The sequence below is a fragment of the Hoplias malabaricus genome, chromosome 11 (genome assembly GCF_029633855.1).
Source record: "Hoplias malabaricus isolate fHopMal1 chromosome 11, fHopMal1.hap1, whole genome shotgun sequence".
In the NCBI taxonomy this organism is placed as follows: Eukaryota; Metazoa; Chordata; class Actinopteri; order Characiformes; family Erythrinidae; genus Hoplias; species Hoplias malabaricus.
In genome coordinates, this window is record NC_089810.1 from 33,601,279 (window position 1) to 33,714,703 (window position 113,425).

General features: G+C 41.4%; 2 protein-coding genes across 4 annotated transcripts; both read right to left on the reverse strand.

Annotated features, from left to right (window-relative positions):
- Positions 1-25,187: 25,187 nt before the first annotated feature.
- Positions 25,188-49,580, reverse strand: cd82b (CD82 molecule b). Of its 2 annotated transcripts, XM_066685608.1 has the most exons (10): positions 49,461-49,580; positions 41,293-41,365; positions 39,725-39,797; positions 33,351-33,475; positions 32,320-32,394; positions 30,000-30,098; positions 29,598-29,771; positions 28,246-28,329; positions 27,599-27,718; positions 25,188-27,562 (listed from the first exon to the last, which is right to left on the reverse strand). In XM_066685608.1, the coding sequence occupies exons 2-9, from the start codon at positions 41,353-41,355 to the stop codon at positions 27,641-27,643; spliced, it is 771 nt and encodes a 256-aa protein (XP_066541705.1). In that variant the 5' UTR covers positions 41,356-41,365; positions 49,461-49,580; the 3' UTR covers positions 25,188-27,562; positions 27,599-27,640. The 2 variants fall into 2 exon arrangements, with proteins under 2 accessions (XP_066541705.1, XP_066541704.1); XM_066685607.1 differs by having other exon boundaries at positions 25,188-27,718.
- A 2,780-nt stretch (positions 49,581-52,360) lies between these two features.
- tp53i11b (tumor protein p53 inducible protein 11b) lies at positions 52,361-99,910 on the reverse strand. Of its 2 annotated transcripts, none has more exons than XM_066685622.1 (7): positions 99,766-99,910; positions 66,410-66,547; positions 60,973-61,031; positions 59,529-59,577; positions 57,186-57,282; positions 56,039-56,140; positions 52,361-54,796 (listed from the first exon to the last, which is right to left on the reverse strand). In XM_066685622.1, the coding sequence occupies exons 1-7, from the start codon at positions 99,772-99,774 to the stop codon at positions 54,663-54,665; spliced, it is 588 nt and encodes a 195-aa protein (XP_066541719.1). In that variant the 5' UTR covers positions 99,775-99,910; the 3' UTR covers positions 52,361-54,662. The 2 variants fall into 2 exon arrangements, with proteins under 2 accessions (XP_066541719.1, XP_066541717.1); XM_066685620.1 differs by lacking the exon at positions 99,766-99,910 and adding an exon at positions 74,761-74,870.
- Between the last annotated feature and the right edge of the window lie 13,515 nt (positions 99,911-113,425).

The following is a 113,425-nucleotide window of genomic DNA, read 5'->3' on the forward strand; positions in this document are numbered from 1 at the left end:
GTGGGTTTCCTCCGGGTGATTGTCTGTGAGGAGTGTGGTGTGTTCTCCCTGTGTCTGCGTGGGTTTCCTCCGGGTGACTGTCTGTGAGGAGTGTGGTGTGTTCTCCCTGTGTCTGCGTGGGTTTCCTCCGGGTGACTGTCTGTGAGGAGTGTGATGTGTTCTCCCTGTGTCTGCGTGGGTTTCCTCCGGGTGCTCCGGTTTCCTCCCTCAGTCCAAAAGCACATGCTGGCAGATGGATTGGTAACTCAGATGTGTTTGTGAGTGTGTGAGTGAATATGTGAGTGTGGGTCGCCCAGTGAAGGACTGGCGCCCCCTCCAGGGTCCTGCCTTGCGCCGGTTAGGCTCCAGACACACAGTGACCCTGAACAGTGGTTACAGACAATGAATGAATGAATGAATAAAGAAGCTTGTGGTTTTCACAGAATTATTGATTGGATTTATCAGAATCCAATCCTCAGTTTTAGTGAATATTCCGGGATCACTCGGAAAAAAAATAAGAAGCTCTTTAGTTTAGGAAAATGCAACTTCTAAAAGTAAACCTTGGACATGGGGAAATATTTGCGATCCAAACAGACTGGAAACTATGAAATAATATAATAAAAATATTTATTACATGACAAATGAAAAAATGTTCCTAAAATTAAATAAAAGGTGGTCTCTGGCTTCTGCTTTTTAAAATAATAATATTAATAATAATCACATTCACAGGGAAATGTGTCTAATGAGTGTGATAGCTGAGCTGCAGGAAACCGCAGTATTTCAGGCAGAACAAAAGGCTCTGACACACTTCCACAACACCATGTGATATTTAAGAGTAGCCCGTGTTGCAGCACAGGATACTGCTCTCTTTTCTGCTGACTGCAGCACTGTCCAGTCACCTTGGACAAGAGTGAGCAGATTCTCTTCAGAACTTGGGATCCGATGAGTGAACGACCAGCACATTTTATATCCTCTTCTGGGGAGGACACTGATAATCGCTACAGTTGCAGTGAGGGGTGTGGACTTGACACTGACTGAGGAAAGATGGAGTGGGGAAGATGGAGAGGGAAAATGGGGCTAAGGGCCATGGAGAGAGAGAGAGAGAGAGAGAGAAATGGAGTCCAGCATTCTCATTTAAATACACTGCTCCCCCTCCCCCACTGCGTGTCCACATTGTGCTCTCGCCTTCCGTGACAGGCCAAGCGTGGCAGGAGCTCACCATATACCTTCACAATTCCTCTAGGGGGGCAGCGGTGGGAGGAAAGTAGGACAGGGGAGTTACGCCTTGGTCCCCTTCTACCTCACTGTCAGTAACCACACTGGGAAGCTGTCTAAAGAAAAGATGTTTGTCTCCACTTCTTCTGAACTGGTACATGTCGTGTCATACACAAAAATCTGGACACAATCAACTGGTCAAATCAGGAATTTTTAACAACATTTGGACAGGCCACGTTTTTAGTTTTTTTTTCTTGTGCATTAAAATGTGCCGAGGTGTGTTCTCTGTAAAGGATGTGCCATTATATTCAATAAGTGTGTGAAGAAAGAACGCTGACTGACCAGGGGCGCTACATTTTGCTTACAACTGTATGTTCATTATTGTTGCTGTACTTTGGTCATTATATCTCAGAGATGACCGTTTTAAAAGGACCTCTTAAATTGAATGTGCATTATTGTAAATATGCTTTATTCTAATTTAAAAAGATTATTTTTGAGGAGTGTGGTGTGTTCTTCCTGTGTCTGTGTGGGTTTCCTCCAGGTGACTGTCTGTGAGGAGTGTGGTGTGTTCTCACCGTGTCCGTGTGGGTTTCCTCCAGGTGCTCCGGTCGGTGGATCGGTGACTCAAAACATGTCAGTATGTGTGAGTGTGTTTCACCCTGTAAAGTAATGGCGCCCCCTCCAGGGTGTGTTCCTGCCTTGTGCCCGGTGATACTGGTTAGGCTTCGGACACACTATGACCCTGAACTGGATAAGTGGTTACAGACAATGAATGAATATACAGGACAGCTGACTTTTGCAGATTGTTTTAGAAGATTTTTTTATCACACATTTATTGTTTATATGCTAGAATTAAGCTTGTGCTTAAGAAAAGGCAGGCTACCTTTTTTACAAACACAAAATAAATGCTGTGGGGTTTTATTCTTTACCCAGTTAACTATGTTAAGTTGGGAGGTGGATTGGTGACTCAAAAGTGTCCATAAGTGTGAGTGTGTGAGTGTGTGTCACCCTGTGAAGGAATGGAACCCCCTCCAGGGTGTGTTCCTGCCTTGCGCCCAGTGATTCTGGGTAGGCTCCGGACCCACCGCGACTGGATAAGTGGTTACAGACAATGAATGAATGACTTAACAATATTATAAATTTTTCATTATTACATTTTGCCTAGCTCATGTCTATATTACTCTCCAGGGATCATTTTATTTTACTCTGCACACCTTGGCTTTAGTTCAATTTAAGAAGTAAAGAATCAGCTTATTGTGTTCAAAGTAATCCCAGTTACAAAATTAGACTCATTAATCTGTTAAACCTTACTCTGCAGATGTCTTCTGGTTCCAACTTCTTCTTTGTCTCTCTCTCTCTCTCTCTCTCTCTCTATATATATATATATATATATATATATATATATATATTCTTCTCAGTAAATTTCTTTTACTGACTTGTGGTTTTGACTGAAAAAGAAAATTTAAAAAATGATGAATTCTAATGTTTTCACAGCACTACATTATATACATTCATGCCTTAACGCAGTAAATCGTTAAGTAATCATTGTTGAATGCGGTCCAGTGTATGTTTGACATTACTCGGGATATGGTCTCCATACCTTTAAAAAAAAAAGCTGAATCCTATTCTAAAGATGCTACTTTTCCAGTTCTGCATTACTATTCCTATTGCTGCAGGCTGCATCTGGCAGAGTTCCATGCAGCTGTCAGCGGTGGAGTGTTACCTTTACTGTTCATCGCCACTCCGCTGACAGCCAGTTCAACTCTGCTTGCCTCATTAGGGATTCAGGCCTGACGGTACAAATCAAATATAATGAACAAGCATTCTGAGGCCTATCCTGGCAGGTCCCCAGGGAATGAACATGATCATAAGCCAAAGAAGCCTTTACTTTTGTCAGAAAACTTTTTTGTATTGGCTTCTAAGCTTGAAGAAATATGAAGCCAACACTTCTGTAACAAAAAAAAAGGATTGCCACAACTCCTCAATCAAACTCTCATTCATTAGAAGCCCTACATAATACATTCTATAATCTGAGAAGATACATTTCCTACAAAAAACATGGTTCATTAACATTCATCCATTCATTCATCATCTGTAACCGCTTATCCAGTTCAGGGTCGCGGTGGGTCCAGAGCCTACCTGGAATCATTAGGCGCTAGGTGGGGAATACACCCTGGAGGGGGCGCCAGTCCTTCACAGGGCAACACAGACACACACACATTCACTCACACACTCACACCTACAGACACTTTTGAGTCGCCAATCCACCTACCAACGTGTGTTTTTGGACTGTGGGAGGAAACCGGAGCATCCGGAGGAAACCCACACAGACACAGGGAGAACACACCAACTCCTCACAGACAGTCACCAGAAGCGAGAATCGAACCCACAACCTCCAGGTCCCTGGAGCTGTGTGACTGCGACACTCCCTGCTGCGTCACCGTGCCACCCACTGATAATTAATAATAAAAAATTTTAAGCACATACAAAATAATATGTTGTTTTACAAATACGGTTTTTAAATAGTGAGACTAGTGGGTCGGACACTACAGCGTAACCATTAGAGCCTTATAGACTGTGTAAATTCTGTAGGACCCCTTTCTGAATGCGCTGCAAATAAATATTTCAGTGGTAGTCTACATAAGGGTCTCGCAGGGTCTTCTTGTGTAGTATTCAGGCAGAGGCTTCTGGGGGATTTTTATGAACGGAACAGTCGTAAATCTGTGTTTACCTCACACCTCGAGTCTCATGCTTCCAGTGAGGCTTTCTTCTCTTTATGAAGCTGTTTACTCTGAACAGAGCACATTGTTAATTACTGCCAATCCTGCAGACAATCCCGCCCGAGGGGGTCCTTTAATTATTAAAGCCATTTTCCTCTCACTTGGTGGTTGGGGGAGACTGGGAAAAAGAGAAAACTAGTACAAATAAGTGCAAGTTCCTGCACTACTCATGTAGTGATAACAGCAGTAGAGCAGAGAATAAGTCGTCAGACAACCGTGAAAGTGTAGAGTGATAAGAGAGAATGACTGATAAAGTACATTAAATGATGTTGGTGGTCCAGCTGGGAAACTATCTACAGCTAAAGTCAATAAAGCAAAGCCTGTAACGTTGCAGGTTGATTCCGGCGATAACTGTAACTGAAAAACTGCTCAGGAAATCAAACACCGTATCTTTGCTTGAATAAGATTTTATGTGGTTTAATATGATCCTCCCTATTGATCAGATATATGGCTTAAAAATGATTTTTTAAATATTATATTAAGTTTATTAATATATTATCTACTATTTAATACAAACCTAAGTACATTAATATTACCATATTTATTTCTAAAATGATTATATGTATTAATTTTTAGGACTAAATGCATTGTTTATTTTGAATGATCCTATGTAATGTGTAGTATATATATGTTGTTTAATGAAATATCAAATAAAGATTAGTAGGATCATATGTATTGTTTTAGTTCCATCCTAGGGCAGCACGGTGGTGCAGCAGGTGGTGTCACAGTCACACAGCTCCAGGGACCTGGAGGTTGTGGGTTTGATTCCCGCTCCGGGTGACTGTCTGTGAGGAGTTGGTGGGTTTCCTCCCACAGTTCAAAAACACACGTTGGTAGGTGGATTGGCAACTCAAAAGTGTGAATGTGTGTCTGTGTTGCCCTGTGAAGGACTGGCATTTCACTGATGTAATATATTGTGTTTTTGTGCAACTACTCAAAGCAATTTAACGATTAACTAATTATTTAAACTAAATTTAAATATAAAAATTTGACAACTTGAGCAGACCTCGTCTGATTTTGTAGAAACATATTAAACCTTGAATTGATATATCTTTTGTATTTATAACAAACGTAGGTTTCTCCACTTTGATCTTCAGAAAGAGGTAGGACTAATGTAGATTTAGCACAGAACTGCATCTGAACTTCTCCATGTTCTCCGTCCTCATACCGCACTCATTGGCTGAGTTAGTGATGTTGCACTTGAAAATTATACACTGCCATCTGGAAATTTGAATGTCTGATTTGCAGCAATAAATTGCCCCATGTTTAGCTCCAGAGAGAGAGTTGATCAAGTTTGTCTGATGTAAGAAATTGCACCAGAATAAACCAACAACAAACACATGGCATTTCTGTTTATGACACACCTTACTTAATGAGTCTCTTGGGATGGCTGTCTATTTTGCATGCAGGGATTCTCAGCTCCAGTCCTGGACATCATATCCTTCACAGTGAAGTGTTATGCCTACAACACACAAACACACAAAGGGTGTTAATCATCGAATGTGCAGGTGTGTTGACGCAAGGAATAATTCAAACTGTCCCCGAGACTTGAGAGCCGCTGCTATTGTGGAAAAGTTGGCAGTAGACTGCAGGCATCCTTAGGCATATTTGGACTTCTCATACCAGTTAATATAGGTGTTTGTGCTGAATGGCCGTGTTGTAGTTTTTTGAAATTGGGTTAAAAATTGGTTTCAGCATTAGTACAATGGCACAAGTGACATATATGCAAAGATACATTGGACACAGAGGTGTATACTGGGATTTTGGAGTGACGTATGCTGCCATCAAGGTGACATCTTTTCTAGGGAAGTCCATGGTTATTTCAGCAAGTCAATGCCAGGCCTACATATGTTACAACTGCATGGCTTCATACACACAGAGTATGATGGTCATCATGACGAAGAGAATTTGACAGTGGCAACCATGGACTGTTTTATAAATGATGTCTGGTATTAAACAAGAATGGGCAAAAATGTGATATTTTCCAAAAATGTGGTCTGTACTATGATACATCATGGTGAGGTTTTGCCACCAGGACGTAAGTGTACTTCAGTGGAAGTATGTATGTGGTAGATGGTGAAGACTACAGCAGAATTGTACTCTCTCAGCACAAGAAATGACAGCTTTAATAGTTAGAGTGTGAATATAATAACTAGGCTTTCAGTTCAGTTCATGAATTTCAGAATCCTGCTAAGATAATGCTAATTATCCCCTAGCACCCAAAGGGATGTGAAGTTAATCTTATGTTTGCACAGATCAAGGATTTCATTTCTACTTCTTTTGCTTCTCAAACGAGCCTCAGAGTTTTCAGGGCAGTTAAAACTAAATTCTGGGAAGGAATTTATATTTCAGGGAAATTAATTTGCCACCTCTGCACTTGTCTTACACAGTGCACGTTTTATTATTATTATTTGCACTTCTAGGTTAAACATTGACACTCATGCTTGAAATGTGTCAAATACTGTAACTAATATCCTCAGCGCCTTCACACGAATGTCTTTAATATTGGCCAGAAGAATTAGCTGATATGTCAATCACAAAATCTAAACTAAGGTATGAATTAGTTCAGTGTTATTCTGTTCATAACCAATCCACTCACCGTCCAGACGAACGTGGCCTTCCTGGCTGGACTGGAGGAAGCTAAATATTTACAGCCAGGGTTTTGATGCATGTATGCATGATGCACTACCGTAGGTTTGATTTCCTGAAGGGCTATACATGCCATGCTTCCGTTTCCATGACAACAGAGAGCTCAGATTCAGAGCAGGAAAGCGTGGGTCCTTCCCTGGCTCCCTGTTAACAAAGGAAACACAATTCCTGTAACACAAAGCAGCAACATGTAGACATGACCAAACAACACACATTCATAGTTATACTCCAGAACTACACTAATGTTTAATGTAAAATGTACGAGCACAGATCATTTGATCAGTTGTAGGGATTGAAATATTTAACGGACATGAGTGAAATGTCAACTCAAGTCTGTCAGCATCAAATAATGATGTGTGAGGCATGTGCGGTGACTACACATACCTGGCTATGTTTTCCTTTCAATTTATGGCATGTAGTAAGTGTACAAATACATTTTAAAGGGTTTTTGTGTGTAACCTATAACTGTAATTCAAACATTTTCAACCAAGATTCAAACCATTGACCATTTTCCTGCTCATTGGTCAATTTTTGGGAATTGTTGTGTAGCATTAAAATGAAAATCGCCACTGCATTTGTTACGGGTTTCATCAGGAAGAAGCGCTGCAAATGCATTTGATCAATTCGTTCTGTTCTTGGGGACAATACTGTATCCAATAGTATGTGAGTGTTTTGACGATTTAAATGAACAATAGGTTATATTTTTACCTTTAATTTACAGTTTCAAAATCATCGTGATGCCACAGTGGCCTGTAATAGGAAGAATGCGGCTTCCTTCGTTGCTATTCTAGGCTCAGCACTGCAGATACTGCACTATGTAACTTGTCGAGGATGGTAGGGAACCAAAACCCTTCCTTACCCTCCTCATTAAATTCAGTACAGTGCTGTAAAAATGAGTTACACTGGCAGGGAGCCCTAGGAGCAAACATCCAAATCTTACCTAGTGTTCCTTTAAAAAAATTAAGGTTTCATTTAAAGGTTTTTGTTTTAAATACGAAGAAATCCACTTTTAATACTACACCTATAGTTACCATAAAATGACAAAAAAGCATGAGAATTTTTACATTTTAATTACAATCATACATTACAATAAAACTCTTTAAGGCGGCACGGTGGTGCAGCAGGTAGTGTCGCAGTCACACAGATCCAGGGACCTGGAGGTTGTGGTTTCAAGTCCTGCTCCGGGTGACCGTCTTTGAGGAGTGTGGTGTGTTCTCCCTGTGTCTGTGTGGGTTTCCTTCGGGTGACTGTCTGTGAGGAGTGTGGTGTGTTCTCTCTGTGTCTGCGTGGGATTCCTCCGGGTGACTGTCTGTGAGGAGTGTGGTGTGTACTCTCTGTGTCTGCGTGGGTTTCCTCCGGGTGACTGTCTGTGAGGTGTGTGGTGTGTTCTCTCTGTGTCTGCGTGGGTTTCCTCCGGGTGACTGTCTGTGAGGAGTGTGGTGTGTTCTCTCTGTGTCTGCGTGGGTTTCCTCCGGGTGACTGTCTGTGAGGAGTGTGGTGTGTTCTCTCTGTGTCTGCGTGGGTTTCCTCCGGGTGACTGTCTGTGAGGAGTGTGGTGTGTTCTCTCTGTGTCTGCGTGGGTTTCCTCCGGGTGACTGTCTGTGAGGAGTGTGGTGTGTTCTCTCTGTGTCTGCGTGGGTTTCCTCCGGGTGACTGTCTGTGAGGAGTGTGGTGTGTTCTCTCTGTGTCTGCGTGGGTTTCCTCCAGGTGACTGTCTCTGAGGAGTGTGGTGTGTTCTCCCTGTGTCTGTGTGGGTTTCCTCCGGGTGACTGTCTGTGTGGAGTGTGGTGTGTTCTCTCTGTGTCTGCGTGGGTTTCCTCCAGGTGACTGTCTGTGAGGAGTTTGGTGTGTTCTCCCTGTGTCTGCGTGGGTTTCCTCCGGGTGACTGTCTGTGATGAGTGTGGTGTGTTCTCCCTGTGTCTGCGAGCGTTTCCTCCGGGTGACTGTCTGTGAGGAGTGTGGTGTGTTCTCCCTGTGTCTGCGGGGGTTTCCTCCGGGTGACTGTCTGTGAGGAGTGTGGTGTGTTCTCCCTGTGTCTGCGTGGGTTTTCTCCGGGTGACTGTCTGTGTGGAGTGTGGTGTGCTCTCCCTGTGTCTGCGTGGGCTTCCTCCGGGTGACTGTCTGTGAGGAGTGTGGTGTGTTCTCCCTGTGTCTGCGTGGGTTTCCTCCGGGTGCTCCGGTTTCCTCCCGCAGTCTGACAGTCTGAAAACACACGTTTGTAGGTGGACTGGTGACTTGAAAGTGTCTGAATGTGTGTGTGTGTTGCCCTGTGAAGCACTGGTGCCCCCTCCAGGGTGTATTCCTACCTTGCGCCCAATGATTCCAGGTAGGCTCTAGACCCACCTCGACCCTGAACTGGATAAGCACTTAAATTCAATGAATGAATGAAAATTCCTGTGTGTTTATTATAATAGGTTTTTTGTTCCCCGAGTAGATTTAATGCTTTTATATACATATCAAGACGTATACATTAAACATCATTGACTGAGATTCCCGCTGTTTTAAAACCAGCTCATTACTCATTAATGATTGCGTTGAATGAATATACAAATATGATAATATACTCTAACTGTAATGAAGCATTATCATAGCCTTCATGAATACGCCATGAATGCGTCATGTAGCTGTGGTTCCTGTAAAGCAAGAGGAATTACTGTGGCCTTTTTCCCAAGAGAAATATCCAAGCTAAATCTGACATTATTCTCTAAGGGAAACTACAGAGCTTAGAGCCTGGACCCTATATAAATGCATTTGTCAGTGAATGAATTTGTCTCCACTAATCTGAGATTGAGAAAACAATTGTGGTAAGCTTAAATAATTGCAATCAGGCAGTGCTGCAATAACTGTGACAGACCTCATTTAGAGAAGAGTCTGATAGTGGTGAGAATATTAATGTGTTCCTGCTCTTAGAGATGGGGAAAAAGCACACAAAACACACGCACACAACACACACACACACACACACACCACACACACTGTGATTGAAAAAGCTGAAATTTTCCATAGACTGATCTTGAAACATTTAGTGGGAGGAGGGTTCGAGAGAGAGAGAGAGAGAGAGAGAGAGAGAGAGAGAGAGAGGGAGAGAGAGAGAGGGAGAGAGAGAGAGAGAGAGAGAGAGAGAGAGGTGCTGAGGGATAAGATAGATGAAGTGAATAAGAGAAACAGAGATAGTGAGAGGTGGAGGGAAAGTGAGATGTAGATAGATAAAGAGAAAGAGAAACAAAGAGAAATAGAGAAACATAACTAGAGAGAGAGAGAGAGAGAGAGAGAGAGAGAGAGAGAGAGAGAGAGAGAGAACTAGAGAGATAGAGAGAGAACTAACATTTGGCAACAAAGAGTGTATTAATAGAGTTTGTGAAGCAGAAAATCCAGCTCTGCTGTGGATGATGCTCTTCCAGAATGTTTTTGAGGGAACTCTGATCCATTCCTGGCAGAAAAAACAAGACAAGACAAGACAAGACAACTTTATTTATATATCACATTTTGCCACAGAACTGAAAGCAGTCAAAGGATGTGTATTTGCCGTGTTGCCGAGTCTGAATTAATGTAGGTTTCAGGTTTAATCTCACAATCAAAGAAAAAGGCAGCGCTCACGGTTGGTTTCCTCTGTGTGCTCCGGTTTCATCCCACAGTCTAAAAATTGGTGACTCAAAAATGTCAGTATGTGTGAGTGTGTGTCGCCCTATGAAGGACTGGCGCCCCCTCCAGGGTGTGTCCCTGCCTTGCACCCAGTGATTCTGGGTAGGCTCCGGACCCACCGTGACCCTGAATTGGAAAAGCGGTTTCAGACATTGAATGAATAAATGAATGAATGAATGAATGAATGAATAACTTCCATTGAAAATTAAGAAGGTTTTCTCCTTTGGAGATACATGCTATTATTTTGGACAGTGACAGTATGCTGAAAAACTTGACTTGAGCTGCCAGTCTGGACAAGGCTGAAAACTGCAGTTTCTCTCTCTGTATCACAGACTCTGACTCTTTTTATTTTTATTTTATCAATCTCTCTTTGTCTCTATCCCACTCTCTCTCTCTCTCTCTCTCTCTCTCTCCCTCTCTCTCTCTCCCTCTCTCTCTCTCTCTCTCTCTCTCTCTCTCACTGTCTATCCTGCATGACCTTTTTCCTGGCCTTCATTTTGCTCACAGACCCTTCCTTCCTCCCTTTCTCTCACCCACTGCTTATTTGTTATGAGTCCGCACCCTGTTCACTCATTTATGGCTGTCGCTCTGTCTCCGTTCCCATGTTTCCTTTCTCTCTTTTCTGACAGGCTTCTCCTAAAACTCCTCCAGTCCTTCCCAGCCACATTGTGATTGGTGATGGAATTGTTCACACCAGAGGCAGGCTCAGTGTTGTTTCTTTGTCTGCAGTGAGTCTCTTTAGAAATAAATGCTGTGTTTTAAAATGGACATATTATACTGTACTTTTAATCAACAAGGGAACACAGACCTGGGGTCTTAATGAAATGTCTGTGACATGCCTTGGTCAAAACACCACAAGGATCGAAAAGCACAGCACTTTTCTCCACCCTGTTGAGAACGGCCAGTTTCATGTCTGTTTAAAAAGAGCCTGTGTTTTAGTTGTTTTAGCTGTGTTCTCCTTATTTTTCCGCATTGACTGGGTTGTTTAAGTTCAGTGTGTGGCTTGGTGGGAGCTCCAGATCCTACCCTTAATGAGTTAATGTGCCCAAAATGTGACTCTGAGATGTGGAGATGACAGCGGACTTCATCAGACCCCCCTCAACACTGCTTCTCCTCACTATAACTGACAGCCCTGTTTTAACCGTGGAGACTTTCAAGTTCCATCTCTCAGGACCTGGAATGGGAGCCCAACATCAACCACACAACAACATTATTCTAAAAAGTGGATGAACTGTTGAGGCAGTGCTACTCTGTGATCATTGAACCTGGCTTGTGAACTTCCATCACAATCTGGTTTGGAGCAGCTACAAAACAAGGCAGGGACACACTGCAGAGAACAATCAGAACTGCTGAAAAAATCATTGGCGTTCCTCTGCCCAACCTCCAGGACTTCAGGAACCAGGAAATGGGCAGAAAAAAAATCATCACAGACTTCTCACACCCTGGACACAATTTATTCCAGTTCCTTCCCTCTGGCAGGCGTTACAGAACACTACACAAAAACACTCAAACAGTTTCTTTCCTCATGCTGTCACACTCAGTAACAACTGATCAATAACACTAAGCTGTACATACATAGGGCGGCACGGTCCAGGTAACTGTCTGTGAGGAGTGTGGTGTGTTCTCCCTGTGTCTGCGTGGGTTTCCTCCGGGTGACTGTCTGTGAGGAGTGTGGTGTGTTCTCCCTGTGTCTGCGTGGGTTCCCCCTGGTGACTGTCTGTGAGGAGTTTGGTGTGTTCTCTCTGTGTGTGCGTGGGTGTCCTCCAGGTGCACCGGTTTCCTCCCACAGTACAAAAACACACATTGGTAGGTGGATTGGCGACTCAAAAGTGTCCGTAGTGTGAGTGTGTGTGTCGCCCTGTGAAGAACTGGCACCCCCTCCAGTACGTGTTTCCGTCTTGTGTCCAATGATTCCGGGTAGGCTCCAGACCCACCGCGACCCTGAACTGGATAAGGGTTACAGACAATAAATGAATGAATCTGTTCTAGAGAGACACCATCAACTGGAACCAAATTCCTTGCGTGTATAATATACTTGGCCAAATAAATCTGATTCTGATTTTGATAATTCATCCCCTTTAGCTGCATTATTGTGTCTCTGCTTGAACACAGCTTATGAACTAAATTTCCTCTCATGCTCTTTTCAGCTTCAGTGGCACAGCCTCTTCCTTCTCTCCCTCTTCTTCTGTCTGACAGCAGTAAGACAAACTTTCTCCAGCGAGTGCTAATAGAAGCCAGATGAGTTAGAAAAACACATGGGGAAGAGGGGGCTATTTCAGCGCGGTTCCATCATCATTCCTCACATGCTGTAGACTGGTGGGCTGAGGTCTCCTAAATCAGACCACACGCCAGAACTCTCAGATGATGGATTTACAACGGCCCCGATGCAAATGGAACCGCCTGAGATTCCTTAGGGACTCTCCCGAATCAGATCATTAACGTGTCATATACCTCGCCACGTGTCTACGAAGTCTGATGAGTGCATAGAGAAGTCTATAAAATAAGGGCCGGTTAAACCCTGTTATAAGAATTTAGCTCAAATTATTTTTACAGTCAATCCTCTTCATGAAGAATACAATACAAACATTTTTGTGTCATAATTTCAGATAACCACCAGAAAATTAAGGAAATGGACAATTTACAATGCACTTCAACAGTATGATTGTATTTTGTAAGATATCCAGCTATTCATATGGTCTTATAGCCAACATACTGCTGTTTATTTATGTATTAGATTAATGTGTCCATAGGTGGCATGGTGGCAGGTAGTGTCGCTAGGTCCTGGGGTTGTGGGTTCCACCCCCCTTTCCGAGTGACTGTCTGTGAGGAGTGTGGTGTGTTCTCCCTGTGTCTGCGTGGGTTTGCTCCCGGTGACTGTCTGTGAGGAGTGTGGTGTGTTCTCCCTGTGCCTGTGTCTCCCTGTGTTCCTCCTGGTGCTCCGGTTTCCTCCCACGTTTCAAAAACAAACACTGGTAGGTGGACTTTCTGCTCAAAAGTGTCCATAGGTGTGAGTGTGTCACTCTGTGAAGGACTGGCAGCCCCTCCAAGGTGTGTTCCTGTAATGATGCTGAGGCAGAGAAGTTTGTAGGATCCATACGCAGATTTTATTACTACAAAATCCAAAAAGCAGAGTCAGGGGCAGAGCAAAGAGTTCAGAAACCAGGATCAAAAAACACAGAAACCAAGCAAACAGTTCCAAAATCTAAAGTCAAAGGGCAGCCCAGAATCAAAGAAGAAGAGGGCAGATTACTAAGTACTAAATAACTAAAGTACTCTTGGCTTGTAGACAATACCAGCAATGCTTCAGAGTGTGTGTGAGTGAGGGACGTATAAGTATAAGGGGTTAATGAGGTATTAGAAACAGGTGTGTGTTAATGGATCCGTTGCTAAGGGCAACAGCTAAGACTCTGGTGATGAGGACCTCTGGTGATCAGGTTGTGTGTTGCACATGACAGTTCCCGCCTTGCGCCCAGTGATTCCGGGTAGACTCCAGACCCACCGTGACCCTGAAATGGATAAGTGCTTACAGACAATGAATGATTAAATTAATGTGACCATGATTTCATTGACTGGGGGAGTGTGTGAAATTGTAAACGGTAAAAACAAATCTGGTTATTGAATGTCTATTGTGAAAGTTTCCAGCATTGTTCTCACAGAGATATAACCAGTTTAATTAATGCAGCAACTGTAATGTGACTGCAGGGTTTTAAAGTGTACTGGATTATACCACAACACTGTGGTGAAAAATACTTCATCAACAAATATATTTTGTCATAGTCTTTTTTAAGTTGGATGCTGCGGAGTTAGGAACATCAGCCTGTTTTAATTCGGTCTAAATCCTGAAAGCTTAGCTTACATCAGGATGATGTCCAGTCACCATCATGACAGCACCGGTCCGTCCCCTCGGCTCCTCAGTAGGAGAACTCAGACAGCTCAGGTCTGTTGGATAATTTCTGACAACCTCACCATCTCAACGCTGAGGAAGATGGACAGGGCATCTCAGGTGGGGCTTCTCTCTGTCCTCTGTCTGTCACAGTCCTTCTCATCCTTCTTTGGACATCCACAAGTGAAGACAGACAGAAAGAGGCCGTGATTACCTCTCGATGCATAACAGAAAATGAGTGTACTGCCAGTTTCTTCTGATATTTATTTTCTTAGAATCCAATTCAATTCAGAGCAAGTATTTACATTTGTATTTGGTTTAGATTTTTATTTTTTTAATCATTCAGTGGTGACAATTCATATAGAATATACAGCAGATATGGTCTTATGTCTGCCCGCAAGCTTCAGGGCTTGTTTGTTTTCATGCCCCATAAAAATAACATTAAATTGATGCTGAATAAAAAACATAGATATGCGCCTCACAGAGATGAAAGGTTCACCTTCCATTGCACAAAGGTTTAAAACTAAATGAGGCCTTGGATTATATTTATTTGAACAAGAGGAGTTTGATTCCCACAATGGGCTTCATTAACATATTTATATCTCTGTGTAAAGAGGATGTTGTTTTTTAAAAACATCTCTCTCAAACAAATCTCTGTTCCTCTCTATAAACTGTTCCAACACAAAGATAAAAGCACAGACAGGAGAGGTGAATAACACTGATTATACAGTTACAAGTGGAGGGATACATTAAGCAGCATGTTAAGAGTCAGAAATTGATGTTGGATTTGATACGGTTAGACTGCGTTCAGTGATTACAGCTTTTAAGTCCTCCCGAGCTCATTGGTCATGAACATACTAAGGTTCAGGCTTGGGCCAACACACACTGAGATACTTCTGATGTTCCTCTCATAACATTATTTACAGCAGATTGAATCTAAATTCTTCTCAACTTTGTGCTGAGTGGGTCCGGAGCCTACCTGGAATCACTGTACGCAAGGTGGGGACACACCCTGGAGGGCACTAATCCTTCACAGGGAGACACACACTCACACCTATGGACACTTTTGAGTCATCAATCCACCTACCAACATATGTTTGTGGACTGAGGGAGGAAACCGGAGCACCCAGAGGAAACCCACACAGACACATGGAGAACACACCACATTCCTCACAGACAGTCACCCAGAGGAAACCCACGCAGACACAGGGAGAACACACCAAACTCCTCACAGACAGTCACCCAGAGGAAACCCACGCAGACACAGAGAGAACACACCACACTCCTCACAGACAGTCACCCGGAGGAAACCCACGCAGACACAGGGAGAACACACCAAACTCCTCACAGACAGTCACCCGGAGGAAACCCACGCAGACACAGGGAGAACACACCACAGTCCTCACAGACAGTCACCCGGAGGAAAGCCACGCAAACACAGGGAGAACACACCACACTCCTCACAGACAGTCACCCGGAGGAAACCCATGCAGACACAGGGAGAACACACCACACTCCTCACAGACAGTCACCCAGAGGAAACCCATGCAGACACATGGAGAACACACCACATTCCTCACAGACAGTCACCCAGAGGAAACCCACGCAGACACAAGGAGAACACACCACACTCCTCACAGACAGTCACCCTGAGGAAACCCATGCAGACACATGGAGAACACACCACACTCCTCACAGACAGTCACCCTGAGGAAACCCACGCAGACACAGGGAGAACACACCACACTCCTCACAGACAGTCACCCTGAGGAAACCCATGCAGACACATGGAGAACACACCACACTCCTCACAGACAGTCACCCTGAGGAAACCCACGCAGACACAGGGAGAACACACCACACTCCTCACAGACAGTCACCCTGAAGAAACCCACGCAGACACAGGGAGAACACACCACACTCCTCACAGACAGTCACCCTGAGGAAACCCACGCAGACACAGGGAGAACACACCACACTCTGGGTAAATAGTAACAACATCCTCATTTGCTGGTCATTTCCCAGCAACAGCAAAACCTGCCCTATAATTATTCCAAACACTCTGCAGGAGGGCAGCCTTGACTGAGATACACTTACTACACAATCTCAGACACCTCCGGGCCACTAGGTGTCAATATAATGGCTATACCTGAACATGAAGAAGAATTATTGGAGAAAATGACTTATAGCTCCTTTAATGAGATTATGCAGGAGGCCATTATTTAATTATCCTTGCTCATGAGACATTAACTTGGAGTGCTGTTTAAACTAACACTGACAAACAGAACTGTAAAAATATTAAAAATAATATGTGTTTTGTAAGCTTTCAGAAGAAAAGTATCTAGTATCAGATCAGCAGTGTTTTACCAAAGGCAGTGTACTGTTTTAAATGAATACAGCAGGTGTTACATTGGGGAGATGCAAGTAAAAATTCAGAAGAAAATAGCTACTGGCAGAACACCACAACACCATTAAATCTACAAAATCTAATGATTTTTGGTTATAGTTTTTCTGTCCAGCTGAGGCCAGCTTGTAAAGGACCATCCCAGCTGTTACTGGGATGTTATAGTTATATGAAAAACATGACTAGGAGATTCTTAATTTGTGTTGTAATAACTGGTGTGTATGGTGGCCCAGAGAGTTAAAATACAATGTGCACCTTGCTGAGCTCTTCACTGATATGGAGCTAAAATCAGGTGAGTGTGGGCAGCTTTAAAAAGAAGACTATTGTGCTCTGGTAGCTTGTGGTGCCCTGCGGTGGACTGGTGCCTCTTCCAGGGTATGTTCCTGTCTTGCGCCCAGTGATTCCAGATAGTCTCCAGGCCCTGACTGGATGAGCGGTTACAGACAATGAATGAATAAATGTTTCAGACACAGCCATAGTGTGAACACTAATAAATATCAGACATCATCCAGAATACGAGAGTAATAGGGTTTACTTTTACAGACACTCATCCAGAGCGGCTTATAGCGCTACACTCTCAGAAAAAAACAGAGACATTATTGATCACTAAAGGTACAAACGGTGTAAATGTACATTTAAAGCTTACAACACTGGTGTTAAAGTCCAGTTGTGTTCCATAAAGGTACATTACAGAAGGAGAGGTGAATATGTGTGATCTTTCATTACAGAACTGTGTAAAATAAAAATAAAATGTAAAAAAAACTATACAATTCTGGAGATGTGAAATCCACATAATTTTAAAATCTACAATTACTATACAACAGTGTACAATTATGTTCGCTAAGTAAAGGTACACATTTGTCCCCTTGATGGTACCACCACAGAGACAGTGTTTTGGACAGTGTATTGTTGTTGGCGATTATAATATTGGGAATGTAGCCCAAGGACGCTTATTTGTGTGTGGTGTGTTACCAAGGTGGGGGAACTGAGCTGTATTCTTCTGGACAAAGGGCACTTTCTATAAATGCTAATAGTCATCTTGTCTTTAAAAATAAATTATCAGCCATCACCCTTTTGTATTATAACATACAGATACAAGAGACAAATTGCATTCCACACTCAAGTGGCAGAAACGAAGTCTTACAAAGGTCCCATGTGGCAGTGCAACCCAACGTATCCCATTCCTTTTTAATGGGATGTGTCGAAACTTAGAAAAATAGCTTGTAGCCACTGGTGTGTAGACTGTCATTTGGAAGCAAGTCAGCTTGCGCTTCCTATTACACCGTGACTGAAAATCTGCTTTAGGGTGCATCCTTCCATCAGCCTCCTCTGACCCTGATGATCCCTTCTGCTCCTCACTTTCCTGGTTGCAGCTCCTGAGCCAACAATGCAGCAAGTAATTCATCTACAGACACCATTAGCTAATACCTTTGTCCTTGCAATAGAAATCTGACCCTTCTCCCCAAACAAGCGCATATCCACTTCAGGAGAGGGGCCATTTGCTCTGCTTTAAAATGATCCCTTCCTCCTTCAAATTTTCCTTCTCAATTCCTTAACCTCATAAATCTGCTTGGATACTTCATGTCCCTTTGGTGGAACAATGCAACATGCATGTAATCAATCAATCACCCTTTGTTTTCAACTCTGAGGGCAAAGGGTGACCCGCATTTGCAACGTAGGAGAATAAATCTTTTTTTTTTTTTTTTTTTGGTAGAGTGTGTTGGATGATCCGTGATGTACAACTTCTTCTGAATGTTCCTCCAACTACATCATCAAACAGGAAATCTGCTTCCCAAAAAAGTTCACCAGAATTTGTAGTGCCGGAGGGAAACATGTTGATCTAATTTGAGGTATAGCACACCTGTCAGAACAAGGATCCATGGCGGGATCAGCAGCGACATGTTCATCATTAGCCCACTTAGCAGAGTGCAGCTGCTTCAGTATTGCTTGCTGTCGCTCACTGCAAATCCCAAAGTGCCTCCAACACACCCCCACAACCCCAGACAGGGCACAGCAGGCAGGGACAGGGTGGGAGGAGGGGATATGGGCACTGTGCTTCGTTGTCTAAAATTGTGCCAATGAATCTCATTAGCAACTACAGCTTCTCTAATCAGTCTCCAAGAAAATTCACTACTGGTCTCGCTCCAAGCTTGTATTTAGCAAAGGCCCCCCACCCCCCATCAACCACAGCCCTCCTCCCTAAGTCAATGCATAAATTAGTCTTTGAAATAAATTCAAATCTCCTTTTATGAAGAGGCTTGATTGAATCTCCTAGGGCACACTCCTGTTTAACACACTATCTGTTGCGTTTGCGTAAAGCCTTGCTACTTGTCTCAGGGCTGTCTGTCTTTGCCAGCGTTAATGCAAATATTTCAATTACTTCACACTTACGTCAGAACTGGTAGCCGGTTTTGTGATTAGCGTGTTTGTGAACATGGAGGTAGTGGAACAGAAAAGAATAGGGCAGGTTTGATCCAGAGAAGAGCTCGTAGCATGCTAGGTCAGAGGAAGGGAAATGCTAGCAAGCACAACTCGTCAGACAGTGTTGGGACATTTATTTTAAAACAAAATAATTTTCAGATATTTTCAATGACATTTTCTTACCTTTCAAAAAATGTGAATGCAGCATAAAGCCCTGCTTATGTAAGAAGGGTTCTACAGTAACAACAGGCTGAATGTATTAGAAAGCGTCATGAATATTTACAACGTTTACTGAATAACGACTACGTGTAAAGATTAGCAATGATTTGTCTGATAGTAAAGCAAGAAAAAACCCAGTGTTCCATGTCTAGAGATGTTAGGAGTGAAACATATTAGATAAACATTAAATATTCTGGGTTTTTTTTTTTTGTTTTTTATATAGAATTTATTGTTACTACAAACACTGTTAGCACTGAAGCACATTTTTAATTGCAGCTAATCCTCTTAAAATAAAAGCAGCACCAGAGAAATAAGACCAGAATGTTTCTTTACACTTTTCTTTACATTCCTAAAGGTGTGTTTATTTCAAATAGCTCCTAGAGCCCAATGGGTTTGAATGTGAACTATTTAAGGTGGAAGTCTGAAGTGGTTCTGAGCACTGTTTAAGGTGGAAATATGCTCAGAACTTCTTCCCCCAAAAAGTGTTTACGGTGGATCAGAATGTATTGTTTTCTGTATGAGACTTGTTGTTTGTCACAAAAATTACACAAACCTAAATGATGAGTGTTTACTAGAGCATTAGGCATTAGCTAGACCAGTTAGCTTTCCACACAGAGCTCCACTGCCCGAGGAGAGCTGACTGTATCTGATTTGATGAGACATAAGGTGACCAGGGAAGATGGGGGTGAGATACAGTGCCAAATCTAACCCAAATACAGACAGGGAAAAAGGCCAAGCTGTCTGTGTGAAAGGCATGCATGCACACATACACACATTAGCATCTCCTTGTGGACAAAGAGCCAAGATTTTAAGCTCTTTCTGGGCATCTTCAGCTTAGCTTAGCAGTGCTCCTTTCTTTATATATACTGGGGAAAAGCCCATTTGTGTTTTCAGATGGACATGAAGAAAAGCATTCCTCTGATTCACACAGTCTCGCTCGGGTATTAGCGATTCTGTGGCTGAAGAAATTAGGCAGGAGATTGTGGGTAGGAAAGGCAGGAGGGGAATATGCTAATGGTTTTCTTCTGCCTTTCTTTTAGCCTTGTGTGTATGTTTGTCTGTGGGTGTGACAGAGAGAGAGAAAGAGAGAGAAATCTGCTGCTATATCAGCTCAGCTGGCTCATCTCAGCTAGCGTAGCATTGAAATAGACAGCCCCATTCTGTATACACGATGTAAAGTAGGCTCCACTGGGTTCCTAGAAGAGGCTGTTTACCTCTTGGGACTTTCTAGTGTTTATCATATGGTAGACCCTCTGATATAATTAGATTTACACTAGTAATTGTACATGGGAGTGTTGGTATCTTGTAGCCTGACAAAAGAAGAAGGCTACATAAGGGTGTCACATACCTCAAAGGATAATTAAATATCATGGATAATGGCTGAGGAGTTTCAATCTCCTTCTTGCCCCCATAAAAACTGAGAATATTCTTAGCTTGGATGAAGAAGAGTTGTGTTCCTGTCTTTAGTTCAGCTACGGGAGCGTTACTGAGTATAAGACTTGACTAATATCACCATACAGGGGACATTCCTGGACTCTTTTTTTCTCAGGAGTAACATTTGACTGACAAGAGATTTACATGTCCTTTGTCCTTCTGTTGATCTTGTTGTCTGAGACCTCAGTCCAGTCCAGAGTGACCGTTCTACTTACTCTGTGACCAATGGGTGCACTGTAGTTAGTACAGCAATAGTTTCTTTACCACAATTAAACTGATTGTTGACCTTGCATGGCCAGTTCACTAGAGAGAGCCAGAGGATACAGATAATGGAATGAAAAAAAAGAGAGAAAGGTATATAGTCCTATACAACCCTAAGTATCCACCAAACGGAGACTCTGGCGCAAAAAGATCAATGTGACCAAAGCTTCCATATTTTGTGGAAGGAAATGTTGATAAACTATAGCTGCCTCTGCATGGACCTTTGGGAATGGGCTGTTTTAAATTGTTGGTGAAATGCCAGATAACTGGCCTTAATGCTACAATCCAGACATCTTACTGCAACCATATAACAGTGTGTGTGTGAGTGTGTGTTCAATTCTTCACTGCAATGGAGACAATGGTTTACTGAAACAACAGATATGATTTGTGAGGAGCACTATATTTTGATATAACTTATATTTTCTGATATAAAACTAAGTTGCTGATTTGTAACACACTGTTAATTGCACAAATGCACAACAGTATGTGGTTGTTATTTACATGTAAAGCTTTTCTATATGATTAAAATATAGCTATAAATATTTTATAGATATTTTAAGTTCTCCATACAACAACCTGTTACTAAACAGAAGCTTCCATTTTATTGATTTTTCCCCAAATCTCACTCCCTTCTACTCCTCAGCGTTCATAAAGTATTTGTACAGTAATTTGTAGTTCAGTAGTGCACAGTTGAGCCCCTCTCTTTGGATTAGGACTCCCAAAGGACACATTTACATATTTCATGTTGGGTCCTTCAGTGAGAGAACGCTCATTTATTAAAACAAGAAAACAATGTACACTTGTAAATTCTGGAAGTCTTGTGTAAGGTATAACGCAATGAATAATATTATAAACACTAACCTTCAGGAAAACCATTGTTTAATTTGACGAGAGTACAGAAATCTCCTCCCTCTGTCTCACAGAGAAATAAAGTCTCGATGAAGCTCTGATGAAAGGAACAAAAAATGAATCTGACAACGAGCTGATGGCGCAGATGAAATTAGCTTCGCTAATTAGAAACTAAATGCTGAAGGCACAGTGCACCAGCCCTTTTCTCCGTCTTTTTTATCTGCAGCTCTGCGGGAAATAATCTGACAAGTGGAACTGAACAAGAAATACAAGCAGTTTATGTGAAGCGCATTCAAAACAACCAAGTCAGCAGCTTTTTCTTTACCCCAGAAAAACTAGAATAAGATTCTTTGAAAAGAACTGAGGCTACTTTTGTTTAGTTTAGTTTTATGACAATGTTTAACGATTCAAAGATAACTGATAGTTCATCACTTTGTATGTTAGTGTAATTATACACAGGAAAAGATGTAAAATATCCTTAACCAGTCCATTAATGCTTCACACAGGGCCCAGCCCATCACTAGCCCAGAGCAGGTGTTCTGACGAGTTGTGCTACCTTGATGAAATGTGTTGCCATCGTGTACTTTTATATGTACAGTTGCTTAATTAAAACACTACATGGGACTCTGGTAAGCTGAATGTTTATCAATAAATGCTGCCTACAGAAGTATAAGCAGATATTCATTCATTCATTATCTGTAACCGTTTCTCCAGTTCAGGGTCACGGTGGGGAATTACTACCTGGAATTAGAGGTGGGCGGATCGATCCAAATATCGGTAATAACGATACCAACGCTGGTATTGGTACTGATCAATACTCGTGTAAAAAGAGTATATTGTTATTGCTCCTTGACGTTGCGAAGAGTAGAGTGCGCAACCCCCCCCCGTTTTTGTTGATACTCCGTCTCGTTGCGAAGAGTAGCGGTATTGGTATTGATATCTGCAATACTGGCCCTGTATTTACTTGGTATCGGATCGATACCAAAATTCCCGGTAACGCCCACCTCTACCTGGAATCATTGGGCGCAAGGTGGGAAAACACCCTGGAGGGGGCGCCAGTCCTTCACAGGGCAACACAGACACACCAAACTCCTCACAGACAGTCACCCGGAGCGGGACTCGAACCCACGACCCTCAGGTCCCTGCAGCTGACTGCGACACTACCTGCTGCACCACCGTGCCGCCCTATTTATATATTTTAATTTATATATTTAATTCACTGTGTACAGTTTTGAAACACTTCAGCAAATAATACCAATAAACTAAGATTGTGTAATGCACCGGAGAAAAACAGATTTATGACCAGAAACCACCAGAAAACATTACAATTTTTGGGTCTGAGCATGTGCAAAGCTGCAAAGTAGCACATTTTGACATGGTAGCACACCTGTCTCTGTGACTAGCTCTTCTCTGGAGTCATCCTCTTTCTTTAGTCCTGTAGATGGTGACACATGGAGCTGATCCAGTGCTGCATTTTCTGTGCTAATGCTTCTCTATGTATTCTGCCAGGTGAATTCCAGAAGGTATGTATGTTTGTGTAGACATTTCTGGATCTGGAAATTCTGTCCAGATTTTGAGTTTAGACAAAATCCTGAATTCCAGAGAGCAGTGGAGATTTAGAAAGAAAGAGAGCTTCTGCATTATTCATTGTAAACTGAATTTGGGTCATGGGCTTTGCAGTGTAGCACACAGCCACACGTCACAGCTTACACTCTTTATATGTACCTCATAGCAGAATACGTACACAAATCTCAACACACATCACACACTCAGAACTCAGCTTAGTGTAGGAGACAGAGACAACACTTACACTGAAAAGAGCATCAGACAGATTAAAGCTGAGCTGTAGCCCTGCCCCCACCCCAACCATCAGCCACCAACATCTAACCTTCACCAGACCAAACATGAGGAGAAACACTTTCACTGCATTTTTAGAAGATATTTGGAAAATAAGAGATGCTACACTTCTATTATGTGGCAGATATTATAATGTGAGATATTGTATTTATTTATAATCTTAAATATTATTGATGATAACTGCAATTCACAAAGATGTTCAAAACATCAACCAGAGCTGTCTGTTCCTTTGTCTCATTTCAAAACTGAGGCAAAGAAAATGCAGATGTTGAAATGTATTTGGGCACTCGTGTCCAGATCAATTAACCAAATAAAGTAAGCGGATGAAACCACGGTTGTCCAATTACATCTGAAGGCTTTACTTTTCCCCTCAGGCTACAGCTAAACCACGAGGAAGGAGATCAAACACCACACACTTGTTTGATATCAGATTGATGCTAATGCTAACTACAATGCTGACAATTCTCATTGGTTGAGTTGATGGCTTCCTCCTGGTCATGGCTCTGGGGTTGAACTTGTTTTTCCTGTGCCTCATTGAGGGTTATTAATCTAAAAAAATCCAATGGCTACAATACAGCGCTAACATGTTTCAATACTTCTTTTGTACTGCCCTCTGCTGGTTGTTGCCAAAACTGCGCTCAAACTTGTAGATGACAGAATTCATACCTAACCCATGCCCAGGGATGGAAATATTGAAGTGACTGTACTTTGTTACAACACTGAAATATTTTCCAGCCATATTTAAATACCATGAGAGTGGTACAGGCAGCTCAGTACCAGACAGACGCTGGTTTATTGGGTTAAAACTGTAAGGCTTTTACTTTTAATAGACACAAATTCCTTTGTCAAAAAACACAAGAATATGAGTACAATGCTTTTTTACAATGTTTATATATGGCCAGCATGGTGTTTCTGCAGGACTCATGGCTTCAGGGTCCCATGTTGGATACTTATCTTAGGTGACTGCATGGGTTTCCTCCAGGTGACTGTCTGTGAGGAGTGTGGTGTTTTCTCTGTGTCTGCGTGGGTTTCCTCCGGATGACTGTCTTTGGGGAGTGTGGTGTGTTCTCCCTGTGTCTGTGTAGGTTTCCTCCGGGTGACTGTCTGTGAGGAGTGTGGTGTGTTCTCCCTGTGTCTGCGTGGGTTTCCTCCGGGTGACTGTCTGTGAGGAGTGTGGTGTGTTCTCCCTGTGTCTGCGTTGGTTTCCTCTGGGTGACTGTCTGTGAGGAGTGTGGTGTGCTCTCCCTGTGTCTGCGTGGGTTTCCTCCGGGTGACTGTCTGTGAGGAGTGTGGTGTTTTCTCCCTGTGTCTGCGTGGGTTTTCTCCGGGTGACTGTCTGTGAGGAGTGTGATGTGTTCTCCCTGTGTCCGCGTGGGTTTCCTCCGGGTGACTGTCTGTGAGGAGTGTGGTGTGTTCTCCCTGTGTCTTTGTTGGTTTCCTCCGGGTGCTCCAGTTTTCTCTCATAGGCCAAACACACGTATACAGAGGGACTGACTTTGGCACAATTGTCCACAAGTCATTACATTTAGTTTTGTCATTACGTTTAGATGTTAACTTTATAGACGAGAAAAGAACACAACAGAGCACAGAGACTTTAATAAACTGTTTAATTGCTATAGCATAAATATGTTTGGAGTGGACACACTGACCGCTAATCAACTGGATTTTATAAAGAATAAAAATTCAGATATATAAAAGGTAAGAATAAAAAAGACTTCATCTTCACTGTAATACATCCAACAGCAATGTACAGCAATTCTGTGACTAGTGCTAGAACCACAACTTCTTCCAGGGCATTTATACACAGGCATTTCGATAACAAAAACAGTAATTCCAGCCAAGTGCTTGTACACACACCTCCCTGTGATTAAAAATGATAAATGTTCAGGGACACACATACACACAAACACACAGACAGGCACACACAAAAAACATGAACAGACAAGACTGAACAGGAGTGTTTTCCCTAAAGTGTTCTCAGATAAAATTACAGAAAATAATTGCATAGTTAAAGTACCAATCTTGAATTTTTTTGTGCTGAAGAGAAAACAGCTCTCGCAGTCGGTGCTGGACATGTCCCACAGCTCCAGGATATAGTTAGACCTTGAGTTTCCGTCCAGGGTTCCAACATATTTATAAGAGAGAATTGCTGAACCCAAACTCGTGCGTCTGTAAGGAGACCATGTGGCTGAGGCAAAAGCCAAAAGCCACAGGCTAAAGCCAATTTATTTTCCAACAACCCATCATTCACTATTCTGGACCCATGCTGCTGACAGGGACGTAACATCCAGCACGCTGTCCTGGAGAAACGAGACACCAAACCTCTCCCAAAAATACATTTTCATTCACAAAACGTGTTAAGTAGATTAAAACAGGAGCTGAAAGCATTTGTGGACTGTGGAGGGAGACGAGATGGAAAGAAAAAAAAAAAGAAAAGCTTAAACTGCCTTCACCTTCCACCATGTTTTTAAAAACAATTGTAAATACTGTAAAATCCACTGGAATTAAAGACATGGTCATAGTCTCACCACATCCCAGCGTCACCATCAACAATCTCAGCTTTAAAGAGGACATGTTCTAAACAGCCTTGTTCAGAACGGGCACTTTCAGCGCTGTTCCTTTAACGAGCAGCAGAACCTCTGCTTTTTAACTGTTTTTGCTGTTTTCTTTCATTCTTAATTCTCCATGCTCATTGTTTTGTTGTGCTTAACGTTGTCTTTGCATGCTCATATAAATACGTATCCGACGCTGTGATTGGACAGACTCATACAGGGGGCGGGGCCATTCTAAAGTCTCTGCACTTGATGTCAGAAGCGGAGCAAAATCAGAAAGACTTGTTTTATCTTTTTGGCAGCCCACAGGAAATAGACTGAGGGGTCTTGTTTCACAGTGTGTGGGTTGGTGGACTCCAGATCCACACATTAATGTGCACATGCACCAAACGAGGGAGTTTGTTTTTTAATATATCCCCTTTAAAGCCAAAAAAATAAACAAGAAATGAGTATAAAATATCGTCATCAAAATAAACACGAAATGGCAGACAACATGATGATGTTTAATATCCACAGCATCCCAATTTTAAGCTGGCAACATTGGCTGCAGAAATTATAGTTAGCGTCAAAATACTTACTACAAATCTCAGGAAAGGTTATTTCTGTTAGCATATATGTCACTAGATTGGCTCGAGAAAATTACTCACGATTTTCAGATACTATGTCAAGTCACAGGTGAAATTAGCTTCTGTAGATCACTGAAAGTAAGGACAAAGGCTAGTAAAGCACTAGCGAGACATCCACTGGAGAGCTGAGCAATGAAAGTGTGCAGTAGGAGAGTAAACCTTACTTTTGTAAGTACAGCTACACTGAATAGTCACATGGTACGCCACAAAAGTAAAAGGAAGGGCTATAATATAAATGTACACAGAATGTAAACTGAAATGTAGAACGCCCTGTGCCCTGCAGCTACTCCAGGTGATCCAACCCCACCCTGCCTCTCTCCTCCCTCTGGAAGCTGGTCTGAAGTGTTTGTACACACACAACCATCACCTCTCTCATTAAGTGCTGCTATATCTAATCATACGAATTACCCTGAAAATCCAGGACCACCCTTCATGTCGGTGCTCGGGATTTACTCGTCACGCACCTTCAGATTGGCCTCACATACCTTTCAGTAAATGTACTGTGAAAGACGACTGCGTCACAGACTCCACCTCCCTCACCATAAACACTCCGCAGTGAATGACCTGAACTACACCCTAAACCTCTGCCCCACAGGCAGGAAAAACAAAGACATAATACTTAATATAAAGCAACCAAGACAATGTCACAAACCAAATTTGATTCCAACTAATGCAGGTTTCTGCAAAAACAAAACAGTGAGCCCTGCACGGCGTATAAACTGAAATTAAAACCTTTATCTTTCTTATACTGTTATGCCGATGTTGTGAGTGGATTTGCTTTGTGTATGTGCGTGTGCGTGTGTGTGTGTGTGTGTGTGTGTGTGTGTGTGTGTTGGTGTGTTTGTGTGTGTGTGGGGTGGTCTTTGCTCTCAGTATTTGGGTACTTTGGTGTAGTCCTCCTGGTGGACACTCTTGCATAAGCACATGGACAGCAGCATTCCCAGGAGCTGGAAAAAAAAAGAGCCAGAAATAATAACTCTCTCTGTTTTCACTTTCTCTCTCTCACTGTTCTTATTTTCTCTCGCTATTCTCTCTGTTTTGTTTTCTCTCTCCCCTCTCCTCTGTTTTCTCTCACAACTCTCTCTCTCTGATTTTTCTCTATCCCCTCCGTTCTTGCTCTCTTTGTCTGCCGTGTTATCTCTGTTCTGCTTTCTCTCTCTCCCCTCTACTTCTTTCTTTCTCACTCTTTGTTCTCTCTCTCTCATTAGTTTCTTTTCTCTCTTTGTTTCTTTAAGCACTGTAAAAGAGTGTGAGAGAGTTTTTAAGGACTGTAGGTTATTCAGGAAATACACATCTAATAAGTGTACTCCTGTCTGGACGAGACGCTACTGTAAGCTAAATAACATATGGATGATTTGATACAGGATCAAATCTAGCTACAAATCTCGCCAAAAATTTGGATGGCTTTGTGTTGGCAGCTGTGGAGTTCCACAGAAATTACACGCAACTCGCAAGCAGAGCTCTTTTCACATACCTCAATCACTGCCACTCCAACACAGACTCCCAGGATAAAACCGGAGTTACTCAGGAGCCAGTCCTCCACGCTGGATATGCAGCCCTACACACGAGACAAGAGCAGAGGAGGAGAGATTAACAAGAGGCAAGTGTCTCCTGCGTTTCCCAGTACAAGGGAAATATGTTCGTGATACAGCTTCAATTAGACATACAATGTATTTGGACAATTCAACACTTTTGGGGGAGAAGGCTAACATCTGTTGTGTTATCGGACACTTAAAGAGATGGAGGATAATGTGATTGGTCAGTCCCAGCTATACACACGCTATATGATGGGTTTTTAGGCACTTACACCACTTGAAATCCCCACCCTGTCTTCACAGGAGATGGTATGACGGTGTTGTGTGTTACATAAAGCTTTGTAAAAAGTGTTACCATTACATCAACAATGTTCACACACCACAAGGTTAACTGCAATCACAATATCCACCAATGTTTACATTCACACAGCAGGCAGAAGTGGCCCAAATCCCATTTTCTGACCAAATCTGATTTTAATGTCCTGACTTTTTTAACGTGACATCTATCCAGCATCAGTCTGATCACGCTCCTAAACTGATCATTACATGCAAAACAACAGTGCTACACATCCACTGACCAAAGGGAAGGAACATTCTGTCCCAAACACTTGTGTGTGAGTAACAGGGAATTAAATAAAGATTTAACTGAGATAAAAAACATGAAATGGTGTCAAAAACCAGTGATTATCCACTCGCTTGCTCTAATAGGGAACTTGCCAGGAGTCTCCTGCAAACGTTCACACACCTGAACAACAGGGAAACTTATATAATGTGTCTTTTCATTCCTACTTTAAAGATTTGTAACACCACTTTAGGTTTTATTTTCTCATGAATGACTGGTGGGAAATGGAATGAACACATTTCATGCTTTTCTTTTCTCAGTAGTTTTTTTTTTTTTTTTTTAGAAAAAAAGAATGCTTTGACCAGGCAGTTTCCCTTCCCTAAAGACGTCAAACTTAAACTAAACCATTTGGACGGACATACATGGACTCTCTGTTGTCACCCACGTTTCCCTCCTGGCAGTGTGAGCTTATGAGGAGTGTCCAGAGGGATCGATGTTCAAGTCGCATTAATTCTGATCTGGCCGTTCAAACAGAGTCGCAGTGTTGGGAATCGGATATGAATCGGTTTTCAGAGCCATGTGTGAATGCTCAAATCAGTTCCAATGTGTTTTCAGTCTACACACAAACACACATCGGTGTCACATGAGATTTGGGGCACTTCTCCTCTCTGTGGGAACGTACAATTGCAGTGTGGGATTTCACACATGTCACACAGCTATAACGAGTACCTTCGTGTACACCGGCCATTCTGGGATCAAACTCTGACACAGGCCTGTCTCCTTAAGATCTGTACCAGGAATGGACTCGTTTCTACAGGAGCACGGATACAGAGTCTGTGTGCTGTTCTTTATCCAGATATTCTCAGTCCAGTTCGAGGGTCCGATCCAGCCACAGCAATGAATCTGAGGACAGAGAGTGAAAGAAAATGAGCAAAACAGCAAAATCATCCCACCATCCAATCATAATCCCACTGTATTTTCTTAAACACACAGGAAACAAAATGCGAAAAGGAGTTGAGCAGGCTTTCATAAAGACCCCCCATGTCACAGATGTGCTACAGATTTGTTTTTATAAAAAAAAGAAAGAAAATAAACAAACAATAACTGCAGAACTGGCCAGAAAAGGCTTACCGATCTCTGCAGGTAATCCCATGCATGCTCGGATGTCTTGTTCTGACCTGTATAATTCACGATAATCGTGTTCACAATGGTGGAGAGCTCATACTTCAGCTGAAAAAAAGAGAAACACCGGTAAATACAAGCAGACATTACAAAACCTGCTTTAGCAAGAATACAGTCCTTAAAGGAGACATATTCTCCCCTTCTCCACAGTGGAACACAGATCTGGTTCTTAATTAAACATCCATGGCCTGCTTTGTTCAAAAGTCCACAAGCCCCACAGCACCTTTTCAGAATGCCTGCATTCAGCGCCTGTTCCTTTAAATGATAATGAGCCGCTCGCTGTTCACCCCGACTCTGAGTGCACAGCAGTGAGGAGCTAGGAGCGGAGTAGAATCTCTGTTTTTTAAACATTTTGGCTTGTTTTCTTTGTTTTTACTCGGTGCTCTCATTTCTCCACACTCGTGTCATATAAACTTGGGTCCAGCGCTGTGATTGGACACCCGATGGAGGGGCTATTCTAAAGTCTCTGAACTTGATGCCAGATGTGGAGCAGAATCTGAGCGGCTCGTTTTATCCCATGTTTTCAGACTTGGGCAGGACACGGAAAACTGACTGGGTGATCTAGAGTGTGTTGGTTGGTGAGACCCAGATCCACACATGAATGTTAATATGCACCAAACAAGGGGCTTTTTCATAATATGACCCCTTTAACTACCACCATGATTGTTATGGTTTAGAAGAAGATTAAACACAAAGCACTGAGTTCATCACATAATTCGGCTTTACACTGTGTAGCTTTTAAAACTTTTTAAACAGTGGAAATGTATTTTTATCAAGTGGGGAAATCAGCTGAAGGGCAAAAACATGAGCTCAATGGGAGAGATGAGGCATAGCAAAGAAGAAAACCAACAGCTGGGCGTCCGTGCAGAGAGGGTTGGAACCTCACCCTGTTCTGAGAAAAGCAGCGCCACCCTGCCCTGTGGTGAACCATAAACTAAGAAAGAGTGGACCTGCCCAGACAGAGGCTCCAGCTCCCTCCTTCTCAGGACTCGTCATACAGGTAGGGTGCTTTGTGGGAGAATCGTGTCTTCTACAGCTACCGGTAACACTCAGAATTATCCTCAAGGTGGGCTGGGTAATGTTTTCAAATGTTGTATTGAAGAGTACCCATGCCAAGTTAAAGCAGACCAAAACACTGCAGAGAAATGTATGTGTCCACACTCTCTCAGTCAACACTGTCACATGGTTTCCATTGTTTTTTTCATATTTGTTTTCAATACAATGTGGTTTTTGTCCCTGATTATTAATGTTTAATAATATAAATGATAATAATAATCTACATTTTTATCTCAGCTTCACTGGTTCATCACTGCTACAGTATCAACAGATGTGAGTGACCAGCCTCAGAGGGGTAAGGGCAGGGCAATTATGAGTTTTTCATTTACTTATTATGATTTTATTTTCTAAACCTGTCAAGAAAGAACCAAAAAGTGATTTCACTGTACATATACTTGGAGGACATGAATGTCTGGGTCAGAAACGCTGAAAGTGCACTGTGTGGTCACGCTGGGGACACTGAGCCAATCCCACTGAGTGCAGCAGAGGAGGATACATGACTCTGTAAGAGTCTAGTATTTCCTGATGTAGGCAAAATTGTGGACGCGCTGTCCAACGGTCAACTGACAGGTTTCATTGATTTTCCTTCCCAAGAAATCTGCCAAACCATCCCCTATAACATCGAAACAGGAGTTGGGACTGAAAGTGTGTGGGTGGCACGGCATAATGCGACTCAGGTCAGGTTCCATGTTCACATTCAGATTCAGACAGTTTTGTCAAGCTTGGTTTGGGCAGAAACTGAAGAATCTCTGGTTGTATTCAAGTTGCAACCATGAAAAACAGGCTCAGAAAAAAAATCCTTACTACGGTAGCTACTGGAAAAACAGCTTCCATAGGCAGCCAGGCAAGTAGCCTCTAGCCCCCATGCCTAAACCTCAGGTTCTAGCTTTACACATCCAGGACCCATCTGTTGAACCACTCACACTTAATGCAGAATGAGCTACGTTAAGAGTCTTGGATTTAAAGATTAGTGCATTCAGCTTGAGGAAAAAGGGTATAAACAAGTTTACAGGCTCAAGTTTAAATAAACGTGATAGTCCGATCTCAGTATCAGTCTGTCAATCGATCGTGTAATATCAGTGATGTCAAACTGCTTTGATTTTAAAGGTTTACAGCGAGTGCTACACCGAACTGTGGCTCCTGAAGAAGCAAAACAACAGATTAACTCCCCCAGTCTTTACCCAGTCTAGCAGATTATGTCCATAATGCTTACCAAGTCTCGCTGGATGTAAATGAGCACAGCTGCTGTCACCTGGGCAATGAGGATCAGCAGGAGACAGGTGAAGTACTGTCGGAGGAGGAAAATACACCTGTTAAGCATGCTGTAAAATCTATGGCTACTTATGGCAAGCACAGACAGTTACTTATTTTAAGTGCTGTCAATTTACGGTATTATACTGTAATTCTACAGCTTTAAAAATGAAACTAATTACCACCAGGTAATCAAGACCCAGCTTAAAATATATTAGTTACAGCTCCACTTACAACAACAGCTTATAATATACACTCTCCACCTCATAAATATTTTATGCATACCACTATTTCCACTATTGTAAAGGCATTTAAACGACTTCCTTTAAATATTACGTTTTTGTCCGTGTATGTTTTAATGTTGTGGTATTTGAATCCTTTCACTTCTGCCTTTACATCTGCAGGTCGCGGTGAATTCTAGGATAATTCCCTTTATGCAGTGTGTGTGTGTGTGTTATTCCACATTCAGCATGCAGAGGAAGCGACAGCTGGTCAACGTCCAACTCACTTTCCTAATTGGGTCAAAGCGTGCAAAGGCACTCGTCAACTCCAAAGCTTATTTAACCCTCTAGAGTATGAGCTCCCCACGCGAAGCCCCTCTAAACCTCCCCGGCTTATCCCCATCACCCCAGCTCAGCAAATCCTCCGGCATTATCCTCAAAAACCCCATTTCACACAGCCTCTTCATCATTTTAAAGGGAAGGGGCTTTTAGGACTGTCCCTCGGCCTCTATTCATTTCTGTTTGTTTGGGTAGATTAGCGAAGGCAGTCTCCTGTGTGTTGGTGTGCTACACATGATGACAAGCATAAACGCTGTACGGTTGTAAGCTCTAGATTTAGATAATAACAGCAAAATTAAAAGCCATGTCAGGGTTTCTCCAAAGTTCAGGCTGGTCTTTGTTAGAAAAAGGAGGATTTAAAAATGACATCCACTTGTCCCCAAAAGAATTGTGTTTTTTGACGACCAGCGACTTCAAGTTCAGCCATCCTCACCAGTCCCAGTAGACAGCGGATCTCGTAGATGGCCCCAAGGCAGCCCAGGAAGCCCATGAGCATGGAAAGAGAGCCCACACTAATCAGGATGTAAGAGCCCACTTTCAGTGTGGTGGAAGATTCCTCTGCAACAGAAAGACAACAGGAAGAAGTTCTATCAACACACATCATAATTTCCACCTGCCTACAAACTCTCTGTTCCATGCATGTGCGTGCACACACACACACACACACACACAGACAGACAATACAGTGATAAGTACAGAGTTGAACATTCCTTTTTCAAGAACAGAAGTCTGAGAGGAGTTATTTGCTCCTCATTTCAGTTCCCTCTTTCTAACATTATTTGCTTTTCAGCTTTTTTTTTAACGAGAAACTTAAAATACAACTCATTTTCTGACTATTTTTTTTGGTACAGTTTCTTGCAAACACCGCATTTTTACAGAAGGGGATTTCAGCTGCTGACAAAACGATTTAATCTGGGTTTTTCTTTTCTTTTTTTCATTAAAAACTATTAAACTGGACTATGACCAAAATGAAGAATCAGTTTTAGGGGTTTTTCCAGAAGAGAATTTTGAATTTATTTATTTTTTGTCATAGAACAGACACGGAGATCCCCAGGGAGCCCAGAAAGCCGGCTCTGGCTGCAGAAAAAGGGTAGAAGTTGAGGAGCAGTTGGTGGCAAACGCAGCACCAGGGCCCATCACGCTCACACCAGTCTACTCCTGCACCAGCTGGACCTCTCCATCCTCTACTACTCTGATTTTTCTTAAAGGAGAGATGCAAAGAGATGCTTCAGAGCGTATTTGGTAACCACCGGACCTGAAGGGGGCATCTATAATGGAAAAGGCACAGCCCACTTTAGACGTAAAAGCAGCTATGATCCTCCCAGTGTCGCCATCAATTTTGGTGTGGATGCAGATTCAGCTCACACGAGAGAGAATCTCTCAGGAGATTGGAGAGAAGAACTCACCTGCCTGGTATACCTCCAGCAGGAGGCGTGCAGGCGTTCAATGCAAAGGATCAGCGACTCTACTCCGATCACTCCCTCACATGATCATAGGGAGTGTGTCCAGTGAGCTCACACCCAGAGAAAACTCATCTCAGCTGCTTGTATCCACTACTTCCCTCCCATAACATAATTTAGGGTTTACTTACTCTTTTTACCGCTCTACTCATGAAACAGTGACCTACAAAGTGCAGCTTCATATAGCCTTACTGAAAATGCCCATCTCGGGGTCAGTATTTAACCTACAACGTATACTATGCTATGTATAGCTCTGAACAAATCAGATGTTTCACCATAATTAAAGGCAGAGACTGGTGCTCGACCGAGTAGAGAGTAGGGTCTGGGTACGCTGGGTGTGTAAGACATTCGGGGATAATTTATAGGTAGAATGCGAAGCCGTCTTTCAACTGCTTCTATTTCTACCGTGGCAGAACTCTCAACATACAAAGTGAACACACTCGTGTTGCATGTGCAGTTGCATGTGTGCATATTGTGGCTGCGACGGCTCACCACAAACAGATGTTAAACCTAATCGGGGGTGGGTGGGGGCAGAAGTGGGTTACAGTATGCCCCTGGTACAGGAGCGGGAGTCATCATCTCTAAACCTGTAGAAAGCTTTAGTTCTAAACACATGCTGATGAGCGTCTGTGGTTATCGCGCTCCAAATCAAGCAAACAGAGAAGTGTATTTATAACGTGAAGTGTCGTGATTAACTACACCCGCTTGGACAGTTTTAGAGTCTAATACTTGACTAATGCCTGGCCCAAACTTTGATGTAGACGTGAGACTCCCACATGTAATGACATTTTTCAGAGACGTCTCTGTGCTTGTTCGCTGTCAGTCCTCAGCGTCCTCGCACTACACAATACGCCTCACTCCTAACACATAGTTTCACGCCTCAGAGTCTCGCAGGGTTCTTATGAACTGCTACACTGCAAAAGTGAAAGTTTCTCACTCAATAGATGTAAACAAACAAGGCGAAGGGCAGTGCAACTGTAACCCACGCTCTGCTCTCACTGGTTTAGGGTCTTTCAGGTGAGGCCTGATGTTAACGTCACCTTTCACACCTGAAAGTCACATCCACCCACACGACGGGAGTCTGAGTCGTAAATGTTGAACATGTTTCATATTTATGATTCACAATCCTGAATCGACTGCACTGAGAGAAGTTCAGAAAAGTGAAGACTGGATTGCAGACTGCCCACGTCTGGGAATATAATTGTTTACGATCATCCTAAATTCTGGAGACCTTCTGTGATCGTCAGGAGAAGCGAGTCGACCTTGAAATTGGCCTGATGAGCTTGAACACTAATATAGTGTTCATAAAGTTGATACACAAAACTGGAGCACTAAATGTAGTTCAGTAATGACATATGTGAGGTCACTTGCATGAACTTGGCTAAAACATTAGTAGATAAATAGATACAACACGTCTGCAAGCTGTCAATGCTCAGATGCCTAAAATGCAGAAAACAGCAAGGAATAAGCAAATCAAATACAGTGTTTACACAGTGACCAACTGAAATTTACATGCAACCATCAGATTGGCACTACACTGTCCACAACATAAAACTGAGCTGAAACAAGTACATAAGGGATACTACGGTACTGAGAGGATCTGTAGATGGGACATATTCTCTTCTTCTCCACAGTGGAACACAGTTCTGGTTCTTAATGAAACATCTGTGACCTGCTTTGGTCCAAAGCCCACAAGCCCCACAGCAGCGTTCTCCCCTGCCCTTTTTAAAATGGCCGCTTTCAGTGCCTGTTCCTTAAAATGATCACCACGACCCGAGTCCAAAGCAGTGAGAAGCAAGGAGCATCTGTTTTTTTTTTTTTTGTTTTTTTGTTTTTTGTTTCCTCACTCCTCTTTCTTCTCAGTTCTCCTTTTCTCCGATTTAACTCTGTGCTCTTATCTCTCTGCGCTTGTTGTGTCTTTTTTGCTGCGTCTAACCTTGTCTTTGTGCTCTCACACGATGTCAGAAGCAAGAAGCAGAGCAGAATTAGAATGGCTCCTTTTATCCCATGGTTTGAGACTTAGACACCACACAGAAAACTGACAGGGTTGTGTTGTTTCACAGTGTTTGGGTTGGTGGGCTTCAGATCTACACATTGATGTGCACATGCACTGAACAAGGGATTTCTTCATAATAGTTTCACTTTAACTCAGAATAAACATTACTAATCTTGCTTCTGTGAGAATTCTGTCCTAGGCACAAATTCTTCTAATGAATTACGCAATAAATATCGCTGGAGGCTCACTACTGTGTGCACTGGCCTGTTTTTCAAGACAAAGACCTTCCTCCTGAATTGGCCTGTATTCCTAAGCTTGTTAACCTTACCCTACTTTCAAAGTAGTATACTGAAAATCAATTATAAAGTATTATTATATCATATTGATTTATAGTCTCTACTCTTCTCAGACCACAGAATGTCACGTGTAAATAAACCACATCCCTCAGTGGATTCCGCCAAGTTGCTCTTAACCAATGTCAGATTTTTTTTAAATATATATTTTAAGCAGCATAACTTTTAGAAACATCCAATAGCATCAAGCATTCCTTTTCCCTGGGAATGAACCCCTCCTATTCTTTAAAAAAAATATTAAACACGACATGGGACATTTTAATCATGAGCATTTTTGCATGTTATTGTTTTTAGTCTCCAGCTGTCCCTCTGGAGATAGCAGAGGCCCTGGCCATTGCTCAGCTTCAGTACCATGAGGATATCCTCCTCCTACTTGGGGTGGCCTTGCTCTGACCCCATGTCTCTGGATGCAATCCTCTGTTTTACTGCTATAGGGGTTGGGCCCTCCTACGCTGCACTGTATGCAGAGGCCGAATTATTTATTGACTCAAGCGCTCTTTGCTTTGAGCTTGGCCCAAAAAACAGGATCTCCGTGTGCTCTCAGTTTCACGTTGTTCTTTCTTCCTCTGCTCGTGGTCAGGGTTTTATTTATAGAGTGCCTGGCAGCTGCACGAGGCAAAATTCCGTCTCATATCTTTTCATATTTTCGTTAGCAATGCTTCGTTTTGGTTTGTAATCTCTGCTACAGCTTTCTTTGTAAAGGCTGCACTTCCTGCTGGGTAAATGTGTCAGTATCACAGTGTGTTTAGTCCATAAATAAAACTGAAACATGCATCACTGCTGTGTGAACACAGAAAGAGTCTGAACTCTGAGACTGAAAACTGTGAACGTACAGAAATTGACTGAATACAGATTAAAGTTAAAGCTACACTACGTACAGATAAGGCCCTTACACACAGTCAACTGAATTTCAGTCAGTGCTTGTGGAGAGTGGAATGATTTTTACATACATTTAACGTATGTAACAAGATACTGCTGATGTGTGGAATCAGATTCGTGTCAAATAAATAAATTAAGAACTAAATTGAACGTCCTTAACTCAGTGTGGGCTGTGTTTCTGAGTGAAGAGTGTGTAAATCACACTTAACCTTTTCCAGGGGATCTTCTGTAGCAAACTGGCCTGTGTTTGCAGCAGTTTAGATAGGAACAACATTATTAACAGGGGGCACTGTTAGGGCTAGTTTCTGACTTTGCTGTAGCTGAATTCAGCACCAAAGCCAGAGATTAACAGACAGAGCCAGGACAGGGTCATGGTATAGCCACTGTTCACAGCGCGGTCAGATCAGAGTGAGGTATGATACACATGTGGAAACATGAGTTCTGAGTCATCTTCTGAGATCATGAACAGTGGAGAAAATTAGCCAACACACCTTATGTCACACTAAACACAGCCCCAGAAACACACACAAACGGAGCATGTTCCTGTTTTATTATTTTTTTATGTATTTATATGGCATTCTGTATATGACCCATCCAGCTCCACTGTGATGCCACTATATTTGAGGCTCTGAGCTCTTTCTGGAGCTTCTTTTTCTCGACTCACTCATGGAAGTTGTGATGTTTCATGCTGAAGAACTGACTCTGTTGTGGTTCTAGCTGGGAATGTTGTTTGTTGATGGAAATGAGACAAACGATTCCAAATTAGGTTTCATGAATGGAAACATAACCGCTTACTTGTTGGTGGAAAGCTGCTTTATGGGCTGTGAGATTCTGAATAGTCAAACTGGAACTCACTGTGGGCTGTGGTAACTCTGCAGCTCTCTCTGCCTGACTTTCTGTTTGCAGTTCTGAGACAAACCTCTTGCATGAGTGGGTTATATTCTGGGGTGTGTCCCCTTTAAGTTTTTGAGTGACAGCACAGTGTCCCAGGCATTGTTCAGTTAAGCAAGTGCACATATTTAGGTTATACAGAGGCGTTGGGAGTTTACTGGGCATTCCCTACCCGCTCACAAAGCAAGATAAATAACCTGTTTTTTATCGTATATGCTGTTTGTGTGTTCCCATAAAGCTAGCACTTCCAGCTCCTTGCAGTGACCTATGGGTGCGCATTCAATATATTATGCTTCTGTAATTTGAGGTCAAGAGGTCAAGATTTGCAAAGAAAATAAAAATATATAAATATAAAAATAAGGTAAATATATGGAAAGAGATTCTACTGCCTGCAAAGGAGGAGAAAAAAAGTCCTGGAACCCATCCTCCTGATAATAAATCTAAGATCCAGAGTTGGGATAAGCATAGCCTGCATTTACTGGAGAACAAAGTGGAGGGACAACATGCCCCTGGATATTACGTGAGAACACAGTAGAAGGGAAAAGGCTGCTGTACAGCTGTTTTAGTAAAATGTTTTCAAGAATGGCCAGCCTTTGTCAAACATACCCACCACCCAGTGCTTTGTTAAACAGTTTATGCTATACATCAACTTATCAGATGACTTCAAACAGATGGAGGATGGCATGGTCCTAACAAAACATCTGTTAATGGAGAAAGGCAAATTTTCAAACTGCTTATCCAACTCCTCTGAAGAATTACACACTACCAGCGCTTGAATTTCCTCACCAAGAACCATATCCCTCAAATATGCTGGGAGACAGTTCTTTGCCAAAGATGCTCGAGGCCAAGTTCCATCTGCACTCAATACACTGAAAACATTAATAAAAAAAGCAGGCTTTTACAGAAAACAGCTAAAAAACTGCAGCAAAAAAGGACCTCTCAAAGAATCAGAAAATCCTACATGTCTCAGCTAAAGAGAAAAAGCAGAAACAGCTCAGGAACAGAGACCATTTCCACAACAAACCATAAAGTCTCATTGCCAGGCCAGAGGAAGTGCTCAGCATGGATCTATTTCTGTGAGACATGTCAAGCCATATGTTTTTTACAGAGGGTTGCATGTTTTCACAGGTCCTTTCCTTCCTTTTTGAATGTGCATGAAATTCAATTGTCACAAAACATATCCTGACACAGTAAAAAACAACTTTTTGCATCCGTTTTTTTAACTTACGCAGAACTGTGATAAAACTCTGGTTATCCAGCAGAACCCACAGCCCGAAGCCCATGATCAGAGCACCGAAAATCTAGAGAGAAAGAAAAAATAACATGTGACACACTGTTTACAAGAAGATATATCTGTGATGTGTGGAACATGAGGTTCCAGGAGGGAGGGGAAAGAGAGAATGAAAGGCAGAGAGAGAGAGAGCACAAACAGATTTAGAGGATACAGTTAATACAGTTATATAAAATATATATACCCATATATAACCATATAAAATCATATAACCAACGTTTGAGATTTAAAATAAAGAACGCAGACAGGAGAAGACTAATGCTGAAATTACACTACGACTTTTCATGTGATTTCACTGTTGCTGGCAAATGTGAAATGTCGAAATAGAATCACGTTACTGTTGCTGGAGTTGCAGAGCACTACCGTCATCTCAAAATTTTGGTTTCAGTGGCTCAGGAGAGCTGTTTTAACTCAGTCTTTTTCTTGTCTTGACATTCCGATAAAATTATCACTTTAATAATATTATCCCAAGTCTTAAGTCTTTGCTCATGCAATTAGTGACATTAAACATTGCAAAGTACAGTATTTAATGTACAAAACCTGCTTATATTTGTACGTTTCAAGCTGAATACTTAATTAAGGTGCCTGGCACCCCAACATTGCAAGTCCATATCTGGCCCAACGTCCTTATTCCTGACCAAGTTGTTGCTATATTTGAGAAGTTGGCAATGACAACGTGAAAGTGGTGGTCACTAATAAAAGTGACAGTAGTCAGGTGCTGTGCAAAGTAAAATAATAAATTATAAGTCCTAGAGATGAAATGGGGTGTTTGAGTCGACACAACGTAAAAACCTACAATTAAGGTCGAATATGGTACAATTATGTTCCCCTAACTAAGTGTACTGAATATGAAGTGTACCAGGAGGGTACCAGCACAGTTACAGTTTTTCAGATACGAGAGTGTGTCAGTCTTTTAAACGCCTTTTCAAAGTCTTCTAAACTTTACAGTTGTGTGAATGTTCCCCCCCTAGCCTTAGAGAGCAAGGTCCATCTGAGAAGCTCTGACCAAGCAGCGATTCTGTCTGACTACAGTGCCTGGCGTTTGCAGATTGGGTTCTTGGAGGCTGCTGCTGTGGTAGGAGAGGCAGTAAAGCATGGGCCTGCTGGGTAATTAAAGGCCTCTGTCGTTAGAAGACAGACAGACATCAGAGAGACATTTACACACACCCTTCAACACTGTTCATTAGCCTCTGGGTGAGGTTGCTTATCATTCTTTCAGGTCTAATTAGGCTGGAGTGCAAACAGGCCAAACCAAACTCTTTCCAGTAAGTGTCTGAGACAGACTTTCAGCTTTTAGACACAACTGTCTTTAATCTTTCTCTGATTAAAAGGTCTTTTGTCTCATGACAGAATTCAGTTTCTACGGACAGCTACAGACTTTATCTTGTGTACTGGCCTTTCCTCTGTCTGCAGACGCTCCTCCCGTCGACTGCGGATGTAACACAGCTAATGAAACCACGGGTCCCAGTGGGACGTATTAAGGACGCGGGAGTGTTTATACTTACAAAGAAGAGGAGGTTGAACAAGAAGAGGAAGTACTTGGTGGCCGTAATGCATCCTTTCCCCATAGCTGCAACTCTGCAAGTGAGAGAGGTAACAGATCAGCACTGAAGACAACAACAGAAACCATTTCAGACCTGGGCTACATGCGTATAGCTGCTAAAAATGTTGTTGTTCTTTAAAGAACTGTAATTATACTGTTATATAATTATTATATCAGTGGCATGAAATGGCCTATCTACAACAACAGACTGGCTGGAGCTGATTTAGTGTAAGCTGTCTCTGTTACATTCAATTAGGAATCAGATAAAATCACACATACACATATATACATGTTTTAAAACTATATATATCTACATTAAACTCTTATTGAAAGTGGATTTATACTTTGCTCATTCTGGATCACAAAAAGATTCACACAAAGTGTGTTAATAACTTGATTTCTCCAATAAATGACTAGAATATTTGTCCAAAACAGTCCTTTTTGAATGTAAACCAGTATTAGGACAGTTGTAATAAATAAGCACTTATCTCAAGGGGTATGGGGCTCCCCAAGCCTTACTGCTTCAACAAACTGTTCCTGATGGACCCCTACTCTCTAAATTAAAGACCAGCAAAAGCTAGCCTAGCCTAGCCTAACAGAGGGGAGGGGGGGGGGTCTAGTCCAAATGGTGAACAGGATATAGGCCTAGAAATGCGTGCTGAGAGTTGTGGAAACTCAGATTAAACGAACAGTAGTTCTGTTCTATATTATTTTTAAACACATTTTCAATATTTCAGTATACATTATTTACAACATCTGTCTGTCAGTCATTTCAGGGCGCTGTTGTCTGTTCAGCACTCAATTTAAATTAAGTTTTAAAACATTAATATTGACAAAGCCAACAGGTTCATGTTTGATGATGTTAAGTTTTTTGTTGGTTCTTGGAGGTTTTTCAGTGGATTTTATACACTTCATATTAATTTTGGAATTATATCGTATCGACCAAAATTGAGAAATATATCATGTATTGTAGTATATATTTTGACCATATCGTCCAGCCCTGTTATGAATCCTAAAATGCTTATTAATTTCACCTCTATTCTTTCATCTGTGATGAAAACAATGTGTGTAACTAAGCATTTACTTTCAGGGCTTCAGAAATCTCTGATTGATACTGCAGATTTTATTCATTCATTCATTCATTATCTGTAAGCGCTTATCCAGTTCAGGGTCGCGGTGGGTCCAGAGCCTACCTGGAATCACTGGGCGCAAGGCAGGAACACACCCTGGAGGGGGGAACCACTTCGTCACAGGGTAACACACACACTCACTCACGTTCACTCACACACTCACACCTATGGACACTTTTGAGTCGTCAATCCACCTACCAACATGGGAGGAAACCAGAGCACCCGGAGGAAACCCACGCAGACACTGGGAGAACACAGCACACTCCTCACAGACAGTCACCCAGAGGAAACCCACGCAGACACAGGGAGAACACACCACACTCCTCACAGACAGTCACCCAGAGGAAACCCACGCAGACACAGGGAGAACACACCACACTCCTCACAGACAGTCACCCGGAGGAAACCCACGCAGACACAGCGAGAACACACCACACTCCTCACAGACAGTCACCCGGAGCAGGAATCGAACCCTTAACCTCCAGGTCCCTGAAGCTGTGTGACTGCGACACATACCTGCTGCACCACTGTGCCGCACAGCAGATTTTACTGTGCTCAAAAATAAAGCATAATCAAAATGAAAATATCTGGGAAAACACCTTGAAAACCATGTGTCAACTCACTATTCATTCTCTCTCTCTCTCTCTCTCTCTCTCTCTCTTCCAGACTCCACTGGAATTTACTTTAAACATAGTGAATAATACAACAACTTTTTATCTAACAACACAGAGACAAACCACCATTACAGTGGAAGTACTACAACAGACATGCATTATGTATTTCATTCGTTTGCTTCGCTGTACCCCACCCCCTTATGCAATTGCTGCACACCCACACACCATCCCCAGGGGGCATGTCCCTCACTTCTTTATGTACAATAAGTTTAAAGTATATGTGGATAATGCTGTCCTCAAGAGACCTCAAGAGTTCAACACCAAGCATTCCTGTAATATTTCAGGATAGATACCAGGGTCAACGGGGTCCTGAAACCTTCAGATATCTGATCCCACATTTTCTGACTTGAATTATCATATTGTTGCACCTCTACATCCTCATTCAGCCTCATACACACTCACAGAGACAGTCGTGCACATAGAAAGCACTCAGCCTTCCTTCTAAAATGGACTCCAGACAGGAATGTTGTTAGACCAAAAAAGTCCTCAGAGCCAAGTTCACTTGGCCAGCCTTCTTCTGAGTTTACTACAGGGAGCTGTAAACCAAAGAACCGCTAGCCTGAATGCCGTATATTACCTAACTAACAGTAGTGTAGTTATGAAGACTGAGAATGTAGTCTTTATTATATTTTCCACTGCAAAACAGGCCTCTGGATTTTTGCATTATCCGTGTAACCTGAGAAAACCCTAATGTGGAAGACAAAGTGGCAACATAAGCAAGTTTCACCCTTTCCAGTTTCTGCTTTACCCACGACTGACTGAAAAGGCCGCACAGAGACACAAATAACGGATTTGGCCTTTTTATATGCTTAAAGGAAGAAGTTAACACAGCTCTGGTTCTTAATGAAATGTCTGTGACCTGCTTTGGTCAAAACCCCAAAAGCCCCACAGCAGTCTTCTCCCCTGTTCAAAACAGCCCACTTCAGCATCTGTTCCTTTAAATGATAATGAGCCGCTCGCTGAGCGCACAGCAGTGAGGAGCGAGGAGCGAGGAGCAGAAGCTCTGGATCTTAGCCGTTTTCATTTGATTATCTTTTTTGACTGCATTTTTGTGCTCTCACATAAACACGAGTCAAGCGCTGTGATTGGACAGACTCAGACATGGGGGCGGGGCAAATCTAAACTCTCTGCACTTGAGTCAGAATCAGAATCGTTTGTTTAATCCCAGGTTTTCTTTGACTTTGGACCACAAAAAAAAAAAAAAAAAAAAACCTGAGTGGTCTTGTTTCACAATGTGACCTCACACATTAAAGTAAACATGCATTGAACAAGAGTCTTGTCCCTTAATCTTGTTCCATTTAATCATTAATATCATTATCTCAGTGATTACCATAAAATAATTTCACCACTAGCAGAAATGGACAGAAAATGTCAAACCTAGGACATTTAATTTATGCAAAAGAATAAAACACAGCATCTAAATCGCTCACAGTGAAGACAGCTTTGATCTTATTTCCAGACAAAGTTACAAAATATGAACCTGAATAATGCCTGAAAAATAACGCCTTAATGAATATAACCTGAAAAATGTTGTGTTTTCATAAACCGTGATCTGTCCTTGTGGCTTAAAAGCTGTGATCCTCATTATGAATTATGCATTCTGTTGTTTAAACATCACCATATCACTATAAATCTCCATAGCACATCTGTTACTGTCCGTAAATCCCACACTAGCAGAAGCACCAAAACAGTTACAGCATGAAAACTGTTGTTCCTGCTAAAAAAATGTGCAAGTGGTTAAACACAAGACAAATCTGAGCACACCCAAACCATTTTCACCTACAGTATAAACACAGCTATTTTAAAGATATGCACGAACATCATTTTACCTAGCTTTAGGGAATCTAATAAAAATGATTACCCAGATGATCTGTGTTTAAACTCAATCCATGAGTTTTGGAGAAGAGCTTAGACTGGCTCCGGGTTCCAGCATGAGGAGAGTTAAATGTACAAGCAATGTTTATATGAGACTCAAAAAAGCTATAATCATGAATTTGAGCAAAACAGCAGCCATGCCTTTAACAAGCCTGAAGACAGGGCAAAATGCTACGTAGCTGTGACTGACAGTAGGCAGCTAAATATAAGACCACCTCTGTTTTAAACAGGAGTGTGTGCTCCAGCTAAAACATATCACAGTGACTCATTCTATACGCTACTGCTTTAACGTCCAGCTAAACAGGACTGATTACAAACTGCGGATCTGGTATCACTGCCACACAACCTGAGGGTCTTGGGGTCCATGTGGGTTTTCTCCAGGTGTTCCAATCTCCTCCCAGAGCCCAGACATACGTTATGAGTGGCTTTGTGAAACTGTCCACAGGTGTGAGCGTGGGAGTCAATGTGTGATTGATGTCTATTTATAATAAAAATAGTTATGAAATGCTGTAGAAAGTATATGTTCCACTTCTGATTTCCTCTATTTTTACATATTTCCAAAGCCACAGTTTCAGATCCTCACACGAAATGTAATATAAGCTGAGAAAAAAACAACAACAAAGTTTTAAACTGTCATTTCATTAGCTGTATATTTATAACGTCTACATCACCCAAATACTGTAACTGACCTCCTTAGTAACACAAACGTTAATATCTATGACTCACACTGAAGTCACCCAGTCACTCACACACTCACACCTGAAGACAACGTCACAGTCACTCCACCTACCAACGTGTGTTTGAACTGTGGGGTGAAAACGGAAAACACAAAGGAAACCCACACAGACACAGGGAGAACACAACACACTCTTCTGAGACTTTGATCCGGTTGAGGTCAGCACCATGAGATACTTCTGAAGATTTTTGTGTTAGAATATGACTCAAAATAATTGATTTCACAGTTGATTTTACAGTAGCTTTAATTAATTACTGTCTTAAAATCAGAATAATAAATGTGATGTAAAAACGTGTTGATGTTACACCTGCTCATGAACTACAGCTTCCTGATCTATAAACGGTGGTCATTATCAACACTGAGGCACAATATGGAAATATCTACCACGAAAATACCGGTCCAACAGGATCTCTCTACAGCTTGATGTGTAAATGCGACTATTTTCAGGGTGATCTTGTGTCACATTCTGCCCCCAGCTTAGTTTGTGTCTCTCCTGTGTTCACTACTTTGGTCCTGACCTCAGGTGCTTGGGTCTCTGCTCCTGTTTCCACCCTGTTCTCCCCTATCCTCCTGTGGTAAATGATGCCCCCCAGTTGTTCTTCATGCGTTTGTCTCTGTGTAAAAGTCTAGTATCATCTTTATCTAAGAGGTTCAGCCCCTGTGTGTGTGTTAATAAACCTGTCGCAATAATTTTTTATTGACTCATTGTGCAATATATGGACATTACCTCAACAATCGTTTCCTCAGTGTTCACTGATGTGTGTTTTTTACATGAATAAACGTCAGAAGTGTTTTGTTCTCTGTTTTTTCTCTGGTCCACGTTGTTCTGGGGCTAAAAAAACAGAGGTCTCATTTTATTTTATTTATGTATTATTATTTAGGACACTGAAGCACTTTTATTACTCAATTCTCCAGTTGATTGCTTTTTAAAAGGAGGTAATTACATTATAATTATGTTTGATTATTACATCTGTGTACACACTTCAACATTTACACCATGCTGAACTCTTAAAGCTGCAGGGTTATTGACCCTGACATTTACTTGTCAAAAATAATGCAATGAATTTATGGATTGTTTAGTAACTAATAAGAAACAAATATAAAGTTTTTGTTGTTTGAACTTGTAAGAATAGAAATGTGGTTTTGCACATGGCTCTGGGAGAAGTTCACCAAGGCTTTTTACTACACTGTAGCTTTTAAATAAACTGTGTGTATATGTATGAATGTAGGCGTATGAGGTATGAAACTACAGTAATATAAAAGTATTTTAAAAAGGTATGTTATAATCAGTATATAATAATATCAGCATGAGATGTACACATACACTGACCATAAAAAATAGGCTTCACAAATCCTTGTGGCTTATGGGCTGGACCTTCTCAAAAAAGTCTAAAGAGGATTTAAGGGAGGACCCCCGCTGGCAGTGTAATTCCAAACCTAGATACACTCTGTGTGACTTTAAAGTCAATAACAAATGTTTTGGTTACAATGTTCATGGCACACTATTAGTCATTTTATTTGCTGTCCACATTGACCACTGACTCACTCGATGCAGCTGGTTGCTTGGGGGTGAGCTGTGTGTGGCTCATCATTTAAAGGAACAGGCGCTGAAGTGGCTGACCTGAACAGAGCTGTTCAGACAGGGGGAGAATGCTGCTGTGGGGCCTGTGGGCTTTTGTTCAAAGCAGGTCACAGAGGTTTTATTAGCAAACAGAAATGTGTTCCACTGTGGAGAATACGTCCACATTGATTCCTTTCACTACGACAATTTTGACAAATTTGCATGAAACATGACTTTGTACATATTTCATTATGAAGGGGTTTGGACTAATCTGCAACCCCTATTTAATACGGAAGAAGCCAGTGGCATTTTTATGTTCTACTAGGGTGCCACCCAGTTGGTCGTAGGTACAATCACTCCCAGTCTGCCTCTAAACCACAGTAAAATGTGATGGTTCAGAGCTTTCATCAAGCGCTACAAGAAGAACGCTAATAGCAGCAATCAGTGCATGAGAAAAAACCACCATCTTCCACCACACCCACAGTGTTAGAGTGACCGTTTCTGAAGATGATGTTAATAACAACAGAGCAAAAAGCTCTTTACCTCCTCTAGAAAGACTACAAAGACCCGTATGTGATGACTGGGACTTGTAACAAGGCCATCGGCTATGGTCAGTACAGTGTAGTAAACTTGATCATTTGTAATCCAGTATTAAACATGTCTCAGTATTTAAACTAGTATAAAACACCACAGAGAAATTGCTTGATTAAAAAAATATGCCCCTTACAGAACAAAAATGAAACGGGTCTAAGTCACAGATGTCAGACATAACACATGGGAATTTCCTTCAAGGGGGCTTTACAGGAAACTGCAGAGAAAAATTGAAAGTGGGCAATGAAATCATACAATTACCCACAAAAATAAACGTCCTTCTGCTCTATTCTAGGAAGACAAGCCTTTATCAGCAAGATAGTTTCCTGACGTCAGAGGGGCTAAATATATTTGAGAACAGGCTGCTGATAAATGAAAATCAGATGTTTTTAGGGGGTTTTTGCCAGCTGAGGGAGAGAGAAATAGTTTGGAAGGGTTGTAATTTTCCTTGTATAACTATTTCAGTTAAAGAGGACGTATCTCTTTCTCCACAGTGGAACACAGTTCTGTTTTTTAACCAAACCCCACAAGCCCCACAGCAACGTTCTCCTCCTGTTTCAACGTTTGTGCCTTAAAATGATAGTGACTGGCTGTTTACTTCTCCGTTTTACACAGTGCTCTTATATCTCCAAGCTTGTTGTGGCATATAAATGCGGGTCCACCACTGTGATTGGACAGTTCTCAGACAAGGGGGCGGGGCCAATTCTAAAGTCTCTGCAATCGATGTCAGAAGCCGAGCAGAATCAGAACGGCGGTTTTATCCCATGCGTTCTGACTTAGGAAGCACACTGACTGGGTGGTCTTGTTTCACAGTGTGTGGGTTGGTGGGCTCCAGATACCCACATTAATTAATATACACTGGGTGTCTTTAAAAGTTATTCAACTGAGCTTGACTCATTCGGAGTTGGCAGGGGTATGCACAATATTTAAACACTGTCAACACACGGACAGGAGGTTCATTATGTTGAGTGTTGTCCTAAATAAGAATGGCTAATATTTAGAGTTGAAACCTATTTTAAGACCAACCTACACCACGTACACCATGTTTAGAAACCCCTCAAGGAAAGGAGAGTGTATTCCATCAACATTTGGAACGTAACTCAGAAACGTTTTCTCTTAAACGAGATAAATTCATGCTTTTATATGTATTTATGTATCACACCGTCCTTTCCCAGTCAGCGCTGAAGCAACAGGTACTAGAGCTGAAATAATAAAACTGGCTCCAATACACACAGAGACACAGAGACAGCTCGCCACATCAGCAAACACAGCTTAAACACAATTCCCTTCACACTCCAGACGGAAAGACTGGAATTAAGACTGTAAAAAACCTCTCAACGGTAAAATCTGAAATGGCGGTGTAAACAAAAAGAGCTATAGATTTCTCTCTGAAATGGCGAGGTAAACAAACCTTTAAGAGCCACACGCTGAACTGTGAAAGCGAGAGGGACGTTAATAAGGAACACAAACATGATCCTTTTCCACCGCTAACGGTCTGAAAAGCAGTTGTAGCTCAGTAACTAACCGACAATCGTTTAAAACAGACCCCGAGAAGAGACTTACCTTTTCCAACCGCCGTTAAAATGAGACGAAAAGCCCTGAGTGTGGATACGCGCGCTCTCTGAGAGACACTGAGCCCAAGTTCAGAGACTCGACCATAGACTCCTCACCACAGGATTAACTCCTTCACTGCCACACACACAGAGCCTGGGCTTCCCCACCAACCGCTCCCTCTCCTTCTATTAGCTAAGCTCAAATATACTAAAGTAACACTACCTAATATTTTTAACTTAAAATTATATTTCCAGAAATCTTTGTGAGGCTCCACCGAGATGTAATAGAGAGAAAAGACCATTTGTCATTTCTATTTGGAACTTAGCACAGCAGAAACTACACTATGTATGTATCTTTTGGAGGAGGGTAGGACAGCATAGCATTCCTGCCTGGTCTGGAAAGAGAACAGTGCTGCCAACTGTGCAACAAAATTCACACTAAAAATAATGTAGCTATAATTCATACAAAATATTTTGGAGTTTTTCTTTGGACAGCGACAATATATAAAAGGCACTAATATATACAATTTGCAAAAACATACGGTCATGGAAATGATCAATTAATAATAAATAAGACTGAAAGTGGCCTTTATTGAGAGCAGCTAAAAGCATGCACTAACCCTCTACTCTGCTCCGAGACAGAGAAGAAAAAACATTCTTTCTTAGCTGAGCCACCTATCAGAGAGATAGAGATAACAGTTTCATACAGAAACAGAGTTCTAGGAACCAGCTACATCTCGTGCTTGTTAAAACAGAATGAAAATTGTCCTTGATACCTTTGAAGTATATTAAAATGAAGTAGAATTTAACGTCTACATAGGCATATGCTATTAAGTGGGTGCAGTACATGGTTTTGTCTCTGTGAGAATGGGATGTTGGGTAAGCTTTCCTGGAGGTAGCAAGACAGGAAGTCCTTACAAGTTACCTCTTTTTACTAGGACAGGAAATGAAGCAAACAAAAGCCATAGTATTCGCCATATGTTGACACTGACTCCTATATAAGCTAAACCTGCTAGTTAGCATGTGAGAAGACATTGGCTAACTTCTTAGCAAGCTGTCCGTTGGTGCTTGTTAAGATGCTGTTCTTTTCATTGTAATAAACCTGATTATTTTGCAACGAACGAATGGAGTCTTTTTCAGCGTCTTCTTCACAATACTGAAAATAAACAACACCTTGGATGCAGGAGTGTAACTCTTTCAAGCTGCACTCCCGTAAACTCCCATCAAATTCCTTTCCTACTAAAGACTCAGTTGGTGAAATAGTCTAAAGACAGAATAATGCAACATACATTTCATAAAACAGCTCATCTTTGTATAAAACAAAGACCTTTACTAATCATCAGTGATTACTACTAATTACTACAAAATACTAGTGATGCAATGAGCACACGTTTGATAAAGAAACACACATTTAACATTTCCCTTCACAATACTCAAGATACTACTCACAAGATGTACAATATTAGCATCTTGTGAGTATAGTACAGCATATTGTATTTGTATATTCATTCATTCATTCATTCACTATCTGTAACCGCTTATCCAGTTCAGGGTCGCGGTGGGTCCAGAGCCTACCTGGAATCATTGGGCGCAAGGCGGGAATACACCCTGGAGGGGGCGCCAGTCCTTCACAGGGCTATTTGTATATTGTTTTTATATTTGTATATTGTATATTGTTGTATATTGTTATATTGTATATTTATTAGCATCTTATATGTATATCTATGCAAATGATTAGTTTTTCATTCATTATGTTATATTTGCAAGTATTACATATTTTCAAAACACTAATACATATAAGGTTAATACAACATTCTTATTACATTTTAATAGCTACTCAGAAACACCTAATAAATGTCCACGTAAGAGGTGAAAGACACTGCTCTGCCATTGTACTGATACGAATCTTAATGTTTAATACCTTTATAATAAACTGTGGAGGAAGAAAAAAAAAAAAAAAACACGATCCCCCAAACACTACAGAGGGCACAGTATGTGGCCTTGCCCTCAGTTAAATGAGTTTAAGCCCCACCCACTGCTAAAAGGTCTGAATCTCAGCATGTAATCAGACAAAGCTGGCAGACGATCACTGCGAGTTGAGGTTTTGTAGTGTAGGTCTCATAGCATTGACCTAGGATGCCTTTCCAACAAATCGGTTTGCGTCCTGGTCAACGGCACGAAGAATTATTGTGAAGGGGAAAGGTCAAAATACATGCTCACAGAATCATGCTGAATTCTCATTCTCTTCTCTACGGTTTCAAAACAATGAAAACAAAGCATGTCATGTGTGCTGAGCCCAGCAGCCATACAGACACAGACTAAGAGCAGTGTGTGGTGCAAAGCATTACCTGCGTCAATAGACTCTGATTCTGGAGGAGAAATAATCAGCTGGAGGTGTTTCATATTTCTTTGGGCACCCAAGATCACATTTCCCTGAGATTCTGCTTACAGCTTTGTGGAATATGGACAATGACACCATGCTCAAAACCATATACCTTGAGATTAATGTGGTAAAACTTCACAGCAGACTCTGTAAAGGAAAGACTTCAAGCTATTTCATTATTATTTGTAAATAACTTGAATTTTGGAAAAAGGATGGATATGAACATGACACTTGGTGTAAAAAAAGGAACATATAATATATACACAGGGTAACTGCTAGTTATCTTCATTATACTGTGGAGAGCAGGTAACGTAACGAAGTTCTGTACACACCAGCATTGCCTCACTGTTGCTCCCCAGCCAGGGCTTCAGTGGGAAAAGTAAGTGTGATTTATACTGCCCTCATCAGGATGCTAGAAACATAGTAACAAATGATAACTCATCTGACTTCAGAGGTCTGACCAAGTTGAGCAGAAGTATGTGCACATCATCACCACCATAAAAACACCATTCGTCAGGTTTCCTTTTGAACGTTTCTTTATTCCAAAAAAGAATGAACAATGCAGTTCCATAACAACTACGCTCTACGCAAAACACTCACATACACATTTAAAACGACCAAACATCCTCATCTTTGAGATGCTGTAGATACTTGGAAGATGTAAAGAAACCCGGAAACCCTCATTTAAACCGATGGAGCTGAAAGACAGGGAAGTCCCTTCATTTTGACTTAAGAAAACGCTGAGAATATTTACTGCATTTAATTATAATCAGGAGTTGGCAACCACCTTAAAACAATCAAACATTCATCCTACCACTAAAGGAGGAAGGGAGTCATCAATAACTCACTCAGAAGAGATCAAGGAAAACATTTAAGGATTTTTATGGTGAAACATATATATTTCTCTTGGTTATAAAAACATGCTTGATCTATGTTACGCTGCCATATTTATTTCCTTTAACGGTCACTTTATTTGAACTAGAGTATAAATAAATAAGCTATAAGCATCATCCTCTGCACTATCCAGAGACTCGTATCTTATTGGCCACATGGACGTTTTAGCTGCTGACTACTTTAAGGCAACATCAGAAAGACGAAGGAAGGTCCTGCTACATTGGAAATGACCATGAACCAGTCTGCGCTACACTGCCCTGGATCTCCAGTAGAGAGGCATTACTGCAAAACAAACCACGTTCCCTCTATCCATCACCAACACTCTTCAATCCAGTCTTTCTGTTATTTTAACTGGCCCCGTTTGATACTTGTAACCCATGCCCTTGTTTATTGTCACAAAGACGAAGTGAATAAGCAGATGTGCAGACCCCAGTGAACAGTTCCGTTTTTAAAATCTTTCTAAATGTACAATTAAATCATAGAGTGATGCTTAATGCATCAAGGGGAATAAAAAGGTATGAACATTAATTGTTTAAAAAAAGCTGTGTGAATAAATTATGGGCTGTGGAATGCACTCTTGATGTGTCCACATTATTTTTTTCTTAAAACAAAGAACAGAAAACTGGCCTCTGATCATTTCTGCACCAGATTAAAAAAAGAGCGTTTTAAATTTCTTCAGAAAGTTGCAGGGCAAGCACTGTGCAAAACCTCCCATTATAATTCAGCCTTAAAGAGAGAGAGAGAGAGAGAGAGAGAGAGAGAGAAAAAGAGAAAGAGAGAGAGAGAGAGAGACTGGGTGTTTGACCCCAGCAGACTGTCTGTTCTTAGGTTCCTCTTTCTAGTCTCACACACTGAAGTCTTGGTCCTCATTTGGAAGAGTAGCAGGAAGCCATAGACTAACACATGTCCTACAATGAGTTTCTCTAAACAAACAACAACTGATTTTACATAAAAACCCATGCTCTAGTGTAAACTACCCACTCCGACACCATTACATGAGCCACACGAGCTGGAGCGAAGTGGTGACTGGAACTGATTTTAACAATAAAAATAATAATAATAATAATAATAATAATAAAAAAAAAAAAAACAGGTTTATATTGTAATTTATTCTGTTTTTATGAACAATAACCCCAGCTGGGTTTTTGCTTTTGCACACATATGGGTGTGCAAAAATACACAATCTAATTCAGGACAAAGCTACATTGTGACTGCAGAGATTTAAAAAACAAAACAAACCAAAAAAACACTTTACAATGTTATTTCTCAAAAAATAAAATTGGAAGAATGAGTGAGAGAAAGAGTGAGAGAGAGAGTGAGAGAGAGAGCGCAAGTGCAAGAGCATGCATGTGGGTGAGCGAGAGAAAAGCAAATATGCAGTCAAAGCCCAATTCCCGGGATGGGATTCAGCTGGACACTGGAAGAATAAGGGGATTTCGCATTGCAGAGGTGAACCCTGCTGCCTGAACTCCATGTGCTGTTCCGTAGCCAGGAGCCAGGGCAGCTGGCATCATTTTTATGGGGACGAAAAGCATGGCAGGACCACCTTCCTTGCTGTTGCTAAGCAATGCACCAGCCAATGGGAGGCCTGCATCAACGCATGGACATGGCACCGTCCGACTAATGGGTGGAAAACATGCAGAGGCACGTCTCAGTCTCACACATGCTAAAGGAGGCGCCCACCTTCCACCTGAAAGGAGAAAGACATGTGCCAAGGACCCGACTACAAACAAAACGGGGCACAAAGAAATAAAACAAAAATCCCAGATGAAGATGAGGTGGGAAAGAGATGTCTGGATCTGATCAGTAGTCTCTCGAGAGGCTCCGAGCCTCGTCAGCATGTCGGAAAAGTTGATCGTTTCTTTGCTGTAAAGCTTCTCACTAAACCTCAGTCGAGGCCCACAGACCATCTCTTTCACAGCTGATCCGGGGCCCTTAGATCTTCTTGGGCCGACGTCCCAGGTGGTAGTAGTAGGAGAGGGTGATGGTGAGGAAGAGGATGCGGCTCAGGAGGAGGAGGATGGCGGGGTTAGAGAGCAGGCCCAGCTCCACCAGAGTGAAGGAGGTTACTGAAACAGAAGGATTTAAAAACTGTGAGGTTTATTAAGCTCTCTGCATGAAAAATATTATATTATTTTTCTGTGTGATCACCTGTAAAGGGATTTTTAAAATGAAATTCTAAGGATGTCTCTTCACCACTGGCTGCTCTCCAGTCACAACTGTTCTAGTTTAGTGTTTGTAAATGTCTTTATTTAAAAAAAACAAAAACAAAACGTCTCAGTCCGTTATGCTAGGCATTTCTCTCTATCCGCTCATAGCATGAAATGCATGAACCAATATGAGGATGTTGCTCAATTCCTGGGTAAATATTGACTTATTTCTGCTGTTTTGGCTCACTTAAGGTGGAAATATCTTCAAACTTGGGAGGCAGCTAACAGCATGAAAGTAACCACAGGCTGAATGTGCTACAAAACTAAACTTGAATAATGAGTTTGAGCCACATACAAACAAGAGTCATCCCCCGCCACGCACCCAGACATGCCTTTGCATCTAAAAAGTCGCAGATCCTCTGAACGTAAACAAACCAGAGAGAACAGCATTTCCCCACAACTGTAGACGTCCATTTTAACTTCTATACATTTGTTAGATGTAGCAATTAGCTTCAATTCCCTGATACAAATACATTTCCTATTTTAGTAGTGTTTTTGCTTCTCACTGTAAACAGCCCTTTGCAGTGAAAAAATATAAAATGATTGCCACGTTAAGATTAAGAAAAATAGACATAAATGAATGCACATAATTTATATATTTATACTTTATACTATATATTTGTGCTCTGTGTTAATTTTGTGGATGGTTGGTCCTATCCTCAGTCTAAAGCAGGATTGGTCAGCTTGGCATGTATATTTAAAAAAATAAAATGTAGGAATATGGAATTACAGAAAGAATTGTAGGAATAAATAAATGTGGAAATACAGAAATAGACCTAATACCATTTGATGTACAGAATATTTTTCTTTCATATAATTAGGCCCTTTTTTCACAACAAATTTATTTCCTGAAAAACATAAGTTCTTATAGTATTCATCCATTTATATTTGAAACTATATGTTTGGACATTTATTTACTTTTACTGACATTATATCTAGTCCACCATAAAAACTTGAACTTGATTGAACTCGCTCTTTAGTAAGAAGAGTGGTCTGAGCCTGAACAACCAGAAGAGGGCACTGTTGTTCCAGACTGGTGCAATAACACCACAGTCGTAGAGTCTAGAGCCTCCAAACATGGCAAATCTGAGGGTAACGAACCTAAAAACTGAATAGCGAAGTAGCAGGCTTCACTGAGCAGAGTCCACTGGATGATCACCTTCTCCGCCGTGTACAGGCCGTTCCACATGATGAGGGACAGACCTGCAGAACCGAACATACATTAGGAACAGGAAGATCTTTATGAGGCACTTTGTCCTCTCTATTATAGCTTTGCTGCTTCAGTCAATGAGGGGAATATAAAGCCAATACATTGTCGAATCGGCAGTGAGGACACGGACATATTGTACCTACCACCAGTCGCCAGTAGGACGGAGGCTTAACGTATAATTAAACGACTGAGTGGCACAGAGCATCCCATTCCCAAGAGAAAAGTCCTGTTCCTTTCACATTCTGGTTTCCACCCACTCAGTCTTTTCAAACAAACACACACTTCTCTGTGGATTAGCTGACAGTTCTATTTTGGTGCAATATGACAAGAAAAAAAAATACAATACAAAGCATAACTGGAAACTGTGGTTCAACACTTCAGTCAAAAAGCAAAACACAGTACTCTGCCTTAATCTTAATAAAATCACATCATTCAAAAGGAACATATTACAAAATATGTCTCCTTCTGTGCATGTGCACAATAATTTAGGGCTATAGTATGAACTGCCCAAGTCAGAAAACTTGAGATAAAATGAGCCATTCTGATTCTTCAGGTGTGGCAGTGTTTATGTCAAGTGTAGAACCGTTAGAGTTGCCCCGCCCCTTCGTGTGAGACTGTCCAATCACGGCGCTGAACCCATGTTTACATGAGAGCATAAAGACGAGGTTAAATGCAGCAAAGCAGACATAATCGGAGAAATAGGAACACTGAGGTAATATATATATATATATAATAAAAAGAACAAAAACAGCTGCTCCTCACTACTGTGCACTCGTGTCTGGGGTGAACAGTGTGTGGCTCGTTATCATTTAAAGGAACAGGCGCTGAAAGCATGGTGAATGAGGGAAATACGTCCCTGTTAGGTATATGTTTCACAACTTTTTTTTGATAATCATAGATGGTCTCAGAGTTCTGCACATCACAGTCTTAAGGTCAGCAATTTGGAAAATGTAGTTACACAAAGCAAATCAGGAATGAGAGGAATACAGAGAAAAAAAATACCATTAAAACAGAAGATGTGATAACAGTAGGACTTACTCAGCAGTGCCCCTCCGTACAGGCGTATAGACACGCTGGTGGCCGTTTGTTCTTGGTCGAAAACTACCTCATAAAGCTGATTAGGGAATGCCAAGGCCTGAAAGCATAGAGATCACATACACACGGCTGTAATACAACAATAGCTTACTGTAAACAAGACAAACACACTGGAGAAATTAATCCTTGATTGTACTAGATACAAAAGCTATAAGACATTTTATCACTTAAAACTAGCAAACACTATGCAATATTTTCCTATTGTTTCTGTGAAGTGAATCTCAGCAAATAAATTCTTTGTAGTACACATAAGAACCAGTTTATGCTCCATAGAGCGGGTCCCTCACAAAGTATCATCGGCCTTCGTGGTTATACACTTCCCCTACAGGGAGACGCTGTCATTCAAAGCTAACAAATCATTTACTGATTCTCAGCTGCTCCACTGCTTAGCCACATTCAAAAAATGAAAATGTAACAAATGAAAGTTCAGCAATCAAATAATGTCCCACCAACAAAGGGTGGTGGAACTAAAAGAAGAAATGTAATTCTTTTATGATTTAATACCATTTCCAATAATTCTATGCATTGATTCATGACAAAGAGCTCCTATGAGCACAGCCCAGAGCTGACAATAGCTGCCAGTTTTTCATAATTAAAAGATAAAGATATAAATATGGTCATTCACAGCTATTTGATGTAAAATGGCTTATTCCAGAGGAGCGTGGAGTCTGAATTGTGGTGCTGGTGATAAGGACCAGACGTTTGAAGTGTTTAATGCTTTTAACAGCTACATCATCACAGGTCCATTACTCCATGAAGTGGCTATTAATGGGCTTCCTGAAGCCTGGGATAGTTTTGCGATAGTTTACAGATAATGCTGGGCTTTTTAAAATAAATACCATCACAGCAGAGAAATACATAACACAACATCTGTTTAACATCAAGAAATGATGTATGTTCAGTGGAATATAATGTGTTAGTTAAACATATAAGAATATAGATGAATAGAAAAACATGAATTATAATGAAGAGAAACATGCAATAAAAGCCAATAAAACCAGGTATGGCACAAATCGGATGAGAGCTGTGATTTCTGAGGATGTGAACGCCTCCAACTAATTAAAGCAAACTGGTCGATATGTACACGACGCCAGCATCGCTGTCAAACAGCTAAAATCATTCCATTAGTCCAGGATTTTTAATGTGTGTTATTACCTTGCTACCAAATAAACCAAAACAAAAGCTGCACACGACGACAAGAGCTACTGTTTTCCGCTCATATGAACAGAACACACACTCCTGTTCTGGGGGGCTTTATCCAGTGTTATTATTATTTACCCCTGCAATTCCAACATCCCCACAGTTTGAATACCTCTGATTTACAGGACTCTGATCAGATGACTGTCTTTGGCCAGGTAGTTTTCAGTTTCAAACCTGATTTTGTGCTTTTCTGTGTTTTCAGGAGCACTGTTTTGATTCTGGCCTTGCAAATACAGTATTGTGTTCATAAGTGGCCATTTGTCATGCAAGGAACCACCTTTTCATTAGAGGCTATTAAAGTAACCTCTATATCTGCTGAACTTATACACTACAGTAATCCCTCGCTACTTCGCGGTTCATCTTTCGCGGATTCGCTACTTCGCGGGTTTTTTCAAAGGGGCTTATCATTTTCTTATGGTGTGTAAATTAAAAGTATTTGTTTATTATTATTTACATGTATTAGACTGGGCCTGTAGGTGACAAAATATATCATTTACAAGTGTTTCTTACGTACAGTACATGTATTGTTCATGTCCACATCCGAGTGAAATTTACTGACGCTGAATCACAGCTTAGGAATGACTCTATTACAGAAACTGGTAGGATATCACATGTAGCTCCAGCTGAAAAACATTATAGAATCACTGTTTAATGCAAAGGGCGGGTTGTTAACAGTAACAGGGAGGGTTTTAAAAGTCCAAATACTCGTTAAATACATAAATCTTTCCTCTACTTCGTGGAAATTCATTTCCGAGGATTCACTGTACCTCCCCTATGTTTCACAGTTGCCACTATACCCTCACAGTTGTAGACTTGTTCAGATCCTGGCCAAACCTGTTTAAAACGCATTAGATCAAACCAAGCTAATGTTAGTTTCACGTGACCCGAGAACATGCTGCAAGTTAAGTTTGTCAACAAATCTTTCCTGATGTTTTGCCTCAAAAACCAATCATTTTCAGAAAATATTGACAAACTGGTTGCACTCCTCTTTAAAAACACCACACACTGTGACTGATTCACTAATAACTTCTCAAACCTCAAGCAGGCATCTAAATATTTCAGCATTTCCACTGAGGCGGTGCTCACCATTATGGCCATCACTGTGAAGACCACTGCTGAGAACAGGATCCATATTCTGCAGGAGATAAGGAACATCAGAGTGAGTGGAAAAAAAAGAGAATCCCTGCTGAGAAGTCAGATTTAAAAAATGATTATAGAAACCGTAGAAAGCGTCAGCATTTAAAATTCACACTGTAAGGAAATTCAGCAATTTGTGCTTCAATCTTTGCTGGAGATACTTTAAAACATTCAGGGAAGTGCACGTGTTTGCAAGTAGAGTGGCCTTTAATAATTATTTGTCACAATGTTGAATTATGGGCAACTTGCAATCCCTAAACAACTGAGTGAAAAAGCTTTGAAAACAAAACAGTTCTACTTTCATTGTATACATTGTCAATAACAGTTTATACACCGTTATTTCTATTGTAAAACGGCTAAAACCCTGAGCTTCTGCTCCTCACTGCTGTGCACTCGGGGTCGGGGTGAACAGCGAGCAGCTCATTATCATTTAAAGGAACAGGGCTGTTTAGACGTTTTGGATTTTGACTAAAGCAGGTCATAGACTTTTAATTTAGATCCAGAAGTGTGTTCCACTGTGGGAGTATGTAATATTCTTTCTCTAATTATACTGTCAAGGTGTTCCATACACCATAAATCTCAGGAAAGACAGATCGTACACTCCCAGTAATAATCAGCTTATCAGAGAACCCCTGTAAAATTAATTCTGAATATATAAAAGTAGGTAAAACCCCACTCATGACATCAGTGGAAATAACTGACCACAACTGGACGGCTGATGACTGCTGATATGCTCCTACTCTATCATTAAAAAGCTGCCATTTCTTTCCCGTGACTGATTCCCCACATTTCTACAGAGGGTCTGATCAACCCACAGTTGCACCTCTTGCCAAACTCTTTCTTCTTATTATGTTACCAGACAAATAACAGCCCAGTAATTCCTTCTAATCAGCGCGGGTTTCCAAAATGCCAGAACATCATATTTACAGAATTATTTATGAGATTATGGATTAATATAATATTAATAGATTAATAGATTTTAACATCCATAATCTCCCTGGGTGCTGGGGACAGCTGCCTGCAGCCCGCTGCTCTGTGTATGGGTGTGTTTTTGTGATGTGTGTGTGTGTAATGATAATAAAAAACACAATAAAAAGCAAATTGCGTTACAGGTCACACCGCTGAACCTTAGACACACAACCTGTGAGCAACTTCCAATGTAGTGTATCAGCAGTCTCTCGTTTCATTACCACAGCTCTGGCATTTTTCAGCAAATCAGGATCAAATCTTGTATATTATTTCAAAGAAAGTAAGAAAGAACAGAGTTTTCTGAAATCCAACACGCACATAAATCCCTCTCTACCACAGAGCTTGGTAGGAGCTAAAATACATGGAAGAAGTATACGCTTTGTTGTAGAATTTTTAGCACTGAGGTCATTCTCTGTCACCTTACCTCAAACCCACAGGCTCACGTACAGCAAACTTAATCTCATTCCCCAGCATCTGACTGATCTGAGAGAGAGAGAGAGAGAGAGAGAGAGAGAGAGAGAGAGAGAGAGAGAGATTGTTAACTAACAAAGACATCAAAAGAAGGAAAGACACTGCCACTGGCCACATATAGTGAGGTAGAACATTATATACAATAGATGTGCCATCATTCATTAATCTATAACCATACACACATCAACGTGTAGCTCTCTGTTAGCCACAAAGCCCCACAGTCTCGAGACGTTCCTGAGGCTAGAGGAACTTCACAGGTTTGACTCATCATCGTCGTCCCATTAGTGCAGCCATTAAGCGATGGACGTCTATATTTAGCATAAAATCTGATTTGTTAACAATTAGCCACCAGCCTCCCACACACAGAGTCTGACGATTCCCACGTTTTCACAGAGTGAAGTTCACAGCTAACGTTCTGCACAGCCTCCCACACGCCACCATTTCAAGATGGTGAAAACAACACTTGACTTCAGTTACTCAAAAAAAGGCATTCCTGCCAAACACATCTTTTACCTCAACCACCACCGTCTCCCATTTAACATTTACTTCATGTAAAACGAAGCTCACAGAGGATTTCGTTTATACACAGGGATTGAACCTGCTTAATCTCATCAGTACTTTATTTAAATTAAAGGGGATATAGTGGAAAACGCTCCCATGTTCAGTGCTTGTGCACGTGGCATTACAGAAGGCCCTAGATGTTGGGGTGGGGCTGTCGTATCTTACCTACAGATGAGCACCCCAGGAAACATTTAGCCGTTGATTCAATGTTGAAATAACATAATGACTGCCGTCTAATCAACATTTTCTTAAGGTTGAAAATGAAAGTTGAAAAGACGAGTATTACACGACGTCCAGTGACGTTATTAATTGGTCACCACTTAATTGACTTAAGATGGATTTTGGACGTACATTGATGTTTAAAATATGTCCCTGGCGGACTGACTATTTTTAGACCAATTTTGAACATCCAGGGACGTTCCTTCTTTACTGGGACTGGAGTTTCCGTCGCACTTAAGTCACATATAATTCAGATGCAAACTGTAACTTGTCCGTAATGACATTTAATAAGCATCGTTTCTCTCCCTCTCTGTGTGTTCACTTTATTTCGTTAATTTGGGACATAGCCCCGATGAGCAAAATGTAAACGGGCAGTGAAGCTAGGCTTTGGCGCCTCCTGCCACAGTGAGTAAGTCCTGGGATATAACTGTAGAGTGGCAACGGGCAAGGACATGCACCGACAACCTGAAACTTCATCAAGCGGAGAAGTCGGTTCAGTTACACTGCGCTTAACCTTCATTCCAGCGATATACAATACAGTTCTTTTCCATCCTCTCACCCTCAGCTACTCTGGCTTGACCTAGTGTACACATGACATAGTGAAATATGTTCTACAGAGAACAAATTAATGCTTTAAGCTTGCTCTATTTGAGAGTTTTTTTATATATATATTATCATCATCAACACACACACAGTGTACACATTGTTTTCATTTAATCTGATTACAAAAGTAGGGCGGCACGGTGGCGCAGCAGGTAGGTGTCGCAGTCACGCAGCTCCAGGGGCCTGGAGGTTGTGGGTTCGATTCCCGCTCCGGGTGACTGTCTGTGAGGAGTTGGTGTGTTCTCCCCGTGTCCGCGTGGGTTTCCTCCGGGTGCTCCGGTTTCCTCCCACAGTCCAAAAACACACGTTGGTAGGTGGATTGGCGACTCAAGTGTCCGTAGGTGTGAGTGAATGTGTGTGTGTTGCCCTGTGAAGGACTGGCGCCCCCTCCAGGGTGTATTCCCGCCTTGCGCCCAATGATTCCAGGTAGGCTCTGGACCCACCGCGACCCTGAACTGGATAAGGGTTACAGATAATGAATGAATGAATGAATGAATGATTACAAAAGTTATTTTTTTTAGTTCAACACTTACCATCTAGAATTTCTGTATGTTATATTGACTATTGACTTGAGACTTGATTCAGATTCTATCCTACAAACTCTGACTTGTGAACATCTCTGACCTGACCTGCCTCTGCACTGGACCTTGGGAAAAGCGCTTTTAAAATGGTGGAGTTGAAAGTGCATGTCAGTTATCGAGGCCCAATTCTTCTCAGCCTCACTGGGAGAGTCTAGGTCAGAGGTCATCAAATCCTTGGAACATGGTTCGAGGATTTTAAAGGGACGGCTCATATGAAACTATAGTTGCACCTGACCAGCCAGGTATAGTGTCATACAGGTCGGCCATTGTAAAATCGGATTTGATGACCTCTGGTTTAGGAACATAGACTAAAACTTGCAGTGTTGCCCTGAGAACATCAGGGAGGTCAGGTACTGGTGCTGGATGATAAGTTGTGAATAAATGGCATGGATAGAGGTCCACCAGTCTGCTTAACCCAATGCTGTGTTAGGAGAGGCCTTGATGCTCGGCTTTGTTAAGTGGCGACGGCCTAATGGGATGTCCCCCCAGAGCATCTCATTCTATTCACATGCCATGGTTTTAGAGATTAAACCCACCACGGGCACAGCTAACTTTAGGAAGAATCTTTGTGGGGTGTACAGGAAAATGCCCAGGAAATGCACAGTCCCTCAGACATAGGTGTGAAATTTGCTTCATGAAAGAACGAAATAACACACATCGAAATGCCGCAGCCAAAAAAAGCAGACATGCGCAGGCTTGTTTCACGACTGACAGCCTCCTGACGGCCAGCGCGTCCAGAGAAAATCAGTTCGCTGCCCAGGAAAGCGCAAAGTCCCTGAGGAGGAAATGGAGTCACTACACTGGAAACACTCTCTAATGAGAGTCAGCCTGCTCCAAAACTGCTGGGACTCAGAGGAGCTTCTGCCTCCATCAGTCAGCCTCAAGGGTCAGGGTCCATCATCCTTCCTCCTTCCCTCTTTCTTTAACCTGTCCTTCTCTCCTTCCCTCCATTTCCTTATCTCCTTTTCTCACCTGCTTTCCCTTCACCTCTCTTCACCCCTTCCCATCCTTCCTTCACTCACCCCAAACTCTTCCTTTCTCCTGCTTTCCATTTTTCTTTCACTCCATAACCCATTTATCCTCCTCTCTGCTTCATTACGCCCCTGCTCCAAGTTCATTTTCACTCTTTCTGACCTCCTGCACTTTGAGTCTTCTCGTCTCCTCACAACAATCCTCACCCCTTCAGTTCCTCTCATCCTTCCTCCTCTCCATCCCTCAGTTTATTCCCCCTTAAGCCTTCTTTCCTCCCTTTCTCTTTTCATACTTCCCTTCTCGTGCTTTACGCAGTGAAAGTGAGCGGCTGTAGAGAGAGCCTGACCCTCGTGTAAACAGTACAGAGCCGTGATGTTATCCCTGTCCTCTCTGTGTGCAGCAGTGTCTGGACAGTTCAGAGACTCCTCCACTGAGTGAATGCTGCAGGCCACGGACAGTAACAAGGCAATACTTGAAGACTTAAGGGAGAAAAACAAGACCCCTGACCTTCAAGTGTGTGTCCGCGTCATGAGGGGAAATGGAGAGATTAGAGGAATCCACGAGGGGAGAGAGGGTTTCTCTTTTCACCTCGCTCTGCTGCTTTCACAGGAATTGGGGGGGTGGGGGGCATGACGTGACGACAACAATTTGCTGTGATCTGTTCTTTATCAAACATTATTCAAAGAGAAGTGAACTGTAACAGTCTCAAAACAAAAGGAACCTCTCTCTTCCTCCCCTGTGGTATCAACAATGCTGCAGGGGGAGACCAAGAGCAAAAAAGTTCTTACGTATTGCTGCTTTAAAACAAGCTCAGTTTGTAAAACCAATGCAGGGTTTATTTTTACGCCCAGCGTCGTCGTCCAGCTCCACACCCAGTTTGCTTCGGCCTGTTGTTACCGAATTATGTACTGCACTGACATTTAGTGAGGGACACATCTGACAGAGTGGGCAGGCCAGTGAGGAGAGGGAGAAAGGATACAGGAGACAGCGGGACTAAACAAGACTTGGGAGGGAAGAAAGAGCCGTGTTTAATTGCCACCCACTCATCCATCACACAGTAGCACATTTATGCAGGGGACAAAGTCTGCATTTTGCGACTGGAAGCGGATGTGGGAGTGGGACTAGAAATAAAAAAAGAATGAACGACAGCGCAGGAATCCTTGGGAGATTGTGCTGTTCGTATTTCTCATTTCGTTATTCCTCATGCTTTGGCGCAGACATATGCTTTGTTACGGAGTCAAAACTGAATAATTTATCTCGAGTGAAGCGAGGGCAGCAGGAGGAATATATGAACTGCTACACCAAAGCAGCAGCATCGACATGAAACAAAAACTCATCAGAAACGACAAGCCGGTCTGCCACATCCTGAAATGAACCTCGTTATAAACAAGATTCAGAACACAAATAAGCAGCTCTGTGCAGAGGAAACAAGTCTCTCAATCCCCAGAGCCTTCTCCAGGAGCGAGTGCTAAACACTGTTTCCTTCTTTTGTGTTATGTTATTGCGTTAGCCACGTGAGCGCTCATCTGAACCTATGCCAAGGACAAGGCTCTTATGTCTTGGTTCAAAAAAACATCATAAAACAGAAAAAAGACAAGATATTTATGTTTTTTCCTCAGTGACTTCCCTGTTCTTTTTAAATATGCAGTCATTCTGAAGCTGAAGTCCAAAACAAGGTCGCACAGTGGTAAGATCAGACTAGAAATTATGAGAAATGCTCCAAAAACTAATAAGCAGATGATGTAATCCTGCACTGGGAAAATAAACAAGAAAATAAAAATGGAATGGGTCCAATGGATCCAACATTCTTAAGTTGCACTATGAAAGTTTGGCAAGTTTGGGGAATTAGCAACATCTCTGGTGGGACAATGTAATTGCAGGAAACGCATGGAAGAACATTTAGAATTGTGGGTTGTGCTGCTTTTCATTCATTCATTGTTTGTAAGCGCTTATTCAGTTCAGGGTCTCTGTGGGTCCACAGCCTACCCGGAATCACCGGGTGCAAGGCAGGAACACTCTTCACAGGGCAACACACACTCACACCTAGGGACACTGTTTTTGAGTCACCAATCCACTTTCCAGCGTGTTTTTGGACTGTGGGAGGAAACCCACGCAGACACAGGGAGATCACACCACACTCCCGACAGACAGTCACCCGGAGGAAGCCCACGCTGATACAGGGAGAACACACCACACTCCTCACAGACAGTCACCCGTAGCGGGTATCAAACCCACAACCACCAAGTCCCTGGAGCTGTGTGACTGAGACTGCTGCTTTTCATTTCCAATTTAATTTTTTAATTAATTGGAGGATTGTAATCATGTTTAATTGAAGGAGTATTCAGAGGGAACTGGATCAGTTTAAAAAAGAAAGAAAAACAGCCGGACTTGTATTTGTCCCCGAATAAGTCTGTTTTCACTTGTGAGCTCCGTGACTCCACAAAAGAAACTGACCTTTGACCTGTGCACCTCTCCATCATCATCCTCGCCTCCAACCCCCAGGATCTTGCGTGTCTTCAGTCGACTCACAAGGTCAGTTTGACTGTGCTTCTTCATGAGAGGAGGATGAGGTTTCGCAGCCATGCTGGTAGCCTAGAGAGAGAGAGAGAGAGAGAGAGAGAGAGAGAGAGAGAGAGAGAGAGAGAGAGAGAGAGAGAGAGAGAGAGAGAGATTATAAAAACATTAATATTAAAACATATTAATAAAATAATTAACAATATTGAAATAAATATATCTCTGAACCAGTGGAAACCGCATTAGTTCCACATTTCCCACAATGTCCTCGTACTAACACTCTTCCAAAGCCTGCAATAAGGCTGAAAGGAAATGCGAATCCCATGGCACTTTGTTGCATCTTCATGCCCCAGAGGAGGACAGTTGCCTTTGGCTTTGCCTTTTGCAGGGACAGACTGGACTCGCTTTGTTTGCAGAAGACGAGCCAGCCGGTTCCTCCTCGCTTAGAGAGAACAGCTCAGTGGCGAAATTCTATAAAGGAGAGGACAAGGCAGCATCTGACACCCTGGCGCTCCTAGCCTGAGGGGCTTAGAGGACATGACGTCTCTTCATCTCATCACACCTAGGAAAAAACACCACCAGCTCCCCAGCAAACCAAGCATCTGGGAGCCAGCTACCTACCTGCACTGATGAGGTGTCCAGAGACACAAGACAGCAAAGACATCCCTCTTGTCCAGGTTCTGTGTTTGCTGAGATACTTGGTAAAATTCACAAATATTTGTGTCTGCAAAAATCTTCTTACACTTGCAGTTATCATTCAAGTAAAATCTCTAATAGTGCTGCGCTACTGTGCCTTTATTCAAACCAAATTGCACCACTATTTACTGTGTAGCTGCTACACCTGGACAAAATGCCATAGCATCACTATGACTGACTCATTTAGCTCAATAGCCTCTTAGGTCTGATGTAGTTCATGTTGTTTAAGCAGTTAACGAGTTGACGTTTATCATTTTAAAATGCCATTTGGGCCAAATGAAAAAGTAAATTACTGTCATTAACCACTCTCTAGTCGTTAGTCGGACAACCTTTGACTGTGATTATGGTGTGTATATGCCATGGCATTTCCACAACGTCACAGCGTTTATTTCTGGCCAACACTGCATTCGTTTTTGTCTGAGATCTTGCACTGATGATGGAAAAGTGGAAGCACAGTCCACCTTGGCATTTCCCAAAGACTTTCACTGGTCTGTGGTGAAAATGATTCCTCATGCTCCCAGAACTACCAAATATGCTACTACACTTTCACAGTCTGTACTGGGTGAATCTCAACATTGAGATCCCCACTCCAGTGGTAACACCGCTTCCAGAGTGGGCACCGTGCATGATAAGTGCATTGCTTCATGCACTTTCCTTCTCACCCTAATGTACCCACTGCTCTGGTACAGGGTAAATCAGGACTTGAACTTTCTCTTAAATTTAAAACAGTGAGTTTCTCAATGTTTCCAGTGTGTGGTGGCTTTTGCGTGGGGTTTCCTTATGACGACACAACTGTATAATCCCAATCCCCTGGTGTTAAACACAGCTGTGATTTCTACTGTCCATTACTTCCCTTTCAGGATTTCTTTTCCTGCTGGAACTACATCCTGATCAATTCATGAAAAACAGACGTTGGAGAAATTGTGTTTTGAGAATAATTCAATTGAACTCTTTCTATGCACAGCAATATTTCAATTATGCAAATCCCCACTCCCATGGGACCTGTCTGGATCCTCTTCATAAAAGCCCTTTGTTGGCGATGTTTTGCTGGGAGGGCTGTGAGGACCGATGGAGAGCAGAATATTGTGGAAGGAACTTAATTAAATGGCATTTCTAAAAAAGCACTAATAATAAAAAGACAGCTGTGTGCTGCTGAAAAGAGGGACTCAGCCACCCCCCCATTGTGGAGTGCATTCTTTCAAACGGGCGTAACAATGACAGAACGACTCCCCGTCTCCAAATTACAGTCTGTTTCGGTTCTGGGATTTTCTTTTCTGTTATGAGCACACCAATCTTTCACAAAGATCCTGTGCTGCAAGATGCCGGGAGATCATTTTCCTTTGTGACATCACAGTAGTGATGGCAGTGGCATCTGCTGATCTGATTTATGGCCCTGGGCCTTTAGAATTATTACGCAGACCTCTTCTCCACTTCTAAACAAGCAAACAACCAATACTCTTTTTGGAATTTCTCTCAGTGCCCAACTTCAATCAGATAAAACCCACTTTTACAAAGAACAGCAAGCAAACAGAGAGCCGTTCAAACTGCTGGGTTCATTGTCTCTCATGTGTTATGTACCATACCGAACCACAGGCTAAAAACATACAGATAAACTCCCAACTTTCCATACACTTTCTACCAAAACCTACCTTGAATAATAAAACAGCAAACTGCTCTATCAGTCAAATTAGCAACAGAAATGGCAGTGCAAGTGCCAAATACAATACAACAGGAACTGAATACTACAGGAAAATATCCCTCAACAGGATTTCCTCCTCACTCCATCCGAGCACAGGACACGCCAGAGGAAGTGGGTTTCAGTGGAAGATAACGCATTACTAAGGCAGTGTATCTTGAAAGGAAATGCAATTCCTTTGGTTTTTATTCAGTTAAAAACTTTTTTTTTTTAATTGGCATTTTGATTTGATGCAAAACTCTCAGGCAAAAATGGAATCAGTTCAATTAAAGTTAGTGATTCCAAAACAAACAGATTTTCTCTGTGACCTGCTTTGGTCAAAACCCCACGGCAGTGTTCTCCTCCCACTGTGTAAACAGCCCTGTTTAGAATAGCCGTTTCAGCACCTGTTCCTTTAAATGATAATGAGCCACTCGCTGTTCACCCCGACTCTGAGCGCACAGCAGTGAGGAGCGAGAAACAGAAGCTCTGTTTTTTAGCTGTTTTTGCCTGGTTCTCTTTCTTCTCCAATTTTACTCAGTGCTCCTATTTCTCTGCGGCCCGTTGTGTCGGCTTTGCTGCGTTTAACCTTGTTTTTTTTTGTCTTGTCTAAAGTCAAAAGCTGAGCAGAATCAGAAAGTGCGTTAGTAATCTTTTTTTTTTTTTTAATAAATGAAGGTATGCAAGTCAGACTATGGAAACACAAAACTAAAAACTGCTCACAGCAGTTCGTGTTAAATTCGATCAAAATCTTGCAAACGTAAACAGCCTGGCAGCCCTAAGCGCTTGAGAGTTGTGAAAAACAAACAAGCATTTAATACTTGTTGCAACCATTTGAGTAAGTGGTCTTATACGTCAGCGGTTCATATTTTACTAAGTGCATAACGTCATCAGCCTGACCCTGATCATAAATCGCCACAATCCCAGGCCAAAAAAACATTCCTGATTAACTTTAGTAGGAATTTATACCGAAAACATCCAGCCTATCCAGACAGCGAGCTTTCCCAGCTGCCCAAGTCTTCAACCACGTTTTAGACCAGTTCCAAAACAGGACGCCAGCTGCTGGACTCTTGCTGTTTTTTCCATTCTAAAGACTTCTTTCTGGTCACTTGCTTGGCACAGATTCACAGCATCTGGAAGCAGAGGCCTGATTAGAGGAAGAGATAAGGTTTGCGTCCGAAACAGAAGGTAGTGACCTCGATGCCTTGCTGCCTGTGCTGTCTCAAGGGAAAAATAGCGTTTAGACACAGAGGTACCCATGATTGAATTGCATTGCGGCACGGTTCCAAGGCAGCAATACGTCACAATTTCGCCAGGATCAAGAGGTCAGTGATAACTGGATATTTCTGCACAGAAGTATTACATTTAGATATGTCTAACACTTGTACAGAAACTCAGCTCATCCACCACATTGCTGCTACTTGCTTCTGACCAGTGCTGCTGACTGTGCTCATGCACAGGACTCTGAGAAATGAAGGCAGCAAAGGGTACATCTACATTGCCTTCAGAAACCTCAGCAGTTTCACAAAAACACTCAATTCAGACACATCTCAGCGCCTTCTTCCTTCAGAGCACGGCCTCAGCAGACAGCGTGTATGAACTTTCAGACACAGTCCAAGTGTTGTCTCAATCACATGAAATCACTCTGCAAATCGAATCATTTTATATTCAATTACTTAATTCTGGAAATCTTGAAGTTGCTTGGGACAATGAAATCTGTGAAACAATCCTAGCTTACGCCAACATAAGGATAATGTGCTGTTGTGACTGATTAACTGGCTGCTCAGAGATGCTGTTGGGGGAATTCTGTGAATGATAGCCTTAGAATTGAACAATCAATGTGGTATTTCACATAAGGCACTGTTTGCAGAGGCCAATCCTGCCTTAAACGGAAGGTCTACGATTGTGGCCAATCACAGTTATTTGTGGTTGTTTGCATTCATAATCTAAAATGTCTTTTAAGGTGGAATGGTTTGTTTAAGGGGATAAAAACTACTGTTTTTTGTATGTGGCTGAAGTTGAACTTGTCTGTAAGTTTGAATTAACACAGAAACTCATTTATAACTGGAGTTGTTTAGTTTTGTAGCACTTTTGGTAATGCAGTAAAGCCTTCTCCTGAGTTTGGAGACATTTCCACCTAAGGCAGGGGTGTCAAATCAGATCCACGGAGGGCCGTGTGGGTGCAGGTTTTCTTTCCAATCACGCAGAAACCACACCTCATTCCACCCGTTTTTAAACATTGGATCTAATCAATAGATCTTGACTTTCAGTAGTGTAGGGCTTTTGCGTGGTTGAAAAGAACACCTGCACCCACACGGCCCTCAATGGATTTGGTTTGACATCCCTGACCTGAAGGTGGTCAGAAACTGCAAAAACAATGAGCGAATTCCTTTCAATCCCTTTTTTAACCATGATGTTACCAGCTGTGTTCTCTAAAGGTACCTTACATTCTCGGTGAACTGTACAAAGTAATAAAACATAATATACGTTCTGGAGATGAAATGGGGTGCATGAAATCAACACAACTGTAAAATCTACAATTATAATAGAATATGGTACAATTAGAATTAGAATATCTTTATTGGCCACTTTGCTTGCGCACAGAGGAATATGTTCTCCGCATTAAACCCAATCCATGCAGTAAAACACACATTTACACACACTAGTGAACACTAGGGAGCGGTGGGCAGCCCTAGCGCCCGGGGAGCAGTTGACGGTTAGGTGCCTTAGGTGTCATTTTAATCTAAAAAACTACCTAGTGTAGCTTTAAATACCTCTCCTCCTTAACCTTTACTGAAGTGCCATTAGCAGATGCTGATTTCGGACACTGGGCTCACTCCGAGGAACACACAACCTCAGAGGAATGCTTCACCTCTAAAACAACACCCACAGTGATCCCACGAGTGTTCTTGTGTCCTAACAGACTCATTATTCTCTCTGCTAAGCCATGCAGGATTGCATTTCTCCCTGCTGCACAACCTCGGCGTGACCCAATCAGCACAGGCGCCAGAGAAGCAATGGGGCATGCTTCAATCAACGTTCCTACAAATCGCACACCGCAGACGTTCAGACACCTATTCAACAGCGCCAATCTGTTTCTTGCCTACTGGAGTGATGCTGATGCAGTTGCCTAGCAACCACCCAGATTGCATTTGGCACACTCTTATTACTCAAACAATATTCCTTGATGATGTTCCTCTCCTCAGGATGGCACACTCCTCCTTTGTTGATCTATTGATGCTTGTAAATTATGCTTCTGAAGGCTGTTAAAAGGCCAACGACGGTTTCCGTCTCGCCATCCAGATTTGCGAAGCCGTCTTTGAGTGTGTGGAAGGGGTTTTATCGCGTCCAAGTGTGGAGAACTTGGAGAGAAAGTGTCTGAATGATAAAAGACATTATTCATGAATTAGAGATGAGTAGGTTTCATCACACAACCTGAGGCTAAAGAACACGACCTCCACCTCCAAAGAAAGACCCTCCTTAGACTGGGCCTTTAGAGCAAGGTGGCTAGAGAAATCAGAACCGGCAACCTCCATCAATGATTCATTTCACTGCAAGGAATCTGAAAGACGTCAGGCTCCATCCCATGAAAAGCAGGACTGAAAACATTCCTCCACACACACTGGCAGATTTAGCCTGAGGGAACTGCCTTCCACACTGTTCCCACAGAGACCTACACCCAGCAGCCCCCATAATCACAGAGGGAATATGTGAAGTGCAGAATGGCACTAATGAGGGCGTACGGTTAAGACTGGGTCTTCACGGCTTGTACTCGGCTGTTCCCTATTAGAAGGCTATTCCCAGTGGGAAAGCATAAACAGCTCTGCAGCAGGAAGATATTTGGTGAACTCTCAGAGTAGCACGTACTTTCAGGGTCAGAGTTAGCTACATTCGACGACTATTAAACACACGCATACAAATTATCAATAAGAGGGCTCCACACACTCAGTGCCATGTAATACACAACAGGTGCATGATCTCTAAAGCTTTTTGAAAGCAAAATTCGTTCTCCCACTCATTTGTCATTTTTATGGTAACTGTTGTAGTATTAAACACGACTACTGTCAACTCATTCAACAAAATACAACTTAAAAATGAGGTAGTTTAAAAATGGCATAAGCTCCATCAGGAAAAAGTGCTGCAAAACCATGTGATTGATTTGTTCTGTTCTTGGGAATAATACTGTACCCAAAAGAACGTGCAAGTTCAGGTTTCGACCAGTGGTTCTTAAGTTGTGGTATGTGCACCCAGCCCGAGAAATACAAAATTCCAGAGGCAATAATAGAGAGAAACAACGCAGGAATTCAGTTCACAAGAAGATAAAAATCGAAGAAAACGCTCAGCTTAAGGAAAACAATGTGGGCGCTCTTCGCATCATTAGAATCCTAAAACACTGTTTAACACAGCACTGTGCCTCTTCACCTATTGATACAAGTGGCCACTGTGACATGCTTTACGTTTTCACTCATAGCTGGTTAAAGCACATAACAGATATTAAATTGACTTCTTGGGTTTAATTCTTTCAAAATGCTTATTTTTATGATTTCATAAATTAATAATTGTGTTTAAATCATGAGAGTAACAAAAACATGCAAAAATTAAAGCAAGATGTTGCCTTATGCCCCGAGAACAGATGATGAACTGTGGTAAGACTCGGGTGGTACTTGGTCTAAAAAAAAAGGTTGTGTTGTTTTATAAAATGACAACTGTCAATTACTACATAACACTTGCCATAAAATGACACCTGATACATCTATAACAGGTCACAAAGGAGCAACACAAACTGGACAGGGCATCAAACACTCAACCTGTCTCACACACACACACACACACACACACACTTACACAAAGAAGAACCAGGAGATGAATTTCAATTAAAAGCTAACTTTAGCTTTGTGAAGCTTCTCCTTTAAGGTGGAAAGTTTAAGTAAGAAGCCCGAATGAGACTGCGGAGTCTTTTAAGGTGGCACAAATAATCAGAAATAGAATGTTGTCTGTGTCTTTAATGCTGCACGTGTAAAAGGAAACCTGTCCCTATGTCACATTCCGCCACTGTCTTTGGCCCCTGTCTATGGGTTTATTCAGCCCATGTGTTTGTGTATTTTGTCCTGGTCCATGTGTCCTCGTTTCCAACCACGCTGTTCCTGCCCTAGCCATGCCCTGCATTTTTTGAGACGTCAATGGTCACGTGACAGTCCGCACATGGGTTTAAAAGCCCTTCATCTCAGCCATGTCAGTTATTGTGTGTATAATTGTAGTAATGTGTCTGTATGATCCTACATTTATGTTCTGTAAGTTGGTTAGTGTTTATTGTCACCTTGTTTAACTGTGGGTAAAAATTAACCATGCACACTTTAATCCAGTCTGCAATCCAGTTTACACCCCATAATAAACAGATTTCCTATGAGAGATCTTAACTGAGGGTGCTACACGTGCTTTCACAATTACAATGAGTTTGATTCAATAATCTTGTTACAGTTCACAACTAATGGAAAATCAACAGTAAAAACTGATACAAGATACCACTTTTTCTGTACCAAAATACCTTCCTAAACCTTATAAAGTACAGATCCTCCACGACCATCCACACACCTTCATTTAAAGAGAACAAACACATTCAGCTCTAATGAGAAGTGTAATTTGGAAGGCTGCATGCGCCAACCATGATAAGAGAATCAGAGTCACCTGGGTAATACTAGAGATGAGAAATTCAGGAAAGGATTAATGAGGAATCATGCTCTGTGCCTTTCTGACAGTAAACCAATACGGTATGCCCTACAGGATCAACAAAGTGACATGCATGAGACAAAGACTAACAACACATCCATCATTCTCATGGAAGCAAATGACCAAGAGTCAATATGTACACACTCCCGGCTTTACCTCAGGTAAACCTGATAACGTGGTTACGATAACATACCGAGAAGACGTCAGGTGGCTGTGCTGTAAAATCTCCTGAAAGAGTTGAAGCTGACCAAATTTTTTTTAAAAAAACCATAGCTTAATTTCCCTTAGCGTTAGCGTTGTTGTAGTTCTCTCTTTGCCTGATAACTGTAGTTTACAACTACACAGACCCTTTGCTAGTTAAAGGAAAATATCAAACAGGGTAGGGCTACAGACACAGGACGAGTGGAGTCATGCTGAAGAATTTCTCCCTGTGATTAATCCTTACATCAGAATTCATGATTCATCCAACAAGGTTTAAGAATCCATTTTAGGGATATCGAGGCCATCTTCTACGCTAAGGTTATGAAATAAATGGTTTAGGAGTCAGAACAGCATGTAAATAGTGCTGAGGACAGACATGAAGCAACAGGCAAAGCTAACAACACAAACACCCAAGTGCCTAACCTGCTCTAGAAGACTTTAACATGAGGTCAAAAAAGGCTTAGAGGTAAGGCACAGTTCTGGTTCTAAGTGAAAGTTCTAAGTGACCTGCCTTGGTCAAAGCCCCACAGCAGAGTTCTCCAGCTGTCTAAACAGCCCTGTTCAGAACGGCAGCCTTCAGCGCCTGTTCCTTTAAATGATAATGAGCCGCTCGCTGTTCACCCCAATCCTGAGCACACAGCAGTGAGCAGCGAGGAGCAGTTTTTGTTCTGTCCTCTTTATTTGTTTTTCCTCAGTGCTCTTTTTCCTCAGCACTCATTGTGTCTGGTTTGCTGCATTTAACCTCATGTTTGTGCTCTCATATAAATGCGGGTCCAGTGCTGTAATTGGACAAACTCAGACAAGGAACAGAGTCTGAAGGGCTCATTTTACCTCATGTTTTTGACTTAGGCAGCAAACAGAATACTGAGTGGTCTTGTTTCACAGTGTGTTCTTTGGTTAGGCTCCCGACTGGTTTCCATAATATATCCACTTTACATGGCGCAGTTGTACACCTGTGATGACCATTTCCTGCAAAAATTTTAAAGCAAATTTCCACTGAATGTTTCATGTAAACAAAGAACACACTCTTCTGCCCGTAACAGGGCTTGACTAGACCTGTATTAGACTACTGCCAAGTAAAGTAACGTAGAATGGGATGTAATTACGATGAGGCTATACTGCTGCCATTATTCATCCTGTTGTCTGAAGCCAGGAGCTCTGTGGGAGCAGAACAGCAAATCTTAAAGGCCAGCAGATACAAATTGCTATTAAACAGCCTCTGACAGTTCTCATTAAACACAGGACGTAAGCAGAGCCAGAGGATTCTCCACTTGATGCTAAACAGGCCTCACTGCAGGCAGAGGGCAAGTGGAAAAGCGATGGCACACAGATATGGTGGTGGATATTTGGCATCCATTTCCTATGCTTCCAAATGGAAAACAAGGCAGACTGCCACAGAACCGCTGAAGGGTTAGCATTCTTTGACTGAGGGTGTAGCTTATTTAGTCCCATGCTAATCTCCATATTATCCAGAAATGTTCAACAAATGCCCTGAAATTGTCATAACACATGTGCTACAAAAAGATCAGTGTGATTATAATGTTTTTAAACTTTAATGGAGATGCTGAAACGTGGGACTGTCCCAAATTTCCACAACAAGCTATTGTTCATAAGAACCCCTATGCTAGCATGTAGCAGTGTTGTAGCGAGTCATTCTATGCTGTACATAACTGGTATGTCCATACATGTCCAGGACCTTAAGTCTATAAATGCAGTCATTTACATCCCACAGCTTAAGAGAGTTTGGTTATAATGGGAAATGATTCCGTGTATGAATGAATATCAAAGTATGTATTAGCACTCATTCCGTTCTCTCAATCAGATACGAAAGATGTCTGTGTGGCTGTTTGTTGCTGTGCATGTAGGTCGTATAAGATCGGTGTGTTTGAAAAATGGCTTAAATAAATATGTTAATTAATTAATAAAAACACACTCCTACCACAGCATTTTGCTGTGTCTATAAAGTCTATATTTGTTTGTCATATAATTATATTTCCAAATTCCAATTTCCTCCTTGTCTTTTTTCATTTCATGGTAACTGTTGCATAGAATTAAAAATCCTTTGTAATTTTATTAAAAGAAAAAATATATAAATAAATTAATCAATTTTAAAAAATATTAAATGATTATTAATTAAAAATATAAATAAATTATAGTATTAATTTAGTATTAATCGCTATTTTCACACTTTTTGGGTCATTTTTGTTGGATAAAGAACAATTGTCATTTTTAATACTATACAACAGTTAACACATAAAATTAGCTCATAAAAGAGTGGAATAATATGTTGAATTACAACTATATATTTAAAAATGTATTAATTTTACAAAAATCAGCACCTGATGCATCAGGGAGCATTAATCCCACCCGCTGCTCTCCTCCTCTCAAACATCTCTGAACATGCAGCGCTCTTTCCACTTACATAATACCTTCAGGTATATTTACCTTATCACCCACAGGGTTGGTCTCAGGAAAGATGATATCAAAGAAAATATTAGTGAAGCTGTAATTTCACAACACACAGCCTGAGACCGCTGAAGCAGAATAAATATAAAAGTAAATGTACTATTGTCAGTGCACAATAAAATGTGTCTCCTCATTTAACCCATCTGTGGCAGTAGCAGTGAACCTGTCCCAAGCCTGCTTTTCTAATCATATGAATAAAACTATGACTGTCCCATGTGAATCCACCATTTTCAATAATGTAACTGAAAGAGACAATGGCCATCAAACATACCCCAGTTCCTGTCAACCCTTTACATTTATTTACTACACAAATCGGCCAAGTCACTTCTTCTCACACATGTTCACACTCCAACTTCATCTCATTAACAGTTCAAGCAGCTGCTCACTGAAAAGCCCATAATCTTTTTTTTAATCCACAGATAAACGGCAAAAGTTAAATTCCACAATCATTAAATACAGCCATCACGTTATAAACAAGAGCGCTGAAAAGATGGTGTAAGTGTTTTCCATTTTTAAGCTGGCCCCTGTAGAATAGCCTCATCAGACCCAACCTGGTGGATACGGGTGAAGTGTGTTGTAGACGATCACGCTTTTCCTGCACAAACAAACCATTTTACGCCCTGTCAAAGAAGCTTACTGTGAGCGACAGCCCAAAAGAGTGGAACCGTCCTGGAAGCCCCCAGCTGAGCCCTTGGTCCACTGAAATACACCGCTGCCAAACAGCTGCTGCCCAGAGTCCTCTCACAGAGGACTAGACTCCAGACTAAATCAGGCAGCACATTTTCACTAGTGGAGAAAAGCTGTACTCGAGCCCTTTGGAAACATCTGTGTTAGTGCATGAATGGCTCCTTAAAATAAAATCTGATTTTCATCAGGTTATTAAACTAAATACAGGCAGATTTATTCAACAAATTGTGCTTTTCCATTGCATGGTACCTGCTCAACAAGCTTTTTGGTCCCTAGTCGCAGCTCCCCCCAGAAATGTATCCAGTGTTGTCTCAAAACCTGTCTAGAATGGGAACAGTGGGCTTTGGAAACCACAACGTCGGTGGTAATATTAAGCATTGTTTACTCATTGTGTATTTGCATGTTGTTGTTGTTGTTGTTTGGGACCAAACACCCCTCCGTCAGCAATTCAGACAGATCAGTAGTGTTTGTTCCTTCCTTGTTACAGCATCAAGCTCTCGCTGGATTCTTTCACCAGCAACCAATCCAAGGAATGTTTGAACCTCTTCAAAACCATGGGGTCATTTTACAAGCTGCTGTTAAGAGTCGGATAAAAACCAAATGTGATTTCTGCTGTAGCTGGGGTTTAAACGGTGTGATGTAGTCCCTACTCTGCTCACTTGGAACCATGAGAGCGCAAGGACTAAAAAAAAGAGCCCAGTTCTAGGGTTCCAGGACCAGATTTAGCTGATGGAAAAACATAAAAGCAGAGTAGAACGGCTGCTTTTAGTGCCTGTTCCTTTAAATGATAATGAGCCACTCACAGTTCACCCCGACCCAAGGACACAGCATTGAGAATAAAGAAGCAGAAGCTCTGGTTTTTAGCGGTTTTTGCTCAGTTCTCTTACTTCTCTAGTCTCCTTTTTAATCAGTGCTCTTATTTTTCTGCACTCGTTGTGTTGTAGATAATCATTTTCACAAATATTGATTGCAAGAAGATACTTTTGCCTCTTCTGTACAGTTATTTGAAGTTTTATTTCCAAAAGTGAAACTCATTGAGGTATTTTAGCAAATTCCTCTAAACACACAGTCAGCTCCTGTGTATTTTTGGACGTGTTCTTAGAGCAGCCTACTCCAGATCATGACACATTCATCTTTCTGCCTGCTTCGCCCACATCTACGCAGAGCTGGAACTGTGCTCTGTTTCTCTGTGACATCTTCCTGCATTGACTGATGAAGGTCCAGGTTTTTATACGTCCCCTTCTCAACTCTTCAGCAACTTTTCTCCTGCTGTGTTCTCAGTTCTCTTGTGACTGGGTTACAGTGCACTCATAGTGAACGCTGCCATGAAGAACAGAGAAGAAAACTGTATGTGGTAGAGGATAAAAATGAGTTTTATATATTTATATATTATAGCTAATATTGATTATTTACATTTTTGAATATGACCATTTGAACTGTGTAGATTTGTTAAACACTTTTATTAAGACTAATTTATTGAATATTCAAGTCCCACCGTTCTTAACTCTTTCACCATAAATGACTACTTCACTGCATATAAACAAAAAGTATAGAAAAAAAAAAAGAACATTTTTCAACACAAGCTCACACAGAGTTGAGGTCTTTCAACATCTATTATCCATCAAAGAAATCTTATTTCATGTAGGACACAAACGGACACCATCATTCAATGTGTATGACCTTTGAGCCCTCAGATGGCACTGCATGAAAACACTGTTATTCTATCACAATCAGGCCTCAAAATAAATGACATCAAGCTGCTTTACCACATCGCTCCCAGTGTGATCACAGCATAAGGTGCTTTTTATATATATATCCAGCTCCGGGTGCTCCGGTTTCCGGGTTCGATTCCAGCTCTGGGTGACTGTCTGTGAAGAGTTGGTGTGTTCTCCCCGTGTCCGCGTGGGTTTCCTCCGGGTGCTCCGGTTTCCTCCCACAGTCCAAAAACACACGTTGCAGGTGGATTGGCGACTCGAAAGTGTCCGTAGGTGTGAATGTGTGTGTGTGTGTGTCTGTGTTGCCCTGTGAAGGACTGGCGTCCCCTCCAGGGTGTATTCCCGCCTTGCGCCCGATGATTCCAGGTAGGCTCTGGACCCCCCGCGACCCTAAATTGGATAAGCGGTTACAGATAATGGATGGATGGAGAGATATATATATATATATATATATATATATATATATATATATATATATATATATATATATATATATCTGGGCTTTAATCTGGACCTAAAACTTTGTCACTGTGTGTTTAAAACTGGTTAATTTAAATAATCGAACTAGCTGTTCTGCAAACTGCTAAATATATATATATATAATATATATATTTTAGCAGTTTGCAGAGCATCTAGTTCGATTATTTAAATTAACCAGTTTTAAACACACAGTGACAAAGTTTTAGGTCCAGATTAAAGCCCAGATATGGATCTCTGTGCTACGCCCCTTTCCGAGGATACTGTTTGCTACGAGTGTTGATTCCTGAGAATGTCCATAATTAAAGCTTCATTACTTGGCTCACGCAATTAAATGGAAATACAATGAAATTGATTTTAAGATTTAAAACCATCTTAAAGAGAAGGAAGAGCAGAATAAATGCATTCTGTCAGCTCTAATATCACTATTAGAATATTACCAGTGGTAAACAGCGCCATGATTAGCTAATCCTATCATTACATATTGTCGCATAACATTTGGTGTCTGGACTGACAGTGACTCAGACACTAAAAGTGTATAATTTTGATAATTTGTGCAAATAAGACATTAGGATTTTCCTTAATGACTCATGTGTTAATGTTAGTGACAACTAATAACGTTATCTGACAATGAACTTTAATACAAATAATTGCAATGAATATTTTTCTCTATTCTTGTTGCCTGTACGTAACTTTTGATGAAGATGAAGCTATTATTTTCAAATGACTTCTTGGGGAAATAAAATACATGCCCTCATTTAACTATTCTCAGCTGAGATGAATGTAATCTAAAGGCTTCAACTGCAAATTCTCCTGCACAATATCTTACTGTGCCCATGATATATACTAATGTACATAATAAAAGTCAGCGCCCCAACACAGAGTTCAGAAGGATCCTTCAAAACACACTGCTCTTTGTTTTGCTCTGGTGTCGAACAGAGAAGGATGGGTTGCTCTTTTTTGGCCCTTTTTTGACCAAATGAACTGATTCCATTCAGGATTCTTAGAAACTTGGTACAATCCAGAGAACCCCTCCAGCATCTGCACCAAGAACCAAGTCTGTGTTGCTTCACAGGGATGCTCTCTGTTTTAACCAGAACAGCACCAGAGCCCCAGATAAATGGATACGGGACCAGATAGACAGAGGGTCAGGAGAGAGTCATGGTTTATCCATTGTTTAGAGTGGGGTCAGGACACTACTCCTGCTCTTGTATCACTCTTGTATCAAACTTGAAGAAATGCCAACAGATGACACCAAGGACTACACATTGTTATAAAAGACCAACGTAATGGAAAGTAAATTAGACAGCGGTGTACTTTAAAGCAAGTTAAAGCTGGGTAAGCAGGATAGGAAATGCCCCCGATTTTAGAAAATTGAACAGAACAATCTAGGTAATGTTTGCTTTTGATATTTTAGCTCTCTCTTCTTCCCCATGCTATTCCTCAAAGCATTTAAAAAGTACTCTTGCATTCATCCTTCATGAATGATATGGATCTGGCCTCCAGTAAACAAACAAGCTTGTGCTGCCAATGAGCTGAAAATCTATATAGAGTGATGCTCCATGTGTAGTAGTCTAGCCAGAGCAGATTTACACTGGTGTACAACACTCAAGTATTCAAAAAAACAATTGTACTTTTGGAAAATAGCCCTCTGCTGTCATTTCTGTGGTGCTGAGGAGTCCAGGCACTGCAGGGCTGAGCATGTTCTTCCACAGCAGCACTTTTCCACACTTTATGGAGTGATGCAGACAGCTAGTGGGTTTAAGGGACAAAAGCGTTTTACAAAGCAGCCTAATGGCATCCAAATAGGCCTGCAGCTCTCCAGCACCACAGCAACATAACCACTGGATACACTCAATGCAGGAGGGGCTTAAGGAGTGTCACAGTCAAATTTCCTTTATGGTGCATAGATTTAGATGTAGCCATTAAAGCAACACCATCATATTTTTATATTAAAATTACAGTTTGATGTTCCACTGAGCTGTAATAAGGAAAATAGAGCCTCTGTTTTTGCTACTCTGGTTGCAGCGCTGCATAAACAGCACTATGTAACCTTAGGAGGAATGTAGAAATTCACACCCCATCCCTCTCGATTTCTGGACAGTGCTGTAAATGTGATTACATTCTGCAACTGTGGGGAGAGACGAGGAGCAAAAATACCATGTAATACTTAGTAGGTCTTTAAGGAAACACAAAATGTCCAGATTATAAATCTCAGAGCACAAAACATCTGACGTTCAAACATTAATAGGCTCAAAAGCGACCACCATGACAGACTACAGTGGTCTTACATCTGCAACATCTGTCTATGCTTCATTTTTCTTATGACCTAATTATTTAACCATATACAGGTACAATGAATTCTGCTGAAGCAGTGAGATATATATCCATCTCCCATGCCTTGTAAACCCGAACCCAAAAAGGGCACTTGAGGTGAGTGAGCGTCCTCTGAGACAGCTTCTCTTTCTAGGGACTGAGTGATCAATGAAGCTACTGTTGCTCAGAGAGTGGCAGGAAAGCAGGAGGACTCTAGAGACTGGGTGACATTATACCTGACACTAGGAGGAAGAATATTGCCTCCGTCAACAATCTTCCCTGTGGAGGCACTGACAGGATCCACAAAAGCTCAGACCACTGTGACGGACTGTGACAGGATCCTGTCCACCTTTTAGTCACATGAAATAATGACATTTATAAAGCTATTTATCTGAGCAGATAAAAATGTATTTCCTAAAAATCAAAATTCCCATGAGTGTGATATTGTGTGTGTGAATGTTTTGGTTTAACCTTTTCCACATCTCTCCTCATGACAGTCGAATATTATTTGAGGTTATCATCAAATCCCTAATTTTAGGGATTCATTCATTATCTGTAAGCGCTTATCCAGTTCAGGGTCGCGGTGGGTCTGGAGCCTACCCGGAATCACTGGACGCAAGGCGGGAACACACCCTGGAGGGGGCGCTAGTCCTTCACAGTGTGACACACTCATACATTCACTCACACCTATGGACAATTTTTTGAGTAGTTAATCCACCTAACGTTATGTGTTTTTGGACCGAGGGACAACAGGGTCAGGGACAACATCAGGAAACACACTTTGTTCTTCACACTCGCTCACAACATAGCTACTAATTTTAGAAAAAAAAAATACTATAGAAGTCTTAGGCTGCATCCCAATTGTGCACTACACATTAATACTATAGATTATATACTATGTACTAACTCTAATATTATGGGTTTAGCAGCCATGTGAACAAAATAGTAATATAGGACATAATTTCTTACTAACAGGATGAAATGAGCTGTTGCTATGACAACACATGGCATACAAAGCTACGCCGAGCACTTCCCCGCCAAAAGTTGAAACTCGTATCTCCCTCCAAACTGCATAGTTCACAGTGTAGGTCATAAAATATCAGGTTCTGCACTAAAATAAGGCACTGTGCATCAGATAATTAAACTATTAATATTTGATACAAGCTTCGCGTCCCTCTTTCTAACATTATTATTCAACAATATTAGTTTTATAATCTGTGAAGTGCACCATTTAGGGAGTAGGGCACTATTTGGGACAGATTTACGTTTGCCATTAGACTGTGGGACAATAGTGTCCAACATCACCGTACTCAAAATCCACTGGTTCTAAGTGTGTACTATGGATTTTTAGCATCCTCAGCTTTTCACACTCAAACATTACTTAAAATTAGTATCAACCGCACAATTGTGATGCAGCCTTAGTCTGGAGGAGAGGCACTATATGAAGTGCCTTTTCAGTGCATTGTACTGGGACGATAACAGGTCAGTCCTGTTTCTCAAAAGAACACTATGTTCTTGCCATGTTTTCAGTATGATGCATGTAGCGTAACACAAGCCTCACCGTAGCAGAACAAGCTTAGCCATGGTATGCATCAACAAGAGCTTTAGAGAAGCAGTGATTTAAAGTAACTCAATATTTTGAACACGTCATAGGTTATAAAAAGACCAACATCAAACTATAGCAACCTAGCAGTGCTAAGTCTAAAAATTTTAGGAAGAATTCCTTTGTTTGGTGCATGTTCAAACTAATCCGTGGATCTGGAGCCCACATATGGACAAGCATGAGATAAAACGAGCCGTTCCGATTCTGCTCCGCTTCTGACATCAAGTCAAGAGACTTTAGAATTGTCCCGCCCCCTTGTCTGAGACTGTCCAATCACAGCGCTGGATTGGCATTTATGTGAGAGCACAAAGACGAAGTGGAACGCAGCAAAAAAGACAACAAGCGTAGAGAAATCAGAGCACTGAGTAAAAATGAAGAAAATGAGAGCAGAGTAGAAAGATAACTGAGTGAAAACGGCTAAATACGAGAGCTTCTGCTTCTTGATCCTCACTGCTGTGTGCTCAGGGTCGAAATAAACAGGGACCTGCTCAATGTCATTTAAAGGAACAGGCTCTGAAAATGGCCGTTCTGAACAGGGCTGTTTAGACAGTGGGTGAATGTTGCTGTGATGCTTGTGGGGTTTGGACTCAGAACCAGAACTATGTCCCACTGTGGAGAAAAGGGCAAATATGTCCCCTTTAAATAGGTTTAGTAGAGAATCTTTAATACATACATGACTTTAGCTTGTCACTATAATGGCTTGATCTTAAAAGTAGCTGATTACAAGTTCGCCAATGATAAGAGTCGTTGAGAAACCTCCAGACCAGCCTAAATCCTGCTGACTGCGTTCCTGGTGTTGCTATATCTAGGTCACACACTTAAATAGAAGAGCAGAAGCGCGTGAAACATCACGTGCAGGACCCTGCCTCCTCTGGGATAGCGTGGATGCAACTCACTGAGACTAGACTTTCCAATGCAATGTGTGCACTGCAGAGATGATCTAACCACTCACCACCTCCTTTTCTCAATGTGGTCTTCAAAAGCTCCCCAAGCACCATCCACATCCATTCCTGTCCCTTGCTGTCCTCCCACTTGGTTGCTTAGCAGCCGCATGGTTGACGGACGGTATCCAATAAAGCAGTGGGGCGTGCGTCAGCCAGGGGGCACTCCTCGTGAGGAGGGATTAATTGCCTGATAAAGGTCAAAGACACAACTACAGGACCTGGCGTCTTGTTCTTATTCTTCTAACGGCTTGACACGTGTGCCAACTTCTTTTGCCTCAAAAGAGCAGGATTCGGTTACAGATCAGCGTGGGACAGTATGTCGGCTTGGTTTCCACACGCTGAAAGCTGTTCAAAGCCTGGTATTTCGTCCCTGAGGGAGCCAATGGCATCATTTTCCAATGTTTCAACATTAGTATTTCTATGGTCCTGTGTTTGTCTTATTCGTGCCGCACGTCCCAGTGGAAGTCATTAGCAGGCGAGATACCGTATCTACCGGGCTGTCAATCTGAGTCATGTGGCAAACACCTCAGTGAGATGCTGTGAAGTGAGATAATTTCCTGCCAAAGTAAAGAAGCACATCTTGTCCTTATTGTTGGAGACTTTCTATATTTCTGCACTGGTTGTAAAAATAACATCACAGAAGGTACTAGGCCATTAAACAGTAATATTAAAATATCACAAATACTACAACTTGGGTGCCCATATACTTGTCCCCTTGGTCTGGTCGAAGAATGGCTCTTCTAGGACCTTGATAAGACTTTGTTAAGTCGAGCAAATATCTTTTTTTTTTTTCCTCCCTGAAAAAATATCTCTCTTCTTTACTCGAGATAAGGTCATTTATGTCCATTGTCAGAATATATTTTTCCACTGAGATGTTTCTTCAGATTCTTCAGAGCCGGTAAATAAAACAACCCTCAGGGCTGAGTTTGGGCTGTTGGGTAAAGACTAATGTCCTGGAGTCTAGGGGTGGGTGATATGGCCCCAAAAATGGCACTAACAATATTCTTGGCGAGACGATAAAACACTGAACATTTTTTAGTAATTCCAAGAAAACACATTTGCATTCATTATATACATTAAATTTAATATATTTTTTTCATATTAAATTTTATTTATTAAAACATTTTTACGACAAATATAACTGTTTCAAACATTCAGAAGCAACAAATCTGTAAACATTTGCTTATTTTGTAAATAACAGTAACTTAAGATTCTGATTTTGTTTTAAATAATTAACAAAGCATACAAGTCTACCACACAACAAAAGTGCAGAATATTTAGTGTGTGCATAAAAACAGAAAAGTACTAGTGTCACTAGTGTTGACAAAAACATCTTGGTGACAAGTTTTAAAATGATCGTTAAAAGTTGAGAACATTGTATTTGGAGTCTTGCCCAAGATAAGGCCAATCCCATTTCTTATTTTTAACCCTACCCCTAGTTTTTGAGCATCTCCTTGCCCATTGAGCATAGTCACAATGAGTAGTGGTTAAAATCTCCCTGTACGAAAAGAGCCTTAAATGTCAGTCTGCAGTGATAGCAGAGGAGCACTTGTAGACAGTTTTCTGCTTGTTCTGAAAGGTCAAATTCCACTGAAACTATTTCAAACTAAGAAAATACCCTGGTGATCACTGTTTAAAGGTGAAAATACAGACAATTGTGGGTTTCTCTAGTCGCTGTGCAGTATCATAACTCTCAGTTTAGAGAGTGACTCTGAAAAATCTCAGTTTGAAGAGCCATGTCGCCCTAACCATTCACCCTACCCCTCTATCCTAACAACTGAGAACTGAGACCCCCACTCCTAGGCAATACAGAGGTGGGGGGACTAAGTGGTACAGGCAAAGGGGGAAATGGGAATCTTACTAACTGTTATACTATGACCTCAAGCAGGGAATCTAACCCTAGTTTTCTCTGTAGAATGTCCATATGCATTTAATACTCCAACTTTTTTGATGTATATACCATCCAACTCTGTATTTAGGATGAAAAGGATATGGGGTTTACATAATCTGAGCAAGCGTGTAATCAAATTCAAACAGCAGACTCTCCTCTGGGATGACATTATGTCACAGCACGGAAATACCCAGTCCTCAGTGGAGTGACAACTGCTGTTAGATCACGTGTACAAGATCTACAGACTTGAGCATTCTGGGATCTCTCCTTAAAGCATGTATTCCTGTACATGAGTAACATTCCCACTCAGCAGATACCAGTCCCTGAGTTCCCAGAGCAGATCTATGCCATTCCTTTGATTTTGAATGTGGGTATAGGTGTGGCTGTGTGTGACTGGTTGACACCAACTCATCTGCATAGAGAGCATCCAGAAATAGAGACAGCTGAGTGATTGGGGTGTGCAGCAGGGGACTTAGGAGTCTGTGTGTGTTTTATTCTCTCTCTCTTCATATTATTGTATTCATTTACGACATTTGGCAGATGCTCTTATCTGGAGCTATGTACAGTTCCGACCACGATACAGACGGAGCAGAACGCAGCATAAAGGGCCTCGCCCAAGGACTCTTCTTGGTGTAGTGCAGTGTGGTTAACCAGGCAGGAAACTTTACCCTTGCCTCCTGTATCCGTGGTTTGTAGTCATGTGATGTTTTTGCCATGGGTGCCATATTGGGGAGTGATTGTCTCGTTTCAGGTTGCAGCATTAATGTAAACGAAGGAAAACATTACAAGGACACATTTTTCTCATACACAGCTCCTCTCCCTGTGCTGGAGAGAGTCTCACAACACTTAGAAGCACAAAAACTCACCACTGTTTTGCACCAGGGGGTTAATGTATCCCACTGTGTCACGTAATGAGAAGAAAAAAAAAACTGTAAAGATCGGTTAGCCACATTAGCATTTCCATCATAGGATCTAATGGAAAACTGTTAGCAAGTCTGAATGAGTTATTCATACATAGATCATATACATGCTCCAATAATCCTTAATAATCTTATTTCACTACTGTGTTGTTTTAGTGTGTAAGGGACCACAGACACAAGCCACATATTCTTTTGTCTCAGTCGTTCCCCCGTTTACAGGGTAAATAATCTGATCCCGCTGTCCCTGTGCACTGAGAGTGGAATAGACTTTTGCAGGATGTTTTATCACGACTGTCTGCCTACATTATTCCTCTGGTTTGTCTTGAAGTTTAATAACGTACTTCTGCTTGTCTGAAAGTGTGAGTGATCAGTGAAAGTGGTTTCCATGCTACAGCGAAGCCAAACCCCAAATATCATCCTGCACACTCTGTAGGCCACAATTGGTTATAAAATAATGGTTTGTGCACACACAGTATATTGTACACTGTCCAAAAATGTGTCACTTGTGGTGCCTTTTGCTGTCTCTGTGGTGGTACCATCAAGGGTATATATTTGTACTTTTAATTAGGGAACACAAACGTACCTTATTTTATTATCACTGTAGATTTTAAAATTGTGTTCATTTCATACGCCCCGTTTCATCTCCAGCACTTTTATTATGTTTTTAGATTTGACATAGTTCTAAAATGAAAGATTACAAACATTTACCTCATCTTCCAGAGAATAGAATGTAATGTACATTTAAGGAACAAAGCTGGAATTTTAAACTAGGGCTGTGCCATAATCGTATCGTTCACGATAATATCGTCATTTATTAAATGATTAAAAAAAAATCAATATCGTGATAATCATGATATTCTGACTTGTTTACATAATGACTCCGCACAACAACTATTCTGTGTTTGTTTTGTTATTCACTGTGAAGCTTTAAGGTTACTTTTTGTGTAATTCTTTCCTTTTTCTGTTTATACGCACACACTACATTTTCTGCACTTTATTTAAACTTTATATAAATGTTAATAAATGTTATTAAATATAACATTTATTTTATTGTGTTAGTGAGTTCTTGACATTAACACAAGTATTTTTCAGTGTTTTATTCATGTCGCCAAGAATATATATATATTATCACCAAAACACCCTGAAATATTGTGATATTATTTTAGGGCCATAATCGCCCACCTCTATTTTAAACACTGTTGTACCTTTAAAGGTACATTTACACAGTTTGTACCTTTAGTGGCCAACATTGTACCTCTACCGTACCTTTTTTTCTGAGAGTGTACGTCAAAAATTATTTTAGTCAGCTATAAGGTTCATGTTTTCCTGTCATATTTGTGTCTAATTACTGTGTGGTATTATTACTTTTTATGAGTGGTGATGTGCACCATGTAGAAAGTATGACGCGATTTGGAAGCTCCTTTACTGACTGACACAGATGAAGAGAGCTCTGTTTATAAATGTGAGACAGATAAATGGGTCAGGGATCCATATTTATATTTCTTCAATTTTAACATCTAAATGAGGACTAAAAGTGTTGACAGAAATGATAAAACTGTTGAGTAAATGACACAGTTTGAGTTGTGTGACTGACTATTGAGTAAATACTCTGTAGAAGGCAGGTGACCATCCATATTCCACCTGAAGAGATAAATCCAAAAGGTTTGGGAACATAGTAAAAACACTACGCTGTACTCACTCTTTGACACATTCACACAGCTAGAAACCCACTGATACACACCCCAACATAATGGATTTAATTGAATGGACAGCCTGCTTTGTTTCTGTGACGGTGATTCCAGAGTTGTCAGCAATAATTTGTCGAGCTTTATGCCACTGTTTTACTTTTCATGAGCAGCTGTTGTTTTTTACAGCCCGAGGCCACTAACCGAGCAACCCCAGTGTTTATAGACTAGGTTTACTCAAGTCTAAACTATCGTGCTTGAAAAATGTACTATAAACAGTCCATTTCACAGCTGATTTGTGTTGACTGTATATTTAAAGGCAGTTGTTATAATAACCAGCATAATCATCACATTAATCTCCCTTAATATCACACAAGGCCAAAACTTCAAGAAGCAGAATGAATAAATTAAAAAGGACTTTCCAGCCTCTCTGGGAAAAGGCTAAAACACCCTAGAAACTCTGCCTCCCACCAAGAATATGATCTGTTTAATGAAATTATATTGACAGAAGCGAAGGCTTCCTGGGGGAACACTAATATGCTCAAAGACAGCAATTCTCTCGAGATGAAAACGGCACTCAGCACACACCCCTGCTGCTCTCTCCATCCACAGAAAGCACTGACATCAGTTAAACAGCACAGAGTCGACTGGAATCTGAATATTAAGCCTCTTCTTCTTAAATGAGTGCCTCAATGAGTGGAAATGAGTGGAATAATGGACTTGATCATAGTTATGACCACTTCATGGAAGAACACTTAAAACTGGAACCATGTAACAGTAACATCCCAACGTCATAGACTAATATTTCCGTATTTTTAATAAAACAAGCTTAAAGCAGTATGTCAGACACACAAACATAGCTCCCAAAACTTCCCATGCACTATACCATGAATCCACATGACTGTCCAAACTATTAAATTATTTTGTCTCCTCTGCCCAAGGAAAACAGTATTTAATAAAACAGCATTAACTGAATGTCCCTGTGTCTAAACCTCAGGAAGATCCTCCCTGCAGTTTGGTGTGGCCCTGTCAGAGTCCAAACCTGAATCCCATCAAGAAACTAACGACCAGAGCCGTGGCAAGAACACCTTACAATTACAAAAGCCTTGAGATTGTCGCAAAAGACGAGTGGATGAAATGGGGGACATTTTGAATATGAAAAATATCAACAAACAAAAAATTGCTCAGATTTATCATTAAACAGGACATATTCTTCCTCTTCCTCTACTGGTCAAATACGTATTCACTACCAATACCTAAACCTGGCAGGTGTTCTTGCTTCTGCTTCACTGTAGATTAGAGAAAGCCTCCATGGTTCAGCCCCTAATTGACATAAAGAGGGAGTAATGCAATGCTATAAATGGAATAATATAAGAAATTGAAGGCTCACTGCCTTTCTATTGCAGAACCCATAGTGTCTCAGAAAGCTGGTTAAAGGGCAGGAGTCAAATAAAAGGACGGGTAGGTGAGCCACAAATCAATTTCCGCACATTCCTCTTTATGATCTATTTATATTCTGCTGAATTAACATAGTCATGTGTCCATTTTTCTTCTTCCTCAAAGTACATGCCCTGTTAAATAATGACCTAGATTGCGACCACCGCATTAAAATTTTAAACCTGAACAGATTACATAACATAGCTTGGACTCAATCATGTTATCAGCGTGTGGTCAGCTTGTTAGCATATATTTGCAAAAATTTACACAAATTACAAAATATTAAGATGAGCTTGTGAAGAAGAAGAGAGACCAGATAATGGCCACCAAGTCACAGGTCACAGTAACCCCACTGTAAACAAATCAGCCACAATATTAACACCACCGCCTTGTTTATGTGTTATTAAAAAAAAGCAATCCTACAATTAAAAAGAAAAAAAGTCCACTCAGAGTGATATTCTTTCACACTCCTCTCATCTACAGGATTTTAATCAGATTATTTTTTAACTGAACAATTACTTAAATCCCTTTGACAAAATAACAAATTTTACAAGAAAATATGGTAAACTTTGGAATATGGAAAATACGTTACACTTTTTATTCCATAAAAAAAACTGCTTCACTGCTCCTAACCCCAAGGACATGGAAGGGATAAGTGTATATGTAAAAGGATGGCTGAAAATAGTAACATAAACAGCTCAAGCACGCCAGATTAAGCTTCGACCCATGCTCTGTGAACATCAAGCTGAAGCTAGAAAAGGAAAGCAAAGACCAAGGGCTTCTTGCGATGTCCCTCTGAAGTGAAGAAGAGTGTGTCGGACCGATCGAAGAACAAACAGCACTTCTTTAAAATCATTTGGCCGCCTGAATGGAACTGGCTTGCGTTTAATATGCTCTTCCTCCCTTAGAACACAGCTTTACCACTTCATCAGTCCAGAGTAAACGCTCGGCTGAAGCCAAGGATGCTCCACTCTCTTAAAAATAAAGTCATAAACTACTTTCTAGTCACAAAACAGGCTACAGACACAGTGCATTCAATCACTTACAGCATTTCCCCCCCACATTATGGTACCTACTCTGAAGGACTCTACTCTGATTGGTCCCTGGTTGGTTTTCCACTACCACAGCTCCCTCCTGAAATGTATCTGTGGTCATTTCAACACCCGTGTCTAACAGGAACAGCGGACTTTAGAAAGAACAATGGTGGTGGTACCATTAATATTGTTTGGTCATCGTACATTCGTGTGTTGTTATTGTTATTGTTGTTGTTGACTGAACACAGCTCCATCATCAGTTCAGACCGATCAGTAGAGCTTGTTATTTCCTTGTTGCAGCGTCCAGCTCTGACTGGATTGTTTCACCAGCCACCAATCCAAGGAGCATTTAAACCTCTTCAAACGACTGTAATGTTACGAGCTGCCGTTGAGATTCGACTAAAAACAAATGTGATGGCAAGTTTGTGCTGGATGTCTGTTTTGCGTGGTATAGCTTGACGACTCTCTCTCTGGACAATCAGTGCTCTGCGAGGATTAGTACCTACTTATTTTGATTGGAACCATGCAGAGCAGGGACAAAATAAAGATTTAATAGAGTCTAGAAGAGTAGAGTAGGGACCCTGCAGTGGAAAAGCACCATTATTCACATTCTTATGTGGCAACGTGTAAACTGTGTTTCAGGAAACAGGTCACACATCCCACATTCCTCCCAAATCACTGTTAGTATAAACAGGAAGCAGCAGGACTCCAACAGTGTATAGAGAAACAGAGAGCAGCCCCTATGCCAGGCAATAGGTCCTACCCTCCAAGAGTCACATAGTGCAGTTTCTGCAGTGCTGAGCATGAAATAGCAACAATGGTTTTGAAGCTGTAATTTTATATACACTACACCTAGTAATAAATATACTACCTAGTGTTCCTTTATTGACCTTGACCTTATTTAATTTACAGGGACAACATTAATAAAAATCATTAGTCATGGTATTTTTGGGTAAGAAAATAAACCAATATTTGTGAGCCCTCTTACATTCGAACAAAAAACAAGTACAAAAGGAGCCGAGTGTATAGCAGTAGTAACAATGCCAGATGTAAGATTACATAATGATCTTGCTCTGGTCCTGGGTCTGACTTCAAGTAGTTCATATGTTGGGTTTGCCAGCTTTGCAGGGAAATCCTTTTACACACCACCACTATGCGGTGTGAATCTGGGGCTTTAAAAAAAAAGCTCTGACAGGCTGCAAATTAAAACACAATGTGCTACATGCTCACACAAAGAAACAATGAACTGGAGAATGCTGGACACATCCTGGCTCAACCTGTTATTAACAACCAAAGGTAGAAGGGCGGTTGGTCAAGAGTACACTCTACCTGGGTGTGTAATCTAGTCTGAGAAATCCAGGGGAGGACATCTGCTCATGTTGAGGCACAGCAGTGCCATGCTGACACAACAGCGCTGGAGGAAATTAAACTGGAGACTGCAGAGAGAAATATCCCCCTCCCCAACACCCCCACCTCCGCCCCAATCCTCCACCCACGCTTGCCTCCTAAGCTCTGTACACACAATAAGAGCAGTCTCACAGCTCTTAAATCTGGGGAGCAAGCTCCATGTAATTAATAAACTTCATATCTCTCTTGTGAAAAAGTGGGAGGTATGTTAACAGTGTTAACATATGAACGAAACAGGAAAGTGAAGCTACTATGTTTAGTATAAATTAAATTCTAAAAAACGCCTAGGTTTTTGTTAAGTAATGCAAAACCAAATGAGGCTACAATCAGGTGATTTTAAAGTTGACACAGATTTTAGATTTACCCCACCACCTCCTCTGACTCTGTCCAATCACAGCACTGGATCTGTGTTTACGTGAGCGCGAAAAGACGAGGTTAAACACAGCAGAAAAAGAAACAACAAGTGCGGAGAAATAAAGAGCACTAAGTAAAACTGAGAAAACTAAATTGAGGAGAAAGAGAACTGAGCGAAAATAGCTTAAAAACAGCTTGTTTACCTCACTCCTCACTGCTGTGCCCTCGGGGTCGGGGAGAACAGCGAGTGGCTCATTAGCATTTAAAGTACCAGGCGCTGAAAGTGGCCATTCTGAACAGGGGCTTGTGGAGTTCTGACCAAAGCGGGTCAGATGTTTCATTAAGAACCAGGACATGTTTAATTTAAAGATTTTTAAAAATGTGCCACACTTTCACATTTCCTGGAAATAGTATTATTATTTTATAATGTACTTTGATGATTACTATACCTGTACTAATCCTAGTATGAAACTATTTTACTGAAGCTCACAATAGTTATTATTTAAACTGGAAATTTGACTCCAGCTGGGTTCAGTCATATCACCACCACTGAAAAAACCAAGGACCTTACTGAATGACTCCATTATTATGGAAAACAGGAAGGCAGAAGTGAATCAACAATCACATCAATAATGTCACACTGGACCTTGTCTGAACACTACGGACTCTGAAACCTTTCATAATTCAGAAAAGGGACATGTCTAGATTTAAATAACTATGTGAAATAAACCCCAAAATAATAATATATGCAGATATTTGGGGACTAATCAAATTAAAAACCTGTCCCTCAGTCACTCACATTCAGAACTGTAGACAATTTCACAGACCAATGATAAACAATCAAAATGGGATGGATCCTGGTGTTTCTCGTTCATTAAATATCCGTGCACTGTGCTGCTTTTGCAATCTGGAAATTGCATCTCTACGTTTAGAAACAACTGAAATAGATACTGTTGAAACATTACGTTTCACCACAGCGCAAGGCAGCGGTCCTTGGTGAACGAGATCGAAAATAAAATACAAAGTCCAGCAGATTCCACTCCTGATTTTGATGTCAACATTACGTTGGTCATTCAAATAATTCTTAACCAAAGTCATCAGTGAAAGCAAACAGATATTTTTCAACAATCAACCCACGGTGTTCCTCTGGCAAACACAGAGAGAGAGAGAGAGAGAGAGAGAGAGAGAGAGAGAGAGAGAGAGAGAGAGAGAGAGAGAGAGAGAGAGAGAGAGAGAGAGAGAGAGAGAAGAGAGAGAGAGAAGAGAGAGAGAAAAGAGAGAGAGGAGAGAGAGAAAGAGAGAAAGAGAGAGAGAGAGAAAGAGAGAGAGAGAGAAAGAGAGAAGAGAAAGAGAGAAGAGAGAGAGAGACATTTAGAGGCAATTACTGGCAATCAGGCAATGATTTCGCACTCTGGTGAAGACACGGCTTGGAACCAGCCTCTCCAAACAAGAGCATAATCAGCCAACGGGTCCTTCACAGCTTACACTGATCTGTGGCATTTAAACTCAGAGACACTGCTTATCTGAGCACATTATCAGCTGTGTAGGAGAAACACTGCAACACTGTCACATCTGTCACACATTCATCCTGACAGAGGTGACATTTACGGAGAGCAAGAGGGACATTTTTGCCTTAAATATGGACTATTCATGTATTTATTTTCAACATCAAATCATCTCACGAGGGAGCAGCATGAGTGCTACAGTCAACAACCCAGCACTGCTTCTCTCTCAAATTACAAACTCTCTGCTGCTGCATTGAACCCTGAGGATTAACACTGGACACCAACATAGCCACAATTAGCAGAGTTCAAAGAAAAAGGGAAAAACTAGACAATTATATTTACATATTTTTATTTGTATATATTCCTACAGCACAGTTTTGCATAGCATTTGTATTCTACGCATTTTTGTGCAGAAATAAGTTAGTGCATTCATTTAGAGTTTACACTAAGTCTGTATATTTCTTCCCTATAATTATACTGTATCCAGGGCTATGGAGAGTGCAGTTGCAATCTATTTTCCTGCACATGTTCTCAAATTATTCTGAGAATTCCAACTGTTCTGTGTTTGTATTTTTCACTACTTCTTCCAAATTTCCTTTGTGATCAATAAAATATCTATTAATCAATCAGTCAAGTTTGTCTATCTATTGACTTCAGAGAAGCCAGATTCCAAAGAACCAGACCCAGTTCAAAAAATCAAGAACCAGACCCAGGTTATGGAGTTAAAAAGTGTCTGAACTTTACGTGGAGGAATCTGTGTCCAGATTTCTTTTGCAGGTCCAATGGGGAAAAAAGGACAGTTCAATGAACTTGGAAAACTCTGTGACGCCATGTGGTGATCGATACTACACTGTTTGTTATTGGACTTGTGTGAATATGGATTACCGTGTTTCCTTTAAGAATTACGATTTTTTTCAGCAGCTGCGGCAGTCCCACACTCCCCTCCTCAGGAGGTAAACATGTAAATACAAGGAGACCCAATCAAGGCAAGATTCAAGGTCATTTAATTTAAATTAAATTAAATACAGCATTCAGCGTCACTTATCATGCTTAGTATCAGTTACTTCCTCGTCACAAACTTGCAGTTTGTTATGTATCGATTGTCTTAAGTAAAAAGCCCTCTGCAGAGGTTCGTAACTGATTTCATTACATTTTTAAAAATTCTGCCGCAATGGGTGGGACAGTGGTGCAACAGGTAGTGTCACTGTCACACAGCTCCAGGTTCCTGGGGTTGTGGGTTTGAGTCCTGCTTCGGGTGAGTGTCTGCGTGGAGTTTGGAGTGTGCTTTCCCTGTGTGCACGTGGGTTTCCTCCGGGTGCTCCGGTTTCCTCCCACGGTCCAAAAACATGGTGGATTGGCTACTCAAAATTGTCCTTAGTTGTGTGTGTGTGAATAAATATTTGAGTGTGTCTTCCTTTGATGGACAAGTGCCCCATCCAGGGTGTGTTCCTGGTAGGCTCCGGACCCACTGTGACCCTGAACTGGATAAGTGATTACAGACAATGAATGAATAACTGAAAAGACTTCTGAAGCAGCAGTGGCAGCAATTATATATATATTTTTATTTATTTATGTATATAAAAGAAACACTGGATTGTTCCATATTATTTTACTGCTGTGCGTTGTATACCCATGGGGGACATTTGACACTAGTCCCAAATGTCCTCCATGCATCCAGACATACCTGCCTTGCTGTGCTTTATAAGTACTCCTGTGTTTTTGAAGATATACTAAGGTGCTAAATTCTGAACCATTATGTTCCTGGCCATAGGCCATTTTTATTATTAATGTATAATATTTAATCACAAGGGGTTTTCACTGGTGCATCCAAAAAACACAAAAGGTAAGAAATTTACCAGTTCTTTCTCCCTTTCAGCTAACAGAACCCTCCTTCCATAGCTCTGAGCCTTGGTGGGATGCTGATGAAAACACACAGCAACTACTGCTGTGGTAATTATGCTTTGATAATAATCATGAGGCAACCCCTGAAGGGAAACTTTGTCTTTGGAGGTGGAGAAGCCATAGCTTCTGTTTTGCATGACCAGCGAAACAAGCGTGGTATGTGATAATGAACAGACGAAAACAGCTGGGGGATCAGGGAATGTATTACTTGCTCAGTGAGTGGCTGAGCTGTTTAAGCCTGAGATAATGTCAGGGTTAATTCAGACTGAGCTCAGATGCATGGGGCCAGAGAAGAAAGAAAAGGAATAGTGGCATTTTCAGCTTTGTGTTTGGTGTGTGTGCAAGAACATTGAAGGTTCAATGAAGACCCCCTCAGGTCATCGATTTAAAGGAACACTAGGTAATATTTTTACCTTAAAATTACAGCTTCAAAATCAGTGTGCTGCTCCATTGAGCTGTAATAGGAAGAAAAGGGTCTCTGTTGTTGCTTCTCCAGCTCAGAGCTGCAGAAATTGCACTATGTAACTTCTGGAGGGGGGGGCGGAAAATATACATCCTCCCACACACTTTGATCTCTGGACTGTGATGTAAAAGTGAATTACACGTTAACTGTAGGGGAAACACCAAAGTTATAATACCACATCTTACCTAGTGTTCCTTTAACCACAAAAAGTCTCAGTACAGAGTTAGAGCTGCGTAAGTCGTTGAATATGGGTTAAAACTTATTCTGTTGCATAACTGAGATTAACACACAGTGCACAATGGCTTTAAAGAAACAAGACAGTTAGGACCTAAGCGAGGGAAACATTTTACACTTTATGACCCTAAACTGCTCACCTGTGTGTTTACTTAAATCTATTATCTCTTCATCAAAACCCTGTGTACCACTTCCTTTACAAGAACAGCCTTGCTACTGGTAAAGCAGGTTTAGTTCTACAGTTAAAAAAATAATAATAAATAAATAAAAATAAAACTCAGAAAAGGATAGATATAACATTGAAATATTCTCCCATCCCCTAAAGTAGTCTGTCACTATCTTTACACAAACACTCATCCTAAACAGTACAGCTTGGTGTGTTTTAATGTTTGTTTAGCAGAGATATCAGCGTAGTTGCCCCTTCTAGATAACATCAGATCCCTCCTTGCTTCTGCCGTTTGCTGCCTTATATATTTGTTGACAATCAGCTGGAAAGCCGACTTTGTCAGAGAAAGCCTGCAGGACTCCACTGCTCCAGCATTTCTTATTTGACAAGCGCAGCATTCCAAACACAGATTCAGAGAGCCAAGGCTTCTTATGTCATAAACCTAAAGAACCAATCTTGTCAACTCACAAAGTGGGGCTTTCAAGCTGCAGATTAATGTAGGGGAGAGAGTGACGAAGACTAATTGCATTTTCACCGATCTGCAAGTACGTGATGAAGGTGTTTAGAGTTACATCTAAATCACTTAAGTCATTAGGGGACTTTTATTTTGGTAATAACTTGTACATCTCTAACTCTGATTGGTTCTGTGGCAGACCCCAAGTCAAGTATGCCAAACCTAGCCCCGCCCATGAAAAATCTAACAGAAGAAAACTATGGAAAAATAATTTTAAATCTCTTAAAAGAAAAACTTGCGTTGCTGTCACTGCGCCATATCAAAGACAGTCGCCACCACACACACAGACCATGGTCAGAAATCATGTATGAATATGAGCAGATAGTTGCTTTAATGAGCTTAAATCAGACCTAGAGTCATACAGGGAATTGGAACAAATTCCTTTGGATAATAAAACTTTCTGGATCTTGCCTTTCTCCTCCTGTGTTGGTAAAACCCCAACTGAACTTTGACCAAAACATTATGAATACAGTCTGGAAAAGGGGAGAAACGGGTCGTGACAGCAGTCTTCGATATTTGTCAACGGAATTTTCTTAACACTCCTATTCCGGCGAGCCACACCCCCTAGAGTACTGATTGGTTGTTCGTGTCCCGCCCTCGGTGTCAATTGGACAGTTACTGTAATTTCCTTTCGGCGGGCTCCTTGTGGGAACCAATCCGAGCGAAGAGGAGGGTGGAACTAGGCGGTAAACGGGTGGGGAAAGAAATTAGTGCAAAACAGCAGGGTGATTTTATAAGAACACACAATATAGCTCGTTAATATAACTCTGAATTAAACATATTGTTTAAACAGTCTAACACAAACGGTATAATGGCCAAAGGGATTACGAAACATAGCAGAGGCTTTGACAGAGGACTACGCTATGTTTTAATCCCGTAGGAACTTTTCAAGCACTACTTAAACATTAACGAACGACACCTGTGTGTCTCGAGGGGTTGTTTACGGCACAGAAAGTAGTAAAAATGTTTGGATTAAAGTGCTCAGACGACGGGTAATGCGTATAAATATGATGGAGTCCATTTAGATACGTATAAAATTCAAACCCTTAGGCTATGCATTGTATTAATTGCATGTTATTTCACTAAAAAACAAACTCTAATGGACACACACACACACCAGGTAAAGAACATATGCAGACCCGCATATGTTTATCCAAAGCCCGAAAATAAGTACATTAACATGTTACAGGAACAGAAATAAGGACGTCTGTAAGTATACGCTGCACAGCAACAAACTGAAGCGGGTTAATGGATGTAATTTTAAAAGTGCGACTCACCTGTTCCATATAAGAGCGGGTTCTCGCCGAAAGTTCGTATGTTATTGGTTCTAGCGTTAGAACATTGCTCTTCGAGCTGTAGGCACATTCACATCCCAGTGGTCTCCGGGTTTGCAAACAGCCAGGACTCGGACAGATGTATAAATTTACCGTAATGTCGTACACACGCAAAAAAACGGGCACCTGCGCTACCGTAATGTTCATAGTAGCTGGCTGCTGCTTGGTGCTGTTTACTGACACAAGCGCTTATTTCAGATAAAATGTAATACACAAAATATGTAAAATAGCACTCTTCTCGTGAATTATATTAGAAATGTTCCCATATATATATATAAACTGTATGGAGACATATTCAAAACACCCTAACCCCAGTCAATAAAACCCCAAAAGTGGTGTTCCACCTTTAACTAAATTCAGCATGTGCATCTATAATTAGTCTCTACCTCTATCTCGATTGCTTCCTTTAGTGTGTAAATAAATCTATTCTACACTCATCTCATTAACATTGTAGTGCTTTATGTTGCTGGCCATGCTGTTAACATAACTAATGCAGGTCTAATATATAATAATGTGTGAAACTGACCTCGAAAATTCGAAAGATTACTTAATAATGCGTGAGAACAAGATCATTTAATATCCCAGTTGATTACATATATCTGATATCTCATTCCCATTTCTTACTTAGTCGTTCCAATGCATTATTAAAACGTTTGCATGCGTTAAAGGCCTCTGTTTTTCTGCTTTGAAACTGCAGAAGGCTAAATAGAGAAAATAAAGGAGGCAAATGACAAAGTAAATAAGTGTTTTATCCCAGCTTAATTCTTGAACAAATACAGTGAATCCACGCATGCATAATGTACTGCACTTTACTAACTACAAACTGAAACCAACACAGAAAAAAATGCAGTGTCACAAAAATGAAAACATCTGCTGAGAAACTAGAGGTGAAAACAGACCCCACGGAGAGAAAAGACATCTTGGGAAACCTTACCAATCATTCGGCCTAGGAGACTTATCTAGTGTTATCTATCATTAATGATGTTGCACAACTGCAGCCCACTGGCCCACAGCTTAACACATGAGCATCAAACCTGAGTGCCAAAGACTCACTGTAGGTTTTATATAAAAAGAAAGTGTGGGGGAGAGGAGGCTGGGTGGTATTTCAAAGTATGTCATGGTTGTGGTAAGAGTGAAGTTCATAAACATGTAGATTAACAAAAGCAATATGTTACATCATTTAAAACTTCAGTTTCTTCATTTCTGCTTGAGGCAATGTGGGATTCCAGTGATTTAAGCCAACTTTAGGAAAACAATTCAATTATTTAATTATCTATATTTAGCTTTAACGGTATAAAAAAACACCAGTAAATATGTGAAATCTACTCAGATCAGTTTCCCAGTGATTACAAAAGTCAAATCTGGCCTCAAATAAGCTAATTTGTTCTGGATAAAAATTCATCCAATATGTTTAAGATAAAATCTGATTGTGAAATAAGCTCAGACAACTTACATCAACCACTCTGATAATTAACAGCTTCATTACTTCTGTATCTCTACAATCAAACCTCTGTTTGGTTTGAGTGCATGTAATTCTGAGCGGAAGAGTTTAACAACAAGAGTTCAAGTTTAAAAACATAATTGGCATTAAAGAAACACTCTGTAATATTTTAACCTTAAAATCTCTGCTTTAAAATCATTGTGATGTTCCACTGAGCTGTAATTTCCTCAAGTATCACTTGCTGCTTGCAAGCCTCAGGAGCAAAGACTCACATCTTAAAATCTTATACTAAATCATATACTAAATAACAAAAAAAAAGTTTTTGTTTGGTGTGCTTTCCCTGTGTCTGTGTGGGTTTCCTCCGGGTGACTGTCTGTGAGGAGTTTGGTGTGTTCTCCCTGTGTCTGCGTGGGTTTCCTCCGGGTGACTGTCTGTGAGGAGTGTGGTGTGTTCTCCCTGTGTCTGCGTGGGTTTCCTCCGGGTGACTGTCTGTGAGGAGTTTGGTGTGTTCTCCCTGTGTCCGCATGGGTTTCCTCCCACAGTCCAAAAACACACGTTTGTAGGTGGATTGGTGACTCAAAAGTGTCCATAGTGTCCATGTTCCTGCATTGTGCCCAGTGATTCCGTGTAGGCCCCAGACCCACCGCGACCCTGAACTGGAAAGCGGTTACAGACAATGAATGTATGAGTGAATGAATATTCACATATTAACACATTCCTTGCTGCTGTATTTGATCTGCCCTCACTGAGGCTTTCAAATCCTCACTGAGTAAAACAGTTATTGAATCTTCACGTCTTTGTTTGGAGGTGGCAGGATGGAAAATTAATGAGGAAACCATAGGCATGTGCTCGGAAATGAGTGTAAAGTGAATGGAAATGTCAGGCCTGAGAAAACTGGAAACCAGCCGGGGCAAAACAACAAATAATCAATACAAGAACAACTTGTTCTTGACAGGAAAAATACATGAACACATACATTCACACACACACACACACACACACACACACACACACACACACACATACAGTCAGTTTATCACTATTGATAATATTTTGTTGTTCTTTAAAACATATTAAAATATATTTTCCATTTTAAAAGCTACTTTATACCAATGCCTAAAACATGCCATTGCTGTGTCAATTTATTAACATAAAGAGTGTGATTTATCGCATCATTTTGTGTAGTTAATCCAGATTAAAAACAGTTGTGCTTTCTCATATTGGTCCCTAAATGATAGATTAAATGATAGACATAAGAGCAACACAATGAAGTTCTTTAGTACATTCCAAAATTCAGGAACATTATTGTCAAATTCACTTGTGTTTGTTGAAGTGGAACATCTCCACAACATGGAGTGAACTGTACACTAACAGAGCAGCATGAACTGGCTGTTTAGGAAAAAGCATTGCTGTAGGCACGCTTTACTCTTTCCAAAATGTCACATCACATTTTATATGAATGACTCCTGCTTTTGCCCATTAGCACCTAGCTGTGATGCTAATTCTGCCAATTTTTGTGGACTGTTTTGAAGCGTTTAACTATTTTTCAGCATTTGGTTAGAGCAGTGTCATATGCACTGTTCTTGAGAGACACTATCTATGGACACCTTTGAGTCGCCAATCCACTTACCAACGTGTGTTGGTAACCACACCACACCACACTCCTCACAGACAGTCGCCTGGAGGAAACCTACGCAGACACAGGGAGAACACACCACACTCCTCACAGACAGTCATCCAGAGGAAACCCACACAGACACAGGGAGAACACACCACACTCCTCACAGACAGTCACCCGGAGGAAACCCACGGAGACACAGGGAGAACACACCACACTCCTCACAGACCGTCATCCAGAGGAAACCCATGCAGACACAGGGAGAACACACCACACTCCTCACAGACAGTCACCTGGAGCAGGACTTGAAAACAGTGTTGGGTTAATTCTGAAGGAAGAGTATAATAGGAGTGTACTGGAGGTGACACAAGTGGTTGAAGGAGTGATGAGTGTGAAGCTGAGAATCAATAGGGAATGATGATGAAACTCATCAGTGCATATGTTCCACAAGTGGCAGAAGATTTCTGGAGCTAGATGAAGTGGTGGAGAGTGTATCCAAAAAAGAAAGAATGAGGACTGGGGCAGACTTTAATGGGCATGTTATTGGACAGTTCACTGTCAGGGCTTTTCTATGGAGATTCAATTCATGACACCCACAAATATTTGATCCTGTGTTCCTTAGATTTTGGTATTTTCATCTTCCACTTAATTTTCCATTTAATTTCCTTTCTTATGAAAATCTCAGCATTAAACAATTATGTTATTTGTACGACAAAACACTGCTGACAACAAATAGATGTGCACAGATGTGTGTGGGTGTGTGTGCAGTGTGTCTGGCTGGTGGCATTAATACATAATCTTCATCAGATGCTAATTATCTTTCAAGGGAGGCACATGCATTATAACCCACACATGTCTCTTGTCAGTGTGACAGGCAGATGGACATTAATTTTGTTTATCTCCACATAAATGAGTTCTCTCAGAGACACAAGTTTCAGACACATTAGTGCATTAGAACTGGGATACATTTTTACAGGGCACCTATTCTCCACAATTGAACACATTTCTGCTTCTTAATGAAACATCTGTCACCAGCATTGCTCAAAACCCCACGAGCCCCACAACAGCATTCTCCCTCTGTCTAAACAGCCCTGTCCAGAATACCTGTTCCTTTAAATTATAAAGAGCCGCTCGCTGTTCACCCCGACCCTGAGCGCACAGCAGTGAGGAGCAGAAGCTCTGGTTTTTAGCCATTTGCACTCTGTTCTCTTTCTTCTCCGTTCTCGTTTTCTCAGTTTATTTCTCAGTGCGTTTAACCTTGCCTTTGTGATCTCACATATTCGCGGGTTCAGCACTGTGATTGGATAGACTCAGACGAGGGGGTGGGTGGCAGTGCTAAAGTCTCCGCTGTTGACGTCAGAAGTGGAGCAGAGTCCGAAAGACTCATTTTATCCCCAGTTTTCTGACTTTGGCAGCCAACAGAAAATTGGGTGGTCTTGTTTCACTGTGTGTGGGTTGGTGGGTTCCAGATCCACACATTAATGTGCTAATGCACTCCTTTAAAATTCAAATGAGACTCGAGCAAATAAGGATCCATGCAATAGGTTAGGACTTCATCTACACACTGTGGACACAAGAGCTATTTTTGGAAAGCTATTTTCCTAGCATCCATTGCTTTGGGGAGAAGAGTGAGCCTCTTACTCAGGAAGGGATTTCATCATGGGCTGAGCAAAGAACAGGCAACCTGGACACAACCAGCCCTCCAGTTTAATCTGTAGAGACACAGACCAACCCACTCACCCTTTTCAGCCAGGCGCAGTCTTTTCCAAAACCCATGCTTAAAATATCAGTCTCTGATTTTCAAAAGCAGACAGCCTAAAAATTAGCCAAGGATTTGTAAATGTATTTAGAGCAGTAGAGCAGTATGAAACATTGTGGTTTATGGTTTACTCATTCCGGATACACAGTCATATTTGAATATTATGACCTCCTCCTTTTTTCTACACTCACTGCAGTCCATCTGTTCTTCTGCATACTTTGTTAGCCCCATTTCACCCTGTGGCCTGGTGGTTAGGGAACTAGGCTTGTAACTGGAAGGTTGCCGGTTGGATCCTCAGGGCTGGAAGGTCATGACTGAAGTGTACCTAATCCCCAACTGCACGCCAGCTGCCAAGGGCTGCCCACCGCTCCGGGCATGAGTGCTCACTGCCCCCTAATGTTCACTAGTGTGTGTGTAACTGTGTGTTTCACTGCACGGATTGGGTCAAATTCAGAGAATAAATTCCTCTGTGTGCAAACACAGCGGCCAATAAAGTGATTCTAAGTTGAATTCTACTTCTTCAGTGCTCAGGACTCCCATGGAGCAGGTATGATTTGGGTGGCGGATCACTCTCAGCGCTGCAGTGACACTGATGTAGTGGTGGTGTGTTAGTGTGTGTTGTGCTAGTACATGTGGATCAGACACATCAGTACTGCTGAAGTTTTTAAACACTGTGTCCACTCACTGTCCACTCTGTTAGACATTCCTTCATCGTTAGTCCACCTTGTAGATGTAAAGTCACAGACAGTAGCTTGTCTGTCACTGCACAGTTAGTGTTGGTTATCCTCTGGTCCTCCACAGGTCGTTGTCAGCTGGATATTTTTGGTTAGTGGACTATTCTCAGTCCAGCTGTGACACAGAGGTGTTTAAAAACTAGCAGCACTGCTGTGTCTGATGTGTGCCATCTGTAAAAACAAGATGGAGACTAATTTGTTATTTTTCCATGTTTAAATAACACACATCCTGGTGCCACCCCACCCCAGAACCAAGCTCTTATAAACATCTACACCCTCGTCTGCTCAAAAGTGCTTGGCTGTACGGCTCTGTGTCGTGTGCTGTAACAGATTTGTTTCGCATGATTATGAAATGGATGATGATGTCAATAACTCCCATATGCTTGTCAGTTTTCATTCTGTAGAGACAGCCGAGAGACCACCGTGAGTATGTACAAAGCAGTCCCAAAGAGCTTGGCTGTCTATTTAAAGGATGTATTCTAGCAAATACAAATAGCTTAGAGTCCAAAACACCTGGATAAAAATACTGCTCGACACAGGAGTCACTATTGAGAATTAGAGAGAGAAATATATTAAATAAATACTAAATAAACACAAGACAAAACAACAGTCTGCAATAAAAGATTATGGTGCGTTTCCACTGCACTGTCCCTACTCTATTTGACTCTAACCTGCTTTTTTGGTTTTCCATCAGGTAAATTTGGTCCCTGGAACCAGGCTCTTGTTTAGTCCCTGCTCTCTCGTGGTTCAGAGAGAGCCGAGTAGGGACTAAACCATGACGTGTAAACCTTGCAGAGTGCTGATTGGCCAAATAGTCATCACTCTACGCTGCGCAACGCAGACGACCAGCACCAACTCTCCATCTGTAAACTCTCCAGCTGCAGCCGAGATCACATTTGTTTTTATCCAACTCACAACAGCAGCTCGTAAAATTACACCATGATCTTTTGAAGAGGTTCAAATGCTCCTTGGATCGGTGGCCGCCAAAAGAATCCAGCAAGAGCTGGACACTGCAACAAGGAAGGAACAAACTCTACTGATCTGTCTGAACTGATGATGGAACTGTGTTCAGTCCCAAACAACAATAACATGTGAACAGACAATGAGTAAACAACACTTAATGTTACCAATGCCGTTGTTGTGGTTTACAAAGGCCGCTGTTCCTGTTAGAGATGGGTTTTTGAGACGACACCAGATGCATTTCGGGGGTAACAATGGAAAAGCAACCAGGGATCAAGTGAGTAGAGGCAAGTATAATCGAGTACATCAGGTACCATACAATGGAAAAGTGCCAAATGTTTCTCCAAAGTACTCCTGAGGTAATGTGGCCATTTCTTTTCTCAGAAATAATCTTTACACTACAGGGTGGGCCATTTATATGGATACACCTTAATAAAATGGGAATGGTTTGTGATATTAACTTCCTGTTTGTGGCACATTAGTATCTGTGAGGGGGGAAACTTTTCAAGATGGGTGGTGACCATGGCGGCCATTTTGAAGTTGGCCATTTTGGATCCAACTTTTGTTTTTTCAAGGGAAAGAGGGTCATGTGACACATCAAACTTATTGGGAATTTCACAAGAAAAACAATGGTGTGATTGGTTTTAACTTTGAGGTAACTTTATTCTTTCATGAGTTATTTACAAGTTTCTGACCACTTATAAAATGTGTTCAAAGTGCTGCCCATTGTGTTGGATTGTCAATGCAACCCTCTTCTCCCACTCTTCACACACTGATAGCAACACCGCACAAGAAATGCTAGCACAGGCTTCAAGTATCCATAGTTTCTGTAGGTTTTAAAAGACCTTGCTTAGAGAAATGTTGTATTTGAACATTCCCTCCTTTAATATCTAAGACGTTTGCTAAGACTACTTTAAGCAAAGACTACTACTTATCTCGAGAGGTCTGGAGTGGTGGGTAAGACTAAGAGAAGCAGAGGGTCCCGGTAAGTAATTTAGGGTCAGTGCGAAGGTGACGTTTCAGTGGGAAACACTGAAAAAACACTGAAAATATTAATAATATGTCAATACCATTTGTGGCTCTCTGTCACAGACATCTTCCATATCTTATGTTTCTCTACTCATTTTATTTAGCCTTGTGAGTGTTTGTTCACAGTGATGGAAGCAAGAAGACACTAAGCTTTCTGCAGAGCACAGGGAGTCTTTAATGTCCAAAAATTGCCTGGCACACAGAGTAGAAAGCTCAAGCATGATCTTCCTTTAGGGAATCAAATCAAAACCACTGGTCACTGAGGACTGTGCCTCTAAGTCCATCACTCTCCACTCATCTGGAACAAACTGGGAGTAGAGGCAAAGTGAATCTAATATCAAAGCAGCTACATAGAGAAAGAGAGAGAGAGAGAGAGAGAGAGAGAGAGAGAGAGAGAGTCAGAGCAAAGTCGTATTAAGTTAACACTCATAAAAAATAGTGTTACTTCCTGTCGGAGCCACAGTCAGACATAAAAATAACTGCTGATCCATAAAATAGGTCATATCTTCATTGCATAGAGAATTGCTTTACTTTTCTATGTGGATAGAGTTTCTGACTGACACAAGAAGTCCTTCAATTGTTTGTGTTTATGGGATGGACAGTTCTAACCAGTCAGGGCTTGGCTATGATCCTTAAGCCTTAGTCAGGTGTGAACACAGCCACCGCACTAACTTAAGTTAGTATTTTTAAATTCAAATAACAGCTTTAAAATCATTGCAATTCTCCACAGACCTGTAATAGGGAGAACAGAGCCACTGCAGTTGCTACACAAGGCTCAGCACTGCAGAAACGGCACTCTGCGAATTTTGAAAGAAGGTAGGATCAATATTTGGCCCTCCTCTAATCCACAAAACACTTGCCAGTGCCATAACTGGGCCGTAGGTGCCAAAAGTAAAACGATTCTGTTCGAATGTGTCTGGCGTCTGGGTTACTTTCATTACTCTCATAACTCATATGAAATTAAAGACTGTACTGAGGAGAAAACCTGAATGGAGCAGTGAATCGTGTTGAGCCCTTCAAGATTTGTGAACTCCTTCCCTAGTGTTGCCTAAGTCCAAGACTCTCTCAGTGCCCCTCTTCCTTCCCCATCACTTAAAGTAACAGTAGGTAGTATTTTTACCTTAAAATTACAACTTCAGGTTTTGTGCACAATGTTTAATGCTTCATTAGCATATATTTATAACATTTTAATAAATATCAGTCTGCATTTTCACAAGCCCATGTTTCACCAATTAAATAACCAACAATTCTAAGTAAAATATAGATATTAAGTACTTACATTATGTAAATGGTCTCTGCAGTGGGTGTATGTCTCAGGGTTTTATTGAGAGAAAGCAAGGCAGACAGAAACCGCAAATCTCCTATAAAGCTTGTCTGTGGGGGAGGATGAGCGTGGTCAGTGGAGTGTAGGAGAGGCTGACAGCGCTAATGACCCGGCCTAGGCTTAGGCTGCGTCCATATCAGCCAGAAGACACGGGATGAACCCACACGCCAATTACCATGCGCAGAACCCCCTGCAGAACCTGTATAGAAATAAGACTGTACACATCAAAGAGGGTGTGATCCCTCAGCACCGTTCAGCACAATTATTCCTGCTCTTAATCACATTCTTCACAAGCCGTATGCGAGTACAAGAGAGAGGAGACACAAACTGAGTCCTCCCGTGGTTTAATTGTGCTCGTAAATAACAATAGAGATAATAGCCTCAATTAGTGGGTAATTAAAGTAAGCACCATGGTGACAAACAGTGATTAGCCCTGGGGAGCTCTGCTCTGTCGGGTGGGTTCAAAAAGCAAAGTTGTCACTTCCCATGAGTGACACATACGCACAAAGAGTCATTCGCACACTAAAATACACACTCCTGCAGAGGGAGGGTACTTCCTGACCACAGCATCCTGCTCCCCTGATGGCAAACACACACACACACACACACACACACACATGCAGATATAAGACTGAAAAAACACACAAACTATTAAAAAATATATTTATATATATATAAAAGAAATGTGAAAAACACAGCAGTTGATGAAGCCTACAATGATCTGCATCATCCAGTTCATCCTAATAATCACCACACCACCCCAAGTCTTTATAAATTACACCAATAGCTACACTATGTCCTTAACTTTTACATTCATTTCTGTATCTGGAGCGCACCAACCCTCACACTGTTAAAACAAAACCCCCCAGTCCGTTTTTTGTGTGTGTGCCGAAAACATGGGATAAAATGAGCCAAATGAGCTGATTCTGCTCGGCTTCTGATGTCAAGTGCGGAGACTTAGAATTGCCCCGCCCCCTAGTCTAAGTCTGTCCAATCACAGCACTGGATATGTGTTTACTTAAGAACACAAAGATGAAGATAAACACAACAAAACAGACACAACAAAAGCAGAGAAGTAAGAGCACTGAGTAAAAACATACAAAATGAGAACGGAGAAGAAAGATAACAGAGCAAAAACGGCTAAAAACCACAGGTTCTACTTATCGCTCCTCGCTGCTATGCTCTCAGGTCGGGGTGAACAGAGAGCTTCTCATTATCATTTAAAGGAACAGGCGCTGAGAGCAGACGTTCTGAACAGAGCTGTTTAAATGAAGGGGGGGGGGTGCTTGACCAAAACAGGTCACAGACGTTTCAATAAGAACCAGAATTGTGTTACCTTGTGAAAATGGAGAAGAATATGCCCCCTTTAAAACTTGTATTTTAACAAAAAGCATAGACATCTGTTCCATGTGCTTAGCCTTATTGGTTGCCATAGTAACAACACTATTGTAGCTACCAAGTCACGTATGCGTAGATGCTGCTCAGTACAGTTTCTTGATCATTGTAATTAACAAAGAGAAAAATCACACTCTATTACAAACACCCACAAGCTTTTGATCAGCAAGAAGAGAGCAGTGGTCAGTGGATTACAGCTTTCAGTCTGTGTTTGGGTAGTGGATCCAAAATCTCCTGTCTATAAAACTTAAAAGAAATGTCACTCAGTGACACTGACGTGGTGGTGGTGTGTTAGTATGTATTGTGCTTGTATGAGTGGATCAGACACAGCAGTGCTGCTCAAGTTTTTAAACACTGTGTCCATTCACTGTCCACTCTGTAAGACACTCCTCCCTCATTGGTCCACCTTGTAGATGTAAAGTCAGCTCATCTGTCGCTGCACAGTTTGTGTTGGTCTTCCCCTATACCTTCATCAGTGACACAGGACGCTGTCAGCTGGATGTTTTTGGTTGGTGGATTATTCTCAGTCCAGCAGTGACACTGAGAGGTTTAAAAACTCCAGCAGTCACTGCTGTGTCTGATCCACTCGCACCAGCACAGCACACACTAACACACCAGGACCATGTAAATGTCACAGCAGCGCTGAAAATGATCCACCACCAAAATCATACCTGCTCGGTATCATAAAAAGTATGCAGAGCAACAGATCGGAAGTGCTCCTGTATGGTCAGTGGAGCTGAGAGAATGAACAGTGAAGGTAGAAACAAGGTAGGATTTCCTAATCCATTGATCCTTCAGTGTGTAAGTAAAGAGGCTTAGTGTTGTAAATGGAATGTGTGGTTACTGAAGCTGGAGCTATAAATGGATGTATAAATTGTGTTTGAGAATGTGCAGGTGCAATATGCCTGCGAGGCAGCTGCAGACACCTCCACGTCGCATGTCAGTCAGACTCTAGCAATTGTTCTGTCTGCACAATTTCATCAGATTGGAAGATGGTGAACCGCCGTCCCACATAAGCCCAGTCAACAACTCTGCTGTCAAGTCTGGGGCTGCATCACTCCTGAGGCTTTATTTAGAGCTAGAAGAGGAAGACGTTCATGACTAGATAACCTGCCATCTCAAGCCCCTCTGATTGGGGTCTTGCTACACCTACACCATTTCAAATGAAACGGGTGGGTGGCTATAGCCAACATGCCCTAAACCCCCTGATGGCAGGCTTAAATTCTTTCCAACTCTAATCCTGGATGTTTCCAATACTGGAGCTTAACGCAGAGGAACAGGACCCTTGAGAACAAGAAAATGGACATGAAATTGAGCAGCGGGGCTGAGGTTTTAACAAAGAAGTTTTAGAGCAGCTTCTCAGATTAGTTGTACAGTAAAACTGAACATAAAACCTGTTTATTTCTGTGATCACACTGTACATATTGTAGCACAGAAAATGTCTCTTTGATGATGTAACCACTCTTACCAATCTATCTACCAATCAGAGCACCCAGAGGAAAAACACACAGATATGGGGAGAATGCACTACATTCTTTAACGACCTTAACCCAAAGTAGGGCTCGAACCCAGAACCCAGGGACCCTGCAGCTGGGGTATGAGGAAGCGACGTTTCCTGTTGTGCCTTATCAGTAAGTGAGATTCAAAGATGTTCATAACATGTGGAAAAAATCGCATCCAGCAAAAACACATTGAAAAGTAAGTAGTAAACTAAACATCCACAAAATGGAAATACATATTTAATACATTTTAACTGAACAACGATGATAGAAAGTCTGGTGCTGGGTGGGATGGAACTCCTACCGATCATTTTAGACCCAGTACACCCCAAACCTATCTTCCTGAAACTTTTTTTTACCACAGTAAAGCAGACTTACTAAGAAAAGGTAGACAAACTTGAACTCGACAAAAAACGACAAACAAGCTGCTGGTGTCCTCAGAAGCGTGGGCTGGCTGCCTCAGCGTCCAGACATCAGTTGGTGACTGTGATTTGGATTATTAGGATGGTGAGAAGCAGACACTATCATGCACTCATCCTGTCATGCCTGTTTTCCCTGCCATGTGCTCTCTCTGCACATGGCTCTGTCTGTTATTGTCCTTGTCTCCTCCCATGTCCCGCCTTTGTTCCGCCTCCTTGTCCTTAACCCTCGTTATCTATTTCAGGTTTGTCTCGTCTGTTCCTGTATTTAAGTTCCCTTGTGTCACTTCTTTTCATCTGTCATTTGTTTTGCTATATTCCAATTCCAAGTCGTATTGTTTCTTGTTGTTCCAATTCCTAGTCATTTTGTAAATTGCTAGTCAGTTATTCCTTGTTTTGTTTCCTCGTTTCTTGTTGTTGTTTCTAGTCCTTTCATTTATCAGTCGACGTGTTTACCCTCAAGTCAGTTTGTGTTTGTTTTGTTATTTTCTTGAAAATAAACGTCTGTGTTTTAGCAAGTGCGTCCGCCTCCGTCAGTCCGCCCCGTGATCCTGACAGACACACAACAAACTTGTAAGATTGAACTTTGGCTTTTGGGAAGAACCTGCAGGTCTCTTCAAAATGTTCCTGCAGGTTTCCTAAAAAATGGAAGCTGTATTATAGACAATGACAAATGAACATTAAACTGCCAACTCATGTCAGAACATCACTTTGGACCAGAAATGATCACTGGACAGGAAGATGTTGATTTTTTTTTCTCTTCCTAATTTATTTGGAGGTGCCGTTGTGCATGTGTTAATGGAGCCAAACAGCAGAGACAGCTGGAAGCGAGAAGACACCCAGAGAAGATATCTGGGCAGTTCAGGCATGCGATTGCCACAGGCATGAAATTTTTGTCATGAAACTACACCTGCTGAGCCGTGAGGGACTTTAAAGTATCTGCCAAAAGAATCCAACTCTGCCCAGCACGATTCAGTGGATCTGCTTTGAACACTTGACTCGGTAGAAGGAAAATGTTCTGCAAGAAAAAGCCAGTGACAAGCAAGACGTGATGAGGCACACAAAACAGCTTTAACCTCTTTAAAAGTTCTGACAGGAAACACAACCATTTCACGGCCAAATTTTCATTTCAGTAGAAGCGTACACATGCACAACATTCTCATGTATGGATGATCGGATGCAAAATATTGGAATACTGGACTGTTCGTGTTCATTTTTAAATCATTTCCAAAAGAGTGGCTGTGTAATATGGCAAGTAGCAGTGCTGACTTCTAACAAGCAAGCTAGGCTTCAAGCCCCTGCTTAAGTGAGCACTCCAGTCTACAGCACATGGATCTTGAGCATGACATTGTCAAAGTTAATGTGATCAAGTTTTAACATTGTTCACTTTTTAAAGCCGCCAGTGCATTTTTGTAATGTGTGACC

Excerpts from the sequence above, each read along its gene's own strand:
- cd82b (XM_066685608.1), bottom strand. The coding sequence starts at position 41,355 with ATGGGGAAAGGATGCATTACGGCCACCAAGTACTTCCTCTTCTTGTTC. Across the intron at positions 30,099-32,319 it reads TTTACATCCAGCGAGACTTG|CTGAAGTATGAGCTCTCCAC; the intron begins GTAAGCATTATG and ends TCTTTTTTTCAG. Across the intron at positions 27,719-28,245 it reads TTGGAGTGGCAGTGATTGAG|CTCCTGGGAATGCTGCTGTC; the intron begins GTATGTGAAAAG and ends TTTTTTTTCCAG.
- tp53i11b (XM_066685620.1), bottom strand. The coding sequence starts at position 74,838 with ATGGTTTTTTTAAAAAAAATTTGGTCAGCTTCAACTCTTTCAGGAGAT. Across the intron at positions 66,548-74,760 it reads AGCCACCTGACGTCTTCTCG|GCTACCAGCATGGCTGCGAA; the intron begins GTATGTTATCGT and ends CTCTCTCTCTAG. Across the intron at positions 54,797-56,038 it reads CTTCGCTATTCAGTTTTTAG|TAACCTCCTTCACTCTGGTG; the intron begins GTTCGTTACCCT and ends CTTCTGTTTCAG.